Source organism: Aricia agestis, chromosome 16, assembly GCF_905147365.1.
Source record: "Aricia agestis chromosome 16, ilAriAges1.1, whole genome shotgun sequence".
NCBI lineage: Eukaryota > Metazoa > Arthropoda > Insecta > Lepidoptera > Lycaenidae > Aricia > Aricia agestis.
In genome coordinates, this window is record NC_056421.1 from 10,785,482 (window position 1) to 10,929,660 (window position 144,179).

The following is a 144,179-nucleotide window of genomic DNA, read 5'->3' on the forward strand; positions in this document are numbered from 1 at the left end:
CATGTTAAATCACCTAACACGGCGTTAAATTTAATTCCTGCTATAATGGAGGTCCGTTAAATATTTAACAGGCTGTTATATGAGTCAAAATAACAACTTTCAAAGACAATAATATGCAATATCAATAAAAGAATCTGTTTTGACTTTTGAGTCTTTCCGCCATGTTTTCGCTACGTCCTTATTATTAATTATTTTCATAGTTATGAATAATTATTTATTTTCACTTTGGCAAAAGTTCAGCCGTCGGATTTTCCTTGACATTGCAAATATACTAACTTGTATCAAAATTACCAAACCTAAATATGTAAATAAAAGTTTGTATTATGATTCATGTTTTCAGCTTTGACAGATAATAATTATTAACCTGGTAAATTAAGAAGAACTATTATAGCGTAACAAATGTATGCGATCAGTGATATTTTAATTTGGTCGCATTATCTACTATTATACTACTATGGATGAAAGTGACACATTGCAGCAAACATGTCGTATTCATCTTGTACATTGCAATTTCGTCGCCTTATAACAAGAATGAACGAATTGATAGTTGTTCATTCGTTGTTCACTTAACATTGCATTTACTAATCCGCTGTTAAATTTTTACTGTGGGACATAAGTATTTTAACAGTCTGTTTAATTTTCTATGCTCCGTTAAGTAATGCCTCGTTAGAATTTAACAAACATAGGTTGGTGAAATTGGGTCTTAGTATTTTAGTTTAATTTTAACTGAAAGCGTCTCTTTTAGTAATTTAATTAACTTCACTGCAGTTGAACGTGAACTTTTAAATTTATTAGGTTTTAAATGCGGTCTAAAATAATAATTTAACTGGTTTAAAACTAGAATGTTCCAAAATTAAGGAGTTCCTGTCTATAGTACATCCTTATAATAGGATAGAACATTTTCGAAACAAGAAGTTTTTTTTAGATCAGGGTTGGAAATAATGATTGAAGTGTCCTGATTTTAAAGTTAAAAAAAGTTTCAAATAAAATATATTAATAATAACTAATAAGTAATTATTATTTATGTTGCAATCTGCTAAATCGGCTAACGAATAACGATCATTATCCTCCAAGATAAACGTTATGTAATATTTAAAATAAATGTCTGCGAGTTAAATGGCGTTTATAAAATCAAGGTTAAGTATTTCAGTTGCATCTGACGTGTACTAATAAGATTTCAGCTTTTTATACACTGTGCTTTCAACGAAATCATTTTCGAATTAAAAAAAATTCAATATTACATATTATAATAATAATTATTGTTGATTGTATCAAACTTGGATTTGATAGCGGAGGCCGGAGACCCTGTTCCTACGAAGATTGAAGCATTATAATACTAGCTAAAAGTCGAGCTTTGTGAGGGCTCGCATCGTTTTTCTGCGTGGTCATAATATTATCTTTATGGCAGATTTTTTTATATATTTTAATAGTAACCAAACCTTGACTGACCTAATCTACATACAAATAAAAATTACTATGTTAAAGCACAAATCAATAGGCGTGATAGTTTTTCCGTAAAGTGTACCTATCACAAAAGTGTTCCTAGGTGGTAGAATATACTCGGGCTCGCTTCGCTGGCCCATATGACACTTAGGCAATCTTCTGCCAAAATGCCTATTTGGTAGGACATTTGTAACGTTTTTAAATGCCGTACTCAGAGACGTTTAATGATGATTAATTATTAAACATCAATGTAATGAAGAGTTTGACAGATAATATCGAAATCTTCATTTAATTACAGTTAACTAATTACTATTGGTCTCAGTCCTCAGAGTGTGGCCGTAAGATCTCTTTGACATGACGTATTGTCATGTTTGGACTTTGGAATGACTCCCTCTGCCGATGATCGACGAGTCTAGCTGTGCGAGAGAAAACGCTTTACAAACTGCAATGTTTTGTTCTTGCAGTTCTAGACTCCATAAAGCCGAGAAATGTTCCCTACAAATATTTTAAATGCGGAAATGTGTCCGTCTGATATCTCTTCACATGTACATATAACCGCTCCCACACCGGTTTCGGTGACGGTGGCCGGTTTCATTCAAACCAGTCCAGCTACGCAGGAGGAATTTTATAGTGCCCAAGTGTGTGCGCAGCACACAAGAGCACTCTCTATTCCTTTACTCTCATAACCCAGTGGGACGGACGACCGACATAACCGGCGAGAGGACAGGCGCAGGACCGACTTTTTACATGCCCATCCGACGCATGGATCATTTCACCTTGTCAGATAATCAGGTGATCAGCCTGCATTGTCCTAACCAAACTTGGAAATAACATGTTTCCAACGCGGGAATCGAACTCACGACCTCCGAGTCAAGAGCCGCGCTCCATACCACTAGACCACGGAGGCGTCCTGGGAAGTATACAGAAGGTGCAACGTCATTGCTGCTCAACCGTCAACGTCTATATTTACCGGGCCCAGTGACCGACTGACTGAGTGCGGTGTGTCTGATATTTTTGTATCTTGCACAAACGACGCGAAATTGCGTAATCCACTGTTTCGTTTGTTATTCGCGTCGTTAGGTATTTAAACGGCGCCTCTGTATCTTTAGATCAATATTTGCCCGTCACTTCTGCGAAAATTAAATTCGCGTTTTGACGCGTCAAAAAGTACATTTTTTATTAAAATAAGGGGGCAAACGAGCAAACGGGCTACTGGAAAGCAACTACCGTCGCCCATAGACACTCGCAACATCAGAAGAGCTGCAGATGCGTTGCCGGCCTTTTGAGAGGGAATATACTTCCTTCTTGAAGGTTTCCGTTCCGTTTCCGGTGAATGTTCATTCCAGATTTTTACAGTGCACGGCAGAAAGTTTTGCGATAAACGCACGGTGAACGACTGCAACTCATCAAGGTGATGAGGCTGGTATATATTTAGCGACGGTACATTTTTTTAATGGGGAAAACTATTCCTTGCGGACTGGGGAACAGGCCTGGGTAAATTCTGGCAACTCCGACTGCGAGATGAGGTGCGCTGTCTGCGCACCTGGGCCCGTACCACGAAACGGTTTTGAGACTCAAACAATCGTACGAGAATGTTGCGTCCTACTCTAGCAAACGTGAAATGTCGTTGTTAGAGCAGGACGCGGCGGCCAGGATTGACCTCTAACCGCCGTACTCAGAGACATTTAATTATGTTAACCTTCAATTTAATAAAGAGTTCGACAGATAATGTATGGGGCTTATGTCAAAGTTTTGAATTAATTACATTTAAGTAATTAATGTTCCACACTGAGTGCAGCAGTAAAACCCTATGGTGCCTGTGCTGCAGTGCTAGGCCCTACCAACAAAAGAAATAAACAGCAACAACAGGAGGCACTGAAAGTGCTCGCCTCGCCGCTGCCATTCCGGTCAATCCGGTGTAGCGCGGCCCTTAACACGGAAGTTTTCACTGCCTTTATCCCGAGAGTAGACCAGGATTTCGTGGGGCATGCAGTCATTCTATACTCTATAGGTACAAATAGAAGATCTTATAAGAAGGTGTAGACCAGTATCTGGATTTTGTAGAGAATGCAGTCATTCTACACAAATAGAAGATCTAAGAACATTTGAGAAGAAGATCTATTGCGTCAAAAATACAATACACGATACACGAAGGCACATAATATAACAGGTTTCGTCATAATTGCGTCACATCATACGTATTAGGAATAACAAATAATTGATTTAATAAGTAACAATTAAAATGAATGGAATATTCTGAATACACTAGTCGAGGCCCGTAAAAGGTTTTATTTCCTGGGAAAATGAGTTTTACTTATTAATGACAACTTGATGAAAAAGGTATTGAGTACTAAAAACTAAAAATTATTTTATAGGTCTCTCTTCACGTTGGCCTATAATGGTCTATATGCACAGTCGATGTCAACCATGAGCAATTATTATTAATGAGTTGACGAATATCCTCTTCTTTCGTAATTGTCTGCATTTGTCCATCATGAGCCAACGTACATAATTTTACTCTAGTTACTTTTATATTCGAATTTTATCATTTTCACGAAGAAGTGCTAATAACCCTGACAAGTCGCTGCCACTTAGTAGGGTTGCCACTCGGCAGTTTTCAAAAAAATATTACGGTACAAACAATCCCCCCAGTGATTAATAAAATTATTTTGCAGCGTTAAATTTTCAAGGTAGGTACGTTGTCTTTGTCTATCACGTCCACAGAAATAAATCAAGATAGAACGGCGACGCGCGTGCATTGCTAAGGAATCGATCGTGTCAATTTTTGCTCTACTTTTAGTTAGAACGAATATCTTAACCGTGGAAAGAAATACCTCCTTATGACCGATTCACTTTTGTACTTCTGTTTTTACAATTCGACACTGCACAATAAGGCATTTTTGCACAACCACTCCGGTGCAATCGAGTAGAGACGTGCGCGTTGACTGAATGAACGTTCAACGAATCTTGCACACTTGTGCAAGATTGAAAAGAATATAATATCACGTTTAAAAACTCATACGTTTGAAATGACGATGAATTAATAATAGTATTATGTAAATTGAACTCTACGAAACAGCTCGTTACTTCCGTAATCGAATAAATTATCTAAACATTTTATAATAAAACAAGGAATGATAAAAACTGAACGTTTTTGGAGTAAACTATGTCCTAAGACCTAAGTCTAACCTTACGATAAAATAGCTTTCAAATCTTTTACAAAGTACGACGCGACGTAGCCTTAGCGAATTATCGTAACGCGAACGTTTGTCGTACATGCGATCGATAAAACGTTTCGGTTTACACAATATCGTAACGACAAAGTCGTTTTACGTTTAGGTGTGTAGGCTGTAGCGATAAGGAGTAAACTTTAACGGCCGTTCCCAATATTTGATCTATCTCTGGTTTTGCCCTACTAGAGATAGGAATAGCTCACAATTGACATAAAATATATTATGTCTCTAATGTCTAATCTGAGCTATTCCTATCTCTAGTGAGGCAAAACCAGAGATAGATCAAATATTGGGAATGGCCGTTAAACAATGCGTGGATGATTCTAGTCATGGGGCGTAATTTGTCAAACAGGTGTCATGCAAAATGACAACAGTGATCATTGAAGATGATTCTTGAATCTTGGATGAGGCATTGACTTTTATAAGTGGACGCGCCATAATGGTCTCTACCAAATCAAAATTCTGTGGCCGGTCCGCCATTTTATGTTCCGGTTCTCCGAGGTACATAAACTGTCAAAGTGTCGTATTATAGGGATGTCAAGATACATCGATATTTGAAAAAATATCAATATCGGTCTCGATATATCGCGAAAAAAATATCGATATATCGGTCAATGAGTCCGTCAAAAAAGTGAAGAAATTTAAAAAAGTTTGTCCTTGGATCGGTACGTTTATATTTTTACTAAAATGTTTGTTATTTTACCGATGGCTTGACTTCGTATGTGCTAATTTAGTTAATAATTAGACAATAAATAAGATTTGTGATAGAATAGTAATATAACATGGCTAGATTTTCGATATTATTTAATCAACATAGAAATTAGTAGATTTGACGTTTAGTGATGTACTTTTTATCGAATTTAAAAAATATAAGGTGAAGAATCTGATCATTTATTAAAAGATTTTAAACTTAATAGCTCACTTATAACATCTTACTTATCGATATCCTCGACAAATATCAACCGAGTGTCCCATCACTACAGACCGCCATGTTTAGTTCTTGGCAATATGGCGCCGGCCACACTTTTTTGTAGTTATGTCGCTTCCATCTGTTTCTTTATTCATTGGGATGAGACTACGAATAATAAAAACTATGGATGACATTAACAGGCTGCGTGTGTGAAACAGCTGTCTTTCCGGTGGCATTTAATGGCAGAGTTAGTACAGATTTTCGACAGCGTTAAAGCAGCCTTGTAGGTCTGTATGTCAAGTAAATAAAACTCAAACTAAAGCTGTTACAAATGACGACTTACATTTAAAGTCAAAATAAATTACATGTCTATAATTCTTTAGTATAATCATTTATTCTAGTTTACTAAAGTTATAATAAACTGCTAAGGTTTTTTAATTTAAGGTCAAAAACTCAGCAAGAAGCGGTTTTTTATAGAATTATTGTTTGCTAATAACTGTTATCATCGCAGCCTTTTGAAACTTTTGTAAGAGAATACATTGAATGCTCCTATGAAGGTCATTGGAAGCCAAACAAAATCTGTAATAATGAGGAAATTATAGTGTTAAACACAACCTTGAATGTAAACAACGCCATGGGTTTGATTTACCAACATCAAAACGTATAAACATAACAATTGACTATAAGAACTTTTACTATATATGTGGTAAATATTTTGCTTCGCTTGACAACACTGCTTTTACATAATAATATTTTTTTACAATATATAAGTAGTATATAAGTCTTAACTTTTCACAAGCTGAAGGTACAGGTTTACTTATAATTTATTTACCATTAAAATTATATTATTAAATTATAAGATTATAATTATATCATGATTCATGACTACTTGGTTTTCAAATAGTTTTTTAATCTTTGACTTCTGTGTACACAGGCAAAACAGTAAATTTGAGTAAGTATGTTACATAATGTTGATAATAATATTATTATTGTGCACATTCAAACTTATTCTTACTGCTATTTATGGAAAGATACATGAATATAAACCACATTATTATTAAAAATGGCATCAACTTAGCTTAAGAATTTGTTAGCAATTTATTTGAAATTGCTAACGAATTCTAAATTGTGAAATTATCTTTATAAAGCAATATTTTGTCTATAAATGTAATGTAAAGCATACATAATTCATTAAAAGAACATAAAAAAGAAAAACATTTAAAGTAGGCCATGCCCTTGAAAATATGCAAATATAAATCAATGCCAGTAAGTTGACAAAAATACTTTTTTCATCAACATTTTGTTGATTATTCTTGAATAAATAATATACCATACTTTTTGAAGTAAATATGTATACTTTCAAGAAACTAGGTCTATTTCATTGTAAAATGAAATTACTCTCTTTTGCAGTGTCACTTATTTTTAGAAAATATGAAGGAAGTCTAGGTCATGCTAGGTAGGATGCTGCTGGTTTTTTGCGAAACATGTAGACAACTAATATAGGCGTCTCTTTAATACTAGGAACAAGAATAGAACTGAGAGTATGCAAGCGGACTTAAGAGATTATATGGCAAAAATACAAGAAACTCACAAGGTATTTCGTGCTACGCGTACGCGTCGTTTATGAAACGATAAAAAGATAAGTTTGATACAGATGTTCGAACGCAATTCGCGTATCGACGCGTGGATAGTGTGATGTAACCCCCATGCGTGTTTGTGTTGAGCATCAGCGTCAACAGCGTGTTGCTAGGAAACTGAGGCGCTGGCTACTCGCGACCGCGTGCGCCCGATGCGTTCTACGTGGATATGAACCGCGTGCAGGCACGTGCTACCTCTCGCCAGTAGGGGTCATTACATAACGCAGCAGGGACGGACCCATCACATGGATATGTCGATACATGATCCATTTTTAGATGGTACGCCACGGCGTCTCTAGTTTCCTCGTGCGTCCCGACAATTTTAGACCCGAGTGCGAACGGCGAACTCGACACGTTTCGATGCGGAAAACGAGTTATCCCGACGTAAACTTACGTGCAATATCGAAAATGCGTAGATTATACGAGGAAATTACGATTTTCGTCGCAATAATGATGATGAAAAAAATCTTCTCCACGGTGCAAAGGGCAAACTAGTTTTTCATACGAAAATATAATATAGTTAGCGACTCACCTTTATATAAGAAAGTCTTGAGTAAACACAAATCAAAAAATAATAATATTATGCAGCATTCCGCAGACTCCGTTCTTGAAATCAACACTCAACAAATACCACCCAATCAAATCATAAATTATAGAACAACCTACATAAATAAACATATGATTGAAGTTTAGTAGGAAGACAACGATGCTACTAATGTCACCTTCGGAAAATTCAATTCGTTATTGGTCAAAATAACATGAAAGTATCAATATGACTTTTACGATTGGTTCTTTTCTATCTTTTAGATCACTAGCGACGCGAAGCTGATCATACATCGTGTATTTATTTGACGTATAAGCATAGAGTATAGAAAAAATAGACAAACGGATATGAAGTTTTGTTGTTTTAAAATAACAAAAATGATACGATTTAAGCTTTAAATGCAGGTGGCGAAAAAAGGAACTAATGCTGGTACATACTACATACAAAACGACATATTTGACATTTCTTCTTTACCATCAGCGCCCCCGCCCAAGTTCATATAAAGTCTTGTCGCACCCTTCGAAGGATAATTTTCACAAACAATGAGGGATTTCCTATACCTATTTTTAATTTGATTGTTAAACAGTTTCCATTTTAGTAACTAGATGGCGTATGGGTAGACAACTATCGGTAATACCAGGGAATACCATCAATAATTGCTACAAAACTGGGCAAAAGAATGTAAAACTTGATACATTTCAACTTGAAAAAGGCGCAATAATATTCCAATGAATAGGATAATAAAGTTATTATAATAATTTTTTAGCCGAAATTCACGGAAGAAATAGCCCTATTTACCGATATTCACACCAAATGTCACAGGAATTATACATTTTGGTTTTGACAACATCTTACCTGCACTTGTGCAAGATAATGGATATTTAATGGCTAATATTTTACCAATAATGAATATCAAAAACCCAAAAACCACAATTTGGGAAAAAATAATAAAAACCACACCAACAATAAAAAGTAGAAGAAGTTTGAAAGTGACATGCCCGCCAAAACTCTTTCAGTTGTCAAGTTTCAGTTTGACAAGTTTTTATTATGTCAGCGTGTTCCTAAACTATTACCAGTGTACTATGTAATCGCTTAGGCCAATGATCGCTTAGGTTTAAGATATTTTGATTTATGTCACACTTGACAGTACACTGATATTATTTGGAAACACAACCCATATGTAGTCAGTGATGCCAACCTGCAGATAATTTCAGATCGGTGAGGAACCAATAGAAAATCTAGAAGTGTCTATCCTTACGCCATCTAGTTAAGATTGTTAAAATTAAAATTAAAAAATATAAATGAAATCCCTCATTTGAAATATTTCCTCAAAATAAGCAGTTTTTTAGCTGTTTATCTTTGATACAAAGTTCCCAATTCTGACCAATTCTCAAAAATTGTAACACTTCTGGCAAACATTACGTATGATAAATAGAAATTGAAAAAAATATATCCACAGTCAAACATAATACAGGGTGCAATTAAACCTTCCTGCCAAATTTTGATATAATGATCCTTTTTAAAAATAAATAGCCGTATTTTTTCTTTTATAATCACTCAGTACTAAAATGTTGAGAAATAGCTTCCGAGAGTTATCCTAAAAAACACTACAATCAATGATGAAATACTCAAACCAGATATGTTACTACCGCGCGCGTTGTGAAGCTTCAAATACGGCCCGATTGGGCCGTCTGTTGTTTAGTCTGAATCGAGCGCAGTCACGAACGTGCCGCGTCTTGTCTTACCTAAATAAATTGAAAATGACGTCGTGCGTGTTTCGAAAATGTACCAATTATAACTCGAAAGTAAACAAAACACATGGAATCTCTTACCACATGTCTTGATTGCAATAAGTATCTCGATTATTTACATTTTCAATTATTTTTTCGAACAATCTGGAAAAAACCGAATTTTCGTCATAGCTCAGGCGAAGAAAGAGACAGCGATACGATTCGACGTTTAAAAATAGAACTGTCTCTTTTATGTAAATGGTTTTTCGTATCTTTTGTTTCACTTATCTGTCAAATTTGTCAATGTCTGCAATTTTGAATTTGAAAATTGTTCGGAAGAGATTTAAGTCGAAAATAGTATGGACGTAACATATCTGTATAAGTAGAACATCATTGACTACAATTAATGGACGCGACGGGATGTGACCCCGCGTGCGCGCTTCCCCCCGCGTTATCATTCCCTCGCGCCGCGAGTGACCATTCTGCAACGATTTTAAATGGAATAAAATATATTAATAAAAAAAATATAACACCCAATTTTTTTTGGTTATATGGACTCTCCTAATAATCCCTAAGCCCTGGAAAAAATTTGGTAGGAAGGTTTAATTGCACTCTGTATAACCTTCTCGTTTTTTGGAAGTCGGTTAAAATAAATTATTTCACGTACGGTACCTAACTTGTCGGTAAGGTAATGATTTTTTGGTATCAATCACGTATCAATCGATGCAGGATGTTTTATTCTACTAAATATTTCGAATTTAGGTCAGAATCTTTGAATTTATAAATGTTTTATTATATTATACATCCTTAACTCAAACTTTGTTCAAACTTTGAAGAGTATATAATAAAGTACTCTGTGCTTTGAAGTTGAAGTTGCGTGTGTGAAGGGCATAGATACCGGTATGAAAATTTACCCGATACTAGAAATAACGGAAAAAATTGGAATTAATACCGGTAAATGTTATAACGGTAAATAGGATTTATAACGGTAAATATATGTTCTTTGATAACGTTAACTTTTGTAAAATAAGTACTTAATTTAATCAGTCAATTCAGTATGCAGCAGTATGCACAAAATTAAACTAGACGTGTCGAGATATATATTATAGGAAAAATGACGTCTAATGAGAATGACATGGTCATTAGGTACTCAGTAGTTCAGTGCTCAGTATCTTTGTTCAGATATTATTACTAATGTATGGTTTGTATAGTAAATTATTGTATTGCCAGCACGTGCGCCGTGCGCTGGCTGCCGGGCGGACTCTGTTGTTTTGCAGACGACGGGGCGAGGCAGGCTTTTTGTCCTCGAAGGAATAAAGACCGCGTCTCCCCGTCGATGTCTGCAGCTGCCCTCGCCGCGTAGAGCGCAGAGCCCGCCGGGGCCCTGCGGAGCAGTCGTTTTGCCCTTGGTGTGCGTTGGTAATAGATATTGTAGGATTCCCTTTGTGCTACCGGTCCGCCCCGAATCGTCGTGTGCAAAGCGCCTCTGATGTGTGTGTATATATATATATATATATATATATATATATATATATATATATATATATATATATATATATATATATATATGAAACTTAGAATTCTAGTAATAAATACTAAGACATACAAATAATTACGCAAATTAAGCAAACGGGTCACCTGATGGAAAGCAACTTCCGTCGCCCATGGACACTCGCAGCATCAGAAGAGATTTTAAGAGGGTAATAGGGGAGGGTAGGGAAGAGAAGAGAAGGGAAAAGGGGAGGGAATTGGGCCTCCGGTAAACTCACTCACTCGGTGAAACACATTGCAAGCGCTGTTTCACGCCGGTTTTTTGTGAGAACGTGGTACTTCTCTGGTCGAGCCGGCCCATTCGTGCCGAAGCATGGCTCTCCCACGTTTATAAAAACTGGTGCTCGGAAGTCGGAAGTAGGGCTGCGAGTGAGATTTGGTGCACGACGCATACCTGATACCAGAAAATATCGTTATATTTACCGGTATTTTATAACGATATTTTTTGGTTATGTTACTAGATCATATCGATAAAAAAATACCGTTACCTGGCTACCATTATGAAAATACCGGTACGTAACGATATTTTTTGGGGTATTCGATAACGTTATGAAGCCCTGGTTTATGGTGAAACCATATTTTTTTAGCTGGCAATAATGGCTTTGACCGTCGACATCAATATAAACTAGTAATCTGTGGTCGACATGCTGTTGACCAAAAAGAAGAAAACACGTTAAACTTGACGTGGAATAAAGCAGCTGGTCCAATCGCTAAGAAATAATGAAGAAAGATTTCTCATAATTTAAGCTTATTATTTGGAGCATTACACGTTATTATCAATATATATGAGATTCATGAGTAACTACTAATGATATATTTGGTAAGTCACTAGTATTTCCAAAGTGTTTCTATCAAAATGTCTCTAGCAATCGGCGAGGGTTCGCGGTGACATATTCATGGATATTTAATGAAGCTTTATTTATATTTCATCATTTATCGAATTTGTTCACAGAAAATGTATAGTGTTTTATGTTTGGCGGTGCTACCGTTGCTGTGGAGCCATAATGCGGATGCCGCGGCAGTGATTTCTATTGATTTCGGATCGGAATGGATGAAAGTTGGAATCGTGTCGCCGGGGGTTCCTATGGAGATCGTTCTGAATAAGGAGTCGAAGAGGAAAACTCCGGCGATCGTCGCATTCCGAGACGATGTGAGGACCTTTGGCGAAGACGCCGTTACAGTAGGGGTTCGGTTCCCGAAAAACTCCTACAAGTATCTCCTTGATCTTCTAGGGAAACCTTACGATCATCCATTGGTGCAAGCTTACAAGTGAGTGCAAGTGGTTCAACTGTGTACAAAGTGAAAGTTCATTGACCTCAATTTGTACTTGTAGTGTTAGAGTGATTAATAAATTTTCACATTACTTTTAATTTAAAATTTGCACATGACAGCATTGTGTATATTACAATAAATTAAAATATTTTGTAATTTATTGCAGAATATTCATAAATAACCTGTCAAGCCCCAAGGGGTTGAATCCGACCGCAATAACAATAGAATAACAATAGATTTCCAAGAACCCGCGATCAAGGGAATAATGCTATTATATGTCACTTTAGAAATAATGGTTCTATGTTTTTACACGAGTATGTTTTAAATAATTACTTTATTTAGGGAATATCTAAACATATATATTAATTTTTCAGGCAGCGGTACCCATACTATGATATTGTTGCAACAGAAAGAGGCACACCACAATTCGTACATGATGAGAACACCAGGTATACTCCTGAAGAACTGGTTGCGCAGCTTCTAGCTAAAGCTAAAGAGTTTGCTGAGATCAACCATGGTAAGTTATTTTTTTTATATGTTTTATGATGCCGATTTCCCAACAATGTAGCTCACAAATGTTTGGGTTAACCAACATTTTCAAGGATAAAGTTAAGTAAATAATATTTTTGTGAATAAATAAATAAAGCCTTTATTTCAGAATTACAGCAATGTTTATAAATATGTTATGTTAGTTATCTAGGTTTATCAATTTCTGATTGCCATTTGGCAAAGGCCTCCTCTAGCTTCTTCCATTTTCTTCTGTTTCTTGCCACTCTACTCCAAGTTACTCCAGCAATTGGTTTTAAATCATCAGCCCACCTTTTCCTCTGTCTATTTTTTATTTTCTTTTGTGAATACAAAAGAAAATATATCTACTTCAAAATTGAGTTCCAAAATTCCACCTCAATATACATACTTACATACATACAGAGCAAGTTAAATAAAAGCTTTTAAAAATAGCGGCACCTTCATACCTTTTTAAGGGATACATGGAAATATGTACTTGTATTTACTAAAGCAGGCTGCTGCCAGCTTCCAGATCTTGAATGTATCATATTGTATAATGTGTGTGGGTGACTAACTTGATTAGACCTAAGATACTGTTTTCTAACAAAACCCTGTGCGATCTATCAAGTACATACTTCTTGAAACCTTAAATAAAACAGCATAGTTTAGCTTATTGGTCATTGCACAGTCAGCCCTAGTAGACAAGTGGAAAGCGATTATCATAAACGGTAACAAAATGTATGCGATTTGACATAAGTCATCGCTTTGCTAGCGAATACTAATGTCAAATCCCATGCATTTTGTAGCGTTGGCGTTAGCGTTTACGATAATTGCTTGCCGCTTGTATAGGCCCTCTGGTCTAATTATTTATATTTTTTGCCTGGCCACGATCGACTGGACTGACAGTAGCGATCGACCAGTCTATCGGCGGTATAAGATGTAATGAACTTAATATTACATTCCTACATTTCTAGGTCAACAAATCAGCGAATGTGTGATCACCATACCTGGATATTTCAATCAGGCGGAGAGAAGGGCAATGAAGGAAGCTGCGGCTCTCGCGGGTCTCAATGTTCTCCAGCTGATCAATGATTATACTGCTATAGCTATCAACTATGGCATATTCAGGAGAAAGGTTTGTTTAAACTAGATTTTTTTACTACGAATAACAATTTTTAACTTATTGATAAGTCCATCAATCATTGAATAAAATAGTTTATTGTTTACCATTGAAAATTTGACCAAAAACATATACAGGATTTGGCAGGCGGAACAACAATATATTATTTTTTGTTAGTTTTTATTCTTTTGTTTTCATATTTTTGTAGGAAATCAACGAAACTGCTTGGCATGCGCTATTCTTCGACATGGGAGCAGCATCCACAAAGGCGGCGTTGGTTGAATATAAGAATGTTAAGATAAAGGACAAGGGATACGTTGAGACCGTGCCTCAGTTGCAAGTTATTGGTGTTGGGTTTGACAGGTAATTTTACATTTAAAATATTATTTCTTCAATGCTATATCATGTCTGTCTTTTATGCATTGTAAATGTCATTAAGATAGTATCAGTAGGTTTCTTTCCAATCTGCAAAAATTTATGAAGAGGTATACTCCCTCAAACAAGTGTTAGGGTTGTGAGTTGTGAGGTGTCCATGGACAGTATAGTAATCACCTCCCATCAGAGTACAATTTGCCTGTTTGCCACCTATTTCTTAAAAAATATGAACCTGTAAACATTTTTATACACCTGTTCATCAGAAGGTAATAATTTCAAATTAGTAGTAAAGAAACAAACATTTTAAAATTTCAAGGACATTGGGTGGTCATGAGATGACATTACGTCTGCGGGAGCACCTCATCAAGGCCTGGGAAGAAAATGGCGGCGGTGACGTGAGGGCCTCCCCTAGAGCTATGGAGAAACTGCTGAAGGAATCAGAACGAGTCAAGGTGGTGCTGTCAGCCAACACTGAACACTATGCCCAAATCGAAAGTTTGTTGGACGATAAGGACTTCAAACATTTGGTAAGATTTTATTTTATCACTTCAGATGACGCCCGCAACTCCGTTGCGCCAAAATTCATTTATCGCGCGGCAACCGTACATTTTACCGGGATAAAAGGATCCTATGTCCTTTCCCAGGACTCAAGTATCCCATACCAAATTATAGCAAAATTGGTTCAGCGGTTCGGGCGTGAAGAGGTAATAGACAGACAGACACACTTTTCCATCTATAATTTAGTATGGATAATATTTTTCCTTTTAGCTATACTGCAGTGACCAGAGTAACATGTATAGATTGGGTTGGGGACGGTACTCTAATGCGAAGGAGTCACAATAGATCCTCAAGGGTCGCAGTGACATCAGGGCTACTTGACCTGCCTTCAGCAAAAAAAAAAAAAAAAAAACATGTATAGATTAACGCACCTTGCGTTAATCTATCCATACTAATATTATAAATGCGAAAGTATCTCTGTCTGTCTGTCTGTCTGTCTGTCTGTCTGTCTGTCTTGCTTTCACGCCAAAACTACTGAACCGATTGCAATGAAATTTTGTATACAGTTATTCTAGAGTCTGAGAAAGGACATAGGCTACATTTTGATGTGGGAAAATATCTTATTTCCATGAAAATTTCGATGAAAATGAATTCGCATTGCGCATGGCCAGCGCTCATCCCGGGGGTCCTGGGTTCGAGTCCCGCAGGCGGAACAAAAAGTTTTCAATTTTCCTGGGTCTTGGATGTGTATTAAAATAAAATTTCAAAAATCTTAAACATATTTTATGTATAATATTATAAAAAATCCAGAAATATATCAATGGAATGAACATTTTAGTTCTAATACGATTCAACAGATGGCGTTTTATTTTTTACTTTATTGTAACATAGAACTAATCATACTTATTAGTTAGTATGTTTTTGTTTATAGTTTTTAATACGTTAGAATATGATGTTTAATAACATTATAATCCATACTATACTAATATTATAAATGCGAAAGTATCTCTGTCTGTCTGTCTGTCTGTCTGTCTTGCTTTCACGCCAAAACTACTGAACCGATTGCAATGAAATTTTGTATACAGTTATTCTAGAGTCTGAGAAAGGACATAGGCTACATTTTGATGTGGGAAAATATCTTATTTCCATGAAAATTTCGATGAAAATGAATTCGCATTGCGCATGGCCAGCGCTCATCCCGGGGGTCCTGGGTTCGAGTCCCGCAGGCGGAACAAAAAGTTTTCAATTTTCCTGGGTCTTGGATGTGTATTAAAATAAAATTTCAAAAATCTTAAACATATTTTATGTATAATATTATAAAAAATCCAGAAATATATCAATGGAATGAACATTTTAGTTCTAATACGATTCAACAGATGGCGTTTTATTTTTTACTTTATTGTAACATAGAACTAATCATACTTATTAGTTAGTATGTTTTTGTTTATAGTTTTTAATACGTTAGAATATGATGTTTAATAACATTATAATCCATACTATACTAATATTATAAATGCGAAAGTATCTCTGTCTGTCTGTCTGTCTGTCTGTCTTGCTTTCACGCCAAAACTACTGAACCGATTGCAATGAAATTTTGTATACAGTTATTCTAGAGTCTGAGAAAGGACATAGGCTACATTTTGATGTGGGAAAATATCTTATTTCCATGAAAATTTCGATGAAAATGAATTCGCATTGCGCGTGGCCAGCGCTCATCCCGGGGGTCCTGGGTTCGAGTCCCGCAGGCGGAACAAAAAGTTTTCAATTTTCCTGGGTCTTGGATGTGTATTAAAATAAAATTTCAAAAATCTTAAACATGTTTTATGTATAATATTATAAAAAATCCAGAAATATATCAATGGAATGAACATTTTAGTTCTAATACGATTCAACAGATGGCGTTTTATTTTTTACTTTATTGTAACATAGAACTAATCATACTTATTAGTTAGTATGTTTTTGTTTATAGTTTTTAATACGTTAGAATATGATGTTTAATAACATTATAATCCATACTATACTAATATTATAAATGCGAAAGTATCTCTGTCTGTCTGTCTGTCTGTCTGTCTTGCTTTCACGCCAAAACTACTGAACCGATTGCAATGAAATTTTGTATACAGTTATTCTAGAGTCTGAGAAAGGACATAGGCTACATTTTGATGTGGGAAAAATATCTTATTTCCATGAAAATTTCGATGAAAATGAATTCGCATTGCGCGTGGCCAGCGCTCATCCCGGGGGTCCTGGGTTCGAGTCCCGCAGGCGGAACAAAAAGTTTTCAATTTTCCTGGGTCTTGGATGTGTATTAAAATAAAATTTCAAAAATCTTAAACATGTTTTATGTATAATATTATAAAAAATCCAGAAATATATCGATGGAATGAACATTTTAGTTCTAATACGATTCAACAGATGGCGTTTTATTTTTTACTTTATTGTAACATAGAACTAATCATACTTATTAGTTAGTATGTTTTTGTTTATAGTTTTTAATACGTTAGAATATGATGTTTAATAACATTATAATCCATACTATACTAATATTATAAATGCGAAAGTATCTCTGTCTGTCTGTCTGTCTGTCTGTCTTGCTTTCACGCCAAAACTACTGAACCGATTGCAATGAAATTTTGTATACAGTTATTCTAGAGTCTGAGAAAGGACATAGGCTACATTTTGATGTGGGAAAATATCTTATTTCCATGAAAATTTCGATGAAAATGAATTCGCATTGCGCGTGGCCAGCGCTCATCCCGGGGGTCCTGGGTTCGAGTCCCGCAGGCGGAACAAAAAGTTTTCAATTTTCCTGGGTCTTGGATGTGTATTAAAATAAAATTTCAAAAATCTTAAACATGTTTTATGTATAATATTATAAAAAATCCAGAAATATATCGATGGAATGAACATTTTAGTTCTAATACGATTCAACAGATGGCGTTTTATTTTTTACTTTATTGTAACATAGAACTAATCATACTTATTAGTTAGTATGTTTTTGTTTATAGTTTTTAATACGTCAGAATATGATGTTTAATAATATTATAATAATATTATATATATACTAGCTGTTGCCCGCGACTTCGTCCGCGTGGACTTTAGTTTATAGCGCGCGGTGTCAACAAAATTTGTGTCAAATTTAAAAACTTTTTAAAACCCTGGTAAGTGGTACCCCTCTTAGGGCCGCGCTACACCGGAATGGCAGCGCTGAAAGTGCTCGCCTCGCCGCTGCCATTCCGGTGTAGCGCGGCCCTTAATTAATCAAAATACCCAAAAACAGCTGTGCAGTGTGCACATAATCTATACTAATATTATAAATGCGAAAGTATCTCTGTCTGTCTGTCAGTCTCGCTTTCACGCCAAACGCCAAAACTACCGAACCGATTGTAATGAAATTTTGTATACAGATAGTCTAAAGCCTGAGAAAGGACATAGGCTACTTTTTTACTGGAAAAAAGGGTTGTAAGGGTCGTAAATTTGTTCAAAAAATTCATAATAGATGGCGCCGTGCGTCTTCTACATCGCGCTGACGCTTGCTCAAAAGTCTTTCTATAAGAGGTGGTATCATCTTACATTTAAGTCTCGATTTTTTTCGATTGTTATATCTATTCTACGGTATTAAATAACTCAATACTTTATCTGTGCAGGCAGTGACGTAACCTTAAGACCAAATTTCACCAACGACTGTTAAAGTTAATGATCGAATTAGTATCACGTTAGCTGTTTCGTTTTTCATATGAATGAAAGAGAAGACAGGACATTTTAACAAGCTGTTAACACTAACAGACGTTGGTGAAATTGGGGCTAAACCTATCAATGATAAATAGTTTATGGGTAAAGTTGTGTAATTGGGGGGCTAAATATGCTTTGAAATTTGGCATAAAATATAAAGTTTAATATAAAAAATAAAGTACTTATTGTGTGCACACTACACAGCTGTATTGATTTAAGGGGTACCAGGGTTTTTTTATAAAAGCTTTTGACACCAATTTTGTTGACATCGCGCGCTATAAACTGAAGTCCACGCGGACGAAGTCGCGGGAAACAGCTAGTACATGTTATAAAACAAAGTCGCTTTTTTTGCCTCATGTAAGGGACATGTTCCCTCTAATCTTTAAAACTACCCAATGGATTTTGATGTGGATATTTTTGGACAAGCTCTGCCCTACTATGTCTATACTCTACACCTATGAATAGCATATTATAGAGATTATTTGTTGGCTAGCACTATGGCACATTAAGGCGACGCCTTGATAATTTGGCTGTAGCGATATCGATTTTTCTCAGCAATGACTAAAGCTAAGAAATTAAAGTTCATTGTCAGTATTCATCATGTCTTTGTCTTTGAATTACCCATAGCATAGCACGATTAGTCAACGTTTATAACACAGAATAATCAATCCAAAAGACCTATCTAAAAAAAGGGATTCCTATTTTGCCAACAGAGGAGAGTGATTTAAGCTTCCAAAATTTGTACATAGATTGGTTCAAGCATACACTTTAATTTGCCCATAGCTTATATGAAATGTATTTATGGTTTTTAAATTACGCGACAAAAACCATTTTGCCACCTACACCCATTTCATTTTTTGCTGTTCCATTGATTGTTTTCTATGAGAGGCCAGCCCGGCCGGAAAATGAGCAATCTAAAACATATCCAACACGGTTTTTTACTTTAACGCGGCGTCACCTTAATAATAAAAACTTTTACAGGTAACTCGAGCAGATCTAGAAGCGTTATGCTCAGACCTCTGGCCCCGAGTGTCCGGTGTGATACAGCGCGCGATCGCCTCAGCCGGCGGGTCCGGTAGCGGAGCCCGAGTGATCCTCGCCGGGGGCGCTTCCAGAGTCCCAGCGGTACAGGAGGCTCTGCGGAATGCAGCGGGCACGGAGCCATCGAAGTCCATCAATGCCGATGAAGCCGCTACAATGGGTGCTGTTTACAGGTGAGATTTTCATGTGTTAGTTTTTGTTTTGTTCCCTCACAGAAATCAAATCAACTTAATTTTCCTCAAGCCCACCTGGTGATTATCATTGACTTTAAATAGCTGCTTCGATCACAGAAGTATAGCTCATACAAATCCACCATCTGCCTGTGAATAAATTTTTCTGACGTAACACGTCACAGACTGGATAACAGAAATATGCAAGTTTAAGGCTTAGTTAATTGGTCCAAATCTTTTTCCAGGGCTCGAAAACCTGGTTAATCTTCGCGATACTGTTCGTTAGAAACGTCATACATTTCCAAAAGAGCGTTTTCATTTCAATTCCGCTCTGAACGGACCGAAATTATTCCTGGTTTTGTTCAAAGAGCAAAATGAAACTGCTCCCGCTCAAAATATCGGTTAGAACCGTTCGCGATTATGTTCGCCACGATCCTCACCCATTGTCCACACATTCAAAACAAATTGCCTGTTAGCTATTAAATGGTGCACTAGAAATAGAAGGAATAGAAGATATTACTGCACTAGTTACTATCCGCGAGGAATTAACCAGGTTAATTTCAGAAGCAATACCGCTCGCATCTCGGTTTCGCTCCGAGCGAACAATTAATATCCAAAAACCTGGTTAAAGAACGTTTTAACCTGGTTAAAAAATACCGGTTCCGAGCCCTGTTTTTATTTATAACTATAAACATTAAGTACGTCTATTTCGTGATATGCATTTTTAAACTTTATGTCTATCTTAATAGAGCGGCGTCCCTGGCTTCAGGCTACAAAGTCGCTGCGCTGAATGTGCGCGACGCGGTCCTCTTTCCCATACAAGTCGTGTTCTCCAGAAATGTAGATGGAACTGACAAACTGGTAAGCTATTTAATTGTGTACACAATCTTCATCTTTATTACTATAACGCAAAGTAGCATAGTTTGTTGCATGTGTGTGCGTAAGTGCGTTTAAATTACGTGGCTACATGGGTTGTGCGGCGTATCCTGTCTTGGTTTTTCTTTTATTTTAGAAACTAAATGGGAACACTTTCTTACAGATTAAGAGGACTCTGTTTGGACCCATGAACCCCTACCCACAAAAGAAGGTCATCACCTTTAACAAGCACACTGATGATTTCAGTTTCACTGTCAACTATGCAGAACTCGACCATATACCATCTGAAGAACTGAAACGTATCGGTGCTCTAAATCTTACACAAGTGGCCCTCAAGGGTGTCAGTGAGGCATTGAACAAGAACACAGGAGATAATGTCGAACATAAAGGCATCAAAGCCCATTTCAACATGGACGACTCTGGTATTCTCAATTTGGTGAACGTAGAATTCGTAGCAGAGAAAACAGTGACGGAAGACGAAGACAAAGATAGCACTCTATCCAAAATCGGCAGCACCATCAGCAAACTATTCGGTTCAGACTCAGAGTTACCAGAAAAAACCGACGAACAGGCTGAAGAAAAACCACAGGAAGCCGAAAAGAATAATACTGCTAAAGCCAACGAGACAACACCCGATAAACAAAATGCCACCGAACCAGAGAGCAAGCCTAAACCTAAACTCGTGGTGCTCAAAGAACCTATCGCGCATGAGGAGAAAATCTTGAATCTACAGCCTCTGGACAGTGAACAATTCAAAAGTTCCAAAGCTAAGATCACCCAATTGAATACTATCGATAGAAAACGCGTAGAAAGAGAGACGGCCTTGAATAATCTTGAAGCGTTCGTTGTCGATGCACAGATGAAAGTTGATATGGATGAGTATGCCCAGTGTGGAACTCCAGAGGAAATCGAAGAAATCAAGAAACTTTGCTCCGAAGTGTCCGAGTGGCTGTACGACGACGGTTACGATGCGCCAACAGAAATGTACGAGGAGAAGATAAATGCTCTCAAAGAGAAAACGAATTCAATCTTCTACAAGCACTGGGAGCATCGCGAAAGACCCGACGCAATCGCCGCAATGCGATCCATGTTGAATAGCTCACAAGAATTCCTAAAAGTAGCAAAGAACATGACAAAAGAATCTAACCCAGAAAAGGATGTTTTCACGGAAGTTGAAATTAGTGTTCTAGAAAAAAAGATTGAAGAATCAGAATCTTGGCTTGCACAATCGATAAAAGAACAGAAGGCATTAAAACTTAATGAAGACATAAAGTTAACCGTCGACAGTATTAGGGAAAAGATGGCGAACTTAGATCGGGAAGTCAAATACTTAGTCAACAAAATGAAAATTTGGCGGCCCAAAAAGCCCGCCAAGAAAGAGAACGCGACAGAAACTGTCGTCGAGCCAGAGGCTAAAGAAGAGGATAAGAAAGAACAAGAAGAAAATGCAGACGCAGAAACAGAAAAAGAAGAAAAAGTAGAAGAAACTACGACGGAAATACCGAAATTGGGTGACGAGCACGCCGAACATTCCGAATTATAATAGTGAGGTGTTAATAATCTAATTTATTTAGTCTAATTTATTTTATTACATAAATAAAATGAAGTGTTCCCTTTTTGTACTAGTATATGCACAACTTAGTTAATAGTTATACTCTACTTAATAATAGTTTCTTTGCAACGATACAAGTTGCAAACTGTATTTAACGCTAATCATTTTGTACCTATCTTCTTAAATACTTTGTATTCGACAAAATTCCATACGCATTTTATCTGTAAGTTAAGTTTAAAGCAATTGTAACTTGTTTAAGTTTACTTGCTTTTGCTCTAAGATGGATTCAATACACAGAGGCTTTCTAATATTTAGGAGTTTCACAATGATCTAATAAATGACGAAATATGTATACTCGAAAATTTAGGCTGTCACTCAGTATGAAGGGAGCGCATAAGCCATTCGTCACTTATTAGATTGAGAGACAAGCCATTATAGTTTCAATACTTATAAGAAATACTTACAAATCACGAAAACCGGCGGTACAAAAAGCGAATACGTTCATTATCAGCAAAAAATCTCAAATCGGGCCGCCATTGAAATATACAGGTGTAACAAAACTAAGTGATAATACTTTAGGGTACATAATGTGTATGTGTTATACATATAGTTTATTGTGAAAGTAGCTGTGCTAAAAGATCAAATTTATTTTGTGATTTGTATGGGTAAGCGCCTCAGCGTCATGAATTTTGCCATAAAAAAGTTACTGTGTTGCTACTTTCGTCAACTCTAAAAAAGGGACACATCACACATACACACCCTAAAGTATTATCACTTAGATTTGTTGCAACTTACAACCAGCCTCCCTAGCATACGCCAACGAAATATCTCACTCTCGAGATAATTAAAAACTACTCGTCTCATAATGTCAAAATCGACAAAACTTTATAAAAATGTGTTATTTCGATGATAGATCTACGCGAGAAAAAATGTTTGTCATGCTAGGGTCAATAGAGATGAAAAGATAAATCAAACATCGAGAAAACATGTAGAGTGAGATATCTCGTTGGCGTATGCTAGGCAGGCTGTTACCTGTATAATGTTTTTTTAAACAATGAGTTTGATATTTAATTTGTGACATGATTTAAGTCAAATATATATTTTTTCTACACAGTTGACACTAGACACGGATTGTTTTGCGAATGAAATACAAAAGAGCGGCTCGATTTTGTCAGTAATTTACTATTAACATCTTACAAATATTAAAAAAGGAATGGACTTAAAATATGCGGTCGTAATTTATGTAATTTTTTGACGAAGCCATTTTACTAAAAAATAACTTTATAAGGTCTGCTGTTATAGCTCTATCATGAGTTTAAAGCTATAGTATTTATCGATACTCGATACCGACTACGTGAATATTTAGTATGGCAAATTTTACCGCGCCTCTAGCTGTCACTTGCGGAACTAAAATCGCCATACTAAATATTTACTTAGTCGGTATCGAGTATCGATAAATACTATAGCTTTAAACTCATGGTAGGGCTACTTGTCTCTGTCTAGCACATTGGAAAATTTATACGACAAACAAAGACAGCTGACCTCGTAAAGTTATACATAGTGTAAATATTTTTAGCAGTCAGAGGCTTAGTCAGGATAAAGCACATTAAAATCAACAAACTGTATTTTTATTGTAACTGTAGCTTGCAAGCTAAAATATCTTCTAAGGGTCGATTTACAAATTACATGCCTCGGCGTGAATGAGCGGTTTGGCTTCTATACAACGAGATCACAAGCAATTTTATGTAAAGCTGGTTTCAGACTACGCTATAATATAATAGCATATTAAAGTATATAGCTCATGACACAAGAATATCGCGCACCATTGTTATGGAAACCTTCACACTGTACTATATATTATAACAATGTATGGTGCGCGATATGAGCTATATACCTATGTTATAATCTATATTATGCTATTATATTATAGCGTTGTCTGAAACCAGCGTTAATCCTTCAAGCCCCATATTAAGAGCACCGGTGATAGCGACAACAATAGAATACAATGGCATTTCCAAGAATCCGCGATCGAAGGATTAATAGCAACTCGACCATGCCGTTTCCAATTGCTACAATTGTTTACAATTGCTTGTGATCTCGTAGTACCGCGGCCAAACCGCTCGTTCGCGCGGACGCATGTAAATCGATCTATGGCGGGTACTCTAATTCAAATCTGCATAGCATGCTTGTAAGTTGTACTCGTATTGTCGAAAAAGAGTATTATGTAGTAAACATAACATGCTTGTCAGTTGTATATTTTTTGAAAAGGAGCTGAATGAACGAAAGTTTTCAAAGCCTGATTAAACGCATACGATCTTACATCCTGATGATGGCGCTAGCGACAAAAAATACGACCGCATTTTTTCACGTCCAACGTGAAACGAAGAGACGACGTTTTAGTAATGTAATAATTTGTGATATATATGAATTTTTTATTAGGAAATGGGTATGTACCGTCTTGTTGGATTGATGTTATTGCATATATCGATGTCTGTTTGTTTGTTCACACGGTGGAGCTTGTGTGATTTATTTAAGACACAGTATCCAGTCGCAAATAAAAATTGAAAGGAATTGTTGTTTTATTGGGTCTTAACTAACTCTATAGGGTGTAACATAACAGTGATAATATCAATCAGAAACACACAGAAACATTTCTATGTTTCTGTGTGTTTCTGATTGATATTAATATGTTACTTATATAAAAATATAATATATTAAGTAGATGTGTGGTCAAAAGTAACTCTTTTAGCGCTGCTTCTTTTACAGTGAGCTCTATGAGAAGGACATAAAATTCTTTATTAATAACTAATAATAACTTTGTTTTGTGATATTCTGTGTTTTTATTTGCATTAAAAGGTATAGCTGTATAGCAATTCAATACAATATTATGTCAACCACTTTCTTGATAAGCGGGCCCCTAGAATATCAATTTTATTGAGTAATATCACGTATTGTGCAATAATATAATAATATTACAATAATATAATGACCGTCTAGGGTTGATATTGAACGCGCCCGCCTTTCAATCTTATTGTCAAATAAATTGTTCAATGATATTGCACAATACAATTGATCGTCCAGGGACTAACGGACAAGTGACTATAGTTAGTGTCTAAACACACCATGCCGAATTTCTGCGGCGGAAGTTCGGCTTGATTCCGCCTGCCAATATATTTTAAATTACCGATGATACACCATGCCGAAATTCCGTCGCGTTATATTGTATGCGTTTGACATTGCTGACGTAATCATGCGGAATTTCCGCCGCGGAACTTCGACATAGTGTGTTTAGACACTTAATACCGACATAATGATATAATAGTAATAGCTTTCTACGATTCACATCGGCGGTAGCTAACTTCTATCATTTATCGAGAGTAGGTCGATCGAAAATTGCTAGAACGACGATTAGTAGAATGCCTTTGCGTCCGCAGTTGTTAGTCGGCAATCCTTTAATCTTCTTGTTTCTTCTACAAGTTTTCTTTAGGCTGCTTTTATTTGGTTTTACCTGTGGGCTTACAACAATATTAATCCTCTTAACGATCTTGAATCAACTTATACAGAATGTTACAAAAACAAAGTGATAATATAGATAATAGGGTGCGTACTGTGTATTGTGTATGAGTCGCCACTCCCCTGTACCTATAGAGTTCACTGTGAAAGACGAAAGTACAGTATGTCAAGACTCAAGTGCATAAAATATATATTATTATGTTTCACATAATATACACACCCTAATGTATTGTCAGTTTGATTCGTTACAGCCTGTACATTATTTTAATGACATAACAATAATTATTATTTATTAATTATGTATACAGGGTGTAACAAAAATAAGTGATAATACTTTAGGATGTGTTCGTGTTCCTTGTAGAGAGTTCACTGTGAAAGTAGCAGCCCTGAACGACCAACTTTTTTTTTCACTTTTGTATGGGGAAAATCGTGACGCTCGGGCCCTTGCCCATACAAAAGTGAAAAAAAAATTTCGTCTTTCAGCGCTGCTACTTTCACAGTGAACTCTCTACAAGGAACACGTACACACCCTAAAGTATTATCACTTATTTTTGTTACACACTGTATATACAGTTTACTGTACTTATACAATATACCTACATATTTAGTACAGTATAGCAGTGCCGTAAATAGCCTCTTTTGCGCCCTGTGCGAGCTTCTATATAACTGCACCTTTGTTTTTTAACCGACTTCCAGAAAGGAGGAGGTTATATGTTCGGCTGTGGATATTTTTTTATTACATTGGGAAACATCTCTGGGGCGCAGCGGAAACTTATCGGGAGCAATTCGAAAAATAAGTATCTGTCCATTCTTCTGGTCTGGCCATTCTTGCGCCCCCCAGAGTCTACGCTCTGTGCCTGGGCACCGGTGGCATCGCCCTATTTACGGCACTGCAGTATAGTAATCTGTAAGATAATATTGTATTAATTTAGTATGCTCTACGTCCTGCGACCTATGTATGTTTTGTATGTTTTGATGTAGGTCGGAAGTCTCTGAACTTTGAGTGGAACTGTGGAACACATAATTATATTTTTATTTTTTCAATACGGAACTATGTTCAATATCTGGAATCTCTAAACAGGGCAATCTATTTTAGAAATCCCTAATTAGGTTCGGGTAATCTATACTAATACTTATTATAAAAATATGTGAAAGTGTGTCTGTTTGTTACCTAACTACTGAACCGATTTTGCTAAAATTTGGTATAGAGATACCTGGAGTCCCGGGAAAGGACAAATGATACTTTTTATCTCGGAAAAATGTGCGGTTCCCACGCGATAAACGAATTTTGGCGCAACGGAATTGTGGGCGCCATCTAGTAAACAATCAAATTATCTTTTGGCACGGTCAAAGATATGCGTAGATCAAAAGTCATAGAATCCGTCAGGCACCTGAGGCGTGAAGGCAGCTATTACCAATAACTTGTTTCAAAAGAGCTTTTGTTTTGTTCCCGGAGGAAGAGTCGGCGCCCGCGCATTGGCGCCTCTCGCTGCGAGCGAGACGGACGATTATACGCGTGTGAAAGAGCGAGGTAGTAGATCGCATTCCGTCTCGAACCGGCCAAACGAATCCTCAATCCAGTTTGGTTGTGTACGCCGGTGATTTGGTGTGTGTTTCGGTAGTCGCGCTATATTTCGTGTGTTTATGTGCTCAAAACAAATAAGTGTTAATGAAAGTTAAATAAGACGACATTAAATTATGTGTTAAGTGTCGAATACGTTTCTCGGAAGTGGCATACTAAGGTAATTTTGTGGAATGCAACTTGATATCTCTCCCGTCCCTCCATGGAAGAATGCACTGACTCGGGCGCACCTTGCATGCACCAAAACAACTGAATCAATATTCGGATATACGTGACCATTATCCAGGCTTATCTACCTCAGAATATGCTGTGCTAGGCTTATACCAAAAGTTAATTCTCAGCCTCAACGGGGCTATAGTATTTTGAATGAAACTTAAAATATTTTGAGATGCACTTGCTGGGACTAAAGACCTTTGTTATTCTTAAATAGTGTACAACTGTACACTGTACATAAGTAGTGAATTTTCCTTTTACATTACGGTGTAAAACTCGAACCACTGTCAGTGAGTAGTTTCGTAGGTAAGATGATGACGACAGGTGGATCAAAAGAACTCATTAATCATAGCCATTTCAACCCACTTATACTTTTTCTTTTAAAATAACCTTTTTTATTTATTTTTAAAAAGGCTTAATATCCCCCTTTTCTTTTTGGATGTAGCCAAGTTCTCAAGAATATACAAGACTTGGCTACAGCTCCCTTATACAGTATACTCAATACCCCAAATAAACATCGCGTTCAAACATACAGCTACGATTCTATCAATGAAGTTAATTTTATCAATGACCGGTCTTCATTGATAAACAAATTAACACCATTTGTGTAATTTAGTTGTACACAAAACATGATATGGACTACAATACAATTACAATACAATACAATCCATCCATCCAGGATCACTTTCATATAAACTCTCAGGTAAAATGACATTGAACCTGTGGAATTTAGGTAAAGGTAGGCCTGTGGATCAGCGTTGCCAGATTTTTTTTGTGCCAAGTCGGGATATTGGATCTTTTTGAGTGAAATAGCGGGATTCTTCAGTCAAAAGCGGGACAAAGTAAAAAAAGGTATAAAATCAAAAGTTTTTTAAATTTTTATCTTTTTATTTGCGTTAAAATAGTGTTTACGTGACAATAGAGAGCAAAAGTAGCCAAAGAAAATCCACCCCTCTACCTCCCACACTCTTATCTTCATTACGCACCTTTCTTTCTCAGCGCGCAGCACGTACGTTCGGGCTTTCCACGAAAAGCGGGACATTTCATTTTGATGAAAAAATCGGGACGTCCCGCCAAAATAGGACGTCTGGCAACGCTGCTGTGGATCAGAGTGGTCATTGGTCAAAATGTACATATAATGAATTGGGTACGTTGTCGAGATCCCACTTTTCATCATGCGGCCGTTGTACCTTGACCGATGGCAGACCAACAAGCTATTTCGAATATGTAGAGGGCCATATTCGTCCAAGATTGCCAATGATTGATGACGCATGCTATAGGCAGCCTTGCAATAATGGACCAACGTGGAGGCTTCCGCGATGAAACTTGCGGCTTGTAAACATCTCATTTTTGACTTTCCAAAAAAGACAACAACTTACTTACCCAAAAATCACAAAGTTTTGTCCTGAGACTCGTAAATAGGAAGTATTATGTACCTACTCGTATTTCGTCCAAAGACCAAAATACATAATCAGCATACCATTCTTAGAAGTTGGTTAAAATATTATACGTAATAAACTGCTGCAAAAGGTAGCCTTATCAATTTTATACCACCAACTTTTATCTATTTTGTATCACACATTTTTAAAACCTGTTTATTATTCATACTTTATGTATGAAGTGAACCTGACTGACCTTTTACAATCAAATTTATGACCTGAGACGAGTAGGTTTTTAGTATTAACAAGTTTTCTAGGAACCTTACCATTATCTTCGTTACTTTGTCCATTTCAAAGGCTTAGTACAATGTAGCAGACCTGCCCGTTATTATTTGAGAAAAGAGCTTTGCTGGGGTACTTTACTATGTATGTGCAACAAAATATTGCTTTTGTCAGCGTATAGCTTACCTTTCGGAACGCTATAGCAGCGGTTCTCAACCTTTTAACGAGTGAAATTTTTAACGGATCCCCAAAAAAATAACGAACATATTTTTGTCTTATAATTATTTTAAAAATATTTTTTTGCAAATATTTTCTGCAAGATCGGCGCGGGCGAGAAGAACCGGCGTAAGAAACTCGCACGGGGCCCACTTTATTTACTTACCAAAAAAAGTGAGAAAAAAATAATCTTTTAAAATAAAGTTTACAATGCTGTAATTAACTTAAAATTTAAATAATGAATTGTATGTATGCTAGTGTCTGATGAGTGATGTCTAAAAACAATCTGTGTATCGCTCGCGGAGCCCTACAAGGCCTTCGCGAAGCCACAGGGCTCCGCGGAGGGCCAAATTTTGATATATTGATCAGGGCCCCCGTAAGGGCTACTGGCGCCTGTGTGCAAAAAAAGGATTTTGGCGCCTCTTTAGGCAAATTTTTTGGGTCCTTGGTTTTGGCGCTGCTAAAGATGGCGATTTGGCGCCCCTAGAGGATGGCGCCCGTGTGCATTGCACACACTGCACATATGGTAGCGGGGGCCCTGATATTGATCCTCCCCCCCAAATAATATTGTCTGTATGTGTGTCAAATGGACTCTCCTAGTGATACCTAAGCCCTGGAAAAAAAATTGGCAGATAGGTTTAATTGCACCCTGTATAGCAATACTTGCGGGCGAGTAAAAGAGGTAAATAGCGATGGGTGAACGTCGAAACTTTGTAAAAATATCTGATGATATTGTTACGTGCTAGGGTTCGAGGATTTGGAGAGAAAGACCTGGTGACTCTCTTGAAGACTTTATTAACACTGCACTAAACACTAGGTCACACACTTAGCACTAAGTCCAAACACAAATCACTAGGTCCAATCACTAAGCACTATCACTGTCCTAGGTCGTAGCCAAGTCGCAGGTTTCACTGGTTCACTCACTATTGATCACTCCGAAATCGCCTTGATGAAAACTCGAAACGAACTGAATTGCCGGGCCTACCTGCGGCTCTTTTTATATGGCGAGACGAATTCCAGAAATTTCCCGATTCACGTAAACAAGTAAACAACCGTGGGAAATTTCTAGTAAGCTCGGGCATGTGCCACAATAAAACTGCCGTCCTTGCGATAAGTGCAGTAAGTTGAATTTAATTTAGACCTTATGGACTCAGTCATAAGGTCTAAATTCAAACACGCTAACAAATAAAGGGTAAACACGTAAACAAACATTGGACCTTTTTAGAAGGTTCGAGTATGTACTTGCGCACCACGTGTCCGTATACCATGTACCGTAACACTACTCCCCTCTTAGAGATGCTCGTCCCGAGCATCATTGTTACTGCCATGGTATCGCGCCAGACGGTCTATGTGTACCACTTTGAATGTCCCTCTTGGTTGCTTTTGAATCCTGTAAGTCACATCGTTCAATCGGGTAACCACTTTGTATGGGCCGTCCCACTTGGTCTGCAACTTTGGAGATTTGCCTTTTCGGCGAGTTGGGTTATGCAGCCACACCAGTGACCCTTCTTCGAAGCCGCTTGTATTCGATTTCCGGTCGTATCTGGTCTTCATGTTCTCACTTGACTGTAACCCATTTTCCCGAACCATGGCGTGTATATAGCGCATCTTTTCCCTTAAATCGCAGACATAATCTGGTACGGTCTTTGGTTCTTCCGGTGATCCTCCTGTCAAGAGGTCTACTGGTACTCGCAGCTCTCTACCGTAATTGACATACGCCGGGGTAGCTTTTATGCTCTCATGCTCGGCGGTACGGTACGACAGAAGGAAGAGCGGTATATACTTGTCCCAGTCCTTTTCTTTGTCATCTACCAATTTCGCCAAATGCCTCTCAAGGGTCTGGTTAAATCTCTCAACCATTCCATCAGACTGTGGATGGTACGCGGTGGTCCTCGTTTTATGCATTCCCAAAATTCTGCACACTTCCTGGAAGACCTGCGATTCGAAATTCCTGCCCTGATCGGAATGGATTTCTAGAGGCACACCAAAGCGAGATATTACTTCTTCGACTAGCTTAGAAGCAACTGTTGTAGCTTCCTGGTTTGGTATGGCGAACACTTCGGGCCATTTGGTGAAGTAATCCATGACAACCATGAAATACTTGTTTCCTGATTCCGTTACAGGAAATGGCCCAGCTACGTCAACTGCGATTCGTTCCCACGGTGCGCCAACGTTATACAAGCGCAGGCTCCCACGGCTCCTTGTCTGTGGTCCCTTCACTGCAGCGCAAGTAGTGCATTTGCGGCACCAATCCTGTACATCGTCTCGACAATGCAACCAGTAGAATCGTTCTCGCACTTTTGTTAACGTCCTCTTTACTCCTAGATGACCTCCTGATACGCCATCATGCATTTCACGGAGAACATCCGGTACTCTCGTTCTTGGGACAACTATCTGAAGATGGAACTCTCTGCCGTTGGTCTTCTCCCATTTCCGGTAGAGTATTCCGTTTTGAAGTATCAGACTGTCCCATTGCGCCCAGTACGCCTTAGTGACAGCGCCAGTGGGTGCTACCACACTCCAGATTGGTTTTTCATCACGCCGTTTCTTCCATGTGATGATGTGCCGAAGGTCGTCATCTGTTTCCTGAGCCTCCCTCATAGCATCATTCTCCCATGGGCACGAAGGACTTGTTTTCGTTAACTTTAGTGTCACTTCATTAGATTCCTGTTTAACACAATGGTTGCAGTCTTCTGAACACGGCCTTCGTGAGAGTGCGTCGGCATTCCCATGCGACTTTCCGCTGCGGTGTTCCGTCTTGAAGTCATACTCCTGGAGTTGTTCTATCCATCGAGCTACTTGGCCTTCTGGGTTCTTGAATTGTAGTAGCCACTTCAAGGCTGCGTGATCAGTTCGCAGTAAAAAGTGTCTGCCAATGAGATACTTGCTGAAATGTTGTAGCGTCTTTACGACAGCCAAGAGTTCTCTTCTTGTCACACAGTAGTTTCTCTCTGGCTTAGATAAAGATTTGCTGAAATATGCAATTACAACTTCTCTTTCACCCTGTTTTTGAGATAACACCCCTCCAATGGCCGTGTTGCTTGCGTCCGTGTCGACTATAAACTGACCTTCAGGTTGTGGATACCCCAGGATTGGTGTTTCACACAGATGTTTCTTTAGTTTCTGAAAAGAATCTTCGGAAGTCTCGTCCCAAATAAACTGTCGTTTATCTTCTGTCAGCCGATGTAATGGCTTGGCTATCTCTGAGAATCCCTTAACAAAACGCCTGTAGTAGGAGCATAGGCCGAGAAATGCCCGCACTTCGGTTTTGTTCTTAGGGGTTGGCCAATTTTGGACTGCTTCTAGTTTCTCCGGGTCCGTCTGAATTCCATCACTGGAGATAACATGGCCGAGATAGTTCACCTTACTCCTGAATAAACGACACTTTTTCGGATTCAACTTTAACTTGGCCCCCTCTATTTTGGCGAAAACTCGTTCTAAGTTTCGCAAATGGTCCTCGAAGTCGCGGCCAACAATGATGACGTCATCCAAATAGACTAAGCAAGCCTCTCCAACTAAGCCTGCCAGTACACACTCCATGAGTCGCTCAAATGTGGCAGGTGCGTTGCACAATCCAAAGGGCATGACGTTAAACTGCCATAGACCTTTACCGGTGGAGAACGCTGTCTTCTCCTTGTCTTTTGGATGAATTTCCACCTGCCAGTATCCAGATTTCAGGTCCAGGGTCGAGAACCATTTCATGCCACTCAAGGTATCCAGAGTGTCGTCGATTCGAGGTAATGGATAGCTGTCCTTCTTAGTGACATCATTGAGACGTCTGTAGTCCACACAAAATCTTGTGCTGCCATCTTTCTTCTTCACTAACACAACCGGTGAGCACCACGGACTTGCAGACGGTTCAATTATCTTATTCCTTCTCATGTCCTCCAAAAGGCCTTCAACTTCTTTTTCCTTTGCAATGGGTATTCGTCTTGCTCGTTGACGAATTGGGTTCTCGCTTCCGGTATCTATCCTGTGCTGAACCATCGACGTTCTTCCAAGGTCGCCTTCCTGACTGGAGAAGATATTCGCGTGGCGTTGTAAAAACTTCTTAGCTTTCATGCTCTGCGAATAAGTCAGATTACTCTTGCAGTCATCCAGTAGCTCAGTCACTATTCCATAGTTGCTGGTGTTTGCTGAGTCTGAGCCTGTGATCGAATTACACTTTCTCATCCAGACAACTTCCTCGCACTTTCCAATGACGTCACCTTTGTTCAAGCAGATCTCGCGATCAGCAAGATTCAAAACCCTGACCACAGCGTTACTGCTTCCACTAACAAGGGTTCTCGCCGTCATCAGTTTTTGCGCTGATGTCTTGGTAGGTGTGTCTTCGATCAACACGCATCTATTCAACTTCTTCTTTCCAGCTGGCGGTAGTTTCACCAGCACCCGAGCTTCCGCACGTCCAGGTATTATGACTTTCTTTACACATTCAACTTTCCCGCAGGCGCCTCCAAGGATGAAAATTTCTTCTTCACCACACTTGAAAACTCCGTCAGCGACATTAATTCTGCAGTTGTGCTTCTTCATGAAATCCAAACCCAAGATGCAATCATCCATAATCTCAGCCACGATAACGTCATGAGGGTATGAGGACTCCCCCACATTCATCGTAACTGACATTTCTCCCAGGACGGGTATTGGCTGACCGGAGGCGGTAAGAAGCCGACAGTTAATTCTCCTCTTGTGCCTCCTTGCGGCTTTTATCAAATTTGGGTTCACTATTGTTCTAGAGGCTCCTGTGTCTAGAGTCATTTTGCAGTCCATCCCGTTAATAGTCCCCTGAATCACCAGACTATTTCCGCTACTTGCTTGGGAGACAACCGTTATTGGGGCTTCCTCCGTGTCAGCCAGCACTCGCCCCTTAGTCCTGGCTTTTATTCGTTTCCCTGCTCCCGGACAGGGGACGAAGCCCCTTGCTTCTTCAGCTCCTCCATTTGTTCCTCGAGCCTTTTCATTCTTGCCATCTGGGTCTCCTTCTGCGGGCAGTTGAGCTGAAGATGGCCCCTCTCGCCGCACTTGTAGCACATGGCTCCAAAACTTTTCTTCATGGGAGCCTTGACCTCCTTGACTTCCTCAGAGACCTCGTGGATCTTATGGGTCTGTCGTATGTCACGGCGAACAGCCTCGACTTCCAAAGCATGCGCCAATGCTTCCTTAAGCGAGGTGTGGTGACGAAGCCTCACCGCAGCTCTGACCTCCAGATCCCTGATTCCGTCGACAAATGCTTGCACAATATTCGTGTCGACCATCTTGGCGTCAGCTCCTGGGTGTGCCTTCTTGACGAGTTTTTCAATTTCCAGCGCCCATTGTTGTAATCCTTCTCCTGAGCGTTGGACTCTGTCACGAAGTTGAGCACGGAACACGTGCTCCAGGTGTCGCTCCCCGTATCTGGATTCAAGGGCTTCCATCAGGTCTTTGAACCCATTTACTGTATATGCTTCCAGGACTGACAAGGCTTGCCCTCTGAGCGCGACAGTGAGAGCGGTCAGGCATTGTTCGTCAGTCCATCCGTTGGCAGAAGCAACCGTCTGGAATTGCTGACGATAAGCGTTCCAGGAAGTAGTACCGTCGTATGGTGGCACTTTAACTCTTGGTCCTTGTACCACTACGGAAGCTCCACTAGACGCCGCGATTCCTGTGGTTTCCAGGCGCACTACTTTCTTCTGTAGTTCAGTGAGGCCGGTTTTCACATTTTCCACATCCACTCCTAACCCGGTAACGCGTTCGTCCATTACGTCGACATCTTTACGAAGCTTAGTCACCGTGTCACTGACATCCTTTATAGCTAAAAGCGCTTTCTCTTGGAGGTCCTTTTGTTGCTCTTGTGACTCTTGCAAAGCGCCGAGCTTGCGGTCTTGTGACTCTTGCAAAGCGTGAATTTCAGCTCTTTGAGAATCTTGTAAAGCGCTGAGCTTGCGGTCTTGTGACTCTTGCAAAGCGCCGAGCTTGCGGTCTTGTGACTCTTGTAAAGCGCCGAACTTGCGGTCTTGTGATTCTTGCAGAGCCTGAATTAACTCAATTAGGCTTTGTAATTGGGGAGCCACTTGAGGGGCCGCAGAAGCTACGGGCGATGCATGGTGGCTGGGGCCAGTAGGCAGAGGTTGAGCAGACGGACCTCGGTGGGCGGAGCTAGTGGGCGTGGCCTGAGTGGGCGTGGCCTGGTGGGCGGAGCCAGTGGGCGTGGCCATGCCCAAAGTGGGCGGAGCCTGAGGGGCGTGGTCAGTGGGCGTGTCCCGGTGGGCGGAGCCAGTGGGCGTGGCTTCCACCAAAGTGGGCGGAGCCTGGTGGGCGTGGCCAGTGGGCGGAGCCATGTGTGCGGGGCCAGTGGGTGGGGCCTGTCCCTCAGTGGGCGGAGCTTGGTCCCCAGTGGGTGTGGCCTCCGCAACTCCTCTCTCGGAGTCAATGGCAGCAGCTCGCTGCGCCCTTGTCCTGACACTCCCCTTGAAGTCCTCTCTCGGAGTCAATGGCATCTCCAAATCGCACTTCTGACACCAGTTGTTACGTGCTAGGGTTCGAGGATTTGGAGAGAAAGACCTGGTGACTCTCTTGAAGACTTTATTAACACTGCACTAAACACTAGGTCACACACTTAGCACTAAGTCCAAACACAAATCACTAGGTCCAATCACTAAGCACTATCACTGTCCTAGGTCGTAGCCAAGTCGCAGGTTTCACTGGTTCACTCACTATTGATCACTCCGAAATCGCCTTGATGAAAACTCGAAACGAACTGAATTGCCGGGCCTACCTGCGGCTCTTTTTATATGGCGAGACGAATTCCAGAAATTTCCCGATTCACGTAAACAAGTAAACAACCGTGGGAAATTTCTAGTAAGCTCGGGCATGTGCCACAATAAAACTGCCGTCCTTGCGATAAGTGCAGTAAGTTGAATTTAATTTAGACCTTATGGACTCAGTCATAAGGTCTAAATTCAAACACGCTAACAAATAAAGGGTAAACACGTAAACAAACATTGGACCTTTTTAGAAGGTTCGAGTATGTACTTGCGCACCACGTGTCCGTATACCATGTACCGTAACAATATTATATACCTACTAACTACAAGTCGACTTGCAGATGTTGTCTTGAAGATTTATCTTGAACCATTTGTATAAAATTGTAGTTTTTGAATCATCACCATCCATATCCACCTTGCTGGCTGCAGAAGTGCGGTCCTTCGAGCCGGATCTCAAATTCTTTTAAGTTTATTTATTAATATTCAGTGTAATTTATCATAACTCATAATTTTAATGTACAAAATATTTAAATAAAGGCGTTTTATATTTATATTTTGATATTAATACATCGAATCTGAACATTAACATGAACAGATGTCGACTTTTATAACCTTTTATTGTAGGAATTCGGTTTAATCGTCATGATAATATAATAATTTCTCCGCGGGTCAGCGTTGCTTATCTGCATTCTGTCTCCAAAAATATGTGACGGCCATTACGCGTTCCCATGCACTCGCTTGAGTTTTTAGAGTTCCGTACCCGAAGGTAAATACAGAGCGGTTATTATGCGACAGCAATGGAACAGGCTATTAACAGGATATAATCCTGTCTTTTATTGTATATTTTATAATATAGATATTTTAATTTTTTCTGTCGCAAGATACAAAAAGACCCATGAGTACTAAATCACATACCATGATTGTCACCATGATTGTGAAGTCTATAGCATGCGCAACCAGCGTTGATCAGGCGCAATCATAAAGGATATTGGTCCATCGTGGACCAACGTGGGAAGGTCCTATAAGACTCTGCTGTCTGTTTGCTGCCTTTCTGCTGTCTTTCTGCTGCCTTTCTGCTGTCTTTCTGCTGTCTGACTGTACGATCGTCATTTTTCCGCCTCGTACGGATCTCTTAGTGCGCGAGTCCGAATCACACGAGGCCGGTTTTTAACAGGTTTAAGTCATTATAACTTAAAAGTATGAGGTTAGCAGACTGACCAGTTCAGCATTCAATCAAAATTCGACTCTGTAACGGGGGATTTAGGTCGATTCTTCGTGTTTCGGCAATCTGGTTGTATATCGTGATTTATCATGTGATAGTTATGTGAAAATTTGATGGTAAACGGTATTTCTTTCACCATGCAGTCTATCTGAGCAAGCTCAACAAAGCCATCTGTACAAAACTGCGGTGAATAGTTTGTACCTAATACCCCTTAACCCTCCCTATATATTTATTATAACCCTTTAAGGAACCCTATGCATTAAAGTTGTGTAGTCATACAAGTAACAAGACTCCCCTAATTGAGTGTAAAAATAATAAATAGTTAATTGCTAAGTAGACACAAGTTGCTAGTTAGTAATAGCCTCAGCTAATATTTGCGACTTAAGAAACTTCATTTTCGATTGATCGAAACGATCGCATACCACATTTAAGGAACCCGCAAAAACTGTGAGTTCTTCTTCTTTTAAAAATGGCTGACTCGGTGAGTTGCCAATGTCAGAGTGGCTCGAAAGACTTTGCTCTATGTAGTGAAGGTCTGGTGAAGTAACAAGTGTACGGTTACAAAACAAAACAAAATTACATAAAAACTGTGAGTTCCTGTGAAAAGTAAAATTATTGTGAACAGATTAACAACTCTGGCACAGTGTAAATAATTGCCAAATGCCAATATTGTGTTAATTATTGTGCGTAAAATTATTTTTTTATCTCAAAGTCATGAACTCATGACCTTAAAATGGCGACTGAGACACTGTCTCCAGGACCCCTTAGGATCAATTCAGACCGCAACGAGACGAGGCGAGGCGAGGCGTCTGTTTTGATACTCTAATATCTAGTAGAATTTCCCACTATTAGGTATTTCGTTACACCTAAATCCTTATCGTTTGGTAAACTTCATTATACGGTAACTTAAAAAAATTTAGAAAACTTTTCCAATCCTACAAAAAGTAGAGTAGAAATTTGTTAAGACTTTAGCCTCTTACGCTCCCACTCAAAGAGATTTAAAAATTTTAAAGGTAACTTAACTTTAATTTAATGAAGATTCCGATAATGCCCTTTAAGATTTTCTAAAACTCTTCATTAAATTTAAATTAAAAGTAATCGTTAATATTATCGAGTACGGCTTTAAATAACTAACAAAATGTAATACAAGCTCACACCTACTAAGCGCCTGTTTCACCACTTCCTGATAAGTGCCGGATAGGCTATCCACCACTTAATTTGACAGACTGAGTATTGGAGAATCTGTCAAAAAAGTTGTAGATAACCTATCCGGCACTTTATCAGGAAGTGGTGAAACAGGCCCTTAATGTGTTTAATGTGAAAAGGATCAAGGGAAACTGTGTATTAAACATTATAATAGAATGCATGGATAGGCTTCGTCCAAAGGGCCTCGGTCCCGGATTATTTTGGGCCTCTTTTGTACGTTACGATATATTTCCTTTGGCATTTTTCTCCCAAAAAAACTTGTTTTAAATACTTATCTGAGATTAAAGAAACATAATATTTATGTTTCTTTAATCATCAAAATCAAAGCAAATGCATCCGCTTGTGACATCATAACAATAATACCTACATATCTTAGGAAATGTTTCATAAATATAGCCTATAGCCTTCCTCGCTAAATGGGCTGTCTAACACTGAAATAATTTTTCAAATCGGACCAGTAGTTTTTGAGATTAACGCATTCAAATAAGCCCTTTCAAATAATTTCCCTTCTTTTTTCCACATGTTCCTCTATTTCTTCGCTCCTATTAGTCTTAGCGTGATAAAATATAGCCTTATAGCCTTCCTCGATAAATGGACTATCTAACATTGAAAGAATTTTTCAAATCGGACCAGAAGTTCCTGAGATTAGCGCGTTCAAACAAACTAACAAACTCTTCTGCTTTTTATTATTATATAAATAGTACCTATAGAATATTATAATAGTTAATAGATGATGCCCGCAACACATTTGCGCCAAAATTCGTTTATCGCGCGGGAACCTTACATTTTTCCTTTATAAATATCCTTTCCCGGGACCTAGAGTATCTCCATACCCAGCCAAATCCATCCAGCGGTTTGTGAAGAGGTAACAGACTTTCGCATAATATTCTATACTAATATTATAAAGCGGAAGAGTTTGTTTGTTTGAACGCGCTAATCTCAGGAATTACTGGTCCGATTTGAAAAAATCTTTCAGTGTTAGATAGCCCATTTATCGAGGAAGGCTATGGGCTATATTTTATAACGCTAAAGCTAATAGGAGCGAAGAAATAGAGGAAAGTGTGGAAAAAACGGGGGGAAATAATTTAAAATTGCTTTTGATCTTAGGAAACTACTGGAGAAATTTTTATGTGGCACACCGCACACGTGAAGAATAGACCGCGTGAAAGGACATAGGTTTCTTTTTTTGCGAAAAAATGTACGGTTTCCGTGACATTCCTAAATTACGCGGGCGAAGTCGCACGGAACATCTAGTTTATAATATTATTAGTATGGAAGTATAGATGCGTTGTGTCTCAATATACCCCGTTTGTAACTACGTAGTTATAACAGCGTTAGTAAAATTCTAGTCGTGCATGTAACTGGAGCCCCTTTCAGACTAACAGAAATGCAGTCCACTGCACTGTGTCCAGGGTTGATACTTTATATTCAAAATTATTTACTACAATGTTGCCTGTCATTTCCCAGTTCGTTTATCTTGTGAAAAATATATATTTTCCCTGTCTAGTTATGTCCTTTCAAAGAATTCAAAGTCTCTATTATTAACTACGTGTGATGTGAAGATTTAGGTAAAAGACGGAAAGGCTGACAGATTAATTTCGCTAATTAATTTTGATTGGATTTGACTATAAGTAGGGTTCATCCATACTTCCCATAGTCCATTTATATAAATGCGAAAGAAGGTCTGTATTTCGCTTAAACCGCTGAACCGATTTTGATTAAATTTAAAATAAGAGCCCAAAACTACTTTTTGCGGAGAAATGTACGATTCCTACGTTGCAAAGAAATATCGGCGCAACATCTAGTACGGAAGTGCTTATGTCGAAATTACATAACTCTACATTGTAGTCGACATCGCGACAGTAACGATCGAAAGGCAATATAAAGACGATTTAATTCAGTAATTACTGCGTTGGCATCCCTGCCCCGTCCGGCCATTCTTTGTCTCCGCTGCGTTCTTGCGATAAATTGAATTGTACGCATACCGAGCTCCTTTTGTATGCAATTTTCATGTTTATTTTGTGCTTTTTAATTGTATCGCGCTAGGGTTGACGATAAAAAGCAACTAAAATAAGAATGTGTAGATTTTCATACAAATTATGACATTTTGTATGTACGAGTAGTTTTGTGCCTCGATCTTTAGTATTTGTTGCTTTTGTCACTTCTCATATCTGTTTAGTTTTTACTAAGTCCTAGCCTAAGTTGGAACTTGGACGTAAGACAAGGAACTGTAATAATAAGTTTAGTAGATTCTAGATTCTAGCGTATTACAGTTTAGAATTTAGATCATCCACATGGATTAGAAGACAGCAACATTTTACATTACTCTCTTGGTGGATTTTGTTCTGAATTGAACAATCCCGCCTTATACTTTGTTTATTAATAAGACCGCTAGATAATATTATGATAGACTCTTAAATTCTTGTCTTTTTTTATGAAATAAGGGGGCAAACGAGCAAACGGGTCACCTGATGGAAAGCAACTTCCGTCGCCCATGGACACCCGCAGTATCAGAAGAGCTGCAGGTGCGTTGCCGGCCTTTTAAGAAGGAATAGGGTAGTAAGGGAGGGTAGGGATGAGATGGGAAGGAAATAGGGGAGGGTAGGGAAGGAAGAAGGCCCATTCGTGCCGAAGCATGGCTCTCCCACGTCTATTAATTTATAAATTCCATTTTACCTTCTGATAGCTAACGAGATCGGATAGATGAATCAGAAGCCTATGTCATAGAATGTAACCAAGTTCAAACATTTGCTATTCCAATGATATTGCACACTTTCCGCCGTCCAAACACGAATATTCGAAGAATGTACACATGTACGTTGAGTGTACACACGTACACTCAATATCATAAGCAAACAAATTCTTTCAAAGACTTTGTTTGTTATTGGAATGAGTGAAAACAAAAACAATATTGCACCAAGTATCGTCCTAACAGACTGAAAGAACCAAATTAGGCTATTTAGGATTAAAAAAGCCAAATTCAGAAGAGCTCAATCTAGCTTTTATTTTGTGAGGGTAAAATGCACAGTTTCGAAGTTATGGGCAACATTTTGTGATATCTTATCTAAAAAATTCTCGTGTCACAATGTTAGGCCGCGTACTCCTCCGAAACAGCTTTACTGATTTAACCAAATTTTATATGCATATTCAGAGGTTCTGAGAATCGGCTACTGAGAGTACTAATATTATATTGATAAGTGCATTTGTTGAATAAATATATATCATAATAATAGTACCTGGATGACCGAGCTTGGATCTGTATAGCAAACACTCATTGACTTCGTGTTACTTAACAACGCCATCTGCTGGAATAGCTTTAGCCGATTCTGAGATTCCAATTATATTAGCAATTCTTGTATATATATATGTATATGTATATATATATATATATATATATATATATATATATATATATATATATATATATATATATATATATATATATATATATATATATATATACAAAAATTGCTCGTTTAAAGATATAAGATTATTTAAGTATATGTTGGTTACAACTTTGTCGCATCGACATTTCTTTATTGGGACTGCAGTCAGCACTACAATACTCTACATACCGAATTTTATATAAAATCGTTACAGAGAGGTAACAGACAGTCAGACATGTGTTGTTTCCTGATATTATAGTAACAGCTATATAAATGAGAGTTATTCACATTGGTTCACTTCTCAGGATATTTTCTTTATGGGTTTGTAGCAGGGCCGGATTTATATTTTTTATGAGTATAGGCCACCAATTTTGCCGCCCATAGTGAAGAAACTCTGCCGCCATCCTAGGACGCTATAGGACGCTGCCGCCCATAGGCCATGGCCTATACTGCCTATACATAAATTCAGAGCTGGTTTTTAGTCTACATAATATTATTAGTATGAATATCTCAGTGGTCACAATATGTTTTGGTCTGTGGGTCCAAGACGTTATGTCTGCCGTATCACGTACGCATTCCCTTATCAGTAAGACGTCACCACGCTGCAGAAGCTGGTATAAGATTATTTATAATGTAAATACTGTTGTTCTTCTGTCGCCATGTTAAATTAATTTACGATTATTTAATTACATGTCTAAGTTACGAGTGAAACTCAACTCGCAAAGTAAAAAGAAAAAGACACGTCAAACTTATAACACCCCTCTTTTTGCGACGCGCGTCGGGGGTTAAAAACAAATCACAAAACTGAACTAAAATTTTAGACTGCCGTCTACTTGTATAAATTAAAGGTAATAAAATTATTGCAAACATTTAAAAAATATATTTTTCAATTATTTTATTAGCCAACAATAGAAATTATGTTAGAGTCTGTAGTCTAGATATCTCTTCCACTTTTACAATGACTTTTCCATAGTAACAACAATGTCTTACAATAATATTTTGCTTGGTAAAACCAAGGTAAAACAGTAATATGATATTGTACCGATGTTAACATAATCTTACCAATCTTGTTCGAACACTTGAATATAGAATATAGTTATTAATTTAATATAATAATTGGTTTCTCTTTTCTATTAATTAAATAAACTATAGGTCGACCACCTCAACAAAAACGTTTGCATGAGATTGAAGATTCTATTGCCAATTTAAAAAACTCGTTCAGCCAGCCATCGAGTTATAAAAAAATGAAACTAACTAATTTGGGGAATTTTGTTTTTTTTTGGTGAATTTGAATTTAGACTTTTGTTTGTGTTTTTATCGGTTTAAGTTTTAAATAGTAATAAAGCATATAAATAAAATTATTCTAATGGAAAAATCACTTGTGTCTACTGATTTCACTGCAAGCCGCTAGAAGCGCTGCAATAGTCGAAAATCAGAACTTTAAAATCTTCCAGTATGTACACATAAAATATAAGAAAATAAACAATATACGTGGGAGAGCCATGCTTGGCCGGCACGAATGGGCCGGCTCGACCGGAGAAATACCACGTTCTCACAGAAAACCGGCGTGAAACAGCGCTTACGCTGTGTTTCGCCGAGTGAGTGAGTTTACCGGAGGCTCAATCCCGTACCCTAGTCGGTAGTCCCTTCCCTACCCTCCCCTATTCCCTTCCCTTCCCATTCCTACCCTCCCCTATTACCCTATTCCCTCTTAAAAGGCCGGCAACGCATCTGCAGCTCTTCTGATGCTGCGAGTGTCCATGGGCGACGGAAGTTGCTTTCCATCAGGTGACCCGTTTGCTCGTTTGCCCCCTCATTTCATAAAAAAAACAAACATTTCTTAGTTTTATCAAAATTTCCGGAGCACACAATTTAAAAATTGCAGACATACACAGAATAATAAGTTATCAGGGTGATTCTTCGATATTTTATAGCTTCTTGTTTATAGCTTGGCACTTAAGTTTTATAGCTTAATACTTCACCGATGTGCTTCAAGCTATCGAGGCACTTCTGCGCTAAAGGCTGGCGATCTAGCAATACAATCTAGCAATTGCCATACTCCAACCACGTGCGGATGGCTCTTAAGCACGTGCGGGAAAAAACGGCTCTACCATCCACGCGCAAGGCAATTTCAACTTTGTTAAAAAAGGTTAGAGACTAAAGCGGAGTAGCAATGTTTCGCTCCACGGTGGTCCTAATGAACCAGGAAAAGTCGAAAATGGCTCTCGGATATTGTCGAGATGTGGACTGTGGTGATAAGGACGACGCGGTAGGCCGGAAAATTATAGTTTTTTCAGTTCCCGATCTTAATGGCCCTTGAATTAATTACCTTTTATCTACTGGAAATCCTTTTGTAATTAATTCTTTAGTGTAGCTAAAGTTTATTTGTGTATTTTATTGATAAATCTAAATGCTCCCACACATTATCAGTCCGCCTGCAGGCTCTGGTCGGCAGGTTGCCTGACAGTCATTGAGCGTCGATACAAGATCTACAAAATCGTCAGAGAACTGTGAGTCTGTGGTCTGTCAGAGAACTCTTCCGATTAACTGCCAGGCGGCGGCCTGCCGGCGAACTGTTAATGTTTGAGGCCCTTAACGGGTAAACTCTGCTCTCGGTAATGGACACAAAACATCAAAAGAGCTGTAAGAGGCTATTTAGAGGGGATAATTTCCGTATAGGTTATACTGCCTTATTTTGATGTGAACCATCTTGTTTCGATGTGACTCTGAGAGCGGTTTCCTAATATCACTTCTTTTCGATATCCGTGATCCACGAACCGAATTCGAATCGGTTGTAATGCGAAACCGAAACTTGTTCAAATAGGTGTTGAATTTACAAATTCAACACCTATTTGAACAAGTACAAAACCGCTTAACATTCAGCTGTTTCAGCTGCAATAAAGGGCAATAAGGAAAGGGCAGTTTAGGAGACATTTAAATAAGGTTAAACGAAATCTAATTGTCATTTTTGAAGTGACAAAAAAGGGACGGAAGGGTGCAAAAAGTTGGACTTGTTGTATATTCAACGAGCATTCGTGTCTAATTATGCGTAACAATATGGAGGCTCTTTCTGGATTATCTTCCCCGTAACATTAACAATTACATCTGTTACCTCTTGTGTGACATTTGCTCTTGTGCTTAATTTTATGCGCTATTTTAAGGTTTTTTCCCCTCGCATAATTTTGAGGTCGCTTGGCAATTGAAGACGCATGTTTGCAATAACAAACAATAGCTACCAATAATGTATCACCGTCATCATAATATGATTCATTTTTCTAAAATCGCAAAATGCAACTTTGCTTGCAAGGTTTTCTGTATTTTTGTACTGATTTGACATTTGTCAGTTTGACAGTTTTGACAATTCATTTGCTGAATTGAGAGGAATTGCTAAATGTGACCATTTGGTTGCGATCTACCAATAACGATACGTCTGATATCTGATCTACCAATAATAGCGTGTGACGTCTCCGCGCACCCGCCCTGCTCACTCCTCACTTAACTCCACCAAAGAGATCTACAATCGTACACTGCGCCTTCCCCTACCATTTTTGTCTGGCGATCTCAAAGCGGCATTGCAAAAATGTGTCCTCAAGATCCAATAGAATATAGCTGCGCTGATATGTGATGACTCTATCGGTTCTAAAGAACACATTTTAACAACGCAGCGCGGTAGAAACGCACCCTTAGTAGTAAATTTATAGTTAAGGTTAAGGTTATCGTCAAATATGGCGTCCATTATGGACTTTTACTTTGGTTTTGACAGTTCATTTGACATCTTGTTATGGTTAAAGTTAAAATTATAGTTAAAGTAAGTTGGTGCAACCCACCCTTACACTGATTTAGCGCCATTTTCAGCAACCAACTTAATCTGATAAAAAATACAAAATTCTCTACTTGAAAAGACCCCGGGGAATAATTAAAAGACTAACGGGCAATATAAAGGAATAATCGTAACGAGTATGCTCAAAGTATGTCGCTTAAAAGATATATTATGCGAAGTTTATGGCCGCTACATAAAAGTCATAAAAATTACGGAGGGTAGCGAAATTTTATATTAGAATTTAGATTAGTCAGCTTTTTATACTAAAGGTATATTGCCCTCAAGATTTATGTATTCCGCCGTTATGCCGCGCACAGATTTTGTAAATAGACGCGTCGCCATCGTTGAAGGTAATTGAATTTATAAAATATTAAAATTAGAGGCCGGCAACTCACCAGCCCTAGTAGACAAGTGGCAAGCGATTATCGTAAACGCTAATAAAATGTATGCGATTTGACATAAGTCATCGCTTCGCTAGCGAATACTAATGTCAAATTCCATACATTTTGTGGCGTTGGCGTTTACGATAATCGCTTGCCGCTTTTCTAGGCCCTCTGCAACTCTTCCGATGTTGCGAATGCCCATGGGAGGCGGTAGTTGATTTCTATCAGGTGACTCGTTTGCTCGTTTGCACCCTTGTTTTATAAAAAAAACAATACTTATACATAATATGTAAAATTCTTCTTATTTTAATTTCAGTTAAGTTATTAATATTCGTCTCTGAGTACTGCAGTAAATCTCTAATCTCAGATGCAGCTTAAGTATATGACTCTACAGTTTGCATAATATTATGATTAACTATATCTAAAGCTCGGTCGTCAGAGAGAGATAAATTCTTTTAATGATCTTGTTCTTTCACACACGAAGATATTGTATGCTCGCGTGAAAGAGATGAGCAGCTAAAGCTAAGCTATAGGTTAATGGACGAATTCACTCTATCTTGCGACCGGTCTTAAGAATGTTATATGATAGTGATATTTATCAATGTAAATCTCATCTTAGTCCCGGCACTTTCGTCCCCGAAATACTTAAAAATGCTTGGATTGCGAGATGACAAGACGCTCAAAAGGTTTAAAGACATCGGATAAATATAGCTTTGTATTCTGATCCCCCTGATAAATTCTGTCAAAAAATTCCTCCTATTTTGCATTCCTTTATCCCGCATTGACTGGCCAATATTGTAGTGAAATTTTCCGTTTATTGTTGGAAATTTGAAAAGAGCGGCGGTAAGCAAAAGCTCTCGGTAAATTTAAAATACGTGAACCATTGTTACAGTATTCTTGAGCTCGCTTATTGTGTCAAATTAGGGCAGCCCAAGAAAAAATTGAAGACGATATATTTTTTTAAAACTTTTACTTAGCTTAACTTATTTATTGAGTTTTAGGTACTAATTTTAGACGTCCTACTTACAAAGGGATCAATGAGTATACCTACCGATTTTTTTATTCAGCGTTTGTCCTTATTTTATACGTTAGAATAGTCGCTCGACATATAAGGACAAAACGCTGTACATTGTACCCTTTCTCTTCTTATCTCCCTATATCTCTCTTCTTTTTATTACCTTAGGATATTTCTTGTATATTTTCGCATGTCTTGTTGCTAATTTATTTGCATAAAAAATTGCGGGTTAATGTGCACAAGCGACCAAAGTTTGTTTTAAAAATGTAGGAAGTTATTAGGATTATCTCTTAAATACACAGCAAGATTAGAAACACGTGTAAGAAGCTACCTGTGTACGTACGTTAAACATTTGCAATGAATATGTTGGTTCTAACTGTTATACATGCATTTTAAACTATATGTTGTGCTACTATTCTCGTAATGAGGTAACCAGGTGGTACCGGTCATCGACACCATGTCAAAAAAAAATTGTCATAATATTTCATCGTTTTCTATATACAAACTGCTATTGATAAAGGATAATGAAGTGACAGATGAGCGATATCGTATTTTGCATACTCGGTTAGAACTGAGTATGCAGTAAATCGATTTGAACTCATAAAAAGATGTAGACTGCCATTCTACGAGTATCCAAGAGGTTTTTCGATACATCCATAATAGAGTTTATGGTTTTGACTTTTGAGGTCAATTTTAGTTTTGTTTGTTTAACAGAATACCTACAGTGCGATCATTTTTCTCATCTCTCATAGCCTAGAAAGGTTAATGGCTGCTGCTTCCATCTTATTCCATTTTGACTATAGTTTCATCAATACAAAATTCTAGGCCTCCAAAAGCCGTAAAAGATGGGCCACTCGAAATCGTGGAGCGTCTTGCCTCCAAAAAGGATGAATGGCCTTTGATCTAGTTTTTTTTGAAAGGTGAACATTATGAATGAAAAATATTTCTCTTTCAAAAGAACATTTTTCCACTTTTTTGCTAAAAGATGGCCGGGTGAATTTCTTGTTTCTTCTCGCCGGGTTAGTTATCGCACCGGTGGTGGTAGGACCTAAAAACACTAATTTCTGCTTTACCTATTCAGAAAACTACACCTGTAGGAGTTTCTTATACCTGTCTAAAATTTCTTCAAAATCGACCTAGTAGTTTCGGCCTATTTGATGCGAAGAAACAAACCTTTTCGGTTGTGCTTACTCATATTGTGTCAAGAAGTGCCGATAGACCATGAATCAATGGGTTATACAGGCTGTAACGAAACTAAGTTATTAATACTTTAGGATGAGTATGAGTCCCGTGTATAGAGTTCACTGTAAAAGTAGCAGCGCTGAAAGAGCAAAATTTTTGTCACTTGTGATTTGTATGCGCTTGCCCATACAAATCACAAAAAATGTTGGTCTTTCAGCGCTGCTACTTTTACAGTAAACTCTACAAGGAACACATACACACTCTAAAGTATTATCACTTAGTTTTGCTACATCCTGTATACTACGACAATGTTTTTCACGCTAGAATGCAGCACCAGCACATACAGTAAAGTTTTGCTCTACGTTCTACAATGCTTTTGTTAATAAATATTTTGATATGAGGTGTGCAACGTATCGGATTATATCCATACTACCATTATAAATGCGAAAGTGTGTCTGCCTGTTACCTCATCACGCCCAAACCTATTTTGCTGAAATTTGGCATGGAGATACCTTGAATCCCGAGAAAGGACATAGGATACTTTTTATCCCAAAAGAGTACGGTTCCCGCGCGGTAAACTAATTTTGGCGCAATGGAGTTACGTCATGTAGTTTACTTTACGTGCTAGTGGAGCCCTCTGCTTCGACCTTTGTGTATTATCCCCTATTTCATTTATAGTAATTACATCTATGTATATAATCTTATCTTCTTATATATCAAAATGGATTTTCAAATGTGTTAGTCGCGCTGAAACTCGAAAACGGCTGAACGGATTGGGCTGATTTTAGTCTTAAAATATTCGTAGAAGTCCAGGGAAGGTTTTAAAGTGACACGAAGTTCACCGGGACAGCTAGTCTTATATATAAAAATGGATTTTCAAATGTGTTAGTCGCGCTGAAACTCGAAAACGGCTGAACGGATTGGGCTGATTTTAGTCTTAAAATAATCCTTGAAGTCCAGGGAAGGTTTTAAAGTGACACGAAGTTCATCGGGACAGCTAGTCTTATATATAAAAATGGATTTTCAAATGTGTTAGTCGCGCTAAAACTCGAAAACGGCTGAACGGATTAGGCTGATTTTAGTCTTAAAATAATCCTTGAAGTCCAGGTATTTGCAAAAATTTATTTTGAATAAAAAAGTTTGAGTTTCAGTTTGAGTTTTTATTTTGTTTTTAACATGGTCGTGTAATCGGAGCTGGGGTTAGACCACACACTTCCCGGTTCTCGGGTTACGAATTACGATCGATGCAATCGATTTATTTATTCATCACATTATGTAACCAAGGTTAGATTGCAGCAAAGTCCTTTATCCAACTGCGAGTTTTTTTAATGAAATAAGGGGGCAAACGAGCAAACGAGTCACCTGTTGGAAAGCAACTTCCGTCGCCCATGGACACTAGCAACATCAGAGGAGCTGCAGGTGCATTGCCGGCCTTTTAAGACGGAATAGGGGAGGTTGAGGAAGGGAATAGTGTAGGGGACTGGGCCTCCGGTAAACTAACTCACTCGGTGAAACACAGGGCAAGCGCTGTTTCATGCCGGTTTTCTGTGAGCCCGTGGTATTTCTTCGGTTGAGCTGGCCCATTCGTGCCGAAGCATGGCTCTACCACGTAATAACGACGATGCAAATGTTGATAACGCGTAACGTTGTTTGAACTGGATGTTGCCCGCAAAATAAGCTGTCTTTCATATTTCATCAAAATGGGTTAAGCTGTTTTAGCATAAAGAAAAAATCGCCATGTGCGCGTCGGTAAATTAGATCTTGTAAGAACAGTAAAGTAAATGTAAATAACCTTTTCATAAGTGCGAAATGTTTTCACGGCTTTATCATTCTTTTTTATGGCGACTAAAGAAATGTTTCGTTAACTTTTTAATATGCTCAAGTGCTCTACCGCCGTCATAATACTGGAATTATTCAAAGATTCACGCAATAAGAGATTGACGTCTGTTTCAAATAGGGTTGCCAAAAAATTATTTTTGGAATTTGGCCCAGTTATTTGTCCTATAAAACAGAAAATACTTTTTTTTTCGTCTGTTCTTTGTCTAATTAATTATACTTACAGGGCTTATGGCAATTGGCAAGTAAGGACTTGGGTACCTAATGCAATTTTTAGGTGTTTATAGTTTATACCTATTATTGATAAATTAATAATATTATAATAAACTATATAGTTTCAAAATTATATTCAAGCTTAAAAAATAGCCTTGGCAGGCAAAGACAAAACATTGTACCTATCACTATAATGTCTCTATGTAACTAATTGTGGATCTTTTTATTAGCAAATAAATTATGATTTAAAATCTAATAAAACTAATAACAAAAGTAAGAGTCGGTAACCATTTCTTGGAGCTTTTATTTATATGCTAAACTCGAGTTAACGATTGAAAGAATAACCGCGAAATGCGGGCACACACAATTTTAACGACCACGGCCGTCTTTATGGCAAGGGGTACAATGCCATCTTGGAATTATCCGTTTTGCATCCTATAATAGCCGCTTTTAATCGTAAACTTAATCTTTAGTACATTTTAATTGTTAAAATGCATAATTGAACAGCTGTAGCGTAATTGAAATGGTTTAAGGCCTCGCATCGTGTCTACTTTACGAATAATGAAAACTAATGGTCTTACTACAAAAGATTTAAACACCCGTTGAACAGTTGATTAAAGAAAAATTCAGTACAAAATGGTCTCAAAATGGGTCAACAGATGTTTAATCTTTTGTAGTAAGACCGTAATACGTTAAGTGGGTAACTAGGTACGATGCTAGTCTAGGCGTACTATTATTACAAAATTCTTTCCACAGTTTTTGATCTTTGTCAAGGTAATAGTTTAATAATTTAATTAATTGTTATCCCAAAAAGTACAGTAGAATGATAATAATAATTATTTATTACTTACCATCAGTGAAATTATTGATTGAAATTTTTGGCAGATCTTGATTGGTGAACCTTTAATTTGGTCGGATTATGTCACGCCAATGCTTAATGGCTTGAGTCTTGACATACATCAAACTCAACTCAACTCAAGGCCGGCAACGCTCTTCTGATGTTGCGAGTGTCCATGGTCCATCAGGTGAGCAAACGGCTCGTTTTCCCCCCTAATTAAAAAAAAACTCGACCAAATTACGAAGATATCTCATCAGCTTATGAATAAATTTCTCTGACGGTTAAATTTTCACAAACAAAAAGAAACCAACCAGCGAAAATCATTAGCAAACGAAAAATTTCACTGTAAACGTCCGGAAGCGTCAGAAATTTTCGCCATAAAATAAATCGCGTGTAAGAAAAGTACATCTGAATTACATTCCAAAATTTATTCAGATATTCTAATTTTACAATCTAAGTTTTCTAAACTTGATAACGGAGTTGAAGCTATTAAACTTTAATAATAAACTTTGAGCGGTTTTATTCGCGAGCACGTGCGAGATTCATTCGAATTTAGACGGAGAAAAAACTTTCTGATCAATCCACCTTCGGAATTATCATAGTTAAGTTCTGATTATCGGGGAAAAATTGGGAATTTCCATATACTCGGTACAACTTTTGAAGGCGTGAAAAGTTTGTCTGTATGTTTATTCAATCAATTTTTTGATGAGATCGAATGACAGCATGGTAGAAGCATTTTTCGCCGAAAACCCCAGCCCATGCTGGATAACCGTGACGTGATGCTAATCATGGACAATTTAAGACGAATACTCTACACGTTCGATTTTGTGGGCCAACGTGGAGAAGCTGCTTATTATGTGACCATTTCTAGGGATTTATTATTATTATTATTTCTAAGGAGTAAAATTTCAATAAAAAAGTGTCTATATACTCATCTTTTATCCTCTTTCGAAATCTGTAAACCTGACCAAAACTCAGACCTGGGAGTTAATGCTACAAATTATTATGTTCTAATTTTTAGGGTTCCGTACCCAAAGGGTAAAAACGGGACCCTATTACTAAGACTTCGATATCTGTCTGTCCGTCTGTCTGTCTCCAGGCTGTACGTAACTCAAGAACGGTAACAACTAATAATAATAAGTAATAAGTAATAACTAATAGCTAGAGAGATGAAATGTTAAGAGATTATGTATTTTTATTGCCGCTTTAAGAACAAAATATACTAAAAAAAAAACAAAATAAATTACATATCTAAGGGTCCCATACAACAAACGTGATTTTTTTAGCCATTTTTGCTCGATATAAAAGTGGCAATAGATAGGCACCTGAAATATTCACAAAATACCCAATTATATTTATATTTTAATAATTAATAAGTAATAAAATTTAAATGAAATAAATAATTATGGGAGCCCCATACAAAAAACACATTTTTTTCCTATTTTTGTTCTATGGTACGGAACCCTTCGTGCGCGAGTCCAACTCGCACTTGGGCGATTATTCAAATATTTTTCAAATTGTTCTGAAAAATATTTTTAGTAACGTAATGTCCCTTTACACGTTCGAAATTGCCTGTATTTTTTCATTGCCTACGTGTAAATGCTGTTATATCTGGCTATTTCTAAGGAATAAAACAATAATACAGATACGAGTTGATCTCTCATTAGCATGAGGAACACGGCTGCGCCATTAGTTCCTGGAACTGTTTATTCCAATTTACTGTGGTCCACACTGTATCTCATTAGTGTAAAGTAAAAACCGTGCTGGAAGATTGCTTGGAGTAAACAATAAACGATGCTGAATGCGTCCGCAAATGCATTTTTGTAACATAATCAATCGAAATCAAATCAATTTTATTGGGAGTTAATTTTTTCTGAACGTCGAAACTATGGTGCCTACCACCGGTTCGGGAATTAACCCGGCAAAAAGAACCAGCGTAAGAAACTCGCGCGGGGCCATCTTTTACCAAAGACATGGAAAATCACTCTTTTCAAATGTTTTAGCATGGTGTAGTATTGTAGACAATTGTAGTGATCCAGTTTAGAGCGTGGTTCTTGCCTCGGTCGTCTTGGCTTCGATTTCATTGGAACAATATTATTTTCATGGTTGATTATGACATTGCAAACAGGCTACCAAAATTGGTCCGGGCGCTTTCGGAGCCCACCCAGAAGCAAATTTCTAAGCAAATATATATTTTCCCAGTTAAAGTCTATTATTTGAAAATGCCACTTGTCTATAGTTTTAAAATTTTCCCGCTGGATATAATGTAACCTTTAAATGTCAATGTTTAGTATCCTATGTTCTTTCTGGACTCAAAGTATCTCCATACCTTGCAGCAAAATTGGTTTGGGCGTGGGTAACAGACCGACGGACTAAGGCACTCGTCAACTACATAACACTATCGCCCTAAAATAAATTTCCTCTATGTATAGACGCTTCGGAAGTGTGAACTCCATTCTAATTTTATTCGGAAGAGCCTGTCATCAACTCATCATGGACCAAAGTCGTAGTTGTCGAAGTGTTAACTTAGAATGCTTACAACGAAGTCGATCTAAGTGACAGTTTTGGGTTTATTCAGTTTAAATACAGTATAGGAAGCTCTGGAATTGAAAGAAACTTATATCCGCTTCCGTTTTTCTTCGGAAATGCCTGTCATCGTTAGGGGCCACATTTGTTCAGAAACTATTAGTTAGCTTTCAAGGTAAGTTATCTATGCTAATTCTAATAGAAATAATTTGATCGTCTATGAATGCTTTCGAAAATTTCACCTTGACCATGTGGCCTTAGTTCTGCGAAATGTTCGGGTTGTATAATTTATATAGTCTAGACTCTAGGACTTTAGGACACATTCATTTAAAGTTAACCGAGTCCCTGTATGTGCTACTTTGTGTCTGCTACTTTTTATTATATTTTGGACGTTTATGTCATCACTCATCAACAACTGTCAAACTGCTTCCTCTGCCTTTTCCTCAGGAAGTAGTACTGCTACCTGTCATCTTGTAACTACGTTCTGGAATGTAACATGTCAGCTTGTAATGTACACACTTCCCCGAACTATATCTCCTGCGTATGCTAACCATTTAAAGAATATCGCCAGCTATTTCCTCAACGCCTGTCAACATGCCAGCGGCCAAATTCGTCCTTCCTCAGACGGCGTCTAGCGAAGGATGTACGCCATGCAATATGGATTAGCAAGGATATGTTAATGGGCAAATTACGGTCGTCCTCGCGACGCGAGCGGAATAATAAACCGATGTTACCGCTTGAATAATAATTTAAATGTTTTCAACGATGTAAATCAACACGTATATTTGTTAGGCGCTGGTGTAGGAACAGTTATGTTGCCTATGTCTGTTTGATTAAGTCTTATACTCAGACTCTTCTACTCAGTCAAGTAGACTCCTCAATAGAGAGACTATTGAGGAATCTACTTAATATTCTCATAGTACTAGATTGGCTGATACGAGCTCACAGTCTTAAGATGGTCTTTATCTTTTAGTTTGATACTAAGGACGTATAGCATATTAGTCAAAGTTTTACCATACTCAAGAAATAGCTTCTCGAGTCTCAAGTAACAGTTTCAAAATATAGGCTTGAATTTTTATTTAGCTGAAAAAAATATTGCTTTTCATTCATACTGGTCAGTGGAAGAACCCGAAGCGCTGTTTGTATTCAAAACCCTTCAAACGCAGTTCAGTTTATTATTCGCTAAATACAACCGATGGTTACAAAGTTGCTTTTTACAGAGCTAAAACGGTTTGTTAAAGTTTTGTACCCTATAAATCAGTGTTAGGAACGAGCTTGTAGTAGTAGTCAGTAAGTGTGACCATAGACATTCGTATCTACAGACACGACGATTCCAAAGTAAGGGTGCGTTTCCATTGGATTTGCGTTGGCACTTGGCATACCTCGATCAGCGCAGTGATTCTATTAGATCACAGCGCAATTATTTAAAAGGTGATTGAAAATCAGCAAAATGCGAGCCATTCTCGCACATGAACGGTTCCATATTTGTGAAATTTTAATCTTCTACCACCATTGGTGAAACAGTTTGGAAGGCACAAGGTTTGTATGTTTGTAACGAATAGGCTCCGACTTTGATAATTTTGGTATAGACATAGAGTAAAACACGGGAAACGATTCTGGCAACATTTTATCTACAAGTCTACGATTGCTGCGGGGTTTTGCGGAGAGTCGCGAGAAGCATGATGATCGAGTTTTTGCGGAGAATGTGAAAGAGTGATGTGTTTTTATATTATTTTCCTAAAATTGTATTATCTGGGTTTTTAATGTGTAATATTGGTAGAATATTAACCATTAGATATTCGTTATCGTGCACAAGTGTGGGAAAGTGATGTAATAACCAGAAACGTGCTCTTTTGTGTTCCCTCCAAAACTCCATCGAAAGTTTGAGTAAAGCGTCTACCACTTTACTGAATCGACCGACTTGACTTCTTGACTGTATTGACTTTATACTTAGACTTTGACTAGACTTTAGACCTGACTGACCCGACGATAATATAGAACAAATTGTATTAAAGAATATTGTTTTCCCGCCATAATAATACTCGACACTGGCCATGGCTATAGTCGAAGTGCCATTATAAGAAGAAAAAAGAAAGAAGCATGATGATGACTCTGAAGCCATGTCATCCTCTTATTTAGTCTGTGGGTTCCACAGGCATGTACACCCGACGAGTTAGCGTTGAGAGTTGGCAATTAAAAACTGCAACGAAGAGTCAGACTATTCGTGGCGCGAAAAATAGTTCGGTAACTTTTTAAAAAAGTTTCCACATTGAGTTTCGAATGATCTAATTGGGATGTTTTTTAATCGACTTCAAAAGGTTTTAAAAAGCCTTTTGAACTTCAATTGATTTGTATGATGAATGCCTTCCAAAATTCTGTTTGCAAACGATTTTCGCTTTCTCTGATTAAAAATTTACTTGCTTATCCCTGTAGTAGAATAGTATTCCTGGTATAAAAATTTAATTATAAGGATGGAATTTCGAATAATCTTTTCTCAGTGAATGCCTTTATTATGTAAGCATAATAAAAGAACACGTGTGCGATCTTAAATTTCTAGCTTGAAGGTTCTGTGCAATCTATGTCATTCAGCTTTGCATTTTATAATAACTTTTTCCTACCACCTAAGATTTCTTACCATCAGTACAATAAGAGACGCTACAAGGCACCTACTGCATTTTTGCAGCGCTTCAAGATTAATCTTTTGAAACCCTTGAGTGTGACTGGCTTTTATTTCAGTAACCGGCTTCAAAAAAGAGGTCATTTATTCGACCGATTGTATGTATTATTTCCAAAATTGCCTAGTTTTTGTATGTATTAGTCTTTGGGAGCAGGTCGACGGAGGTGTAGGTCGACCGGAGTTGCCCCAAATGAATCTGGCAGGCAGTTGGACTTACCACGTATATTTCAACACATACACTTTATGCTATTGGTCACAGACACAGTATACAATATGTACTTAGTTAACAGCTGGTAGAGATATTTACACAGTAGCTACTACAGAGTTAAACCGCAATATTATCATCGAAAGCCTCGTATTTTCTCGGTTACTTTGTGCCAAGTGATCGAGGCTGTCACTCATTAGTCAAGACTCAAGAGGGAGAAGAAGACGGCATGTCATTACATGCCGTCTTCTTCTCCCTCTTTCTATGTTGTGCAACGCACGCCACAAGTCTATATAAGCGTCTGACCAAAAATGTGCCAGATTGCAAGTGTATATGTAATTAAGATTTCAAGTGATTTACGAGTTTATTTTTTTGTTGTAATACAGTAATTATTGTTCTTTACAATAATTGGTTCCGTAGTTTTGAAAATAGAGAATTTGAAGTAAAATTTTGAAGTATTTTTTATACAACTTATTTTCCTTTTATTTATTTTATTCACGTCTAAGCTTTGCAGTATTAGATTTTATTAAAACTTCAAAACAAACATGGCGTCCGCTGTTTTTGCTGCGACTCGTTGAAGTCTAGACTACGCTGGAATTTTAAATTTGCTGTCGCCGTTCGCTTTGCTTTTGTTTTAAAAATGGCAATATTGGCTTATTTTAAACGTCCCGCTCAAGCGTTTTGCAGTGAGAAGTCCTTGTAAGAGATTGGCCTTGTTATGTACCATCGAGGAAATTGATTCTTAGGCAGTTGACAGACCAACGTCATTTGGTCAGATCATGTCAATTCAACGTTAACTGTGATCTGTCGGCTGGGTTTGACGTAACGCGACCAAACTACGTAGGTCCCCCATCTGCCTAGGAATCAACTTCTCTGATAGTACAATCATTGCTATTGATATTTTTCTACTTTTATCCATCATAAAAACAGATTCAATCTAGCCAGGATTTATTTAAAAGCAAAATATTATAGTCAGGGAGCCTTAGAACAAATTACTAGAAGTCAACCAAGTTTTGTTGATTACTAAAACGGAACCCTAACCTTGAATTGATTTTTTGTATATTGGTAGGTAAATACTAAATAGTAATATAATTTAAGAGTAACATTGTCCTACAAATAGAACAATCCATATTTTTGGACTATCAAATCAAAGTATGAAATCCTTTCTATCTCTGTTAGCTACCACTTTCAAGATTTTTCGCAGATAAAAAAGTTGTTTGTCTTATCAAAATAAAGCTACCCACAAAAAATTACCTTGTTAGTAATAAAAAAAAGTTGTTCTAGGGCTCCGTCACTATTGGTCTCATAATGTCAATAGATTTTAGATTTTTCATATTCAACTAGTATTGAACGAATTTATTACACCGCATGGAATACGCACTCAGAGAAATGTCTCTGAGTGCGTATGACTACTCTTTATTTTAATGAAGATTTTTGACAATAACTAGACATTTGTAGTCTAAGGGCCTGTTTCACCACTTCCTGATAAGCGTCGGATAAGCTATCCAAAACTTATCTGACACATATTCCATCTATCAGTCGTCAGATAAGATGTGTATACTGTATAGCCTATCTCATTGAAGTAATTGGTGAAACATCCTAACTATCTATTAAAGTTAAGTAATCATTAATGTATCCAAGTGCGGTCGCAAGACGTTTAAAAATAAAATGTGACTTCTAGGTTCCCTTCCCTTCCACAAATATTTCAAGATAGGACCCTAGAAAGCCTATTTCCTAGTCTAGAATCAATTTCTTGTTGAATATATATCAGGGGACTTTGACATTTATGGCCCATGTAATAAAGAGGCGATTGGCGAGACTATTTATTGCTAATAACCCACTCTCGTGACTGAGATTAAATGATCTCAGATTAAAATGCTTTCGTACAGTACTTAAGGCGGGGGCAGCGGTGATTTTTATCATGATGGCTTTTTAATATTTCTTATTAGTATAATTACTATATAGTATCTACCTATATAATAATATTAATATGATGTAAGTTTTAAACTGACTGACTTTTGAGCGCGACTTAGATGATGTTTAAAATATACAAGAACTGACCTTCGTTCAAAACAAAATAGGTATTATTTTGTTTTTATCAAAATCGGTCACGCCTTTTCAAGGAGCTAATGCGATAAAATAAAACTTATAAAATTAAAAAAATCTGAGGTAAAAGTTAAAAAAAAAAAAAGATTTGGATGCTTTTGACCCCCAACGAAGGCCGATGAGGCAAAAGACTAAAGAGATTTTGTTATAATAAGTATGACGCGTCTATCAGTCTGTCCGTTTCTATCAGTTTGAACTATATTGTACACTGTATAGAACAGGGGTCACCAATAATTGGTTTCGCTCGGGGTCCATTTTAAGAAATGAAATGACCTTCGCGATCCACACATTTTGTAAAACAAAATAATATTCATTTACATATCAATGAGAAAAGTGTCAATTTTTTGCTTGTTTTTAAAGAAATTGGTGCAAGCTATTGACATTACATCCTCTAGATGTGCAGATGTTCAGTCGAGATCGAAATTTATTTTTAACGAAGTTCAACTTCGAAAATGCTTGGTCCGCACTGCGCACACAATGGGTCGCGTCGGCGGTCCGGATGCGGACCGCGGTCCGCCATTTGGTGACCCCTGGTATAGAATATTATAGTCTACCGTTTCTATCAGTTTGAACTATATTGTACACTGTATAGAATAATATTATAGTCTAAACTCTAGACCCTTCTAAGTACTGTAATAAACTTATAGGTCTACCAGAATCTGATGAAAATTTTTGATGGCAGATTTTCAAATAATATCCTTGATCATTGGATGCATATTTTTTATATTTGCATGTTTCACAGAATAAGCCGCTATAAGGAAAAAAAGGATCAAAATTTATTCTAATTACCCCGGTACTTATTGCTCGAGTCAATTTATTTTCTCACTTTTTGCCATCAGATTCTGGTAAACCTATAGTGGCTTAGATAATTTGTAATCACAATAACAGCGAAAGCTCTCGGAATTAGGTGTATTGGAACAATCATTATATTCAAATTTTCGTCTATAATCACATTACCATATTTAACCACTTCATTAATATTCAGTCACAATTTAGATGAAATCTACAATGTGCTGTTACGGAGTTACAGGTAAACTAGGTGACGCCCGCGACTCTGTTGTAACTTGTGCCAAAATTCATCGCGGGAACCGTACATTTTTGGGGGAGTATCCTTTCTCGGGCCTCAAAGTATACCAAATTACCAAATTTCAGAAAAATCGGTTTTACGTTCTAAGTGTGGAGAGGAAACAGACTGACAGCGTGACACATTTGTAATACACTAGATGTTCTGCGCGGCTTCGCCCGCGTAATTTAGGAATTTCACGGAAACCGTACATTTTTCCGCAAAATATAGCCTATGTCCCTTAACAAACAAACAAGAGTTTGTTTGTTTGAACGTGCTAATCTTAGGGACTACTGGTCCGATTTAAAAAAATCTTTCAGTGTTAGATAGCCCATGTATCGAGGAAGGCTATAGGCTATATTTTATCACGCTAAGATTATTAGGAGCGAAGTAATAGAGGAAAATGTGGAAAAACCGGAGAAAATTATTTGAAATGAATGAAATGGGCATATTTCACGAACTACTGGAGCAATTTTTCTGTTATAAATTGGCACATATAAGAAGTAAACCACGTAAAGGATCATAGGCTATTTTTGTGGAGTAATTTGTCTGTGAAATGTCTAATTTACGCGGGCGAAATTCGAGCGTCTAGTATTAGATACTTGGTGAGCATTTTAGGGTTTCGTAGCCAAATGGCAAAAACGGAACCCTTATAGATTCGTCATGTCTGTCTGTCTGTCTGTCTGTCCGTCCGTATGTCACAGCCACTTTTCTCCGAAACTATAAGAGCTATACTATTAAAACTTGGTAAGTAGATTTAGTCTGTGAACCGCATTAAGATTTTGATACAAAAATGGAAAAAATATTAAAAATTTTAGGGGTCCCTATAGGTACAACTGTAACAATTTTTTTTTTTTCATCTAACCTATGCGTGTGGGGTATCTATGGATAGGTCTTCAAAAATCATATTGAGGTTTCTTATATCATTTTTTTACTAACCTAAATGGTTTGCGAGAGAGACTCTTCCAAAGTGGTAAAATGTGTGCCCCCCCCCTCTAATTTCTAAAGTATTGAGGACTTGATAATTCTAAAAAATATATATGATGTACATTACTATAAAAACTATCAACGAAAATTGGTTTGAACGAGATCTAGCAAGTAGTTTTTTTTATACGTCATAAATGGTGAACCTTAATTTAACTTTCATTAAATCAACTGAAATATTAAATCAAGAACCTTTAAATTTCATATAAATAAACCTTATTGCTGCTGCGAAACCCTTCATGGGCGAGTCCAACTCGCACTTGGCTGGTTTTTACTGACAAGTGACTCTATGTAACTTATTTAAATAAACTAAAAGCTATGTCCACACTATGCGCTTTCATCTTAAATTTTCGTCATCTTCTTTCATTCAACTTTCGTTTTGGCGCATTCAATAATTGCATGCGTCAACGAACGCAACGCCAACCTTCATTTTTAATAACAAAGCGAAAGTTTTGGATAAGTTCGAGGGCATGCGTCGCACGTCGCGTTCGCTGTTGACAGCGCTATAACGCATGCCCTTGACGAACAGAAAAAGGCACAGTGTGGACAAAGCTATTTTCTTTCATTTCATGCACTTCCGATTTTCGAACCGCTAAGCGTTTAAAAACGGGCGTTCCATTTTCGAAAAGTTGAATTTATTTTCGGAACGCATTCTCGGAAATTTTAAACTAACGCGGCGCTAAACTGCTAAAATCAACTCCCGTTGGCCTATTTACAAATGTTTTGTATTGAATAAATAGCACACTAGCCGAACAAACAATCAAACATATTCACGATTTAACTAAATATTATTTAAGCCGTTCTTAAATAAATGTACTTAAATATCAATGTTTTCTGTTTATTCGGCACTCGATTTTTTTACTTTGTATTATCATTCAGGGTAATGAATTGAAGACCATCATTATAAAGATGAATTATTTCTTCATTTAAATATAACTCTATGTCCTACCTTTCTAGAAACTACAAATCTTAATACCGATCTCTAAGATATTTGGTATTTAAAATCTACACACATTTTTATTGTCGCAAAATGAACGGTTTCCGCAAAATGAAAAGACAACTTCTTGCTTTTTAACAGCGACGGAGTAATAATATTACTAGATGACGAGCTCGCAACTCCGTTGCGCCAAAATTCGTCGCGGAGACCGTACATTTTTCCGGGATAAAAAAGATTGTATATCGTACCCGCAGCGATGAGTGGAGCACCATGGGGTTTTAGTGGGTAGACAGGAGTCCCACATACCCCGGCCGATATCCCCAATTTGCCGGGGATGCGTAAAGCGTTTCCCCATGTTAAAAAAAAGGGACTCAAAGTATCTCCTTACAAAATTTCAGCGAAATCGGTTCAGTGGTTTAGTAGTGAAGAAGTAACAGACGACAGGCAGAAACACTTTCGCATAAATTTTTTATAATATTATTACTAGCTGTCCCGGCAACGTTGTTTTGCCATATAAAGTATTTCGCACTTATAATTTTTTTATTGAAGTGACTTAACAAGTAAGTATGTCACCATGGCAACGTCCATCGCTATCCCGTCTCACAAACAATGGTTGCCGTCAGTCTCGAGTTGTAATAATTTACTAATATTTATTCAACAAATGCACTTATCAATATAAAAAGTACCCAGTAGCCGATTCTCAGACCCACTAAATATGCGTATAAAATTTGGTAAAAAGCATTAAAGCCGTTTCGGAGGAGTACGGTGACTAACATTGTGACACGAGAATGGATTAGTAATTGCCAGTGCCGTAAATAGGGCGGTGCCACCGGTGCCCAGGCACAGGGCGTAGACTTTGGGGGGCGCAAGAATGGGCAGACCAGAGAGGCCTATACATAGCATTACTCTGGGTACCTATAATATCTAACAAAACAAGGGCGCAGTTATAGAAAGCACGTACAGGGCGCAAAAAAGGCTATTTACGGCACTGGTAATTACCTAAGTACGGGTATTCATTCCTTACCTCTTTTTAAAATGTATGTGATATTACATAATATTCAAGGTCATAGGTTATCGATTCCGTCGGGAAAATGATCCTAGTACCTAGTGTTGATTGGTGCGGAATCCTCGCGCAACCCACCCTTACGTAAGGTCGGTTCATCTTGCAGCATCGGAATAATCAAAGGTTTTCGACATCAACGATTTTCGTCGTATCGTATGTCTGGTCAAATGGCAGCATTTCCATTTTCCGCGGCTTCGTATAGAAAATGACAAGTTTTTGACAGGGAGTCAATGACCGCTACCGCCATGTTTCGCCGAGTACAGTATAGAGATCGCCCAATGGACAATGATCGAAATACGACCTCTAATCCGTAAGATGTAACGAAATTGCCTAACTTATTACTAAATGTAAAATACTGTACCTACTTGTTAAATTATTTTTATTTAAGTTTCTGTAAATTATTGTTAATGTTAATTTTATATTCTGAATAGTGTAACTAATTATCTTAAAAAGTACATTTATTTTTACTTTATTACTTAAACTTTTTACTTATTAAGTACCTACTTATATCACCACCCAGTCTGAATTGACCCTTACGTACTTATTCTTCTCTATCAAAGTATTCGAATTCCGAACGTTCTATTTTTCATTTGTTAATATTCCATCCGAGTTCTTTCCTATCGCAGAATCTGTCAAATTATTCTTTTGTTTAGCTACCCGTTGCACGTGGATTTTTAAACGGACTTGTTTTATAAAAAAATTAGATGACTCCCTCGAGTCCGTTGCTCCAAAATTCCGGGATTAGTATATTTTACCGTTTTTTTTAATGTAATAAGGGGGCAAACGAGCAAGCGGGTCACCTGATGGAAAGCAACTTCCGTCGCCCATGGACACTCGCAGCATCAGCAGAGCTGCAGGTGCGTTGCCGGCCTTTTAAGAGGGAACAGTGTAATAGGGGGGGGGGGGGGGGGTTGGGAAGGGAAAAGGGTAGGGGATTGGGCCTCCGGTAAACTCACTCACTCGGGGAAACACAGCGCAAGCGCTGTTTCACGCCGGTTTTGAGCCCGTGGTATTTCTCCGGTCGAGCCGGCCCATTCGTGCCGAAGCATGGCTCTCCCACGTTAAAGTGAAATGTCCTTTCCCGGTACTCATGAGTATAAAATTTGTCATGGAGATACTTTGCAAAGTATCTCCATGCCAAATTTCAGCAAAATCGGGTCAGCCGTTTGGGCGTGAACAGGTACAGACAGACAGACCCCTTTTGCATTTATAATATTAGTATGGATATTTAGGCGGTTACAGATTATCGTTACACTTTACTCTCACCCTTGATAATTGACAGAAGGTGATGCTACGAAAAATATCGAAAACAGCTTAATTGATATTTAGATTTTTTTAGGCTATGTTGCAAGCTATTTATTACTATTCGATTGGCTTTTTAACAGTTAACCAATCAACAACTCTATCAAAAATATAAACTTCAATGTAAATACTAAGAAGCTGGACATTTTAAATTGTAAGCGACATCCCACAATTTTCTTTTGGAATATCATCATCTTTGTTAAAGATAGCAACGCGACTTTTCGAACAAAGGCTTCTTCATTTTATTATAACTATAAAACTAAACCTGCTAAGGATTCAAAGTTATTAAAGCAGTAAAAAAGCAATTATCTACAAAAGGCTTTTTGCCTTTCCGTTTACAATCCTCGAAATATATGCAGTTGGGGGCTCAAAGCCTGAAAAAGTCCGAATACAGATTTTAGTCGGGCGCAAACTAGACCAGTACCCCTATTCTGGTATTCTAAACCAGCAATAAACAACTTAAATTAGATTTCGGTGCAGTCATGGTTTACTAAGCTTTACTAAACTTTAAGAAGTAAACCCATACTTTTTAAAAAGCCGGTAACGCACTTACAACTCTTCTGATGTTGGGTGTCAATCAAGATTCAAGCGACCCATTTGCTCGTTTTTCCCCTAATTTTATAAAAATATTGTAATTTAAATGAATCCACAAATGTCAAGCAAAAGCGTTCTGATTGGTCAAATTAGCTATACAGAGTCTGCTTGTCTTCTTCTTCTTCTTTTAAAATATGGCTCCTTGGTGAATCGCCAATGTCAGAGTGCATTGACGAATACTCTGCCTTATGAGAGGTTTTGTGGAAAAACAAGGGTACGGTAATTATGAAAGGCGTACGGTGTCTGTTGACAATTCCTTAACCTAAAACAAACACAAACATGAAGAGTTAGTACCACACCTTATAATTTAATTTGGTTAGTATGTGTACACAAAGTTTTTACAAAGGGAGTATTTACAAATGATAAGACGGATTTTAAATTGCTAGAGCGAGGGATGTTCGGAGGAAGAATATCATATAGAGAGGATTGGTTCTTTGGACAAAAGAAAAAAATGTGATCTAAAGTGCCCTCGTCTATGCCACACTCACAAAGGGAACTGTCTCTAACTTACTAATCTTGGCTAAAAAAACAGGTGAACAGCAGTGACCCAGTCTGATTCGGCAAACTGTTGAGCACACTGTTTTGCTTGCTTCTTTAAAGAACAATGGCCAAATCGTACCAGGTGGGCGGTGGCGTCCCGATATGCCATTAGTAGCAAAAATTCCCTAATATTTTAAGGCATCGAAAATCATTAGAAATGTGTCTATAAATAGCCACAAAAAAAAGATCAATATATTTTAGTTTTGTTATGTTCTGACAGCCGGCGATCATTCGCATTCGTTCTATTATTTGGGTAATACTCTAGGAAAAATTGAAATAATTAGAAACGAGATCGCCGAATATACACTTGTAGGCCACACCGCAGTCGGGAAAAAGGTAGTTCTTAAGTCTAACCTTAAAATAATTGTAAACGTTATTAATTATTATAAAAAAATCGATGCTATTTAGACATAATTCACAAACGGAATTATGTTTAGAGCATAAGAACAACCAAATCTAACTATAGTTTATTTAGGGACATCAAAAATAAAAGTCGAGTCCAGCTCCTATACAAATTTGGCCATGATTCTTTAGAAAACCAGGGTTTAACCGGGATACTATTTTGGATATCAAAATAGTATTTACCCTTATTCACACTGGTTCGTGTCCACTCATTATTCCAATTGGTATACATGTTGTCTTAAGCTAAAGGAATTAAATCCTGGCAATAAACCATTTAGTGGCTAGAGGCACCTGTTGTTATTGCGGCCTTAGCATATGCATCTACGTTTTCATTGCCAGTAATTGCACTATGTCCTGGTATCCAAGTCAAAACAACTTGGATATTTTCTGTGTAGCACTAAAGAGCTCACCTGACTCTAAAAATCAAACATCGTCCTTCTCTCTTCACACTCACGCTCGTCTTTCATATGCCAGGTGAAAAAGGACGGCGCGGAATCATCGCCGAGTTAGTTTTACTTGAATAAAAGACGAACTATAATGATTATGAAAAAAGTGTTTTGAGCAAATTTAGGTTTTATCAATACCTTTTTTCATATTAAAAAATATTAAAGAAAGACAGCAAACTTCGAAGATCTAAGCCAAAATGTGTTTAAAACAAGGTTTTTTGTAAAAAAGAAACTATCGAGCATTTTTTAAGCAATCGTGTTTTCGTCTTGAGCATTTAATCTTTATGAACTGAAGTTACTTGTGACAAAAAATCAGTTTTCTAGACCTTACAGATTTTGAGATCTAGGTTAAAGTATGTAGTCAAGTTAGGGTCATATGGGCTCTTAAGGAGAAGCTGTCTTATTTTCAAGACCAAAGGAAATTTGCACTTGGAGCGAAACTGATTGGAGTTAATGGCCTCCAGGCTACTTCTAGAATCCGACAATATGATAGATTTATTGAGGTGGTGTGAGTCAACAAAGGTAAGTGCGTCTAAGATAGTCAGGGTTTCCCCTGTAAACACAGATGAATTTGGAGGTAATTTAAAATTTAGCACCACATTGGAGTCTGCTGTCTTGTTTGGCACATTGGAAAAGTTTGGTAAATGTCAGACAAAGCCAGTAGACCATGAATATTATTCTCGCTAAAACTCAAGAAATGCTGAGCCGATTTTGATTATTTTATTTTTTACGATGATAAATTTTTGGAGTCCAGTGATACGAAGTTATCTAAGTATGAGAATACGATTTTCTATTTTAACAGGGCCTGGACCGAAGCTATATCGATGTTACATTAAGATAGCAGAATAGGGGTACAGATTTTAGGCATAAGCTAGACCAGTTCGTTTTGTGACTAACTCCCTTGGTATTCAGATTTGACTCCATGATTCAGACTGTAATATGCAGGTATCGAGTCGTGAATACGCCTACACATATTTTGACATGCTTATTTGATTCATTTGTGTGACCGGTTTCGGAGGTTTTTTGGCATAAGTTTATCTATAACTAGCTGTGCCCGCGACTTCGTTTGCGTGGAATAGTTGTTATGGGCAACATAATATTTATTTTGGCGAATAACTTCCTCAGCTTTATAAATTATTATAGCTGTTACCCACGGCTTCGTCTGCGTCTATTTCATTAATGTATAATTTATTTCGACCAATGATTCTTCGACCATACTATAATATTACATTTTTTTAGATCATTTAAAGAGGAATAATTCTTTCATACATATTTTTTGGGGATCTTAGACCGTTTTTGCAGCGCACGCAACGGAAGCTCTCAAAGATGAATAATTTTCCCCGCTTGTTTCCACATTTTCCCCTGTTTATTCGCCCCTAAAAGTCATAGCGTGATGTTAAATAGCCTATAGCCTTCCTCGATAAATAGGCTATCTAACACTGAAAGAATTTTTCAAATCGGACCAGTAGTTCCTGAGATTAGCGCGTTCAAACAAACAAACAAACAAACTCTTTAGCTTTAGGCCCAATTTCACCAACGTCTATTAGTATTAACAGCTTGTTAAAATGTCATGTCTTCTCTTTCATTCATATAAAAACGAAAGAGGTAACGTGATACTAATTCAAGCATTAGCTTTAACAGTCGTTGGTGAAATTGGGCCTTATAATATTAAGTATAGATTAATAATAATGCTTTTGATTGTTAAACGTCAGATCAAATTATGTAACTAATCAACAACTTTATTGATGCTTTGCTATTGTCAGTAAACCTTAGAATCTGGGCATTTATGAGCTGGTAATTATTTTGAAGCAGTAGACAGAAAAAAACATCTTCAAAAACATCTTCATTTTAAACGGTGGCTTCTTTCCACCGTTTAAAATGCACAGCTGCAAAGTTTTGTTTTGAGAGCACTAAGGCGCGAACCAAATATATTCAACAACTACATAATCAGTCAGTAGTAAGTAAGTCAGTCAACTACATAATTTGTGAAGTACTTGCACTAATATACTTAGCTGAATGCGAAAAACACATCACTAAACTGATTATGATTGGAATGAAGTTCCTTATCGCGCGTTCGGCATAAAAGGGGCTAGGCAGAACGATATTTGACCTCGATACTTTTTTATTAGTACTTGCATGGTAGTGGCAGAGGACGTTGATAGTATTCCTGTGCGTCAACTAAATGGAGTTTTTTGAGAATAAAGTACAGCGACACGTTGTTAGTATTCCTGGGCGTCAATAGATGGTGTTTGTTTTAATTTTTTGAGTGTATATTATGTATACAGTTTTTGGAACATAATAAATAACTTCGTTCCATTCGGGTGTCCCTTGACACCTCTCAAGTTTTTTAACAGTGAAAGTGTCAGCCTGACTTTCGCATTAGTAATAGGCATTTATCAGTATTATCTAAAAGCTGTTCCCAAATCAAAGGCTCATGTAATTAAGCATGATTCTATTTTAATCGCGATACACAGTATGCCCCTGTGTTATGAGCTTAGCAATAATTGTCGGATCTTAATGAAGTAACCGCACTCGGGTTGGTATTGAATATTTAATTACTTATCTTCGCTGATCTTGGGTACGGTTAGCAGAAACGAGCGAACAAAGTTTAAAAACAATTGCGAATTTCAAGAGTAAGGCTGCCTTTCCACCAGAGCTTTACGAAACGGAGGAAGGTCTGGCCGTCGCAGGCTCTTGGTCCAGTGCTATTGCTTGTGATCTCACAGTGTAGCGGCCAAACCGAGTGCCCATATTATATCCGCTATAAATCCAGCCTTAGGCTGCGTTTCCACCAGAGCCTGCGACGGCCAGACCTTCTTCCGTTTCGTAAAGCTCTGGTGGAAATGGCAAATGCATTGTAACGTGATTGTAACACTTTGTGTAAGCTTTAAATAGAACAACGAGCGAGAAAGGTAATTAAAACGTAAAAGTCTAGTGTAAGAGGATATAAAATGTACTATAATATTCATATTTGTAGCAAAATTCACCACATTCTGTGAATAAATGAGTGAGTGCAGATATTAGAGCTACCTTAACACACTGCAGCTTTAATGTGTGCACTCACTTATTTACTTGTTAGTTGTTACATCCGCGGGATGTTCTTCTCTTTAGACCAATTTGTTAATAAATAAATTTATATTAATTTCTCCTAAACCAAGGGTGGCCAAAACGCGGCCCGCGGGCCACATGCGGCCCGCCGTCTGTCACCTTGTGGCCTGCGGAGCCGATCACATTTTTTTAAAGTAAAAAAGTTAATACTAAAATTACCTTATCATACCTTCTATCAAAAGCAAACAACACTTCTTTTCTTTTACTTTTAAAATAAAAGCTCTAACTAATTTCTAATAGGAAAAATTAGTATCCGATTTTTACTTTACATAAAATTTGGTAGTGCGGCCCGGGGTAAAATTCTACTTCCGAATTTCGGCCCAAGTGTCGAAAAGGTTGGCCACCCTTGTCCTAAGCCTTTCTTCCTTTCCACAAATAATAGAGGCGGATTAAGTTATGATTTGAAAATATATCTCTACTATTTCTAATATATTCTCTATTTAAATTAATCCTTCCTCATCTACTAAGATTTAAATTAATGGCAACGAAGTTAAGGATATTATATATTTTTGTAATTTTAACTATTTGCGGTTAAAAAAATCCTGCCAATTGTATTTGGTATTTATCAGATTTTTTTGCTGACCGTACAGACTCAATTTCATTTTAATATAATTCACTTAATAATGTATTATGAATCAAAGAATATTGTTTGCTCTGTTTACATAATGACTAAATAATTATGTGACATGAAAATTGAAATATAAATAAACTATGCAAATATTCATAGAATTTGTTGAAAAAAAACTTCCAACTTCCAGAGAGATTTATTTCTGCGAAAGGAAAGATATATCTTTCTGCAGAATAGATATCTTACTCTCTTATTTTTAAGAAAACTATAAGTTTACTAGATGTCTCGCGCGGCTTCGCCCGCGTAAATTAGGAATTTTACAGAAACCGTACATTTTCCCATAAAAAATATTTCCCCCGTTTTTCCCACATTTTCCTGAGTTTCTTCGGTCGTATTAGTCTTAGCGTGATAATATAATATAGCCTATAGTCTTACTCGATAAATGATCTATCTAACACTGAGATAAGTTTTTAAATCGGACCTGTAGTTCCTGAGATTGACGCGTTCAAGCAAACATACTCTTTAGGCTTATAATATTAGGCAGGTAGATTTTTTTAATTATCGCTTGACAAACTCGAGTCTCGATCTAAAAGATTATGAAATGGTATAATATGGTAGTGATGATGATGATGATGATGATGATGAATGTAATTTGCATAGTAGCATATGCTTTCTGTTCATAAAACATCGCCGAAACTCCCAAACTTGTATCTATAAAGAATCAGGAGTTCTCTCAGCACCTTCCGAACCACGGTATACCAGGTATATCTCGGTGCAAAATCTTACTTGTTGATAGCATATGCTTACAATACTTCTCACGAAACCGAAGTCACCACATGTTTCCCTATAAGTTTTGAGGAGTTCCCTCGATTACTTATGGATCCTTCATCAGATCACCACTTTTGTGAATATAATACCAAATTGGGATGATACCCTATATACCAAAAGAAAAATTTTAAAAATCGGTTAACAAACGGCGGAGTAATCGTTGAATATAAGAAAACGAACATAACACCTCCCCCATTTTGAAAGTCGGTTAAAATTGTAGCCTATGTGTTATTCTGATGTATAAGCTATATTATTGTAAAGTTTCATTAAAATCCGTTCAGTAGTTTTTGCGTGAAAGAGTAACAAACATCCACACATCCACACATCCATACATCCAAACAAACTTTCGCCTTTATAATATTAGTAGGATGTTTAAATCTCAAATTCTATATAGCTATGTTTTTTTCAGGTTCCAAAATGGGGTCCAAGTTCCTCTTGCGCTTCATCCTTGGAGTGGTCCTTCCAGTGATGGCTGGTGAGTAAAAATATTACTATTATTTTTATACTTTATATTTATTTACCAAAAGGGCTGTTAAGTTAATGATAGATTACACTATTTTAGAGTTATCTCTTTCGATCTTCAAAGAATGAAAAGAACGACAAGTCTATGAAGTTATAAGAGCTGGTATTTATCTAGTTTCCGTTTTTTTAGGTAGACCTACGCTTTACATAGTAATTAATGTTAATACTAGTAACTAGTAATAAGCCAATAAGTCTTACATTGTCTTTGTCTGATACATTAAGATATTTACTTCAGAGGCAAACCACCCTAAGTTTCTTTGTTTGTCCATTTTGTACGTGTTATATATTGTTAGTATAGTATGTGTCATCTTTATTTAGATTAGAGTAGTTTCCAAAATTTTTACTTTTCTAGGGTCTGGACCATAAACACTTCAACCAAATCTCTTTGCTGCAGCTTCACGTAGGGAACCCCGAAAAGTGTCTAACATTAAAACGTTGTATACAAATATACTAGGGGTGCTTTAAAAGTACTCTCAATTATTATCCGCTACAGTCGATAGTTAAAGCAATTTCGCCGTTAAATTTAATTACTGGACCTTTTTAGCGGCAATAGATTTTTAAACGTAATTATATTTAGCGAGCTTAATTTTTTGCGAATATTTTTTAATGGAGTGAATTATGAAGTTAATGGACTTGATTATAAATATTGTTTTACTTGTTCCTATTAACTGTAAGAAACTTTTTTAATCTTTTCTATAAAAAACAAACTCAAAACGAGTACCTACCTAAGTAATTAGTTTTAAAAAATTTGACACGACAACGTAAAAATACCTTTTGTAAAAAATAGCCTATGTCATCCGCGGCATCATTTCTAGTCTTTGACATATTATTGAAATCGGACCAGTAAATTTTGATTAGCATGATTTATTCGTAGAGCATGATCTAAGTACTCACAATCTACATTCTACTAGGACAAATACAATGACATTATTAAACATAAACCGCTAAAATTATTACCCTTACAGGACGATTTCTATTATAATTCGGATTTCGGCATTAAGCGCATACTTATTAATGATGCCGACAAAATAGTACTTTTTTATGACACCTAGACATCAAGCGGGGATAAATTTTTTCCGCGTTCACCCTACCGTGTGTTGGATAGTTTTTAATTTAAAAATATTATGAGTAATCCTACACCTAGTAGAGTATTCCTAAAAATATTTTCCAATTTAGTGATCTATTTGTGAAATATTAAGTTTTAAAGTTGAAAAAATCGTTCCCCCTTCTAACCAGTTAAACGGTTGCTTCTGGAAATGTGAAAAAGTTCACGAAAATAGAAAATATGCTGAATTTAAAAGTACAACCATCACGGCTAAGAAGACTTCAAAAGTTATTGAGTAATAGTCGATCAACTAAAAAAAATGTATTCGGCGAAGTATAAAGGAACTTTTCGTTTAAATTCCTTTGAAAGTAACTGAGATGATGTCGTTAGTAGTGTAAAACACGTTATAAATGTACATTCATTGACCTTACAAAAAATATTAAAAACTGGCGGTATTACGGAACCCTATATTGCGCGTGGCCAAAAAGGCGACACGCACGGTTTTCTTCTATTCTTCGCCGTAATCTTTGTCCTCGATATTTAAACATCCTATGGAAACTCTTGGGATTTTGACCATAAATATCAGTATTTAAATAGGTTACCAAAAATACCTCATTAATACTTTGAGAATTAATAATAAACCTTAAATAATATTTTAACGATCTCAATAATTATTATTCTATGCTAAAGATTTGTTTACTTATTAAAATTAATTGCGTCACGATATTCCAAATTCAAAATCGTCGGCCATCTTTGTGCCTCATCCACTGCGGCGTGAAAGGGGCTGTCTTTGAAGTGGCGATAACGAACTACGTAATGTTTGAGTGATAAATTTTGGGGAACGTGTATTTATTTCGTTTTTTGTGACGGCCATAACGAATAGGGTTGTAGAGCTTAAATTATGTACAGTTTTTGCTGGCTTTTACTGGACAGTAGACGGACATTTTTTCGGTGTTTGTTTCAAAAAGATAGAGTACGGGTACGATTTTAAACATAACTGTGTTGTGCTAGAATGCTAGATATTACGTCGTTAGTCTCGAAACCGAAACATTTAATTATTACTTAGTTAACTTTAATTACATGAAGATTTTCACTTCTTAGATAGGATTTTCACTTAAGCTCCATACATTTTCTGTCAAAATTATCATTAAACTCAGAATAAAGTCAAGTTAATACCAAACATCTCTGCGTGCCCTTTTAAGTATCCCCTGTCCTTTTTTGCCTCAATAGTACTTTCATACTGAACTTCACAAAATTGGCGCAGTGTGAGGCGATAGCCAACAGTCACACTTTCATATCCATACTAATATTATAATTATGCGAAAGTGTGTCTGTCTGTCTGTCTGTCTGTTACCTCTTTGCGACCAAACCGCTGAACCGATTTTGCTGAAATTTGGCATGGAGATACTTTGAGTCCCTGGAAAGGACAAAGGATACTTTTTGTCCCAGAAAAATGTACGGTTCCCACGCGATAAACGAGTTTTGACGCAACGGAGTTGCGGGCGTCATCTAGTCGTCTATCGCGCGGGAACCGTACATTTTTCCGGGTTAAAAAGAATCCAGCTATGTCCTTTCCGGTACTCAACGTATCACCAGGTATCACTATATCCCAGCAAAATCGGTTCAGCGGTTTGGTCGCGAAGAGGTAACAGACAGACAGAAATAACATTCATAATATTAGTATGGAGGTATGGATTGATTCGTTGTGTTTAGACTTTAGGGGATAGCTAGAAATTACCTTTTATTATTTGGCAAGGTTTTGAGATTTTTCAATTTGACCTTAGATTTGGGGGGGGGGGGTCATGTCCCCTGTGACCGCCCCTTTCGTACCACACCTGTATGGTTTTGTTTTGGATTTCATTCCTATTGAAAAAAGTGTCTCATTTAACGAAGAGTTTCTGAGCAGCAGCTGTGTTTATTCAAAACCTTTTGCCAATTCGCTTAATTTGTATTGTGCTACTTTTTGTGGTATGAAATACTCATTTGACTAAAAGCCGTGTAATTCTTCTTTTGAAATATCTGACTACCTGGCGTAAGGTTTAAAATTTAAATACTTAGTAGCAGGTAACTTTTTAAACTTCACATTTTGCCTATCCAATATCTTTTTGTCTATTTTTCAATGACTTGTTCTAATTATAGTGCGTTGCAGATTATCACTTCTTATTATAATCTTTTGAAAGAAAGAAAGAATGACGTCCATCCGATGGATCTAAACTTATGCATTGATCTAGCTGATAAATAATTAAATTAAATAAAGGCCTGTTTACCACTCCTGATAAGTGCCGAATAGGATATTCACTGCTTAACTTGACAGATCAAGTATGGAGAATCTATCAAAAAAGTTGTGAATAGCCTATTCGGCACTTTATCAGAAAGTGGTGAAACAGGCCGTAATTATTGTAACTTAATGTGGGCTGCAGCCTACATTAAGTTTACTTAAATTATTTCTTAACCTTTCAATTTTATTGACAACTTCAATCGAATTCGACAATCAGCAACTTAAGCCCAGTAGTCAAGATGGCAGGCAGACGTCACTATCCAATTTAACATGAAAAAGGGCTGGAGGGATTATCGAAGTGTCACTTTGTCACTTTTGACAGCCCTACGGCCGGATGCGCAGGTAGCCGCACGCACACATACATAAACACACACACACACACACACACACAGTGCACACACTCGCGCGGGGTAAAAAGACACTAATCCAGTAGCGTACAAAAACTAGTCCCTCTCCGAAGTTATGATGTGAAAAGTATCATGTCGTTTGTCGGATATCGTTGTTTTGATTTATGTTACTGGTTCCAGGAGGAATCTGAAACCTGTTGGTTAGGCATATAAGTACTGAGTGTGTAGGTATTACGTAAGTATTGCGACAAAGAAAAAAAAACATACTAATATTATAAATATGCGGAAGTGTGCCTGTCTGTCTGTTACCTCTTCAGTCTTCATGTCTTAACCTCTGTAACGATTTTGCATGAAATTCGGTATGGAGATACTTTGAGTCCCGGGAAAGGACATTGATATTTTTTATCCCGGAAAAATTTACGGTTCCTGCTCGATAAACAAAATTTGGTAGTTGAAAATAAATGATTTTAAAATTACTTACTGACGATTCATCTAATATCTATTTTATTCGAATTATTCGGGAACAGCCTGGCAAGAAGGAACGTGGAAGTTAACATTGTACTTAATTTGTAACACTTGCGTTTTAATTCACAAAAAGAAATACACTTATTTTATTGCATTTTTACGTACTTACTCAAATTAATACTTCCAACTCAACATCTAAACAGATTTAAGATCGGAAAATAAAAAGAAACATGAAAATTATTGTAGAAGCAAAAGTATTGGAAAATCGACGCAAATTAATTTTTTATTTCTCCAGTAAAAAAAAACATAAAAAATAATGTGCAAACCCATTAAGACGGAGTGAATTTGCGTCTGTTTTCCCTAATGTTGATTTTATTGCGAGTGCTAAAGGAGAGCTATGTGGACGCTTAATTGAAGTAAGAACTTTCAAAGGATAAGTGAAAAAGATGAGTTTACTTGTTGCTATTTTTTACCTATAGAATACGGAAAATCGGGATACAAGTTGACAAATATTTAGTTTCTTTAAATATATTATCTGTGTTAGTGTAAGCTTAGTAATATTTAGGCTATTCTAACTAATTTTATAAATCTAAAGAGTTTGTTTGGTTGAACGCTATAATCCCAAAAACTAACGAATTAAAGACTTCTTTCAGAGTTAGATAGGCAATTTTTGCGGAAGCTGTATCATCACTCTAAAGGTGGCTTTCGGATCTTTGCCGCGAGCGACCGCGACCGACGAAAATTCAAACGAAATGCCACTTTATGACATGGGCGATAGGTTTCATTTTACTCTACCAACTAGCTTTTACGCCGCCGCCGGCGGCAGCATGGGTCGCCACCAAAATGTCAGTAGAAAATGACACTTACTCGTATATTATATATCATAAAGCAGCATTTTATTTGAATTTTCACCGGTCGCGGTCGCTCGCGGCAAAGATCCGAAAGCCACCTTAAGATCAAAACGTCGCGTCGCCTGAAAATTATTGTGTAATTTATAAAACAAATTATTGGTAAAGAAAGGTATTATAATATTATGTAAAATTAACACCATATTTCAGCCCCTACACATACCATGCCGAACTTGTACTATGTTTTGTGCTCATTTAATACGTAAGAAAAGATACTTACTTGATATACTACTACCAAACATTGAATAACAATGATGTATGTATTCACCATGTGGATATTTTTAACCGACTTCCAAAAAGGAGGACTTACACCTTTACTCAGAATATAAGTAGTACATCTAATATCTTTTAGATATGTATAATATTGTAATATACATAATATAAGCTAATTTTAAGTTTCCTTCGATGGAATTTCACAGTACCTAGTATTTTATTAGACATTGGGCAGACTCTCTAATCTCTATGACTCTATTTTTGGCAAAGACCTATGATTTTGGACATTTATGAGCATTTTGCCCATCTCTTATAACAAAGAATTTCTCACAACAAACTACGGACATCCATAACAGCGGGTAGAATGCAAAAAACTTGTTTGCATTCCTTAGCCGAGATTGCGATGCAAAAATAAACCCCGCCGTCCTTGGCTAAGCTCGAATTTTGATCCTAATATGACGCATCCTTTGTCATTACTTAATTTAAACCCTCCTCCCTTGCGTTAAAGTTTAAATTTACTTGTTGTACAGGTAACAGCTTAATCTCCGAGCCGTGAATCATTCGATTGATTTTATCTGTTGTTTTTGTCAATTGCGCCGCTTACGGCAGGAGGAAGGAATATTATAATGTATGGAAACTCTTAAGTGGTGTTTAAACTTCGAGGTTTGGAAGGTACAAGTTACAATTAAAGTATTTTTGAAGTCATACTCGTGCCAGGACACGTATCCCTACTGAAATTTTTTGTTTATCTCTTTTAGAACTTCGCTTGCACAAAACATTTTCGGTTAATAACTTAGAAAATAGTTTTTTTTTAATGAAATAAAGGGGCAAACGAGCAAACGGGTCGCCTGATGGAAAGCAACTTCCGTCGCCGCCCATGGACACTCGCAGCATCAGAAGAGCTGCAGGTGCGTTGCCGGCCTTTTAAGAGGGAATAGGGTAATAGGGGAGGGTAAGGATGGGAAGGGAAGGGAATAGGGGAGGGTAGGGAAGGGAATAGGGTAGGGGATTGGGCCTCCGGTAAACTCACTCACTCGGCGAAACACAGCGCAAGCGCTGTTTCACGCCGGTTTTCTGTGAGAACGTGATATTTCTCCGGTCGAGCCGGTCCATTCGTACCGAAGCATGGCTCTCCCACGTAAATCCAAGAAACTCAATTTTTTGGTGGTGGTAAATCATTTTAATCTTTTGTTTTAACTTTTTGTTGTTCACTGCGAGTTTCTTACGCCGTTTCTTCTAGAATCAGTGGTAGGTATCGTAGACTTTCCAGATAGAGTTACTTTGTAACCTATTCGGAAATAAAACTTTTTTTTAATTAAATATTTATCAAAATATTATACAACAAAGTATTGTCCAATAATTAATCCAAAAACAAAATGATCTCTATCTACTATTAAAATAGAAGCCTGCCATGGATGAGTGAATACACATTTGCGCTTTATATATCATCGATGCCCATAAATATTCCATAAAATGGGGGTTGTCAGGTTTTTTATGGGTCGCTTCCGCGAAATAAATTATTAGGGACATAGATTTTACATGCTTTTCAAACTCAGACATATCAAAAATATAGAGACACAAGTGTTTTGGCTGTAGCCGTAGCATTATTTATTTGAATCAATTTTTTAACAGTTTTGTTTGGTTAAACAAAAATATATAAAATGAATCTGTACAGGATATTATAGTCAATTATACTTTTGATAGGATTTTTAAGAGTAGGTAATAGATAATCACATAAAAATTTAAAATTAAAAAAAAAAGAAAAAAAGCTAATTTTATGCAAATTAAAACATTTTTTTTGTCTAATATTCGTCGTATCCTATCCCCTTATGAAATCTTTGGATAAACAAACACGGATTTGTGAATTTGAGTGTGTATTACCAGCATCGACAGGTCGTGACTACAAATCAAATTCAGAATATCCGTAGGCGGTCAGCCCTTCGACATTCGTACACTGACATACTGACAGCACGATTGCTATGTAGATTGTCACCTATCAGTTACATTGATGCTATTTTTGTGTGGTTAAAATTAGACTTATCAGTACAAGACCGGATCCAAGACGTTTGGCTGGAGCTTCCACGCTTCGAAGCTTGGCATAAGTGGTATAATTGATTTTGTTTATACAGGGTGTTACAAAACTAAGTGATAATCTATACTATCTATACTAATATTATAAATGCGAAAGTATCTCTGTCTGTCTGTCTGTCTGTCTCGCTTTCACGCCAAAACTACCGAACCGATTGTAATGAAATTTTGTATACAGATAGTCTAAAGCCTGAGAAAGGACATAGGCTACTTTTTTACTGGAAAAAAGGGTTGTAAGGGGATGAAAATACGAAAATTTGTTCAAATTAAGTTAGTTCCAAAAATTCATACTAGATGGCGCCGTGCGTCTCTTACATCGCGCTAACGCTTGCCCAACATCTTTCTATAAGATCGTTATTTCTTTTTTACGTTATTTAATAAGTCAGTACTTTATATTATATACAGTGATACAGTGACGTAACCTTAAACCTATCAATGATAAATAGTTTATGGGTAAAGTTGTGTAATTGGGGGGCTAAATAAGCTATAAAATTTGGCTTAAAATATAGTTTATTTAAAAAAAATGAAATATTATGTGCACACTGCACAGCTGTTTTGATTTAAGGGGTACCAGGGTTTTTTTTATAAAAGCGTCAATTGTTGATGATAATTATGTATCTGAAGTTTGGAGTGAAATTGGTGCAAATCAGTTTATCAGTAAGTCGAGACCGAAAATTATTTTTAACGAAGTTGATCATCGAACATGCTTGGTCCGCACACAATGGGTCGGCGGTCCGGATGCGGACCGCGGTTCGCCATTTGGTGACCACTGATATAGGGTACCTGTACACTGTACATACTCTTAAGGAGAGGTCTTATCTCAATCCAAAACGATAACCTTGTACACAACCAAAGACCAAGCGTGTAGGCATCGCAATAAGATTCATTTTACCTTAGCATAAAATTGTAGTTTCTAGGGGCGGATCTTCTCTATATTTCATGTTTTTTTTAATATCTTTCTAAATAGATATTAAGAAAAAAGATTGTTCGGCTAAGACCTTTGTGAAATAGATTCATTAACAATTTATTAAAATAAAATGTAAGTTATTCTTGTTAAATACTTATATTTCGATGACAAAGAGTTTTGTCAGAGGTGAGTTTGTAATTTCGAATTACAGCGAAAGTATTATTTTTTATTAAAATGTTTATGGCTTTAATCATTTTAATATTGTTCTCTATATCTCATTTTTTTTTACATTTCGTTATAATATTGGAACTAGGTAAATCGGGTGTCGAGAAAGAACAAAACGGATAAAACCTCGCCTTAAGTATTATCACTTAGTTTTTAATATTTTTGGTGTACCGTTTCAATTATGTTTTGACTATGACTGTAAAAATAATTCAATTTGTAACAGTTCTTGACATTCCATTACAGAGATCGAAATGGAGTTCACCAAGTCTCCCGAATCCGTGACTGCACCGGTTGGTGATACCGTCACGTTCGAGTGTGCAGTCAAGGTGCCGGGCGAGCGACTGGCCTGGCGGTGGAGGCCAGTCGGTGGACACCAGTGGAACGACTGGAAGGACATCGCTGGCGCCAACGACAAAGACAGCGTGTCCACAAGACTGATGGTGGAGATCAAAGAGGATAAACCTACTGCGCTGTACCAGGTAAGAAAGAAAAGGGCGCTTTCGTGCTTTCTTCATAATATACAAGACGTAAAACTCCGTTGCGCTAAAATTCGTTTATCGTGCGAGATTCTTCTGGGATAAGAAGTATCGAATGTCCTTTTCCGAGACTCAAAGTTTCCACATACCAAATTTCAGCAAAATCGTTTCACCGGTTTGGGTGTGAAGAGGTAACAGACAGACAGACATACAGACAGACAGACAGACAAACTTTCGAATTTATAATATTAGTATGGAAGTATGGATGGGTAGATGGGGCAATGCAGCAGGTAGCACCTGGACAGTGTACTAGACGGGAGGAACAGGGAAAGGTGGAAAGCCCTGAAGGATACCTTTTGTCTAAAAAATAAAAAAATAATAGCATTAACCTTGACCAATAACGTTTCAAAATCAGAGTTGAATCATCAGAGTAAAAGGCACAACTTTATTTACCAACCTCAGAGAAAGAACTAGGATTTCTAGTAAAACAAGAAAGAACTACAGTTGTATAGGCTTTTGTTGTGATTCCGCAAACAAGTTTGTAGAGCAAATGACGTTTTTCTCGACTCCATCGGATTAGTAGGAAACCTTTCGTTTGCTGTATTTTTTTAATCATAGCCGCAGAATGCAGATAGAACAAAACGTCGTCAAAGGTATTATCGCGGAGCCGTCAATGCGTTCACGGAATGAAATACGAAAGAAAAACGATAGGAATGCGAAATTACATTTCGGAAAGGAATCCCATAAAAGTTGGATTTCCAGAGAAAAATTTTCAATTCACTTTTTGTTGGTAGTTAACGTGGGATTGAAAACTCGTTTAAATATGTTTATTGTGGACTGTTTTAAATAGTTTTTAGGTATGCGCTGAAGCAGTATTTATGATTTAGTTACGCTAATATAACTAATATCCTTGTGTAGGTAATGTAATTAAGTTACTGCACATCATTGTTTTTTCTTGTGTATTTCATATGAAATATCTGAAATATATAGACTATGAAAGTGTGTCTTGTCTGTAACCTTAGCACCTTTCAACCATTGGTTCTGATTAATATGATTTTTGCGAGGGAAACACTTAGGGGCCCCGGAAAGGGCATTATAGGTCTACCAGAATCTGAATGCAAAAAGTGAGAAAATAAATTGACTCTAGCAACACAGGGGTAATTTGAATAAAACATTTTGATCCTTTTTTTCCCTGTAGCGGCTTATTCTGTGTGTAAAACATGAAAATATGAAAAATTTATCCAATGCTCAAGGATATTTTTTGAAAATCTGCCATCATTTTCCATCAGATTCTGGTAGACCTATAGAATGTTTTACGGTTCATGCAACGAAGTAGGCAACATCTAACGTAATATAAATCTTATTATTGAATTTTTACTGACGTTAACTTGATGCTCTATTATAGTCTCTTCATTCATCATACGAAAAGTCTATAAACAAATCTTTTCATTTCAGTGCGTAGTCTGGTACGGCGCGATAAGCTTGGTGTCCATACCGGCCAAGCTGTCCATAGCCAAGCTGGATCTAAGTCGGAATGTCCCAGAGAAGAGAGTCATCACGGCACCACTAAATAACAATGTGGTGTTGCACTGTAAGGAACCACTTTCGGAACCACCGGCAGTTTTAAGCTGGTGGAAAGAAGAGAAGGTAAGATTTTATGTGAAGTAGATTGTCTCTCATTTGGACGCCGCGCTGTTTAGCAATTGTGTATCATCTATACATCTATACACACATATAAATAAAATTGAAGTGTCTGTTTGTAATATTGAAAGAACTGTTTCTTACTACATGCATATGAATATTTAGACGGTACTTACACCAAAATAACAATTTTTAGAATTTTTGTCTGTCTGTTTGTTCCGGCTAATCTCCGAAATGGCTGGACCGATTTTGACGGGACTGTTATTGGCAGATAGCTGATGTAATAAGGAGTAACATAGGCTACTTTTTAACCGACTTCCAAAAAGGAGGAGGACATATTTTTACTTTTTTATTTTTTACCTATGTATTTTACATTTTGTTGACGCGGACGAAGTCGCGGGTTACAGCTAGTCACACATAAAATACTTATTGAGTTATGAATGCAGTCATGTTCTTTAGATCATTTAGATCAAGACTGTATTCATAAGGGTGAAGCCAAACGAGCGTAATTTGTGAGTTGTGAGTCGCAGAATTTCGGCTGGCAGAAATTCTGCTGCATTCAGTTTCATACAAAAGTCCTGTTTGATTCACACGAGCGTAATTTTGTGAGTCATGATTTGTATGAAAATATATTTACGCGACAGAAGTTCTGCGACTCACGACTCACAAAACTACGCTCGTTTGGCTTCAGCCCCATGGCTTAAACAAAAAAATTGTTGGTTAATACACAAATGCTTAACAGGTACCATTTCTATTTTGTGTCAAGCAGATTGGATCTTATTTCTATTCTATCGCAATCAGATTTTTTAGTTACCTACCTGTACCTTAGGATAAATTTATTGGTAGGCAGATGGCGGATCTACGTTATCTTGGTCAAGTTATTTGAAGGCAATGTCAGTCACGATTTGTCGGTTGGTTCGACCAAATTACGTATGTCCATTTGCCTATGAGTCAGTTTCCCTGAATGTCATCAAGCAGATTGTCTCTTATTCCTATTTAATACTACACAGATCTTCTACTAATTGACCAAAGTCTTGCGGTATCCCCGCAACGCTAGAAAACTTCTACAAAATTTCTAAAATCTCCTACAATTTTTTTTTAATTTTTAGACGATTTTTTAACATACCAGTCCCAAAAGCTAGTTGGTTCTGAAAGCTGGTCCAGCTCGCAGCAAACAATATCGGATAGTAACCCAAGTGTCTTTTGATGTAATCTAAATGAATCCATCATCCGCGAAATCTCCTTATCAAATTATGTTCAATTAAAACGACCCAATTAAGTAAGAAGTTCTAAGCGCCATATAATGGGAATTGGGAGTGTCCGGGTAAAACCGTTTTAGTTATGTCAAGACTTTTCCAATAAGTTCGCGGTCCTCTATTCCGAGCCGACAATTTTGGGAGCTCCTTAATTGTCCCCAAATCGGGCAGCGTTTAACTTTTTACTCACATTTTCGAGTCAATTTCAAGCTACGTCAGGTAAGCTTTTGAATTCTTTTGTGTTTAAAATCGCCGAGTCATTATCAAACTCAAGGGTGAAGTAAAATATACAAGCAATATTCAGTACATTTTGTTAGAAATAAAAAGAAATCGGCCAAGGGCGAGTTGGACTCGCGCACGAAGGATTTCGTACCATTCTAGAGTAAAAATAGGTAAAAAATGTATTTTTTAGTATGGTAGCCCACCTTTATTTTTTATTATATTTAAATTTTATTATTAATTATTAAAGTATAAATACAACTGAGTATTTTGTGAACATTTCAAGTGCCTACGTATTGCCATTATTGATATCGAGCAAAAAATAGGAAAAAAAAATACGTTTGTTGTAAGGGGTGGGCCCCCCTTAATTATTTAATTTATTTTGTTTTTAGTATTTGTTGTTAAAGCGGCAACAGATATACACAATCTGTGAAAATGACAGAAATATAGCTCCAGCGGTTCTTGAGATACAGCCTCCAGGCTGTATCTCAAGACAGACAGACGGACAGACAGTAAGGTAAGTAATAGGGTCCCGTTTTTACTCTTGGGGTACGGAACCCTAAAAATGAGACGCAGACACTTTGCGAAGATTTTTTCACAACAATTTCTACAACACTACAACTCTAGACCAATTTGCAAGGGGTTCAATAAATATCATGTTGTCTACTTCGTTCTGCGTTGTAGACATGATATTTTGACAAACGTTTGCCAATTCTGGCCTAACTCCTAACTGGCGCCTTGTACTATTATCTATTCTGTGCTGGCGCCAGTGGACCGAGTGCCATGATTTTTTAACAACTTTTAGGGGTCCCGCAAACCCCTGAACACGCCACACGGAGTGCTGGTCATCAACAACGCGACAGTGGACAACAGCGGGACATACGGTTGTTCAGCCACCAACGAGCTGAGTGGACAGACCGAAGATTTACCTGAGAGGATCTTCCTGAAGGTGCAGCATGAGGGGAACGGTGGAACCAGGTATTTAAAAAGATAAGGAGGTAAACTAGACTATAAAATTAGACGGAAGGGGAAGCATCCCCTTAGCAACAGCTCATGGATGTTTCTTAGCAATATTCAAAGAGCTCCTTGCAAGTCTTAAGTCAGTTTTTTCGAAGAAGGTATTTTCATACGTACTTCACTTTTTGAACGGGAACTAGCTCGGAGAAAAACCGTCGTTAGTACAATATTTAAACATCTGCTATAAACCATAAATTGAAGAATCGGGGATTTAAGTCTTATCCCATAAGTATAGAACAAAATCTTTTCTTACAACATCTTTACTTACTTTTATAAACGTCAGGCTTAGTATAAGAAAATTATGGTACGCAGCTGTTTACTTCCATCAAGGCTCCCTAGGATAATTGATTTACCACAATACATTAATGCTTTACTTCATTTACATTAATGCTCTATGAAAGGATTTACCACAACACATAACATAATATTATTTTACAGATTCCTCGAAAGCAAAGACTACGTCGGCACTATAGACCGCGACGGAGCTCTCACCAAGTCCGTCCGACCTGATGGTTGTCTGCGACTGTGGTGTGGTGTCGTAGAGACCCCACCACCTAAGGTCACCTGGTATCGGGACAACCGGATGGTGTCGAGAGACCATACGCTGGTGGTGGCGCCGTTTACGCCTGAGGAAGAGGTGGGTTTTGCTGAAATTGGTTCTCTAATGTACATTACTGATATAGCTTACCGTAAAAGCACCTATTGCTTGATTGTGCTTCCCGTTAATTGTAATCATTAATTACATCTTTGTTCCTTTAATAATTATATTACTTCCGAGCCAAATTCTGAATTCTCAAATTATTATTAAGTATTAGAACCTTTCAGCTATAAAATTCCCACACCGACCGGTTTCGGTGACGGTAGCCGGTTTCATCGAAGCCGGCTTTTACGCAGGAGTAATTTTATAGTACCTCCTTTTACTCTCATAACACTGTGGGATGGACGATCGACACGACTGGCGAGGGATCAGGCGTAGGGCCGACTTTTTACATGCCCATCCGACGCATGGATCATCTTACTTGTTAGACAATCAGATAATCAGCCTGCATTGTCCTAACCAAACTTGGAAATAACATGTTTCCAATCCGGGAATTGAACCTGCGACCTCTGTTCTTTCACCTATTAAAAACTTCCAAACTTCCAGGCAGCGCCGGTTTTGGTACTACCAGCGCCTTGGCGAGATTTCTTCGGCGCCCAGGCTGCTGGTGGTGCCCCTTTTTGTTTGCCGTCGGCGCCCCGTTTTATATGCAGCCCTGGGCGGTCACCCCGCATCGCCTCCTCTAACGCCGCTACTGCTTCCAGGGTATATACACGTGCTCCTCATCATCAACAAGCGGAGTCAGTCGATCCTGGAAGGCGATATCTCTCCAAGCGCCGAGCTGGGAGGGGACAGCCAGCAGCGTCAACGCCAGCGAAGGGGACACAGCCCATGTGTCGTGTGGCGTACCCCATGGTACACCCAAACCCCTCGTCCACTGGCTCCTAAACGCGGAAGCTATTAAGACTGGAAAAGGGATTAGAACCACAGGTATTTTATTTATTTATTTATTTAAGTGCCAAAACTTACAGCATTGTAAAGACTACACCAAAATTACATAAATTTTCTAAACATAATATATGAAATATCTTTTACGTTATATCTTTATCTAGATAGATCTTTTAAACTTCTCATCGATTCAGAATGTATCGAATTTTAACAGTGTATAAGCAATTCACATAATTACCTATATTTATAATATAATATTCCACTAGCTATATGACCGAGCTTTGCTCGGTATTCGATAAAATGCGAATAAAATGACATTTTCTAAAAACGATTCCTAGCTAGATCGATTTATCGCCCCCGAAACCCCCTACATACTAAATTTCATGAAAATCGTTGGAGCCGATTCCGAGATACAAGAATTGCTCGTTTAAAGATATATAATTAGATAGAGATAGATTTAGCGCAGTCGGTAGGATACAACTAGCGTTATTATTTCAAATTGTAATAATATTGTATATCTCTTAACAAATCGTGAAATATAGTACAAACATTAAAAGTTACTAAGACGAAACTTGCAGTTTAATCCCTAATTCATCTGAAAATGGAGCTCCGTGAACAGATGAATATTGAACGATCCCACGTCCAAATTCCGAATCGTCAAATGAGCCAAAATAATCTTATAGTGCATGCAAACGGCATTTTGAATAATGCGTCCAAATATTCGACCGAATACGCATCGGATTACAGTGGCACGGGCATAATCACGAAATGGCGTACATACGACCAATAATAGGTTTTGGAATGAAGTGTTGATTTTGTGTGCAAAATATTGCGTTCGATTTGCGCGGCTCGGATGTCTGTAAGCCGAGATTTTAAGGTGCCGTTTTCGGAGGATGAAAAGTTTTTTTGCTAACCAATGCTTCTACAAAATATAGAGGCACCTTTAATTTTTTTTAATTACTTTTGATGAGGTAAAGAAAACAAATAATCGGTCAAGTGCGAGTCGGACTCGCGCACGAAGGGTTCCGTAGCGTTATAGAGCGCAAATAGTGAAAAAATTGTTTTTTGTATGGGAGCCCTTTATTATAAATTATTTTATTTTAATTTTATTATTTAATACTGTAGGACACATATAATTAAGGATTTTGTGAAAATTTTAAGTGTCTATATGTTGCCAGTATGGATTACGAGCCAAAAAGATAAAAAAAATTAACGTTTGTTGCATGGGTGCCCCCCTTACGGCGATGTGGTTGTTGCAACTACGTAAAATGGGTTTTTTAAAACACGTTTTTAGTAAAGGAAATGTCATTATTTAAGTATAAAATAAGTACCGTTTTAAAATTGAGAAAATTTCCAATACGCAAAGGTATATCAGTACACAATTTGAAAAATTCTGCTCGATAGAAAAAAATCTCAGAGATGACTCTTATAACGCTGTTTTTCATAATTAAATCATTTTATGGCTAAATTATACACTTTCTAGAAAAAAAAACAAAAAATGTGGTGTATGTGTCGTAACTTAACGTAAACGATTTGATATTATATTTGATTTGTGTAATACTAAAAACAAAAGGTTTTTACTCCTATTTTCTATTATCAAGGCACGCGGTGAGTGCGTGAAAGCCACTGTACAAGGCGCGCTGATATGAATGTTATTTTAATGTTTTTAACGTCGATATTCGTACTGACAGACATCGACCTGCTAATTTTAGGGCCTACTGGGCCTTAAATATTAATTTTATTTTGTTTTTAGTATTTGTTGTTATGGCGGCACCAGAAATACATCATCTGTAAAGATTTCAGAAGTCTAGCCGTCTGTCTGTCCATCTGTCTGTCTGTCTCCAAGTTGTAACTCAAGAACCGCTCTTGAGTTACAGCTTGGAGACAGACAGACAGATGGACAGACAGATGGACAGACAGACGTACAGACATCGAAGTCTCAGTAATAGGGTCCCGTTTTTACCCTTTGGGTACGGAACCCTAATAAACGGGTTATATTATGCGGACTGCCGCAGTTCATAGAGACGTATCTCTGTCTTCTTCTTAATAATTAATTATTTAACTCTTAATAATTAATATATACTTTTACATAATAAGCTCTATTCATTTTTTGTCATCCTTTTCAACATGTAAAAGTTAAATAACCGTGAAAGCTCAGAAGTCAGGCATTACAAATGTACTAAAAATAATTGTGCATAATTTTTTCTTGACTATAGAATTATTACAATTTGACCTTTTAAGACAATATATACCGTCTTTAAGATATACCGTCTTAAGAGCAAGAAATTAAAACATCCGAGTTAAGAAATGTTGTAAAATACTGTATAAAACTGTTGAAGCAACACCATCGCTGTAAGGTTTCATAATTTATTTGAAATACAAAAGCGAATCCGTAATATAAAGACTATTCATGGAGATCTAGAACAAACTAACTTCTTAGTTCTTACAAGGCTCTGTTAACTTCAGCTACCTGAGTCGCTAGCTTGTAAACAAAATAAATTTAGTTTGGGGTATAGATGTAGGAACTCGTAGATAAGACAGTAAGTTCTGAAACTCAACCCACTATAATGATATCTAGAATCGACGTCATCCTGTCGATTTTGTTTCGAAATATACACCAAAGAATTGCATTGGCGTATATTCTGATTGCGATGTCATTATAGTTAATACGTCATATAGTCCGTCAAGAAAGTGAAGAAATTAAAAAGTGGCAACTGGCAACATCGTAGTGTCATCCTTTTTTTTTTCTTAGATTGATTTGAAAGGCATGATGACACTACGATGTTGCCACTTTTTAATTTCTTCACTTTCTTGACAGACTATAGTTGTCGCATAAGTACACAAGATGGCGTCGAACAAATCATGTCTTGTGCATTGGACAGTTTACTGGGTTTTATTTCGGAACCTGAACTATAAATCGAAATTTGAATTTATTTTCGAATCAATTTAAATTTCAATCGTTTCTACAGGTTATTAAACCTTTTCGGCTCGACTTTACATGGCCAGATTTCCGAAATCACGTGATGATTAGGACTGTACTAAGGACGCTACAATTAGATGCAAGGCTAATTGGCAATTAACGTTGAACTTCGAGGCTTCGGCATGGGTTTCTGAGCTCTGTCATATACGAAGCGTTAGGTCATTATAGTACCTAGTACTCTGCTGGTACGTACCTGTACAATTATTGACCTAATAGGAACAGATATAACGTTGCACGATATGTACCTTATACAGGGTGTAACAAAACTAAGTGATAATACTTTAGGGTGTGTATGTGTTCCTTGTAATTTTTTATTTTTTTTTAATTATAAAAAAATAATAAAAAAATTATAATACTAGTATATTGCATAAATGTAAATAAATGAAAATATAAATTATTTAAAAAAAAAATAACTTTAGAAATGTAAATATTGTCTATAAAAAAATATAAGTATTATAAATAAATATTGTGGTAATAACGACATAAGGAATAAAAACTAAGATTTTAGATGCGAATTAATTTAAACAATACTGTACTAATATATTAAGTAATATTTTTATAAAGTAATCATAATATCAAATATACTTAATAAAATATCTGTGATGTTATGCAAGCTATCATAATAATGTACGCAGATGTAATGTAATCTTTTAAGGAATTAATAAAGGCTTTTTTATTTTATTTGTGTTCCTTGTAGAGAGTTCACTGTGAAAGTGGCAGCGCTGAAATACCAATTTTTTTCACTTTTGTATGGGGAAACTCGTGACGCTGGGGCTCTTGCCCATACAAAAGTGGAAAGAAATAGGTCTTTTAGCGCTGCTACTTTCACAGTGAACTCCCTACAAGGAACACGTACACACGTAAAGTATTATCACTTAGTTTTGTTACACCTTGTATACCTAACTAGATGGCGCCCGCAACTCCGTTGCGCAGAAATTCGTTTATCGCGTGGGAACCGTACATTTTTCCGGGATAAAAAGTATCCTATGTCCTTTCCCGGGACTCAAAGTATCTCCATACCAAATTTCAGAAAAATTTCGACAGACAGACAGACGGACAGACATCGCATGCTCAGACTCGGGCGAGCGCGTGCGCGGCCGAGCCGGCCGGTGTTGGTTTTTTGATTTGCTCAAAGGTGCCTCAGTCGTTTGCCTCGCGCAGTGTGGACGTCAAGTGTTTTGGTTTGTGCCGCGTTCAAAAATGAACGATCAGGCAGACAACGGGGCGGGACGGGCTGGTCAATTTCGCCGGGAACACGGCGGGCAAAAAGACCGCGCTTCAGGTGCCCGGCGGGCACTGGCGGCTTTATTGCTTCGCGGACAAAAAGCCCGCCCCATGCCGTAGTCTGCGCCGCGCCTCAGGGTCGACAACTAATAAGCTTGTACGCCGCAAATGCATGGCTTTGGGTTGCCAGGATCAGGGTCAGGGTCACAATTACACTAACAGGGGGATGAGGAAATATTCTTGGATAGAAATCAGCCGCAAAATGAATATTCCTGTTAGGGCATAAACTGCGTTAAGCGGGCACCCGCGACGGGCGCACGTCGCTTGAGCACGCGCGTAAACACGCAGCGGTTCCCGTCGCGGGACCCGTCGCGGAGACCAGACTTACGCAGTGTCTCCAGTTTAATTTTAACATTGTGCATGTACAGTCGTATCGATGGAGAAGTTAATATATTATTACTTAGCAAAACGACGACTAGCAAAAAAAAAAAAGACAACCAGTGAGCTCTTTCGTTGAATCTAGGTTGCTATGCGGCGAATTTGTTGTAAAGTTTAGTCAATGGAGAATGTTACCTTTAGCAGTCCACATTCTCTGTCAAAAATAAAGAATATTATATAGTGAAAGAATTACTTGGATACGTTAATTAGTTTCCGATTTATTAAGCAAAATAAGTTGTAACTGTACGACGCGGGCGCCCGGTTACGGTGTGACGTCATCACAACTGCGCCGCGCGGGCCCCATACAATAAACGTGATTTTTTGGCTTTTTTTGCTCTATCTCAATAATGGCAACAGGTAGGCACTTGAAATTTTCACCAAGGCCTTAATTATATGTGTACTTAATTAATTAATAATAATTTTATAGTGAAATAAAAAACTAAGGGGGGCTCCCATACAAAAATCACAATTTTTGGCATATTTTTGCTATGTAGCGGTACTGAACACTTTGTGCGCGAGTCCGACTCGCACTTGGCCGATTATTTATTTGTATTTTTTTAACCGACTTCCATAAAGGAGGAGGAGGTTATATGTTCGTCTGTTTATATATTTTTTTGTATGTTCAACGATCACTTCGCCGATTGTGGACCGATTTTCAAGATATTTTCGCTATTGTATCGGGTTTAACGCGAATTTGGTACTATGTTCATAAAAAAGGTGACTTCATGATGGGCTCCATAAGTAATTGAGGGAATTCCTCGCTATCTTTACTAAAACCGCATATTTATCTGGCTGATATTGTGATTTCGATTCATAATCTGAAGTAAGTATTTCAAATGGAAACTTATAGTGATTTTGGAAAAATAATGAAGTATTCCAAGTAAATCTTACCAAAAAGTAAGATTTTGCACCAAGATTTATTATACCATGGCCCGAAGGCGGTGAACAGAACTCCAACCTCCTTGAAGATACATGTTTGGGGGTTTCGGTGTTGTTTTAAGAACTGAAAGCATAATATGCTACTAAGCGCGTGTGGCCCGTAGACGTAACACATAGCGTCATTAACTGAACTAGCCCGCGCGTGCTCCTTTCGGCGCGCCCCGCGCCTGGTATTTTTTTTTATTTCTTTTTTTTGAGCTTTTCCCCCGCAACGGGAACCGTCGCGCGGGGAGACGGGCTCCGTTGCGCGGGCGCGGGGCCCGCCTGCCCGCGACGGTTTGCCGCGCAGCTTCCCGCGACGCGCGACGGGTCACTTTTGTATGAGCCGCGCGGGTGCCCGCTTAACGCAGTTTATGCCCTTAAGGATCTAAAAAAATTGAGTCTTTGTTAGGATCATACAGACGAGATTCTCCTATTTTTTATAGTTGTGTAAAGCAAAATAAAAGCATAAGCTGCCACGGCTGTGCGTATGTGCGGTGCCATCGTGTCTTTGTGCTCAACTGAGCTGGCTCGGGCTGTTCGAGCGAGGCTGCCTCTCTGTGTACGCCCGTCCGCCTCGACCTTTCACATCACACCTAGACTAAAAATTTCAATGACCTCTGGTGCACTCTTATTCCATTTTGATTACATAACAATAATTTTTCATTCATAGCTCTGTGGTATGGAAGTTGCAACACTAACTCGTCTTAAACTGCTTCTTAAATTAATTTTGCACGGCACTTGTTTTGTTTTTATCTCGCCGTAATGTTTGTGAGTTACCTTATTGCAGAGTAGACAGAATTATAGAGTATACCGACTTAGAATTGAGGTTGAAATTTTTAAGTTTGACGTATTATGACGAAAGTCGTCGCTAGGGTCGTTACCTACAAATTTAATTGTTGTTTATATTTTGGCACATGTAAAGAAAACTGTCAGAATTCAATTTCAAAATCTTCATTTTTAAAAAAATTATATCAGCCAGCGCGCCAGCCCTAAACTTATCCTGGCGAAACCCGAAAGAAATGACAGGTATTAATACACGTCCGTCGTTAGCAGTCGAAGTACTGGTATTTACGTCTATTGTGCTTATTGCGTCTTTTCAACACGAATAGACTATAAGAATAAGAATATACAGTCAGCAAAAAAATATGCGGTCGTTTGAGTAGAAATTGGTTTAGCGGTTAAGCTAAGCGTGTATAGGTGCCAAAAAATATTACTAGTTCGAGTATTTGAAATTAGTATGGTAAGTATACCAAACATGAAAAATGACAAAAGATAAAATTTTCAAGCCATCAGAATGAAGGAAGGATTTCCTCACTTGACCCCGGGATCTAATCTGAGGTTGTTTGTACGAAATGACGTCGGGTTGGACGGTTATCAACTCGCTAAAGCTCTCTATTTCTCGCTCCTATTATACAGATAATATTTTTTATTTAGCGCCCTTTTGCTGATGCGAAATTGTAACTGGTGCGAATAACTTAGATAAAATCTTGCACTTCTGTTGTCACTTGCAAAACAGTTGCTCGTGGCTTGGTTTTTTTTAAACACCCGATTAAAAATTGGGGTTTTATAAGTTTGACGTGTCTGCTTGTCTGTGTGTGTGTCTGTGATCTAAACGGGTGGACTGATTTTGATGTATTTTGTTTTGTTTGAATGATAGCACGTTGATCTTAGGAATAGTTCATCATTATTAAATATTCGCTGAAAGAGTTTCGGCTTATTTACCACTAATACATGAAAGGTTGCAAACAACCTCTAGTGATTTAATATCTTTTATTAGACCAAAATTCGTTTATCACGCGGGAACCATACATTTTTCCAAGATAAGTATCCTATGTCCTTTTCCGGGACTCAAAGCATCTTCATACCCAGAACAATAATTCGTACAGCGGTTTAGGCGTGATGAGCTAACATACAGACACACTTTCGCTTTTATAATATTGGTATGGATAACTTTTACTATATCCTATTCACGACTCTAGCGTTCCCCAGCACCTAGCACGGCTTAATGCTTAAGAGAATACACCAGGGGCTAGAGAAATGAAAAAAAAGTACGTGTAATATCTATAGCTGTCTCCCTTACTTCAAGCCTATACCGCAGAACGCGATAGAGACAAATGCAGAAAATCTACGATTCGTTGTCCCCTGATTCCTTCTCCAAAACTTAACCGATTTAAGTACTTTTTTCATTAAAGATTAAAGAAAGGCTTGAGCTGTGTTCCTATGTTTTACTTTTTTTTGTAATATCTAACTAAATCTGTTTTCTGGAACACAGCGGAAAATCTGGCCATTTTTTTGGGTTTTTGAACGTTCATATCTTATTTAATAATTAAATTATGAAAAAAAAAAAGAAAACATTAACCCCCTTACTAATAAACGTTGTATAAGCTTTGAATAGTTATACAGTGTTTTGTTCCTGTCACACAAGTGATATTTTTAATTGGATTGAAGAAGACAAATCACTGTATAACTATTCAAAGCTTATACAGCATTTATTAGTAAGGGGGCTAAGGGACATTGTATTAGTGGCCGTAGATATTCAGGAAAAAAATTATAACTCTACTAGCATTATCCAAGGAGGAAACAGGGGACAACGTTTGTATGAAAAAAGGGCGGTGTGGACTCCTCTTAACAATTCTAAACAAAAACACACAACGATGATGCATTACTATAATCTTGTTAGCAAAAAATATTCGCTCGGTATGCTCGCACGTAAATAACAAGTTTTACTCGATTTCCGCTGAGCGTACGAAATTCCGGACTCGGGAGTACATTTATATTGATAAAAGACTAAGAAAAAGATATCTAGGTAAAATATATCGTTGTCATCGCATTGGGAGTGTGCTTTAAAAATCACCGTTTTGCTACTGATTTACGACCGCATTCAGAGAGGATTGATGATTACTTAGCATTCATGTAATGAATAATTTGACAGTCCGTAGACATTTCCAAGTGCGCCCGTAAATGTTTGTCAAATTGTAAAATACCAAATAAAGAACAAAATATACATTTTTAGGGTTCCGTACCCAAAGGGTAAAAACGGGACCCTATTACTAAGACTTCGATGTCTGTCTGTCCGTCTGTCCGTCCGTCTGTCTGTCTCCAGGCTGTATCTCAAGAACCGCTATAGCTAGACTCATGAATTTTTCACAGATTGTGTATATCTGTTGCCGCTATAACAACAAATACTAAAAACAATAAAATTAATATTTAAGGGGGGCTTCCGTACAACAAACGTAATTTTTTCGGCCTTTTTTGCTCGATATCAATAATGGTAACAGGCTTTTGAAATTTTCGCAAAGTCTTTGATTATATGTGCTCTATATTAATTAATAAAACAAAATAAAAAATATGGGGGACTACCCATACAAAAAACACAATTTTTGGCCTATTTTTGCTCTATAACGGTACGCCCTTGGTGAGCGAGCGACTCGCACTTGGCCGATTATTATTTTTCCTTCGCGAACATCATGTCACGTCATGATGTGAACTGACTTATTTTTTCATTGTTTCAGACTCAGATCTATTCATAGACCGTGTGGAGAAGCGGCATGCTGGTATAGTCCAGTGCTTCGCTTGCAACGACCTGGGTTGTGCGTACGACGCGGCCATACTGAGTGTGGTACCCGTGCAGATCTCTGATCAGGTAAATGGGAAGGAAAAAGAGATAGGAGAGAGAGAAGAGAGGAGGGGGGGGGGGTGAAATAGGGGGAGGGGAGAGAGAGGGGAAGGAGAAAGTGAGATAGAAAGGAGATAAGAGAGTGTGTGTGAGAGTTAGAGGAAGATATATTGAGTATGAGGAGTCATAGAGTATGTGAGCAATAATAGAGAAAGTGTTAGTGTCGAGTAATAGAGAGGGAGAGACAAGGACAGGCAGAAATAGGAAGAGAGAGAGAAAGTGAGAGGAAGAGATAAAGGTATGTCAGTATGAGGAACTTTGAAACTGAGTATACGTATTCGTGTAGAACCATGCTTCGGCACGAATGGGCCGACTTGACCGGAGAAATACCACGTTCTCACAGAAAACCGGCGTGAAACAGCGCTTGTGCTGTGTTTCGCCGAGTGAGTGAGTTTACCGGAGGCCCAATTCCCTACCCTTCCCTTCCCTATTTCCTTTCTTACCTCCTACCCTGTAATCCTATTCCCATTTAAAAGGCCGGCAACGCACCTGCAGCTCTTCTGATGTTGCGTGTGTCCATGGGCGACAGAAGTTGCTTTCCATCAGGTGACCCGTTTGCTCGTTTGCCCCCTTATTTAATAAAAAAACGTAAGGATAAATTTGACCTCAATAAAAGATAGTAATCTTGTTTAATTCGGTTTCATCCAGTTGCAATATTCTTTTATATCTTTCACCTTGGCGTCTTGAGTGCAAGTGTGACCTATATTTCCACTCAAGGGCTTGTTAAACCTGTGTTTCTTAAAAAAGTAAAACTTGGTTAAATGAAACTGTCACCCTAATAATTTAGGTGAACTACATTTGCTGCCTAACCTGAATATTGTCTCTAATAACGGCTGCACGGGAGTATTGAACGATTACATTATGAATAATGTAGAATTTATGACAAAATCTTCATAAAATTAAAGTTTCGGAATCATTAGAGTGTCGTTTTATTTGTAACAAGTTAAATTATAATCCGACCAATTGTAATTGCTAAAATTTGGAAATCTCTATGCAGGAATTCTCCGTGGAAGCACCTAAAACTTTGTACATACCGTCGCAACCGCCAAAACGACACAACAGGAAAAATACAAGGAAACATAAAGGTAAGGTTCATTCTTTCTAGCCTATGATGTCCCACTGTGGGTAAAAGGCTCCCCCAATGTGGAAGACATTGGGGGAGGCTTTTACCCACCAGTAAAATTGTGCTCGCTCCTGCGCCACCGCTGGCCAGCCTGGCTGGTATGCCTCCAGCTCATCGCGCCATCTTTTCGGGTTCATTCATCAAACGAAGATTGCCAAGCTCCTTTGGCAAAACTTAAATATTGTGTACACCACAATATTTAAGTTTTGCCAAAGGAGCTTGGCAATCTTCGTAACTAATTATTCTCTAAAGAAGTATAAATTGAGAAATACATACTAATATTGTACATGCCAAAGTTTTGCTGAAATTTGGTATGGACATACTTTGAGTCCCGAGAAAGGACAAAAGATACATTTTTCCCGGAAAAAATATACGGTTGCCGCGCGATTAACCAATCCAGGTGCAACGGAGTTGCGGGCGTCATCTAGTTTTAAATAAAACCTCCGTTTTCCAGTGAGCAAGCTGATGATGAATCATGGTAAAGAATACTCTCGAACATTTCAGCTTTAAACAAAAAAAAAAAACTAGATTGAAATCGGTTCTCGCGTTATGGTGTTACGATGCCAAGAACAAACACACACACACAGACACACAGACACACACACACATACACACAGACACACAGCAAACTTATAACCCCTCTGTTTTCGTCGGGGGTTAAATAGAATAACAGTAATATAATTTCCAGCGATTCTCGTGCCGCCTTCCCGTCCGAACGTGACCCGGTTGTCCGACGACAGCGTCATGGTGTCCTGGACACACGCTAACCACGGCCTGCCTATATTCTTCTATAAGGTAACTTACCTAGGATAACTAGTCCTTATGACATTGGCATAAGGTTCCTGTAGAAGTAAAATTATTCTAAACAGATAGATTTACATTTTTTATAATCTATATGTCACAGCCGACTGGTTTAAATAGCCGTTCAATCAAACAGCTAGCTCTTTGACTGAACAACGCCATTCAATCACACGTCTAGCTTTTATATTGAATATTTTAGTCGCTCAAAACGTTCAACACTACAGCTGATTCAAAAGCCGCCATCTAATTGAAGTAGTTCAGCGCGCACCGCTGCGGCGCTAGGTGCGTTTTATTTACAATATGGCGTCAACTAGCAGGTGTTTGTTGGTGTTTGTGGTTGTTTTTCGGAAAGAAAGTAGTTAATAAAAGTTACAAGTGTTATTAAAGAGACAAAAATTGTGGAGGCACATAAGAGTGAATTAAAATTTCAACAAATATTCGAGGAGAAATTACGGGATTATGAAATGGATGGACGCAGCCTCCCCCGAAAGGGGGGTTCGGGGGGCACAGCCCCCCGTTAAAACAAAAACAAACACAATCCAGAAAGTCCAAAAGTTGGTTAGGTTAGGTTAGAACTTAGACCACAACGCAGAGGGAGACGAGCGAGCGCAGCGAGCGTGTTGCGGCAGCAGCCGGCGACCGCCGTCAAATAAAAGGGGGGCTCGGGGGGCGCAGCCCCCCGCCAAAACAAAAACAAACCAGTTGGCTAAGCGTTGTCTAGCTGTAGTGTTGAACGTTGTAGTCAACAAGTCGGCTAAACGACGTATAGCCGTGTGATTGAATGGCGTTGTTCAGTCAAAGGGCTAGCTGTTTGATTGAACGGCTATTTAAACCAGTCGGCTGCGACAATGTTACATGGATCTTTTTGTCCTTTGGTGGGTGGGTGGGAAGGGGTGGTGAAGAGTTTTTCTTCACCACCCCCTGTCAGCTCAGTCACTTAAAAAGACAGCAGTTGCTTGATTCAAAAGGCATTTTAAGGAGACGCATGAAAGTGCAGCAGACGTATCTCAAGTCGCGCTTTTAACAAGAATGTGATTTTGCTTCAAAAGATCCCTGTAGGACTGTAAAATCGTGCCATCTCTCTAGAACTAGATCATTGCAATGGCATTTGCAAGTAGCAAATACATATTATCTTGTAACGCTTTACAAGATGGCGTTTTGATTTTGCGTAAAGATCCTTGTAGGATAAAGAGATTGTCATTTCAGGTGCAATACCGTGAGGTGTCCAACAACAGCAACGTGCAATGGCACACCGCGAACACCGACATCGCCTCATACATACACTCCTTCCAAGTGGATGGACTTATCCCGGACAGATATTACAAGTGAGTATGCTTCGGATCGAATTGGTCGACCGGATACGACCTTATAGGAAACCGGTATCCTCCAAAGCAGCTTGAAGGCATAGTAAAAGGAGGGGAAGTAAGTTATCTTCATACAAAGACACCGCGCGCGGCTTGTATGTGTGTGCCATAGTATCAATGCGTCGCCACCAAAGACTTCTATTTAAACTTTAAATAGAAGTCTTTGGTCGCCACGTACGGCACACAACAAAATCTCGACGGTACCAGCCTCTAAAACTCGCCGAGATTTTGTTGTATGCCGTACGTGGCGACGCATTGATACTATGGCGCACACATACAAGCCGCGCGCGGTGCCTTTATATGAAGATAACTTACTTCCCCTCCTTTTACTATGTTTAAGGGAAAATAATAAAAGCGTTACGATTTCCGTATTAATGTCGTGGTACTTGGTTGTTCAGTCAAAATTTAACATATTTTTTTGCCATCATCGATCACTATCCTATACCAAGTATTAATACGACTCGATGGTGCTTGTAGATGCTGAAATAAAATATTCTATGCAGATCTGCGTAAGATTGAAATTATTTAAAATTCTTCCAACAAAACAAACTTCATGCATCGTCGCGTCTCCGTGTTATATGACCCTTATCTTAGTTAAGCTACTTATAACTAAAACGTTTAACCACTCGTGTAAAGAAAGCACGAATCTAGTTAAAGTAAGTTCGGGAGCTCCGCAAATCATTTTACATACTTGTGTGTTTCTTTCACCGCCGTAAAACTACGTGTACGTTTTACTACAGAAACTTTACGTCGTGTCGGTAATGACATACGTTTTCGGATGCCTTAACAGCTTGTTTTAGTAGTTGGTTATAAGTAAAAAAGGTGGAAATGAATTTTCGTGTGTTAGGACAGCGGTTCTTAAACCTTTTGTTGACGAATCTCTTTTAAGAATTTTTCACGGACCTCAAAAAAAAAAGTATTGTCATTTAAGTATTGAATTGTCTCCATGCTTGTGTCTGATGATATAAAAAATAAATTTTATATATATCGCTGTCGCGGTCGGTGCCCCTACAACTACAAGGCCTCTGCCCGGCGACGAGGCCTTGTAACTATAACAAAATGTCAAATGAACAGCTGTCAAATCTCTTGTTAAAGTTAACATTGGACGCCATATTTGACGATAACCTTAACCTTATTAAGGGTGGGTTGCACCTGAGGCGTAGTTAAAGTTAAGGTTATCGTCAAATATGGCGTCCATTATGGACTTTTACTAGGCATTTGACAGTTCATTTGACTTTTTGCTATGGTTAAAGTTAATGTTATAGCTAAAGTAAGTTGGTGCAACCCACACAACGCCTCTGGTGCAACCCACCCTTAAGGTCCTTTTTAACTTTGGGTCATAATAATAATTATTATTATTGGGAAGCCTCTCTACACATTCGATTCGCAATTGCTTGTACTGGTTCATCATTTGCCAACATGCCCTTAAGTTGCCAATCCACGTACGTCAAATCGCATGAGTGTCATGACACTCATGCGATTTGACGTACGCGGACAGCCTTAAATAACAGCAGGTTGTTTTTGTTACGAGAGAAATACTAATTTAACTTGGAAGCCTTTATTATGATATTGTACAAGGCAAATAATTACGCTACCGTAGAGGAAATAATTAGGAAGTTTGAGACTGAAATTATAATAATGACATTAAAATATTATATTAACTGTGTTGTTTACCTGTTTGGAGCAAATCTTTATCCAACTACGCTGTAGTAAAAAGGAAAATTAATGGTTCCGGCACTCTAAATACAATCAGAGATTTGTAACCAGATGGCGGATCTACGTTAAGTAGACGCCGCGATAAAGTAAAAAACCGTGTTGGATATATGTTTTACATTGCTTGTTTTCTATAAGAGGCCGGCCCGGCCTCTCATAGAAAACATGAGCTTAGAAAACTAAGCTTAGGCTCCGAATTAATACCTATTACTTATTTTGTCCCAACAATAAATCCGTATATAATTAGCATCTCATAATATCATGGGATATCAGTCGTTTAGGCGCTTAGCATCTATAAAACAAATATGTAGGTACTATCAGAGAATTTAATTTGTAGGTAGACCCACAGAAATTGGTCGGATTATGTCTAGCTGAGCCGACAAATAGTCATAACTTACAGTGACACACACATACAGATATAATTTGGCTGTAGCGATATCGATTTTTCTCAGCAATGACTAAAGCTTTGATTAAGTATATACTAAATATTTGATATGTGGTATTTTCTAGATTTCGAATAGCAGCGGTCTATTCCAACCAAGACAACAAGATGGGTCGAAGCAGCAACAAGTTTTACCTTCAAAGAGGTGGCTTTCAGAAACCCAAGGTGCCGGTTCTGGACAAGGCCACTGCGTTGTCTCCGCACAGCATACAGCTGAATTGGACTGTGAGTAAAGTAGCCACGTTGCAAAAAATAATCGGCCAAGTGCGAGTCGGACTCGCACACGAAGGGTTCCGTACCGCTGTAGAGCGAAAGTAGGCAAAAATTGTGTTTTTTGTATGGGAGCCCAATATTTATTATATTCAAATATTTAATTTTATTTTATTATTAATTACTAGAGTACAAATAAAATTTTAAAATTTCAAGTGCCTACCAAAAAAATTACGTCTGTTGTATTAACTTCATTTTATTTTTAGTATTTGAGCGGCCCTTAAATATTAACTTCATTTTATTTTTAGTATTTGTTGTTATAGCGGCAATAGAAATACACAATCTGTGAAAATTTCAGAAGTCTAGCTATAGTGGTTTTTGAGATGCAGCCTGGAGACAGACGGACAGACATCGAATTCTCAGTAATAGGGTTCCGTTAGGTTCGAAAACAATGTATGGGATTTAACAAAGATGTCGCTAAATATATACGTGGGAGAGCCATGCTTCGGCACGAATGGGCCGGCTCGACCGGATAAATACCACGTTCTCACAGAAAACCGGCGTGAAACAGCGCTTGCGCTGTGTTTCGCCGAGTGAGTGAGTTTACCGGAGGCCCAATCCCCTAACCCTACCCTATTCCCTTCCCTACCCTCAACTATTCCCTTCCCTTCCCTTCCCTACCCTCCCCTATTACCCTATTCCCTCTTAAAAGGTCGGCAACGCACTTCTTCTGATGCTGTGAGTGTCCATGGGCGATGGAAGTTGCTTTCCATCAGGTGACCCGTTTGCTCGTTTGCCCCCTTATTTCATAAAAAAAAAAAGAATAGCGTAGATGTTACAGGTCGTATAGAATCCCATATTTTACTAAACGCACAAACTTACACATTTCATGTCCAATTTCGTAAAAGTTATTATTAGGTTCTGTTGATCAAGAAAATTAATAAAACCTGTAACTAATTTCACAAAAGTACATGCGAAGTTTTAATAATTCTAAGAGAGATCGCGGCAGCGCCGGCCGTGCCGACTGTATGGGCACCGCAGACTCGATCGCACAAAAAGTCTGTCGTCTGCGATCTCCCTAAATGTTTGTGTGTGTGTAAAAACGCCATCACACTCTACAAAAATGACAGATGACGTATGAAAAACACTTGTCGAAAACCACTAACCGTGGTTACATTTGGCAAATCTGAATTTACGATTCGTCAAGCGGAAATATACGCCAAATTGGTGGTAGGTCACTTTCCAGGTACAAAAAATATTCAATTTCAATTTAAAATACGTTCCATAAAAGTGTCAGGAAATAGTTTGGGGAGCATAAATTCAATTACTGCACAGAGCGACGTCACTGTCATTGTTTAGACATTGAATAAATGAAACGAAACGCGCGAAATACATTTCGGCCTTTTAAAAAGGTTTTATTAGGCGGGCTTTCAGTTAATACCGTGTCGTGTCAGTACAGTTTAAAAGAGTTTCGACGTTATGAGTATTTGCGGCGACATACTATCAGAGAAGTCGATTCATAGATAGACGGCGGACCTGCATAATTTGGTGGTCTATCAAACTCAGTAGACAGATCACGATTAGCTTTGTCCATACTGTGCCTTTTTCTGTTCGTCAAGGGCATGCGTTATAGCGCAGACAACAGCGAACGTGAGGCATGCCCGCGACGCATGCCCTCTGATCGTATCCAAAACTTCAAAAATGACAATATTGGCGTTGCGTTCCTTGACGCATTCAATTATTGAATGCGCCAATATGAAAGTTGATGACGAAAATTGAAGATGAAAGTGCACAGTGTGGACATAGGTAATTAGGTACATTGAACTGACATAACGACCAAATGACGTGGGTCTGTCAACTGCCTTTGAATCTATTTCTTAGACAGTACATGCTATTTTTTAAAGTAACATATTTTAATTAAGTAACATTTATTCTGGGATCATTAAACTCACAGAAACTTGTAGCTTTGATGCAAATGAATAGTCAGCTGTTTTATGTAAGCGCAACGAAGAGCGTAAATAATTAGTAGTTATCTTATCTTATATCTTTAAACGAGCAATTCTTGTATATATATATATATATATATATATATATATATATATATATATATATATATATATATATATATATATTTATTTCGGGGCGATAAATCGATCTAGCTAGGAATCATTTTAAGAAAATGTCATTTTCATCGAATACTGAGCAAAGCTCGGTCAAATAGCTAGTGTTATGTTATTTAGTATATGTTTTCAAAAGTTTAAATTTATTTTTCTGCCTTGGCCTGTGATTTCGTCTGTTCTCTGTGAAAAAGCGATATAATAATATTCGAAAATTTTAGATGACGCTAAATACGCACTAAAATTACAGCGCGTGCGGCGTGCGAAGTATTTTCCCTGATGAAATTTAGCCTAAAATAAACATGACGTCTTTTTCCAGTGGTCCAGCGACGGTGGAGTTGAAGCGGAGGGTTTCTACGTTTACTTCCGAGCGGTATCCTCCGCGGGGTCATACGAGAAGGTCACCGTGGGAGGAGACGCAAGGACACTGGTGTTAGATCATCTGACCTCGGACACGGCGTACGAGTTGAAGATACAAGCGTACACCGCTCAAGCGCCGTCGGAGTTTAGCGCCATTTTGGTAAGACGCCATCTTGATTATAGGGCGCCATTTTGATGAATAGTTTAGCCCCATTTTGGTGAGACGCCATCTTGATTTGACGCCATAAAATTAATCATAAAATGGCGCTAAACTATCAACAAGATAGTTTAGCGCCATTTTATGATTAATTTTAGTGAATAGTCTAGCGGGATGTTAGTTTTTTTTACTCCAAATGAACTGAAATAATATAGTCGTCTGGTTAAGATAAATGCTTGATTACTTTTGCTACACATATGAAAATATGTTATTAAAGCCCGAGTACGTCACTGTTAAAATACCTATTGTAATTTGTAGCCAACTTGTAACTGCTGAATTGCTGATACATGAAGGCCGGCAACGCACCTGTACTCTTCTTATGTTGCAAATGTTTACAGGCGACGGTAGTTGCTTTCCATCAGGTGACCCGTTTGCTCGTTTGCCCCCTTATTTTAGAAAAAAAAACATGAAACTTTCTATCATATAGGTGGCGAAAACACAACGCTCATCGTCCGGCAACGCGAGCGTCACTGTCGCTAGCAGCACAAGCGCGCCGACAGCAGAGCGGGCGCCGAGTGCGCTGCTGACGGGCGGCGTGGCGGGTGCTGTCGCGTTGCTGCTGCTGCTAGCCCTGGCTTTACTGCTGTGTCGCCGCGCGCGCCGCCTCACCGCGCACAGTAAGTATCCGGCTCGAAGGACCAATAAATTCGACACTCTGTTATTTGCGTTATGAATCGATCTAAATATAAAATCGGAAGCGGTGGAGGATAGTTAGGGCGTAAAATATTTACATCTCCACAATAGCAAACAAAGTCTTAAATAACGTATAGAACGTATAGAAGAAGAAGAAGAAGAGTAAGAAAGAAAAAAATATATTCAATACACACAAGACGCAATTATATACAAAAGCAGACAAACGAGTATAGTTATTTGACAAATTGTGCCTAGATGTGACCAAAAAAGGTCCAGTTCAGCTTAGGCCATGTAATATATTATGTTGAAACTTGAACACATGACACCGGTTTTCAACTGAACCGCTAAGTGAAAAACGGATGTGACATCTATCTATCTGATGTCATATCTATGTATCTGGCTTGTGTTTCGTATCCGGCTCGGAGGACCAACTAGGAGATTTTTGTAATCATTTCTTTTTAAAACATACAAGTTACATAATATTAAAATTTCTTAGAGCTCGCATTTATAACAAAGATATTATAACTATAACGGCGTCTCACACGAACACAACCGCAGGGAAACTTTCTTTGTTGAGGGATACGAAAATATTAGAGTTTGAATGTGTTTCGCTCGCTAAGGACCTAACCGAGCCATACAAACGTTCTTCGAGAGAATTTCCAAGTTTCTATACTAAATGTTCGTCCCAATGCTGCAAGTTCTCGTATTAGTATTAGTTTCGTCATACGAATACTGTGCGATGAAATAATGATAGTATTTTAGTTAGGTTGTATTCAGAAGATTGAATATAAGACGACGTTGATAAGAATTGAAATTTGTGCACACTTTTTGTAAGGTTTTTGCTCACACTAATTTTAATCGGTAGATCTATGGTACATATGAAATATTTTTTCTGGAATCAAGGAAGCTCATAGTATAATAAAAGTCAGTACGACTATCAGTAACGACCGATTACGAATGCTAAATGTACTGTAAATCGATTTTTATTCACACTTTGTTTTATCCGATATTCATTTTTGCCTTGTTTATAGTGTGTTTTCATGAATACAGGTATCTAAAAATAAATCATTCGGAAAATTTAGATAAAGCAATAATAACAACTGTTGCGCAGAATTGACTGATACTACTGAAGTAGTATCAGTCAATACTTATTAAAGAAATAAGTACAGTATACTGTACTTATTTCTTTAACTACTTACTTACCTTATAAATAATGCGAAAGTGCCAAAACTGAATTTTGGCACACTTGAAATGAGGTGTATTATTATTGTTATTGTGGTGGGCAAAAAACGGCGTTTGAACCATATTGTTGATTTTTGTTTCCATCGCGTTGCTTACTTTTGCCATATTGGAAAAAGTAACTATTTGTAAGTATGGTATGTGGACCGTTGTCAAAGCGGGAATCAATTCCGTACTGTATTGTACGTATATATTTTTGATTGGAAAAGGAAGGTATTGTTCTCTTTTTGCGCTTCCAAATAACTTTGTCCGGTGGATTTTTTTGCTACGCGAGTAGTGCTCTGTAGGTTTATTTCGAAATAAAAAAAATATCTGACCTTTTATGAACCCACGATACTTCTACCTACTAATTTCTTATGATTTATTTTATATCATATCAAAAGGTTTTTAGATACCGCTTTCGATCCTAGCTTACAGGTGTGGCAGTGACGGGAAAGTGTTATAGGCCAATTAGCTTTGTCCACACTGTGCCTTTTTCTGTTCGTCCAGGGCATGCGTTATAGCACAGTCAACAGCGAACGTGAGGCATGCCCGCGACACATGCCCTCTGACCGTATCCAAAACTTCAAAAATAACAGTATTGGCGTTGCGTTCCTTGACGCATTCAATTATTGTTGAATGCGCCAATATGAAAGTTGATGACGAAAATTGAAAGTGTGGACATAGCTATTAGCTTGTGCCTTTTTCTGTTCGTCAAGGGCATGCGTTATAGCGCAGTCAACAGCGAAAGTGAGGCATGACCGCGACGCATGCCCTCTGACCGTATCCAAAACTTCAAAAATGACAGTATTGGCGTTGCGTTCCTTGACGCATTCAATTATTGAATGAGCCAATATAAGTTGATGACGAAAATTGAAAGTGTGGACATAGCTATTAGCTTGTGCCTTTTTCTGTTCGTCAAGGGCATGCGTTATAGCGCAGTCAACAGCGAAAGTGAGGCATGACCGCGACGCATGCCCTCTGACCGTATCCAAAACTTCAAAAATGACAGTATTGGCGTTGCGTTCCTTGACGCATTCAATTATTGAATGAGCCAATATAAGTTGATGACGAAAATTGAAAGTGTGGACATAGCTATTAGCTTGTGCCTTTTTCTGTTCGTCAAGGGCATGCGTTATAGCGCAGTCAACAGCGAAAGTGAGGCATGACCGCGACGCATGCCCTCTGACCGTATCCAAAACTTCAAAAATGACAGTATTGGCGTTGCGTTCCTTGACGCATTCAATTATTGAATGAGCCAATATAAGTTGATGACGAAAATTGAAAGTGTGGACATAGCTATTAGCTTGTGCCTTTTTCTGTTCGTCAAGGGCATGCGTTATAGCGCAGTCAACAGCGAAAGTGAGGCATGACCGCGACGCATGCCCTCTGACCGTATCCAAAACTTCAAAAATGACAGTATTGGCGTTGCGTTCCTTGACGCATTCAATTATTGAATGCGCCAATATGAAAGTTGATGACGAAAATTGAAGATGAAAGTGCACAGTGTGGACTAAGCTAATGCGTGTCAAAAAAAAAATATACCACGGATTGACTGTATCATATAATCTGGGGGCACGGTAGTGCCCCCGCCAAGTCGAACAAAAAAGCGGCACGGCCGTACCATACTTTTCTCGAACCAATTCAGGCTCTTTTTGACCCCCTATAACTTCGTTGTCGATAAACCAACAAGCCTGAATTTTCAGTTGCTAAGCAAGCATTGTATAAACACGGTATATTTAAAATTTTATTAAATTTGAACAAGTAGTTTAAGAGCTGTAACTTGTTAAAGTTTCTTAATTTTGTCACTGACTGACTGACTGACTGACCGATCACCAAAAGTCTAAGGCACTTCTAGCAGACATAGAACCTTCAAACTTAGAATATAATTTGTGTTTAGTGTCTAAATCAAGGAAAAATTCAAATATTTCAAAATTTCTGTCCAGTTTTCTAGATACACTAACTTCGTAAATAACTTTGTAATCCCATATAAATGTATAGGATTACAAAGTTACATTTGCGGTGTATGAATTATTGTATTTGTACCCGTACCATCAATATCTCCGGTTTATCGTCGGTAGAGAGATATCTAGCTAGTGTTTAGTGTCTTAATTAAGGGAAAACCTAATAAACATTTCATAATTACTGTCCAGTTTTCTTCTTCTTTCTCTAACTTCGTGAATAACTTTGTAATCCCATATACATGTATAAGATTACAAAGTTACATTAATGGCAATTTATGAATCATTGTACCGGTACCATCGATATTTCCGTACATAATATATTCGAAGGAGTAATAGTTGTGGATAGGTATCAATATATATGAAGCACTAGCTTTTGCCCGCGGCTTCGCTCGCGTGGAATTCAAGAATCGCGTAAAATACGAATATTCTTGTAAACCTCATTTGGAAACCTGACGTTTTTCCATGTTCAATTCAACCTTTCAACTAACTCTACGTCAAAAATCAAGTCGATTGGTGGCTTCGCTAGGCCGTGAAGGAAGGACAATCAAACAAACAAACACACTTTCGCATTTATAATAATGTTAGTATGGATATTGGATAGTCATGAAAGGCAAGTAGTATAGTAAACCTGTATACATAATGATTATAATATTATTAATTGTTAGTTTTATTTGTTTCTTATAAAAATCTTTATTGATATTTATAGTAGTAAAAGGTACCAAAAAGGAGAAAAGTAGGACTCTACAAAAATAATTGAGATCCCATCAAAAACATCCTGTAAAAAAACCAAGTCTCGCAACTCAGTTTTTATACCGTAAAAATTTATGAGATCCATGCAATACCAAGTCGGTTAATTTATTCAGTCCCTACCTAGGGGACCTTAATATGTCTCAAGTTAGTACGTAAGTTATTATCATATCAATATTAAAAATCTTTTACATTTTAAATAAATAGATCGACTTGGACATCGCATGAAAACACAATGTATCTTACAATTTATATATATATAATTATTATATTATTAGATTGTTTAGTCTATTGCGCTCCATGCGATTGATGCAGTCCTGTAGTGCTGTGTGATACTGTATATTATAATAATTATACTAAACAATCTAATCATGCGATGTCCAAGTCGATCTATTTATTTAAAATGTAAAAGATTTTTAATATTGATATGATAATAACTTACGTAATAACTTGAGACAGAAGGTTCCCTAGGTAGGGACTGAATAAATTAACCGACTTGGTATTGCATGGATCTCATAAATTTTTACGGTATAAAAACTGAGTTGCGAGACTAGGTTTTTTAACAGGATGTTTTTGATGGGATTTATTCTATACATAAAGTATAGAGTAAGGATAGACCTCTTATTGCATTCGCTGGTAAATAAGTTTTAATAATTATGTTGATTGTATAATAGTAGAAAATATCTATCAACCGTAAATCGAAATCCTGAAATCGTTATTTATGATACAAATATTAAATTTTAATTAAGCTACTTTAAATAAGACACAGTTTAATTTTAATTATCAAATAATTAAGGGTTTCAATAATTAACGCTTCAAAAGCTTACAAGAGCTCGTTTACAATAATAAGTTACTGATTTTTGGTCATTATTGTAATTAAAAATACAGATGATGTAAATGATCAGAATAAAATCCGATGATCCAATCCAATGCTGGATTGCTACTGGAATCTACTGGCATGACCTGGAATGCACTGCATTCCAGCTACAGATTACATTATTCCAGCAGCAATCAATTTTTTGAATAATGTAAACTCGCTATAATAATGCATGTATCTTGGACAATAGATATTTTGTAATGTTAGATTTCATGATAATTAACTGCCGTACTCAGAGTGGAGCATTAATTACTTAATTGTAATTAACTAGAGATCGCCCAATGGTCGAAATTCGACCTTAGTTTCAATGACATTAGGACTACTACCTATTTTGTAAAAAATATTGACTTTATCATATTTTTTTTCAACTCTTATCTCTGGGACTTAGCTGATCTCAGACTGGCCGTGTAAGCATTGTCTAGTAGTATCATAGATTCAATAAAAAAAACTATAATCCATTTTCAATTCGTCAACTTGTTGAACTATAATCCATTTTCAATTCGTCAACTTGTTGAACTATAATCCATTTTCAATTCGTCAACTTGTTGAACTATAATCCATTTTCAATTCGTCAACTTGTTGTCAACATTGACGTGGGAGAGCCATGCTTCGGCACGAATGGGCCGGCTCGACCGAAGAAATACCACGTCCTCACAGAAAACCGGCGTGAAACAGCGCTTCCGCTGTGTTTCGCCGAGTAAGTGAGTTTACCGGAGGCCCAATCCCCTACCCTTTTCCTTTCCCTACCCTCCCCTATTTCCTTCCGTACCCTCCCCTATTCCCTTCCCTACCCTCCCCTATTACCCCTTAGAAGGCCGGCAACGCACCTGCAGCTCTTCTGATGCTGCGAGTGTCCATGGGCGACGGAAGTTGCTTTCCATCAGGTCACCCGTTTGCTCGTTTGCCCCCTTATTTCATAAAAAAAAAACAACAGACTTCAACCATAAATAATTCGTATGTATAGGATTGTCACTCAAAAATCGGTAATTTTTTATGTGTGTGTGTTGTAGTGTGTGAAACGTTTTATTTGTTAAAAAATGTATGATAAAAGCATAATTTCTAAATAATATTAGTTCGATGCACTCCTTCACCATATAAATGCACCTACGTTTCCCATTTTTCGTAAAAAGGGTTACGAAGTTTTTTGTTCGCGTATTAATATTATGATTATTCAAAATTTCGACATAAGCTCCATACATTATCTGTCAAACTCTTCATTAAATTGTAGGTTAATCATAATTAAATGTCTCTGAGTACGGCGGTTAGCATCTAAACCTGAATTTAGGCTTTCAAATCACATACTGTATTATCGCTAAGATTATTTTTCAGAATCATTCAGTGAATTTTTCTGATATTTTAAGTGCCAGACTGTGCCCACCTGTCTGTAAACTACATCAGACAAACTGACAGAGGTAGGCAGGAGCCTAAACTGGTGCTTGCCACCGCCGCTGGACCAATATAGATGGATAATAGAGTATGGACAGATTTTTAGTCCCGGAAAATACATGGTTGTTATCACGAAAAAAATTGCGTTTCACGCGATACGAATTTATTTTGTATGTTTACCATATAAACCACAAAATAATCATAATCCCAAATCATGCTAAATTTTTAAATTGCAACACTGTAGCCTTGGGTGGTCTGTTTTGCGCCTGACATTTCGGATCCACAGAATATCATGTGGTTATCCATAGTCGTTTTACCTGAGTGGACTCCATTTCAATGGCTTGAGCATTATACCTCCTACCTTCCCATAACACTCTTGCTTGCTAAGTTATGATTGAAATCATGGGTGTACCCAGGTTCTGGGCCAGGAGGGGGCAAATCAGATTTTTTATAAGCTAGGTGTTTATAAAGAATAAAAAATTTATAATTTTTATACTGTACTCGGCGAAACATGGCGGTAGCGGTCATTGATTCCCTGTCAAAAACTTGTCATTCTCTATATAAACTGCGATTGACAATGAACTGTCAGATATTGTCAATCGCGGCTATTGTATAGAAAATGACAAGTTTTTGACAGGGAGTCAATGACCGCTACCGCCATGTTTCGCCGAGTACAGTATAGTTGTAAAAATATTGTATTGTAAACAAATGGCAAAAATTAGTTTTCCTAATTTTTGATTTTTATAGATAAAAGTACTAGATAATATATTTAGTAGCGACGTAGACATGATCCAGATCCCCCCCCCCCCCCCCCCCCCTCGGTACGCCCATGATTGAAATGTTTGTTGCTTGCTATTTTTTTTGTTCATTCTTAGTTAGGCTTGTTACAGTACATATTATAGACTACTGTTTTGTATTCCCATGTCAACATCATTTTAACTGTTCTGTGTTTTCGTTTTTTTTGTAATGTAGTGTGGTGTAATGCCCAAAGTTCTTGAATAAATGTTTTATTATTATTATGCTCATAAGCTCTCATGAGTCAAATTGTGACAAACACTAAAAACTTTACAACGTCCTTGTTGGAGGCATAACAAAGTGGCCGCAGACCGTGACCGTGGCTCGTAAAGCAAAACAATATGGCCGCCGTAAACTGTCAAGCTGCAATAACACGCTTGCTGTCACAGGGCTCTGCCGGGCTTATGGTGATAGCCCTCCAGTTTATAGGGTAAACTACTTTACTGACGTATTCATTACAAGGCTGAAACGCCTCCGTGCTCCAGTAGTTTAGAGCATGACTCGGAGGTCGTGGGTTCGATTCCCGCGTTGGAAACATGTTATTTCCAAGTTTGATTAGAAGAATGCAGGCTGATCACCTGATTGTCTAACAAATATCCATGCGTCGGATAAATATCTAAAAAGTCGGTCCCGCGTCTAATCTCTCGCCAATCGTGTCGGTCGTCCGTCCCACTGGGTTATACGAGTAAGAGTTAAGGAATAGTGAGTGCTCTTGTGTACTGCGCACACACTTAGGCACTATAAAATTACTCCTGCGTAACTGACCTGGTTTTAATGAAACCGACCACCGTCACCGAAACCGGTGTGGGAGTATTATATTAGAACGCGCGGTGTGGCGGATATGTCGCAGTCTGATTGTATAATGCGCCGTATTACGGCTAGCTGTTATCAAAAACAGGGCCGTTTTAAATGGCGGCGAAAAATACACCTCGAGATTCAAGCATATGTATTGTCTGTCAAAAAAGTGAAGAATTTAAAAAGTGGCAACATTGTATTGCATCCCTTTCAAATCAATATATAAAAAAAGGGATGATACTATGATGTTGCAACTTTATAATTTCTTCACTTTTTTGACAGACTATAACGATATGATAACGATTTATCTAAACTAGAGATCGCCCAACATGCTATATATACAAGGTGTAACATAACTAAGTGATAATACTTTAGGGTGTGTATGTGTTCCTTGTAGAGAGTTCACTGTGAAAGTAGCAGCGCTGGAAGACCAATTTTTTTCACTCTTGTATGGGGAAACTCTGGTGACGACGTACGACGCTGGGGCGCTTGCCCATACAAAAGTGAAAAAATGTTGGTCTTTCAGCGCTGCAATCTCACAATGAACTCTCTACAAGGAACACATACACATTACACACCCTAAAGTATTATCACTTAGTTTTGTTACACCCTGTATATAAACCAATGTAACCGGTAACTTCATGTACCTAACTATGACAATAATATTGTTGTCTTACGGCTAAGACAATCCATCCCTTACAAACACGGCCCAAAGGTTCCCAAAGATTATCTTACGACAATATTTTTACAGTCTAAGGCGATTAGCGATGAATAATTCATGATGTTGCAGAGGAGCGACAGACAGAAGACTAGTTATGTATAATATTAGAAAGTTTCCGTTCATATCATATTGTTACTCAATTAGTAACAAGATTATTCGGTTAGTCATTTGCGTTTTCAATAGGAATTAACTTATTCCTATTTTCACTAACTACCCCTTTACGTTAAGATTTAAAATACGCTAATTTAAAATGGTATAATTTTAAAAAATTTAATACTGACTACGGAATAATTTGTGAAGCTAGAAAAACGGATAATTTTCGAAATTATCCGTTTTTCTAGCTTCACAAATTATTCCGCCTCCGGAAACCAGCCCGGTTCGGGAACCATACTATTTCTGAGAACCATTCGGGTTCGGGAGCCAGCCCATTTCTGAGAACGATCTCGGTTCGGGAACCCACCTTCTACATTTATATTATTCTGTTGCAGAGGAGAAGCCGGCGGAGGGGACGAACGGGTACATCCCCGGGAAAGTGCCGATCACAATCACCGCTAACCCCATGCACGCTGAGGTGAGATTTACCGCTTCATTACATTAGAACAGTGTTTTCCAAACTGTGGGTTGTCAGAAATATTTCAGTAAAAAAAAAAACAACAAAGATTACAAACATTGACGTATGATAATTTCAAGATAAGGATTTTTTTATAATATTCACTAGCTGACCCGGTAAATGTTGTTTTGCCATATAAATTATGTCTAGTATCAATAAAAGTAGATAAAAATCTATTCTCAGGCCTAACGAATAAACATCATTAAAATCGGTTGAGCCGTTTTAGCGGAGTTCGAGCACAAACAGTGGAACACGAGAATTTTATATATTAGATAAAGTTTGGTTACACATAATATGATAAGTAATACAGAAAAGCGTTGGGGGTCGCGAAATATTTTACATCATAAAAAAGGTTGAAAAACACTGCATTAGAGGCCTACTACACATACAAATAGGCTAATAGAGGCAAAAATAGATCGACACAAATAAATCCAATATAGTACAGGATACGAACTAAGGTCGACATTCAGCATTGTGTTAACCAAATCTTGAGGGTCCAGAGGATCTTGGACTAGTATAATAGTAGCTGTAAATAATAATAAGAAATGAAAGATTAAAATTTTACACTTATAAAGACACTTTATTTGAAAGTATTGCTCATTGGGTCATTGGACATTTATTCCCGTGGGAATTACAGACTTTTTGTTACTGCTCAGATAAAGTCATTTTAATTTTTTTATGACTTAAGTTTTTATTTTTTATTTCAATATTCTATGGAAACAAAACACTGTATATATGCAAGACTAGGGATCAAAAAGCACCCTCACAGAGCAATTTTGTCTTAATATCATTAAAATATACATAGTACCCCTTAATTTGTTGGGTACTTAACATCGGTTAATTAAGAACACGTAGTCATGTAAAACGCCGCTGTAAATAAACCCCGAGCTCGCGGCTCGAAGGACCATTAGCGGTAAAATATGATTATTGTTCCTTAACGCGTCAATGGTACAGTGTTTTTTGGTGGAGAGGTGCAGGTTTGATCCTAAGATGGTGACTGAATACGTGCGACGTACTTACGACTATACAATTTTTGTGAATGCTTTTTAAAAGATGGCTAAGAACTTTTGTTCTTCTTTTCTTTATTCATGTATTATTGTTGAAACTATCGAAGGTTTCTTTTCCTTCAGGCCCAAATGGGGAGTGAAGCAACTATGCTAATTACCTAGATTTTAGGGGACATGTCTGCTGCTGTGATCCCACCTTCCTAAGGTGGGAAGGACCCCACATTCTATCAACGAAACCTTAGTCACTAAGGCCATTCATTAAGTACGTCACAAGATTTTCATGATTTTTTAGGTGTGAGTGTGACATACTTTATGGATGGGGACCATTATGTCACACCTTAAAGGTTATGTTAGGTTGTTTTTTTAATGAAATAAGGGGGCAAACGAGCAAACGGGTCACCTGATGGAAAGCAACTTCCGTCGCCTATGGACACTCGCAGCATCAGAAGAGCTGCAGGTGCGTTGCCGGCCTTTTAAGAGGGAATAGGGTAATAGGGGAGGGTAGGGAAGGGAAGGGAATAGGGGAGGGTAGGGAAGGGAAGGAAATAGGGGAGGGTAGGGAAGGGAAGGGAATAGGGGAGGGTAGGGAAGGGAATAGGGTAGGGGATTGGGCCTCCGGTAAACTCACTCGGCGAAACACAGCGCAAGCGCCTGTTTCACGCCGGTTATCTGTGAGAACGTGGCATTTCTCCGGCCGAGCCGGCCCATTCGTGCCGAAGCATGGCTCTCCCACGTGCTTCACCTTTAGATTGGCTACGCCATTACTTTTGTTTCCATCTATGAGTCTTTTTTATAATGATTATATTGTTCTCAGGGCAGCGATGGCGGCGTGGAGATGTCGTTTTTGCATAACAATAACGCCAGTAACGACGACACACCGAGGAAAAACGGCCCCAGACAGTATGTATAATTAGTGAACTTTTCGTTACATTAATTGGTGTTTCGAAATGGCGACTGACCACTTGTATGTAATTAGTCAAATCACTGAAAAGACACGTAGCAGCTAACGTTGTATTGTTAATTTATTCGTTAGCAAGTGGATAGCTTGCATAATTTAATAGTGTTATTATGAAAATAACAATATTATGTACCTATGACAAAAATAATTAAAACGAACAGTCAACAAAAATACAAATAAAATGTATGTATCAACCTGCTAGAGGGATCGTTAATTTTGAACGCGAACATGGACGTCGGACGTCAAAAATGTATGCGATTTGACATAACGCATCGCTAACCCCGCGTTCCACTTGACGTTAAAAACGATCAAAAACCTCAAAACCTCAAAATGCCTCCTAGTTTTGATCGTTTTTAACGCCATGTGGAACGCGGGGTAAGTGTCAGGGCGTTTACGATGTGATAAGTCAAATCCTACGAATAATAAAAACTAAGGAATCGTGACTCCCATACTATTACCGTTTTAAATTTGGTTCCTTTTGATCTGTCATGGAACGTCAGCCTAGTACCGCTCTAGGTCACCTAAATATTGCAAATGTATTGAAATGTGTACCTAAGGTACACTTTTTTGACAAGTATTGTGGAGCATGTTTTTTGACGGCGTTACTTTTCCTTAGTTTTTATTATTCGTAGGTCAAATCCCAATCGACACCTAACTTTGCTATCAAAAGTACCAAGACCAAGTACCCAGATATCATGATTGCGGTATTGTATAGAAAAAATATTCCATGTTGAATTTGTATAATTGTGTAAATGTTGTGAAAGATATGTAACTAAATTATGTTACGCCAGTCGCCATAATTTTGTGTAAAACATCAGGATTAAGAACAAGATCAATGCAAAAAAGAGTGTTTGTTTGGCATGTGAGAAGTGAAACTTCTGTCATCAAAAAATATTATTATACCCTCCTTTTATGACGCGATCTTGACATTTTACTCTCAACGCGACTAAAGAAGTTTCACTTCAAAAATATGGGGCTAGGAAATGCTTCGGCAAATATATTTACGGTTTAACAATCTGGCGATAGTGCGGCTGCCTTTTAATTACAGCTTGGAAAAAAAGAGTCTGGCGCAGTGATAGCTGGAACTATTTTTTTATTAATGGCAACATAAGACTAATATAATATTATATTATTGTGTCAAAAGTGCGTTCAAGCGTAACGTAGGGTTGAAAGTGTCCTCATTTAAAACGCACTCTTTTTTGCCACGCTGTAAATAACTGTGCGATGCGTACACCGCTCATACTCGTCTCAGCATTTATTTAAGTTTAAGTCATGTTTCAGTACTTTCCAGGGACATTGATATACGAATAGAATGAATTATTTTTAAAGTGAAATGAAAACGACATTATAGCGGCGACATTATTCCAATCCAGTAATCCAATCCAGCGCTGCATTGAATTACTGGATGGGGCTAATGTAAACTGGCCATTATACTCGTAGGAATATTGTATAAAATTGGTCACACGGTAGTGAATCAGCCAAGTCTGCAATTGAAATTATTTTTATTACATTTGGAAAGTAATCTTTATTGTAAAACAAATAAGACTAAGTAGACTAAGTATTTATTAAGATAGAATAACTTTATATTTAAAGACAATCTTTATAAATATAATGTATAAACGCTTAATATTTTAGGTTTACGTTAAAAAAAGAGTAGCTTATAAATTAAATATGATGTAAAACTATGTTTCAGACTAGAAAATATAAACTGTTACTAAAAAGTAAATAACATGGTCACAAAGTTTTTAAACTTTTGAGTGTACTTAAAACCTGTTCGTAACTTAATGTTGTTAACAAAAATGAAACTGAAATATTATGTAATTTTTTACTATTTATACTTAGTTTTTTGTTAATTTACGTTTTTGTAAAAAAAACTTTCTTTATAACTTTCATATAGTTATCAGTGTCAGCACAGTGTATAGCATCAAATTATAAAGTTTTTAGATACACTTAAGATTAATATCACAATTAAAATGTTTGTATAATCGTTTTATAATCTTGGCCATATTTTACAATTTTATTTCTTTTAATTTGACGATAAACAATACACATATTTAGGGTATAAATAAAGATATTATTACGCAAAATAATGTTGCAATTTTAGGTTAATTTTTGTACAGCTAGTTTTAGATTTGAAGGATTATAATGATCTGAAATTGCCTTATTTTGTATATGTACTTACTGCTTAAAAATGCAATGGTCTGCAAAATCGTCTACTGTAAGAATATATTAGAGGTATATTTCACTAAGACACCATGGCAGCGCAATAATTACTTGTGGTCGCTACAAAAATATATTGTATCCAGCTCTATAATATAATATGAGTTATTCACCTAGCTCTCTAGTCAGTGTTTTCGCCAGTTTTGATGGTTAAAATTAGATGTCAAAAATGTCAGATTTGACAAAACGTATCGCGATGCGAGTTGCGATGCGTTATGTCAAATCCCGTAATGTTTTGACAACCTTGCTATCGAAATTGGCTAATCGCTATGTCCACACTGTGCCTTTTTTTTCATCAAGGGCATGCGTTATAGCACAGTCAACAGCGCACGTGAGGCATGTCCGCGACGCATGCGCTCTGTCCGTATGCAAAACTTTCGCTTGGTTCTTTTTTTCTGGAATTTCTTATGACCAAATAAGTCGCACATATTCCACCCAGTAAAATGTTCTCGTCGCACATGTTACAATAAGCTGACAGACACTGCAACTGAGCAAAACTGACAATGTTGGCGTTGTGTTCGTTGACGCATGCGTTCAACTTTCGTTTTGGCGCAATCATTGAATGCGCCAAAACGAAAGTTGAATGAAAGAAGATGACGAAAATTGTAGATGAATGTGCATAGTGTGGACATATTAGCTAATGCGTTTTGACTAAGCATTCTAGTGTCAGTTTGGTTGCGCTTTGTTCATTAACATTCCGTTAGTAGGTGTCTGGTTGTATTGATGGAATTATAGCACTAAGGCTCGATTTATATCGCCAAAACGCGCGTTCGGGCGGACATATTATATGAATCCAAAAAAGCCTGATGTAAGAAGGCACTAAAATAATTCTGTCCTAGTTCTCATGTAGAGACACCCAGCACGAGACGACTTCTTTGAATACTAGTTTCCAGTAGTGTCGAGTATGGATGTAACAGAATCTCGGTTGCTCAAATGTTACAAAATATGAAATGTGTGTTTATTTGCTGAGCGTAATTTTAACATTTTCTCAATTACGAGCGATGTTGATTAAAAATTTGACATAGTATCTTTGTTAAATACTTCAAAGGTTTAATGAAAACAACAAATCTTTATTACGCCATAATTAATGAACAAAGTTAATTAATCTAATAGCTCGTTCACATTTTATTGAAAATGAATTTAAACGAAGATTCAATTAAGGCAAATCGAGTAGTACTTAAAGTATTTTTAATATGTGAGCCACAGTAGTGACGCAGCCAGGGCGAAAATTTTTCGACACCGGCAATTGTCGTAAAGGACATTTTGGCGAAAATGTATTTAAAATATATAGAGTAGATATATAGAGAATATAAGAGTTATAGGTAGAACTATAACTCTTCTCGTTAGGATGCGGCCTCTCAATGGTAAAGTTGGCTCATGATGGAAAATACAATTATTAGGAGTGTTATTATTGTGAGTGTTATTTATTTTATACGTGGGAGAGCCATGCTTCGGCACGAATGGGCCGGCTCGACCGGAGAAATACCACGTTCTCACAGAAAACCGGCGTGAAACAGCGCTTGCGCTGTGTTTCGCTGAGTGAGTGAGTTTACCGGAGGCCCAATCCCCTACCCTATTCCCTTTCCTACCCTCCCCTATTCCCTTCCCTTCCCACCCCTTCCCTCCCCTATTACCCTATTCCCTCTTCAAAGGCCGGCAACGCACCTGCAGCTCTTCTGATGCTGCGAGTGTCCATGGGCGACGGAAGTTGCTTTCCATCAGGTGACCCGTTTGCTCGTTTGCCCCCTTATTTCATAAAAAAATAAATAAAAATAAATAGAAATATGTAGAGAATGCTCCTCTCTGGAATGGAGACCAAGGCTGGGTAAACGGGGTGTAGGTCGACCTCCATCATAGTTATGTGCGACGACGATTTCCGTTTAGTTGCGGGCCCATGTTGGATGCGAGTATTAGGAGATCAGCCATATTGGCGTTCATTGAAAGATGCCTATGTCCAAGAGTAGACGAATATAGGCTGATTTGATTGATTGAGAGGAACATACTCGCCTAAGTATATAATTTATTATAATAATATATTAGCTAATATAACTCATTTTCTCCAAAATGTCCTTTACGACAATTAAAATTTCCGGTACCGTTTTAATTTAAATGTTGTAAATATTTTTTTGGCTAAGTACTTAAGCGATTTGGTGGTACTTTCATGTAAAACAGCGTAAGGTTGTGAGTGTTATTTATTGTTTTTACAATTGGGAATTGTATGACTGTATAAAATTTTTATTTTTATCGACGTAAAACCAATATACATTGGCTTTTCCGTGAAAAGGATGGTCACATATCCGCAGGCCCGCTTACACTGGTTGTCATAGTGAGGAGTGTTGCATCTTTTGAATATTTTAATTGATGAAATAACGTGTAAAATAAAATTGTGTAAAAAGCAATAAAGGTGATACATAAAATATTTGTTTCATTGTCATCGATGTCAGATGAAGTTGCGTATTTTCTGTACAATACATGTATGATGTAACTGAAATGACCTAAAGGAAGTCTTTGTTATATTGTATACCCGAGGAAATTGATTCCTATACAGTTGACAGACCTACGTCGTTTGGTCGGCTTATTTCACATTATCTTGAGTGTCCAATGTCAATTCAATGTTGGCTGTGATCGGTCGGATGGGTTTGACTTACCGCGACCATATTACGTAGGCCCGTACAAATAGTCAGTACTCAAGATGTATCTCGGTCTCAAGACACGGTTCAGGCTCTGTGATTAGTTGGCTGTCAAAATTTGGACCAATCACAGAGCCGAACCGCGTCTTGAGACCGGGTCGCATCTTAAGTACTGACTATTTATACGGGCCTAAGGTCCGCCATCTGCCTAGGAATCAACTTCTCTGATAGTCCGTAGTTAATTATAATTGCAAGTATTTGTAATTAGGAGTTGCGAGATGAGTGAAATATCTTAGAAGTCATATAATTACTACTTAGATGTTGCCCGCTATTTCGTTTACTTATTTCTTTATTGCTCGGGAGCCATACATTATTCGAGATAAAAAAATATCCTTTGTCCTTTTCCAGGGCTTTAACGTACCTTCATATTAAACGTTATAAAAATCAGTTCAGCGATTTAATTTTTAAAACATACAGACGTGGCAGACAGACTTAGACACAGACAGTCCTTTTCGCATTTTCATTAAATAAGTATCATAGTAATTCGCAAATTACGTACTGAAAATGTACATGCTTCGGAACGAGCGGGCCGGCTTGATGGGCAACGAAAGGTAAGGGACAGGTATGTGACTTTTCTAGTGTTGTTCATCACTAGGCTTAAAATCAGGTGATTTTCGTCCATTTTCCAATCAAAACGGCAGCAATAAGTGCGCTAACTTGAAAAGGTATCAGGTACTCTCTCATGTTGTAGATAAATAACGGTGCTTACCATCAGGCTATTTCCGCCCGTTTGCCAATTAAAACAGCAGCAGTAACAATTAATTAGTTCCCTCATCACGGCGGATAATCTGGTGATAATGAATGTCTTTTATGTGACGCTGTCGAACATTGTTCCGAGCACAATGCAAACGCCGACTGGCGGATATAACTTCTTTGATTTTATACCATTGTAATTTGTATGTGATATTACTTATGTGTGAGTAGATTACCCGGTGTACTTCGTATCACCTACGTATTTACTTACCACCTTCTCTGGACTTTCACGGATATTTCAAGATTAGTATTACTAGAGATCGCCCAATGGTCGAAATTCGACCTTAGTCTTAACGACATTAGGACTACTACCTATATTTTGTAAAAAATATTGACTTTATCATATTTTTTTCAACTATTGTCTCTGTGACTCAGCTGATCTCAGACTGGCCGTGTAAGCATTGTCTAATAGTATCTAAGATTTAATAAAAAAAACTATAATCTATTTTCAATTTGTCACCTTGTTGTCAACAGACTTCAACCACAAATAAAAGGGTATAAACTTGTATGTATAGGCTTGTCACTCAAAAATCTGTAATTTTTCCTAGTGTGTGTGTTGTAGTCTGTGTAATGTTTTATTTGTTAAAAAAAATGTATGACAAAAGCATAATTTTAAAATAATATTAGCTCGATGCACTCCTTCACCATATGAACTATAACTGTGCAAAATTTCGTTCACCCACGTTTCCCCATTTTTCGTCAAAAGGGATACAAAGTTTTTGGCTCACGTATTAATATTATATATAGATTAATCTTTTGGGTAATTTTAGAATCACCCAAATCGTAAACCGTTTTGGGTAATTTTATCCGTTTTCGAGTTTTTTAAACAGAAAATTACCTAGCTGTTTTCAATTTTTAGCAAGCAATTTCTGTTTCCGGGTTATTTACAGGAAATTTTAGTTATTACATACTGCAAGATGGACAGACTAGAAAGTCAGTTCTAATATCATCAACTGTTTTCTGCTATAGTTTACAGATTTTTCGTCACAAAATAATTTATTCAACTTTCATCTATTGCGTATTACAATTATGTATATTAGAAGAAATAAACCGAAAATGTAAATATCAAGGGGAATTTTTGTATGTAACCCGTCCCCACTACTATTATTAGTACGATCGTATATTTTCATAATATCATCGTGCTATCGTAGTGGGAATGGCCTCCATACAAAAATTCCCCATGTTCTTTACACTTCTAGTTTTATTTTGACGTCATAACTCTTAATGCATTCCTAATATTTGCATTTCCTTTTTAAAATTTAAATCGTAACCGGAATTTAAACCGTAAACGGAATCGGAACGTAAATTAAATCCGTTTTAGTGGCGTCATAAAGTTGCATAAAGCCTTTATTGCAAAACAAAACTAAATTACGCATAGCTTTACGTAAAAAGCGAGCAAAGGGCAATTTGTGATCGACATAACTTACTTAACCACGCCACCATTTGCACGCTTTAAGCCCTCTATTATACACAGAATATTACCAATATTGGATTAAATAATCCGATATAGATTTGCAATTGTTTACACGCTTTGTTGTATTTCAATGTGTTGAATAATATCCATATTCCATGAATTTCAATCTAACTTAAGTTTATGTTATGGGAAACACGATTATATGGTTGTATGTTAAAACTGGATATTTTTACAATAATTGTAAAAAAAATCAGTTTACATTAAAAAAAAGTTCCTTCGTATCACCGTAATATCACACGAGTTCTGATTTCTAATCTACTGCCAACTCATTTACATGCCCGGTTCCAAGGTTTCTCTATTCATTAGCGCGTTTATTATTGGCTAACGTCAAAATAACCAATTGAAGGGTGTCACAGACAGAGCAGGTAATGTATATTATTATACATTACATCCCGGGATGTATAGCTTTACATTATATTAATGTATCACACACACAACAGGTAAGGGTATCTTTCTAAACGCCCCGCTTGACGCACATATTTTCAGCTGCTAAAGTGTTATACAGGCTGTTCTTATTTTTAATGTTGTAATAATATGACCTTTCGAGTTACATGCTATTAGATTTACTAGATAGTTCATCAGATGATGATTCGGATTGTAATTTTGATGCGCGCATTGTTACATATTGTGTCAAAAACAGAACAGTAGTATTCGCAGCAAGCGATCGCTTGCGGCTGAGCATTTGCACGGCCGATTTTAGTCACCAGCCGCAAGCGGCCATTGTCCGCACGACTTTGGGGCTTACGACTTTAGCCGCATGCGGCGTAGTCGAATTGCCATTTACACGGTCGATTTTCGCCGTGCGGCTTTAGTCACCCGTGTAAATCGGCCATAAGGTGGCAAGTGGCAACACTGTGTATATTTGTCTATCATACACATATAATATAAGCACAGAAATTTTTGAACATCCTATGAAGAGAAGAGATGTACAGCGGCGCTAAAATGGTCACATTTAGCAATTCCTCTCAATCAATTCAGCAAATGAATTGTCAAAACTGTCAAACTGACAAATGTCAAATCAGTACAAAAATACAGAAATGAATTGCAAGCAGAGTTGCATTTTGCGATTTTGGAAAAATGAATCATATGACGATTCATATCATGATTCTTCAAAGCGACCATTTTAGCCCCGCAGTAATATACAGAAATATATTGAGATGTATTGAGATGTTTTTAGATGTATCAAAATCTGTATCTTAAGATACGAAGATGTAAAAATATACATTATAGCTGTTGTGTGTGGTCTCCTGACGATTTCTATAGAAAGATGTATCGAGATGTACCGAAATGTATCGTGCTATAATATACATCTTTACATTAACTGCTCTGTCTGTGACAACCTTAAGAGCGGGCTGACAAATTTTGCTATGTTTCCGGGATCGTAATAATTTTTACGATCCCGGAAGACGATTGACTTAAATGAAATTGAGATTTATTTAATCATTGTATATTTATCTATAATGATAATAATAATAATAATAATAAAAATTTTATTCAAACATAAATACAATACACTGCACACACTAAAGCAAAAAAAAAGCAAAAAATAAACCAAAAGAAAAAATAAAACAAACAACAAACTACAAAAAAAAAATATGGCATCATTAGGCAGTGCATTGTATAATGCCGAAAAGGATACCCACTCAGGTGTATTACCACGGCGCAGAACACTGCACCGCGGTACCTGATCTTCCGTGGTTCCTATACATATTACGCCTGACGCACGACAGATTCAACATAAATTATAATAATAATATATAGTAATACTATACATAATATAATAATACAATAAAATAATAAAACATCATTTAGAATACTTAAATAAGAGTACGGTAGCTGCTATTTACGATACGGCACGGCATAACGCCCGCACCTGTGACGCAACGACATTCCAGCTTCAGGAGATAAGTGCCTATTTCCCGCGCTTCAGTGCCTGAAACGAAGTTGAACGGGGAGCACGCGCAGGTGTGCGCTCGCGCCGACCTGTGACCTAAATAATTATGTATCTGATATTTGCCTAAGGGGAAACACGATTCACTTAGGTATTTTGACTCGATAGTTATATTTTTATTAGCGGGGTGTGTAAGCGGGGCTAGGGTGCTTTGATATTTCTGACAGCAGGCTCTTAACAATGCTATCGAAAAGATAAACTGCTGTCGGTTGTCACACAACTATAATTATAGATTTTTTTTTTATTATTAAAATCGATCCACTGTCATTCAGAGACAAACAAGAAAATCTTGTGTGAATGTATTTCTTTACATAGGTACCAGGGGCGTAGCGTACCTTGGCGGGGCCCCGTATAAAAATTTGTTGGGGGCCCTTAGGAAGGGTAAAGATTTCTCAAAAAAGAAAATACCTAATGTTAGCATTAAATTAAAAGAAATATTTATTCATCATAAATTTTATCTTTCTGTCACATTTTTAAAAAAAACAATTCAAATTAAATATTAACTCTCCATGACTTTTTTCAGCAAACTGATTAATTAAATCATTCATAGCTGATGATGACTTTAGTTTTTCTAAAGTTTCTGCCTCTATGGACAAATAGTGACAGGTCTGACAGGCGTTACTGTCCCATAGAAGTACTTAAAATTTGAACGTACGCTTTACTCGGGAAAAAAGAAATTGCTTTTTTTTTTACTTTTCTCATTTCTGAAATTTAAAAAATTTAGGAAGTTTTTATTAATTTTTGCTTACGCACCTTGGGGGCCCCGTAGTTTGGGGGCCCCGTATAATTGATACGGCTGATGCGGCGGTAGCTACGCCCCTGATAGGTACCTAGTTCATAAGAACATTTCTTATGCATTTTGCTAAGTGGTTCCGCCAATGTAGCCAAAACCTGTGAATGTAAATTGGCCCCTTTTATTTGTATTTTTATTATTTTCACATACAAACCCTTTTCAATTAACAAAACATGGAAAGACGATAAAAGTGCCCGCCGGCTAGTGTATATCGAAACAAAACTGTACAAATTTCGCTCTTATTACTATAAAAATAAGGTCTATAAGGTACATGGCATTTTTTTAAATAAAATTCTTTTCACACAAAGCCTAAAAATAATAAAGCGATTCGGATGGTTGATTTTTGCAAATACATATTTTAAAATTGTGTCAATTACTTTGAAAAGAGGCTTTTCTTGACTTGGCGGTGACACTGCCATGTCCCTTTATTTCTTCTACGTTGTATATTTTTTAATTGACTAGATACGCAGTAAAACCGTATCACTTCCCTCTTAATATAAACACCTGGACTTCCACAAATAATTCAAGACTAAAATTAGCCATATCGTTTTTTTTTAATCTTGTCCCCCTAGCAGGGCTTGTTGTATAATCTTTTAATTATACACCATAAAATATTCAATTGTTATACATACTCCACCAAGCATACATACTCCGCCAAATCGGTTAGCCGGTTAGCCGAGACTAAAATTTTTTTAAATTATTTTTTTTTTGTATAGAAGAATATTGATTCCGCCCAATCTAATGTCTTTTGCTAATTTTATGGGCAACTTCTCTCATTTTACTACAAGAAATATTTTTAACTAGATGATTATACTCTGACCACTTAAAGCGTGACTCTCGTAGCATACATTTAGTATGCTACGAAGGTCGCGCTTTAACTGGTGGCACTATAGTAGCCAAACTTCGTTTATTGTGCAGGAACCGTATATTTTCCGGGATAAAAAGTATCCTATGTCCTTTCCCGGTACTTAAAGTATCTCTATGCTAAATTTCAGCAAAATCGGTTTAGCGGTTTGAGCGTCAGAGGTAACAGACAGACGGACACGCATATTTTATAATATCAGTATGGATTATTTGTTGTTCTAGTTCAGGGGTCACTAATTAGTTTTGCTCGGGGTCCATTTTAAGAAATGAAATTACCTTCGCGGTCCACACATTTTATAAAAAAAATATTATTTTAAACAAAGCTAATTACGGAGGAATTAGTTATAGGAAAGTGACATTTTTGTTGCTAGTCGCTAGTTATTATCTGTCTGAAGTTTGGAGTGAAATTGGTGCAAGCATTGGTGAATTAAACGAAGTTCATCTTCGAAAATGCTTGGTCGGTGGTCCGCACACAATGGGTCGGCGGTCCGGATGCGGACCGCGGTCCGCTATTTGGGGTCACCAAATAGCGGACCGCGGTCCGCATCCGTTCTCCTGTTACTAATCCGTAATCCTGTTCTAGTTTATAGTAAATATACTGAATCGTAAACGAAATGAGACGAAACGGGCGTGAATAATAAATAGCAGCTTGCAGAGAGCTTAGCAAGCAGTTTAGACTAATTGGTGATACGTATGATCGTGAATGTGTTACAAGTTGTTAACGACAACAAGTTTTAATAGTTGGCGCGGTGCCAAATTGATTTTTGTGCAGTTTATCAAACGTTTATTACTCTGTGTGATGTGTGAGAAAAAAATCATGAAATAGAGGGAGAGTAGATGCGGGAGTAAAAGTGGGTTTTGTTGGTCACAAAAAAAACGAGGTATAAACTTGAAAAAAAAAAGGTGAACCGATTTGGCTAATTTTAGTCCTGCGGGGCTATAATGGTCACATTTAGCAATTCCTCTCAATCGGTGATTCATCTAATTTTGTAAAATAACGTCTTACGTCATTGCCATTACTATATTGCCATTCTAAAAAAAAAAAAAAAAACCGGAACTATTTCGGTTGTCTTTTTCCATATTCATTTATGATTTTATCTCCATACCTTATAACATCTAATGCTAAGTACTCACATACGGTTTTGCACGATCAAAGAGTAAAACCCGCGGCTCGGGCTTTCGTCCACACATTCAGCATTGCTCGATAGTTTTATTCTCTCGATAACGCCCGCAACTCCTTTGCGCCAAAATTCTTTTATCGCGCGGGAACCGTGCATTTTTCCGCAATAAAAAGTAGCCTATGTCCTTTCCCGGGGCTCAAAGAATCTCCATACCAAATGTCAGCAAAATCGGTTTAGCGGCTTGGGCGTGAAGAGGTAACAGAAAGACATACAGACATACACACTTTTGCATTTATAATATTAGTAAGTTAAAGTACGTATAGTATGGATATGAATTATACTTTTCATTAAAAGATTAAAATTTTTTAATGAAGACGTATTTAAAAGCCGTCAACTTTGTTAATATTAACTTAGACTTTCAGTTTTATTTACAAGTACGCTCGTGTTTAAAGCTATGAACACATTGTTCGTACGCTAAACTCCATTCTGAAGACGCAGTGGAGTATTAAGACATTCAGAATATAGGATACGTCTGATATAAGCGCTGCTCTTATATAATCTGGAGCGCCGAAATTACCAACGTCAAAGGATTACTGTGCAGGGTCCATAGAATGAGGTACGTGTAGATGGGGTAGGTGCAGGATTTGTATAATCTTAGGTATTCATGGCCGGATATTATTTTTACTTTTACGATATGTCGACTGATCAAGTAATTATGTGTTTTTTCTGTATAAAACTAAAGGGCAAGCGAACAAACAGGTCACATGATGGAAACTACCGTCGCCGTGGAATCTCGCACCGTCAAAGTTGCAAGTGCGTTGCCGGCCTTTTAAATGAGAATACGTTCTCTTCTCGAAGGTTTGGTCGTAATGGTCCGAAAATACTGGTGACGTTAGTTCATTCCAGAGTTTCACAATGCGTGGAAAGAAAGTAACAGGAAAAACGCACGGTGGAAGAGTTGAAGATTGGTATATTTTCCTCGTGGAACGGTTTATTGATGAAACGGGCGGCCGTAAAAGTTTTTTTAGAATGTTAAGGGGCGAACGAGCATTCGGATCACCTGAAGGAAAGCAACTACCGTAGAGAGAATACGCTCTCTTCTTGTGAAGGTTTGGTCTGGAAATATTGCTGGCGACAGTTGATTCCAGAGTTTTACCGTGCGTGGCAGACAGTTACGCGAAAAACCCTAAATAGATCCAGTCAAAAACTTTAGGAAATAATACCTTAAGCGGCAGGTCTATCGATTTTTAAATCTATGTCAGACTTCCACATTGATTGTAAGCCGTCACAGAACACGTCTTTTGTTCTACAGCAGAAGATTATCCAACGTTTATGCTGCCTCTGACCAAACAATACAGACAGATTTTTGTTGACCAAATGCTATCGAAGCGATTGTGCTGCAATCGTTGAGTCTGCAAGATAAAAGAATAGTAAGGTAGGTCAGGAATTCTTTTATACAGCGTGAAACAAAAGTTAATGATAATACTTCAAGGTAATCCATACTAGTATTACTAGCGCGCAAGTGAGTCTGCCAGTACTCAGTCTGTAATCTCTTAACGCCCAAACCGCTGAAACGATTTTGCTTAAAGGGGGACAGGCAAAATGTACACACGACCAAGCTCTTTTTGTGACAAGCATTTGTTATTATGGGGGCCAGCCTTACATCGCTGTAGGAAAAAAGTTACAGCTAAAAGAAGTCAATGAAAAATTGTTTATTTTAGATATAAAAAAGAGGTATATTTATTTCCTTGTCATTTAAAATTGCTAAAACCACGATGGAAATGCATATAGGCACAGGGCACTGTCGTCGATCCATACTCAGAAGCGGAGCGACGCACAGACCGCTCCTGAATTATAGGTTAGGTTAGGAGGCTATCCTAACCTAATCTAACACGGACTCTTGGCTGGACTAGACTGTTGACTCGCATGATGCTGAGTACGGAACGAACATTGAACAACATGTCAACATAATACGAATCAATTAAAATACGATCAGAAAGCTAAACTTAAAACAAGATTTATGTAAAAGTTGATCGGGATTTTATATTTTTTTGTTCGAAGAGCTACCCTGAAAGTTTTATAAAGGTTCATCATGGGTTTATCGATCTTTTTATTAAGCAAGCAAAGGTCCGATCAAGCAGACAATGTTTTCCAATTTTCGAATTTTCTCTTTTATTTTTCATCCCCGACATCCGTTTTATAATTTTTGGAGCAAAAATTTATTGGTGCCCGTGTGATTTAAGGCCTTATTACACCTACCGAGTAGGGTGGCAATGGCAGTGCCCTCGGCCGAGCACATAGAGGTATATAATATACGTACCAACTACCAAGTGCTCGGCTGAGGGCATTGTCTCCGTCACTCTACTCGGCAGATGTAATCAGGCCTTAAGGGCTAGTTTACACTGAAACTCAAGACCTGACTCGGAGTAACATGGTAGCGATTCAAAATTGAAATTTCAAGCGGCGGCACACAATTTGTAATTTCAATTTTTAGGGTTCCTTACCCAAAGGGTAAAAACGGGACCCTATTACTGAGACTTCGATGTCTGTCCGTCTGTTTCCAGGCTGTAACTCAAGAATGGTAATAGCTAGAGAGTTGAAATTTTCACAGATTATGTATTTTCATTGCCGCTATAACAACAAATACTAAAAATAAAATAAATTTAATATTTAAAGGGGGCTTCCATACAACAAACGTGATTTTTTTACATTTTTTGCTCGTTAATAATGATGACAACAGGTAGCCACCTGAAATGTTCACAAATTACCCAGTTTTATTTATTCTTTAATAATTCATAATAAAATTTAAATGAAATTAATAATAAAGGGGGGCTCCCATACAAAAACACTCATATTTTTCTTATTTTTGCTCTATAGTGGTACGGAACCCTTTGTGCGCGAGTCCAACTCGCACTTGGGCGATTTTTTATTAGCGTTATACATTTACAAGTTTCGCTAACTTCAATGTCAACTGGCTAAATATTATGCCCATTTTAAATCAAAAACTGTACGTACAGGTAAAGTAACTTATTTGTCATTCCTCAACCATATTACTCAGTAATAAAGTTCAAGTATGTCACACTTTTATCAGATACTTTGACTCCCGGTAAAGGATACAGCATAAGATAACATAAATAATAAATATTTTATACATATACAAAATTAGTTCAAATTAAATTGCAAAAAAAAATATATGATGTATTAATTATATATAAGTAAACTGTTAAAAATGAAAATGTATTGACAATATTGTAATTTAACTAGTAATTGACATTTTATTTTGAAAAAAACTATTCTAACGTTTAATTAAAGGAATTATTGTAATGACTTGTCTGAATAAAGGCTTTGAATATGAGGCTAATACTGAATCAATTACTAACGCACTTCAATATTTTACATAATAAACAATTTGTTTTTACAAAGGGACGGTCTACTACAGACGCAGGCGTTGAATTGATCAGTAGTATTTTTAATGCCGGGGAGACGTCGCAGGATGCTCTAGGAGTTTTTTGCGATCTCTCAAAGGCTTTTGACTGCGTGCAACACAAAACATTGGTCAGGAAACTCTGTCACTATGGCATAAAAGGCACAGCACTCGCCTTCCTAAAATCGTACTTGTCAAATAGAACTCAGAGGGTTGAGATAAATGGTAAAAAATCTGCTGGTGCTAAAATTGAAATGGGGGTCCCACAGGGGTCTATTTTAGGACCCTTCCTATTTCTTATTTATATAAATGACCTGCCATTCTTAATCAAAGATAAACATGGAATAGTATTATTTGCTGATGATACATCGCTTACATTTAATATCAAACGGCTTAATGCGTATTATGACGAAGTAAATAATGCTCTCTTAAAGATTGTACATTGGTTTAGCGTTAATAATCTTTTACTCAATAGTAAAAAAACCAAATGTATTAAATTCACACTGCCCAATGTAAGGCAAACGGAAACCAATGTGCTTTTAAATGGTGATGTTATGGAGCCAGTGGATACAGCTGTATTTTTAGGTATAACAGACAGACAGAGAACTAGATTCCAAGCTTCAGTGGGGCCCTCATATTGCTGGGTTGGCCGACAGACTCAGTTCAGCAGCATATACAGTAAGTAAGATTAGACAATTTTCTGATGAACAGCAGCACGTCTAGTTTACTTTAGTTACTTTCATAGTATTATGTCCTACGGCATTTTGCTGTGGGGCAATGCTGCAGATATAAATACAATTTTTGTGCTGCAGAAGCGAGCTGTTCGGGCAATCTACAAGCTAGCCCGTAATACTTCACTTATAGAAAAATTTAAGGAAACTGGAATCTTAACTGTTTCTTCTCAATATGTCCTATCAAATGTATTATATGTTAAAAAGAATATACATATATGAATTTAAGAAAAAATGTGATACCCATGGGAGAAATACTCGTAATAAACATAAGCTTGAAATTCCGGTGACTAGACTTACTAAAGTCAAAAATTCTTTTAAAGGTCAATGTATACGCCTTTATAATAAGATCCCAGAAAACGTTCAAAATCTTTCAATTAATAAATTTAAAAAAGTTGTTAAAGAACGTTTGTGTACCAAAGCATACTATAAAGTTACTGATTTCATGAATGATAGTACACCGTGGGAATAAGGTCGCCCCTTGCAGAGCTGTTTCTGTATATTATTTTATTGTAATATTATACACTTTTTTTTTATTTAGTCATAATGACATTGTAATTTTCCATCTTTTTGGTAAAAGATGGCCCCGTGCGAGTTTCTTACGCCGGTTCTTCTCGCCGGGTTAGTTCCCGAACCGGTGGTAGGCCCCAGTAGCATCAACGTTCGGAAAGTGTTTGAAAAAAACCTATTCTGAATAAAAAATTTTGACTTTGACTTTGACTTTGAATTTTAATTTGAAAAGGACACAGCACACTTTTTATCCCGGAAAAATTCACCGTGAAATGAATTTTGGCGCAACGGAGTTGTGGGCGTCGTCTAGTATTATAATGTGGTATAATATGGTCGTAGTTAGTTACAAGATGTTTCTGGCAACACGAAACTAAGCTCAAAATCTATTAAGACATAATAGCTTGTAAGATACAGCGCTATATGTGACAGGGCGCATACAATCACATTTACATACATAATTTAATCGTACACACATTTGCATTTAAATGGAGTATTAGAAAATAGATCGAATTACCAATTGTAATATCACTCAAATGTCTAGTTTGAGGACCCTCTGAGATGGATCGTTTCGATCAATTGCAAATGAGCTGACATAAACTGGTAGATCAAAACTTCGTGATTAGGCGGGTCCACACCAAGCGAGCCGCCGCGGCCGAGGCCCGCCGCGCGCGGCAAGCGAGCAGCCGCGGCCGAGGCATGCTCGCCGAAGGTAAGACGGACGGGCGTACACAGCAAGGTTGCCTCGCTCGAACAGCCCGAGCCGCTCAATTGAGCACAAAGACACGATGGTACCAAAACATGTGACGTCCACACTGCGCGCGGCAAACGACTGAGGCGCCTTTGAGCATTTCAAAAAACCGACACCGCTCGGCTCGGACGCGCGCGCGCTCGCCCGAGCGTGAGCATGCGCCCGCCTCGGGCGAACAACGTCCACACCAAGCGAGCGTACGGCGCATGCCGCGCGAGGCGGGCCGCGGCCGAAGCGGGCCGAGGCGGGCCGAGGCGGGCCGAGGCGGGCCGAGGCGGGCCGAGGCGGGCCGAGGCGGGCCGAGGCAGGCCGAGGCAGGCCGAGGCAGGCCGAGGCAGGCCGAGGCAGGCCGAGGCGGGCCGAGGCAGGCCGAGGCGGGCCGAGGCGGCTCGCTTGGTGTGGACCCGCCTATTTGACTTTAAGGACTTAACGCTACTAGAGATCGCCCAATGGTCGAAATTCGACCTTACTTGCAACGACATTAGGACTACTACATATATTTTGTAAAAAAAAATGACTTCATCATAGTTTTTTTCAATTCTTGTCTCTGGGACTCAGCTGATCTCAGACTGGCCGTTTAAGCATTGTTTAATATTTAGTATCTAAAATTAAATAAAAAAAAAAAACAATAATCCATTTTCAATTTGTCAACTTGTTGTCAGCAGACTTCAACCATAAATAAAAGAGTATAATTCGTATGTATAGGCTTGTCACTCAAAAATCTGTCATTTTTCCTAGTAGTAGTGTCGTAGTGTGTGTAACGTTTTATTTGTTAAAAATATATGTAATAAAAGCATAATTTTCAAATAATATTAGCTCGATGCACTCCTTCACCATATAAACTATACCTGTGCGAAATTTCATGCACCTACGTTTCCCCATTTTTCGTAAAAAGGGTTACAAAGTTTTTCTCTCACGTATTAATATATATATATATTTGGCGTTTGACATAAAATGTGTACAATAATAATATTGTAAGAACATGTAAAACAAAAAGTGAAAGCGTCATCATCGCGGCGAGTAGTTAATTATAAATAAGTAGTTAATTATAAATATTTTGAGTTAAGTTTGAGTATAGCTTGAGTAGAGTAGAACAAAGTGGAGTATAGTAGCGGGAGCACTGACTTAGATGTGTGATTTACGGTGATTTTGTGTGATTTTGATGATGATTTGACGGTGATTTTGACGTTACGGTGATTTTGATGTGTGATACCGACCACAATATCGCAACCACAAGCGAACTATAGAATGATCACATCGCAACCACAACGTTGCGTCGATGCAATGACAGTGCGCTCACACCGCCCGCGCTCTTCCCCCCTCCGTTTCATTGACTTTCGTACCTAACCACTGGCGACAACGCAACGACATCGGTATTTTGTCGGTACCGCAACGCAACTGCAGCTGCAAAAAAGCTGCAGCGACATCATTCATGACACGTAACCACTGCTTGACGGCATTTTGTCGTTGCGACGTGGTGTGGTTGTGGTACGTGTGGGTTGTCCCTAAGGTCCAGGAAAACGACAGAGGCTTTTATCGCGGCAAAAAGGAAGGTTCGTAATTCATTGCAACGAAGTTACAGGGAATTTCTGTTAAATTTATTGATTACTAGACGACCCGGCGAACTTCGTATCACTTTCCTCTTAATATAAACCTTCCCTGGACTCACGAATATTCCAAGACTAGAATTAGGCAAATCAGTTCAGCCGTCCGTCCTTGAGATTTAGCGAGACCAAAATTCAAATTCAAAATTCATTTTATTTATAGAACTGATAGATATCATGTACTAAAGTGAGCAACATTTTACTTAACGGTTAATATTTTAGAGGACCTAAAAACCTAATCTAATATACTGCCCAGTCTAGACTAGATTACAAAGTATTTTGTTTACCATCTGGGTGTTATTAAATCTAATATCATAATATTACGAACTACTGTCATACAAGCAAAATTAATTTGTTGCTTTGGGAATTAAATATATATAATAATATCTATGGACGCTTCACACCACGTCAGTCTGGCCCTGTGGTAAGTACCTGAAGGACTTGTGTTACTGGTACCAGACAACGGAAATATATTTAATACTTTTATACTATACATATATTTAAGATTTTTATTATATGATACACATATTTAATACACATCCATGACCCAGGAACTTTGAAAACTTTTTGTTCCGTCGGCGGGACTCGAACCCGCGACCCCCGGCTTGAGCTACCAACGCGCTCACCACTGAGCCACAGAGGTCGTCAAAACTGCGGACAAAACAGAAGCTTTTTAGTTTTGCGTAAATTTTAACGACCATGTTAGGTTATAATGACTGACTGTTTGTATGCAATCTATAAAAATAAAAATGAATTTTCAATATTGTTGGTTTAACTCTAATTTGTGTCACGGCTTCTCAGGTTTATACGGTACGGTTACTAGTTCATATAAAGTTCACAAATCATCTAGTAAGTAAGTAATCTAAGTACCTACTTCATAGATTGTGTAATTTGCAGATTTAAAATTATAGTTGGTTGTTATATAGCCCTGTACCACGAAATCGTTTTGAGACTCAAACAATCGTACTAGAATACCGCGTCCTGCTATAACAACCTCAATTCTCGTTTGTTCGAGCAGGACGCGGCATTCTCATTCGATTGTTTGGGTCTCAATTAGGGTTGCCAGATGTCCGGTATTTGAGCGTACAGTCCGGCATTTTCGAGGCCTGTCCGGTAAAAAATAAACGGTCATACCGGACAGAATAATGTCCGGTATTTTGAGAAAAGTCGGTGTTACTGGTACCTAGTTTTAGGTGATTTTAATTTTTTTAGAAGCTCCTACCTTAGTATATGGCGACCACAATTTTATGACCGCAATTATAATATAAAAAACTGTATTTTTGCGACCTACCATACAACACCCCCCCCCCGCATTTGGGGTTGTCCGGTATTTTTTTGTGACTCACCTGGCAACCCTAGTCTCAATACGGTTTCGTAGTAGGCCTAGCTCGTCGAGCAGTTTTACACTCACACATGTAAAAAAACTATGCCTTTTATAAAGCGCGTTGTTTCTGTATGGGTGTGTTTTTTTGGAAAATGGCTCTAGCCTCAGTTTGTCAAGTAATCGTGTAAGCCTTGTCTAATGTCTTTTACATAATACATAATATCTAGTCCAGCCATTCGCAAACATTTTTGGCAGCGGACCCTTTTTGAGAAGCAACATTTTTTAATGGACTCCAACAAGTACATTTTGTCTTTTAATGTTTTTCCAACATGCTGGTGTCTGATGACATTTTTAAAAACAATTCATGTATGATGGAGCCCTGGGGCTTCGCGCACATTTTAAGAATAGCTGATCTTACGTATTAAACAATATTGAAAATATGTAATACTTTACATATGTTTAATCTTGTTTTTAAATACTTTATTTCTAAACGTCTCTGACAGTGTAAATATTTTTAAGGGTTAAGCTCAGCTCCAGATTGCAAAAGGCCATGCGCATATTTGGTCCTTGGTCCCTTCTAATCCTCATTTAGATATTTCGCTAAGGTAAAATTTATAAAGTTTATTTGAATAAAATCTATTTCATATTATGGCTCGTTATCTATATAATATGAATGGGAATCCGTTGGGATTATCAAGATCAATTGAAAATCTTTTGAAATTTGATATTGGAATTACAGAACGGACCAATTAGGTTTAGATAGAAATGAATAAGCAGAGAATTTGAATATCGTTGGTATCTTCATAAATATTATGTCCAATTTACATAATATTAAGTATGAATGAAATAAAATTATTTTACGTAGTAAACTATAAATACAGAGTAAATATTGAATACATTATGAATTTTAAGATAATTATTTTACGTAAACTATAAATACAGGGTAAATATTGATCACATTATGAATTTTCAGAATGAATACACTCTTTAAAATAAGCACGAAAGGAAGTTGCTGTCCCAGAAATTGTTTTATTTAAGAAGTATAATATTGTTATATAACATTTATTCACTCTGCAATTTGTTGAAATAAAATAAATATAATCTTTTTAATTGTGTCCTTAAAACAATAATACCTATAGTTCATTGCGAAAGTGTCTTTCAGCATTGCTACTTTCACACTAAACTCTATACAGGGGACTCGCACACATCCTAAATTATTGTTTGGTTGCATCCTGTATAGAAGTATGTTCATGGGATCATTGCTTCTTTGGTTTGGGGTGATTAGAAGTTGCAGATTGCAGCTAATCAGCACCTCTCAATATTTGCTCCTAGGAAACTGTATTTAATGGAGTAAATATCTGCAGAACGATCATGAGCTTTAGTAAGCTTAGTTTCAGTCTCTACAAATCTTCATCTAATTTAAAACTTTAATAATATAGTTTTTTGTTAGCGGATAGAATTACAAATCAGAAATCCATACTTCAATATAATATATAGATAAGTGCGTCTGTTTGTCTGTTACCTCGACTTCACGCCCAAATCGCTGAACAGCTGAACCGTATTTGCTGTTTGGTATGGAGATACTTTGAGTCCCGGCGAAGATCATAGGATATTCTATATCTCGAAAAAATTTACGGTTCCCGCGTTATAAATTAATTTTTTCACAACCAAGTTTGCGTCATCTAGTGACTAGTACATACTTCATTTATGTTTCTTACTCATTCGCACAAAAATGACTGAACATATTTTAATTAAATTTATATGGCAGGAGGATTGTAGGCAGTAAGCATGAGCGAGTTCCATACCATTTCCGTAAAAGAGCATTTTTCTTTTAAATTTCTTTTCTTTTCATTTTCAAATTCTTTTTGCAAAAACATTAATAGTAAGCGAAGTATTCAAAGTGGAACTGGGGGAGGGAACAAAGGGTTCCGTATCTTTGTAGCCCCAAGACACTTAGCATCAATAATATATCAGCACTTAATATTTACAACTCTTTTGTGGAGATGTTCTTTTGACTTTCTTTCGTATATTTCTCGATTGGCGGTAGTGATTATGTAGTGGTATATAGATTCGTGTTTGGTGTATGGGAGTGATTTAATTTGTGTTGTTTTTAGTATTTGGTGTTATAGCGGCAACATTTTTATGTATGAGACTTAATCTGTTAAAATTTCAGAAGTAGCTATAGTTTTCTAGAATTTTTTTTTACGTTTTTTCGCATGTGTCAGTGTAAAACTGTTCGATGACGAGGCACAGTTTAGCCTGGACCAATGGTTCTATAAATTATATTATTATTATTAAATCTGCAAATTACATAATTTATGCAGTACTAAGGGGGGAGGGGGTCGAGTCAAATCTCATCTAATCTCACGTTGGGGAGAGGGGGGGTCACGGCAAATCTCACGTAATTTTTTTCTCAACAAAATAATACTATTTAGGTCCATTTCATACAGATTGTATGTACTTATGTTTAAGATTTAGTCGTAATCGTTATACGATTAAGATCATTCACAAATTCGTTCGAAAGAAAATCTACTGACTGTCAAACCAAACGTTTACGTAAGACACAAATTTCACTAGAGATTTGTGGGGGGGTGGGGGTTTGAATGAAATCACACGAAATCTCACCAAGGGAGGGGGATCAAAAAATTAAAAAAAACACCTCACGTAATTTGTGGACGCCCCTTAACTAAATGACTAGTGATCTTTGTATCCCTAACTCCTATATTTTTTCACCATAAAACTTCTATGCTCAAACGAACATTTCAAGACTAAAATTAGAGACTAACAAAATTTAAAATTAATTTTTATTTATATAGATTCCATATCTAGTAATTATAACCAACATTGGTGGTAAAAATGTACACAAAACTAAAAAGCTTCTGTTTGGTCCGCAGTTTTAACAGCAGTTCGAAAAATTATGATATAAGATTTAATAACACCCAGATGGTAAACATAAACACTTTGTAATCTAGTCTAGACTGGGCAGTATATAAGATTAGGTTTTTAGGTCCTCTAAAATAGATATTAATTTTTAAAGTAAAATGTTGCTTACTCTAGTGCCTATTAGGTATAAATATAAATCTATAACTAGACTATAACTAGAGAACGGCTGTACCGATTTAGCTAATTTTAGGCTTGAAATATTCGTGGAATTCTAGGGAAGCTTTATATTAAGTAGGAAGAAGTTCAACGGGTCGTCTGGTTAGTAAACACGTGTTATATTTCTTAAGAAATGTACACATGAGATCATAAAATCAAAATGGAGGATCAAGTGTCCTGCGAGGAAAATAGCAACGCTAAAAGAGTAACTTTTTTTTTAAATTTTGGTATAGGCAAAAATTTATGACGCTGGAGCGCTTGCACATACAAAAACTTGGGCATATCACTCAGTCACTCCTACAACACTAGCGTGGTTTCAATGACGTCGGTAAGCATAACCCACTGACCTCCATTATACAAGTACGCTGGACTTATGATACCCACCAACCGGCACCAACCACCAATAGGCACAAAAAGCATTTTGTGCCTATTTGAAGCGGAATCAGCGCCCCCAATGCGGGGGAAGAGAACTGAATCTGACGTAACTTGCAAATGGCCGCTTAATCGCTATTGGTTGTAGAAACTAGTATTAGTTCCAAGTACTCCCACTACTGTTATTAGCCCCAATATGGCGACTTTCAAACGTCATTTTTACGTCAAATTTTTAGTTCTCTTCCCCCGCATTGGCGGCGCTGATTCCGCTTCAAATAGGCACAAAAACCAGCAGTCAGTTCAAAGGGTATCGTAAGTCCAGCGTACTTGTATAATGGAGGTCAGTGCCATAACCGGAGCCGGTGTGCTATACTACTTTGTGACACAACCCTTCTACCGACAGCGCAGCAAATCCCTTGAGTATTTAAAAGGGACACGTCAAAGTTTCCTTGGAAAAAGTGGAAAGTTCCGGTAGGTTTAAACAAAGGGAAGAAATTAAAATTACTTTGTAGTTACTTGCCTGTTCTTAGAAATATATAGTGTACTAGACGACGCCCGCAACTCCGTTGCGCCAAAATTCGTTTATTGCGCGGGAACCGTACATTTTTCCGGGATAAAAAGTATCCTATGTCCTTTCCCGGGACTCAAATTATCTCCATATCAAACTTCAGCAAAATCGGTTCAGCGGTTTGGGCGTGAAGAGGTAACAGACAGACAGACACACTTTGGCATTTATAATATTAGTAAAGTATGGATTACGTAAATTGACGGTAATAACTATAAGGTCTTTTTACTTTTTTGTTTTAATCAATTATTGATAAAAAACTGGGTTTTTAAAGGAATCTATCTTTTTTAGGTCATATCATGTCTTCATAATGCAATCTGTGCTCTGTACGCATTAACCCTGCCAGTTAAACTTAAAAACACTGAACTTAATGCGAAGTTGACCTGTGACAAGTAAAATGATCCATATTTCATTGTAACAGAGTTCAATTTGCAAGTTTTCGACGGCGTGAATCCCTTACAATGTTTGGTAACGCTTGACGCATATTTTCAGTCAGTTCCTAGAATGCTCAGCTATTTCAATATCCCAATAATTAATTCCAAGAATTTCGGAAATGTTAGGATTAAATTAATTGATATTTAAAATAATGATTATATTATTGTGTATTTGATGTTTTGTTATCTCTAATTTGGTTAGTTGTTCATTTGTTTCAGAAATATATTATCTAATAAAATGAAAGATTTAATTAAGATAACTGAATGTCTTAATAGTCCTTACTATTAAGACATTTAACTAAATGTCAAGCTATCTTAATATTTTAATGTTACAAAATAAATTATTTGTTTTTAAAGTACCTTTAAGGGTCAATTTATACTAGCGCAGAGTCGAAGCGCATCGAAGCAATTATTAAAACTGAACATAACAAATTCAACCTTAACTCCAAAGCGTCAACGCACTTTATATTTATTTTATATTATTACTTCTGAGAATTTAAAAAGGCGCGCGAATCCGCGCGAATTCGCGCCAATGCGCCCGACCAACTCTGATTGGCCTCACAGAAGTAATGTCATGTAATGTATTCGTTACGCTTTGGAATTAAAGTTGAATATTCTGTGTTCAGTTTTTGGGAATTCGCTTCGCTTCGACTCTGCACTATTATAAATTGATCCTAAATGATTTCGCCTGTTAGATGAGACGGACAGGCGCCCGCAGCTGCAGACGGCATACATTGCAAAAGGCCGGCAACGCACCTGCATCAGAGCTGCAGGTGCGTTGCCGGCCTTTTAAGAGGGAATAGGGTAATAGGGGAGGGTAGGGAAGGGAAAAGGGTAGGGGACTGTGAGAACGGTCGAGCCGGCCCATTCGTGCCGAAGCATGGCTCTCCCACGTATCAGCTTTTGTAAAACGACAAGGGTCTGGCTGTAATTCTGGCTTACTCTTTTAGGATAATATGTGTAAACTGGTCTGTGCATAAAATACAATAATAATAAGTGTGATTTTCAATACATTATGAAGAATTTAGGAAATTTACTGTACATAAATAATTATGAAATGTCGGACAATATAATTTCACACTCTGGTAAAATTGTTTACAAAAACTGGTAAAAAAATGTATAAACAACGAGCTATTTAGCGAGAAAATAAACTCATACAAGCTTATACAAGGTTCAAATACGGCACGAAGCGCAAAAAATCGGCCAAGTGCGAGTTGGACTCGCCCTCGAAGGGCCCGTATAACATTATATAGCAAAAATAAGTAAAAATGGTGTTTATTTTGTATTATTTTTTTATTTCAATTTTATTATAAAGTGTTATTTAATATTTATACAACTGCATATTTTGTGAACATTTCAAGTGCCTACCTGTTGCTATTACTGATATTGGACAAAAATCTCGTTTGTTGTATGGGAGGCCTTCTTAATTAATAAAATTTTGTTTTTAGTATAATAATTACGTTGTTAAAGCGGGAACGGAAATATATAATCTGTGTTTTCAACCCTCTATTGCCGTTCTTACGTACAGGACGTATTGGAATAGATAGAAAACATCGAAGACTTAGTAATGTGGTCCCGTTTTCACCCTTTAGACACGGAACCCTAAAAAGGGCTTAACACGAATTTTGCGCTAGGTTTTACACGTTGCACTTGTATAATTAATCTGGTTGGGCGAGTACTAAGCCTTAAGCTCTAATTGAATCTAGACACGAGAGGTGAAATAATTTGCTTTCGGCTTAGTTGCATTGCATATTTATCATGTCTGTAATACGATCTATTGTAGTATAGTATTATATTATACTAGACGTTCCGCGCGGCTTCGCCCGCGTAAATTAGATATTTCACAGAAAAATTAGTCAACAAAAAATAGCCTATGATCCTTCACGTGGTCTACTTCTTATCTGTGCCAATGCCAAATAACAGAAGAATTGCTCCAGTAGTTCGAGAGATAAGCCCTTTCAAATATTTCCTCCATTTTTTCCACATTTTCCACTATTTCTTCACTCCTATTAGTATTAGCGTAATAAAATATAGCCTATGCCCTAAAGCCTTCCTCAATAAATTGGCTATCTAACACTGAAATAATTTTTCAAATCTCACAAGTAGATCCTGAGATTAGCGCGTTCAAACAAACAAACAAACTCTTCCGTGTTATTTTAATTTTGGTGAGATTGGTGACCCTGACGTGGTAATGATGATGATAATGATGAATATAATTTGCATAATAGCATATGCTTTTAGTTCTTAAAACAGCGCCTAAGCCCCCAAACTTGTATTTATAAGGAATCCGGAGTTCGGTTAGTATCTTCGGAACCATGATAGTATACCTCGGTGCAAAATCTTGCGTTTTGGTAGCATATGCTTAGGATGCTTCTTATAAAACCAAAATCACTATATGTTTCCATATAAATTTCGAGGAGTTCCCTCGATTACTCATGGATCCCATCATCAAGTCACCATTTTTGTGAACATGGTACCAAATTGGAGTGAAACCTAATACAACAAAATAAAAATTTCGAAAATCGGTTCACAAACGGCGGAGTAATCGTTGAACATACAAAAAAAAAATCTCCACAGCCGAACATATAACCTCCTCCTTTTTGGAAGTCGGTTAAAAATGCATTGAATGTTTGACTGATAGGGTAATGTAATAACGCTTGCCACTTCTGTTATGCTGGAACTTGGCTTGACACGCTACCGCGTGTCTAGATATAATATCTGAGTTTAGGATCTTAACTTTAGGACCTGAATTGAGGTTCCTAAGTTTAGGCTACTGATTTTAGGATCCGGGATTTAAAATCTTCAAATTAGGACCTGTATTTAGCATCCTGAAAATCCTGAATTTAGGATGCTAAACTTAGCCTAAACTCAAGATCCGGATGTTAGATTCAGGATTCTAAATTCAGGAATTGGGATGTTTAGTTGAGGATCCTGAATTTAGCATTCTGAATTTAGGGTTTTTGCGTTTGTATGGGAAAATTCATGACGCTCGGGCGCTAACCACAAAAAAAAAACATATATAATGTCTTTTTCAGCGCTTCCACTTTCACAGTGAACTCTATATGTATAAGTTACACATACACACCTTAAAGTATTATCACTTCGTTTGTTACACTTTGTAGATGGCAATAGAAACAGTTTCGGAACACACAACTAGTCTTGAGCTAATGTCCGTTCAATGTTATGGCTCATAGACTTTAATTTCACAGGCGACTGGCTCCCGGAATACAGTACTTATTTGTGCCCCCGTAGCTTATAATTGAGGACCTCGAAAGCCTTGGGGCATAGTTAGAGTTCACTCTTAACGAAGGCGTAGGCGAGATCGTATTGTGAATCGCTAAAGACAAGGATATCATCTTGATTATGACGTAAAGTATAATATTTTTTACTGCAAAAAAGAAGACGTGACACGCCTGGAGTATTATAGTCTCAACGATTCTTAAGATAGCATTCGAATCAAGACGACCGCGACGAGAGACCGCGACCCGAGACCGCGACCGGCAACCGGTCGCAAGTCGCGGGGCGACAGCTGCTACCAATCTACGCGACCGAGTCGGGCGATCCATACGAAACTCGGCGTTAAATCAACGCAACGCGACGCGTAGATGCAGTGAAAAAAAATTATATGGATTTTATGATCTGAATTGACCCGGGTCGCAATGACGTCAGGGTTTAAATGATCTGAATTCGAAAGAAAATGGGTGGTTATGTATTTTTTACAATGGTTTATCTATTGATCAGCTTTGTTGAGTGGTTACTATTTTGACGTTAGAGAATTAAAAGCTTAAAACACTAGCACATTATTAATCTAAGCATATAATATAAAGATTATAGACAATAGGATAGTAAATGGAAATAGAAATGAGAAGTTTCAAAATCTTTGATATTCACATTATTTGTCACTATTTTCTTTTGCCTGAATTTGGTATGCCCAAATTATCTCTCAGTAGAGAATGCTGTTCTAATGATGGTTGTGTCACATTAACTGTTCATCAGCGTAGAATAAATTAAATTGATATATTATTTTTAAGCTTCATTAAAATAAGTTTTCACTTTGTATTACTAATTTCTGTAAAGTTTAAGCTTTCCTGTAGTCTAAGCCGTAATATTAATTACTTATTACAGTATTTTCTCCAATTACAAGATGAAAATTAATATAATAAAATACGAACCTGAGACTTAGCATAACAATAACTATAAAGAAAGAACCCATTAAAGCGGTACCAAGGGTTATAATTATTATAGTTTTGTGAAGCAAAATGTGACGGAAACGTTTACGCAGCTAATAAGAGTGGAGCCATACTGCGTTGCGTTTCGTTGCGTCGTCGTGGGTATGGAAAAACGCATTGTATGTCAAACCTGCATTGAGACGACGCACAAAAGTAAAATGCAAGGCGATCACAACGTATAACGTCAACCCTCTTACTACTATATCTCCTACTCCTCCTACATTTCTTCTGATTAATTTCGTTGCGGGTCCCAAACAGATTTAGCTTGTCCCTCGGGCATCCCTGAGATCATATCAAAGGGTTTTCGTGGTTGGTTA

General features: G+C 37.5%; 3 protein-coding genes across 3 annotated transcripts in view; 2 read left to right on the forward strand and 1 right to left on the reverse strand.

Moving 5' to 3' along the window:
• The window catches only part of LOC121735068 (forkhead box protein N3-like), a 22,929-nt gene extending 15,003 nt beyond the window's left edge, over window positions 1–7,926 (reverse strand). The window contains exon 1 of the mRNA XM_042125735.1: window positions 7,756–7,926. The gene's annotated coding sequence lies outside the window, so the exon portion shown is untranslated. The remainder of the gene's footprint in view (window positions 1–7,755) is intronic.
• A 3,777-nt stretch (window positions 7,927–11,703) lies between these two features.
• On the forward strand, window positions 11,704–22,193 carry LOC121735066 (hypoxia up-regulated protein 1). The gene is made up of 9 exons (XM_042125733.1): window positions 11,704–11,868; window positions 12,001–12,317; window positions 12,695–12,837; window positions 13,802–13,962; window positions 14,156–14,310; window positions 14,639–14,849; window positions 19,534–19,766; window positions 20,513–20,624; window positions 20,803–22,193. Exons 1-9 carry the CDS (start codon window positions 11,857–11,859, stop codon window positions 22,180–22,182), a joined length of 2,724 nt encoding a protein of 907 aa, XP_041981667.1. The 5' UTR covers window positions 11,704–11,856; the 3' UTR covers window positions 22,183–22,193.
• Window positions 22,194–27,299: 5,106 nt separating this feature from the next.
• LOC121734856 (interference hedgehog-like) lies at window positions 27,300–115,103 on the forward strand. Its single transcript, XM_042125493.1, has 16 exons — window positions 27,300–27,446; window positions 70,976–71,041; window positions 79,808–80,043; window positions 81,496–81,687; window positions 83,962–84,134; window positions 84,612–84,810; window positions 85,476–85,701; window positions 94,735–94,865; window positions 95,896–95,983; window positions 96,710–96,816; window positions 98,029–98,147; window positions 100,410–100,566; window positions 102,988–103,188; window positions 103,673–103,862; window positions 112,870–112,952; window positions 114,813–115,103. The coding sequence occupies exons 2-16, from the start codon at window positions 70,984–70,986 to the stop codon at window positions 114,906–114,908; spliced, it is 2,256 nt and encodes a 751-aa protein (XP_041981427.1). The 5' UTR covers window positions 27,300–27,446; window positions 70,976–70,983; the 3' UTR covers window positions 114,909–115,103.
• The last annotated feature ends 29,076 nt before the right edge of the window (window positions 115,104–144,179 follow it).

Excerpts from the sequence above, each read along its gene's own strand:
- LOC121734856 (XM_042125493.1), top strand. The coding sequence starts at position 70,984 with ATGGGGTCCAAGTTCCTCTTGCGCTTCATCCTTGGAGTGGTCCTTCCA. Across the intron at positions 80,044-81,495 it reads AACCTACTGCGCTGTACCAG|TGCGTAGTCTGGTACGGCGC; the intron begins GTAAGAAAGAAA and ends TTTTCATTTCAG. Across the intron at positions 98,148-100,409 it reads ATCCCGGACAGATATTACAA|ATTTCGAATAGCAGCGGTCT; the intron begins GTGAGTATGCTT and ends GGTATTTTCTAG.
- LOC121735066 (XM_042125733.1), top strand. Across the intron at positions 12,318-12,694 it reads CCATTGGTGCAAGCTTACAA|GCAGCGGTACCCATACTATG; the intron begins GTGAGTGCAAGT and ends TTAATTTTTCAG. Across the intron at positions 13,963-14,155 it reads ATGGCATATTCAGGAGAAAG|GAAATCAACGAAACTGCTTG; the intron begins GTTTGTTTAAAC and ends ATATTTTTGTAG.